At 42.3% G+C, this 144,179-nt stretch overlaps 2 protein-coding genes across 3 annotated transcripts; one reads left to right on the plus strand and one right to left on the minus strand.

The window, feature by feature from the left end:
• Positions 1 to 7,500: 7,500 nt before the first annotated feature.
• ALG12 (ALG12 alpha-1,6-mannosyltransferase) lies at positions 7,501 to 60,618 on the minus strand. Of its 2 annotated transcripts, none has more exons than XM_040343656.1 (9): positions 60,185 to 60,615; positions 59,957 to 60,089; positions 42,134 to 42,307; positions 28,852 to 29,046; positions 25,991 to 26,094; positions 22,347 to 22,570; positions 14,420 to 14,589; positions 12,890 to 12,965; positions 7,501 to 7,978 (listed from the first exon to the last, which is right to left on the minus strand). In XM_040343656.1, exons 1-9 carry the CDS (start codon positions 60,341 to 60,343, stop codon positions 7,750 to 7,752), a joined length of 1,464 nt encoding a protein of 487 aa, XP_040199590.1. In that variant the 5' UTR covers positions 60,344 to 60,615; the 3' UTR covers positions 7,501 to 7,749. The 2 variants fall into 2 exon arrangements, with proteins under 2 accessions (XP_040199590.1, XP_040199591.1); XM_040343657.1 differs by having other exon boundaries at positions 7,891 to 7,978; positions 12,883 to 12,965; positions 60,185 to 60,618.
• A 103-nt stretch (positions 60,619 to 60,721) lies between these two features.
• Positions 60,722 to 98,755, plus strand: CRELD2 (cysteine rich with EGF like domains 2). The gene is made up of 10 exons (XM_040343658.1): positions 60,722 to 60,994; positions 64,606 to 64,688; positions 64,872 to 64,982; positions 67,793 to 67,884; positions 71,023 to 71,199; positions 74,951 to 75,046; positions 78,450 to 78,533; positions 81,120 to 81,215; positions 83,250 to 83,390; positions 98,470 to 98,755. Exons 1-10 carry the CDS (start codon positions 60,854 to 60,856, stop codon positions 98,544 to 98,546), a joined length of 1,098 nt encoding a protein of 365 aa, XP_040199592.1. The 5' UTR covers positions 60,722 to 60,853; the 3' UTR covers positions 98,547 to 98,755.
• The last annotated feature ends 45,424 nt before the right edge of the window (positions 98,756 to 144,179 follow it).

Below are 144,179 nucleotides of genomic sequence, written 5' to 3' on the forward strand. Positions count from 1 at the left end.
CGGTGTAACATAATCTTTCATATTTTACAAAACAATTGGGCTAATTTGACTTTTTTGTTATTTTTTTAATTAATGAAACAATTTTTTTCCAAAAAAAAGGCGTTTGAAAAATTATTGCGCAAATACTGTGCAGGATAAAATGTTGCAATGACCGTCGTTTTATTCCCTAGGGTGTCTGCTAAAAAAACATATATAATGTTTGGGGGTGCTGCGTAATTTTCTAGCAAAAGAATGATGATTTGTACATGTAGGAGAGAAGTGCCAGAATAGGCCCGGTATTGAGGTGTGTATAAAAGTCCGGTATTGAAGTGGTTAAAAACGCATCTCATTCAAAGTCCCAAAAACTCCCCCTTTATTTTTCCTAGTGATGACTGTAAGGTTTGTAAGGTGGAGGTTTCAAGACAAGAGACTGTAAAGACTTTCATCAGACCTATCACGGAACTTATTTTGCTTATGCTCTTTGGAGAATGAACTTGTTTGCTTACGCTACTGGATCCTACCTGTGACTTCAAGAAGAAAGTACAGAACTTGAAGCCATAAATCAAGTTATTGTTATTGCATTATATGCATGTTCTTTTTATGTCTTTCAGGTTTTCAAGACATCAAGGCAAATTACACTGTTTGTTATTTGCAGTTGCATCACTACCGTTCTGATTTATATAGTGACATGTACAATTCCAGACGGGGAGTGTGCCGCCCCAATGGGGCATATCATTTTTATATATACAGTCAGGTCCATAAATATTGGGACATTGACACAATTCTAATCTTTTTGGCTCTATACACCACCACAATGGATTTGAAATGAAACAAACGAGATGTGCTTTAACTGCAGACTTTCAGCTTTAATTTGAGGGTATTTACATCCAAATCAGGTGAACGGTGTAGGAATTACAACAGTGTATATGTGCCTCACACTTTTTAAGGGACAAAAAGTAATGGGACAGATTAACAATCATAAATCAAACTTTCACTTTTTAATACTTGGTTGCAAATTCTTTGCAGTCAATTACAGCCTGAAGTTTGGAATGTATAGACATCACCAGACGCTGGGTTTCATCCCTGGTGATGCTCTGCCAGGCCTCTACTGCAACTGTCTTCAGTTCCTGCTCGTTCTTGGGGCATTTTCCCTTCAGTTTTGTCTTCAGCAAGTGAAATGCATGCTCAATCTGATTTAGGTCAGGTGATTGACTCTTGGCCATTGCATAACATTCCACTTCTTTCCCTTAAAAAACTCTTTGGTTGCTTTCACAGTATGCTTCGGGTCATTGTCCATCTGCACTGTGAAGCGCCGTCCAATTAGTTCTGAAGCATTTGGCTGAATATGAGCAGATAATATTACCCGAAACACTTCAGAATTCATCCTGCTGCTTTTGTCAGCAGTCACATCATCAATAAATACAAGAGAACCAGTTCCATTGGCAGCCATACATGCCCACGCCATGACACTACCACCACCATGCTTCACTGATGCAGTGGTTTGCTTTGGATCATGAGCAGTTCCTTTTCTTCTCCATACTCTTTTCTTCCCATCACTCTGGTACAAGTTGATTTTGGTCTCATCTGTCCATGGCATGTTGTTCCAGAACTGTGAAAACTTTTTTAGATGTTGTTTGGCAAATTCTAATCTGGCCTCCCTGTTTTTGAGACTCACCAATGGTTTACATCTTGTTGTGAACCCTCTGTATTCACTCTGGTGAAGTCTTCTCTTGATTGTTGACTTTGACACACATACACCTACCTCCTGGAGAGTGTTCTTGATCTGGCCAACTGTTGTGAAGGGTGTTTTCTTCACCAGGGAAAGAATTCTTCGGTCATCCACCACATTTTGTTTCCGTGGTCTTCCGGGTCTTTTGGTGTTGCTGAGCTCCCCAGTGTGTTCTTTCTTTTTAAGGATGTTACAAACAGTTGATTTGGACACACCTAATGTTTTTGTTTTTTCAGCCTAATGATGGCTTGCTTCACTGATAGCGACAGCTCTTCGGATCTCATACTGAGAGTTGACAGCAACAGATTCCAAATGCAAATAGAACACTTGAAATTAACTCTGGACCTTTTATCTGCTCCTTGTAAATGAGATAATCAGGGAATAACACACACCTGGCCACAGAACAGCTGAGCAGCCAATTGTCCCATTACTTTTGGTCCCTTAAAAAGTGGGAGGCACATATACAAACTGCTGTAATTCCTACACCGTTTACCTGATTTGGATGTAAATACCCTCAAATTAAAGCTGAAAGTCTGCAGTTAAGGCACATCATGTTTGTTTCATTTCAAATCAATTGTGGTGGTGTATAGAGCCCAAAAGATTAGAATTGTGTTGATGTCCCAATAATTATGGACCTGACTGTATATGGTTTCTCTGAACCATTTTTCTATGGACGTTATGTTTAGTTCACATGCTGCCATCTAGTGACCTTTTGTGCTAATTTTTTATGTTTCTTACTCTGAATTATGACACACTTCCTTTCTGTGTAATGCTCCACCCTTCTTCCTGAGTTTGTACTTCCTGTGTAATGGAGGCAGCTAACAGGCCACATGTATTCTGCATAAGTAAGCTACAGACAGCATCATCTTTTGACCGCATAATACCACAATCTATTCTCTAATCTCTAGACTTTAATCTGTTGTATCCTGTCATCTGCTGTAATGATGTTTCGGATTAAACACTGCTGTGGATGGAAATGGTAAGTTCAAGCTATCTGATGAGGATTGTCCTCAGTGATTAAATCTGCTTATACAGGCCAGGCATAGAGGTCTTACAAGGGATAAATCGTTTCACAACAATCGAAGTCAGAATAATAACAATTACTGTACCCATTTTTTTACTAAAATTTATTTTGGTGGTATTTAATCACCACTGGTTTTTTTTTTTGCTCTATAATTGAAAAAGACTGAAAATTATAAAATTATGCAAATTAGTAAAAAAATTGGCCAGTACAAATACCCCCCAAATTACCCCATTTTGGAAAGAAGACATTCCAATGTATTTAGTAAGAGGCATGGTGAGTTTTTAAAGTTATAATTTTCCCCACAATTCTTTGCAAAATGATTCTTCCCCCCCCCAAAATTGTCATATTAACAGGTTATTTCTCTCACATGGCATATGCAACTACACCCCAAACACATTCTGATACTCCTGCTGAGTATGGTGATACCACATGCAAGACTTTTTTTTTATAGCCTGGCCACATACATGCATGGAGCACCGTCAGGTGTTCTAGGGACATAAATTACTCATTATACTTTTCAAGGCCCTGAAGCACCAGGACATTGGAAACGCCCAAAAAATTATCCAAATTTGGGAAGCAAATGCCCCAACACATAATCTAGGAGGCATAATGAGTCTTTTGAACATATAATTTCCACAAGTTTTTAAAAAATGTGGAAAGAAAATTAAAACACATCTTTTATTTTTATTTTTTAAACAAAGTTGTCAATTTATAAGATATTTCTAACACATAGCTTGTACACAGCAAATAGTATTTTTTTGGGGGGTTGTGTTTTGTTTAATGTGATTTTGTTTGTATAAGTTGTCTGTATTATCTCAATGTTGTTTGCATATAAAAATAAAAAAAGATCTGATTTAAAAAAAAAAATGACACCCCAAAATATATTCTGCTACTCCTCCTGAATATGGGGATGCTGCATGTGTGAGAATTTTACACAGCCTGGCCACATACAGAGGTCCAATATCCTGAGTACCTATTACACTTTTGTGAGGCACTGATGTGGCATGGATAATCACTGATGTGACACAGATGAGCACTAATGTGGCATGGATGAGGCACAGATAAACACTGATGTGGCATAGATGAGCACTGATGTGGCACGGATGAGCACTTATGTGACACGGATGTGGCATGGATGAGCACTGATGTGGCACAGATGAGCACTGACATGGCATAGCAGAGGCATGGATGGGCACTGACATGGCAAAGATGAGCACTAATGTGGCACGGATGAGCACTGATGTGGCACGGATGAGCATTGATGTGACAAGGATGAGCATTGATGTGGCATGGGTAAGCACTGATGTGGCATAGATGAGCACTGATGTGGCACAGATAATCACGGATGAGCACTGATGTGGCACGAATGAGCACCGATGTGGCATGGATGAGCACTGATGTGGCATGGTTGAGGCACTGATGAGCACCTATGTGGCATGAATGAGCACTGATCAACGCTATGGGCACTTCAGATCCAGCCCACCCATGCTGCTTCACTGGCTCCCTCCTCTCCTCAGACGCTGTACTGATCAATGGGAGGAGAGGAGAGAGCTGAACCGGACATGCACTGGTTTGTTGACAAGTGATCGCTCTGTCGTTGGGCGGAGCGATCACATGGTCATTGGTCCTTTACCCCGATTCATGATGTGCCGGGTCCGGAGGATAGACACTTCCAGGTTTGTGCCCCAGGAGGCCATGCGGGAAGCACAAAGATTGTGTAACGGGTTAGCTCGGTAGCGGGGTGTGTGACCCCCTGGATGGGTTCACTACACACTGAATTTATACAGAAAGGCAGTCAAAGACGGTTGAAAACAAGGATTTTGGTTTATTCTTCCATCTTGCTGGAAACAAGTGCTAGCATCCAAACAGCATAAACAAAATAAAACATAAAATAAACCCTGGCCACTTGGGGCGTCTACCTTCACCACACAGGAACCTATCTATGGAGTCTGGCACAGCCTAGTGCTGGGCAGACACTGCTGGTCATACAGCAGAAAAACAAATAGTCTTTTTGATTTTTATCACACAGAAAAATCAACAGCACCTCACTGCTCTCCTTCACTCAGAAAGCCTCAGGATGCAGCAATCAGTAGTAATCCTCTGGATTACTTATACAGGCCTTAATTGCCTCATTCTGAACAGCTGAAGTTTTCCAAATCTTTCTGGCTGCTTCTGCAGCCAACACATGATAATAATTGGTGTATTGTCTAAACAAGGCAGAAATGTATCTCCCATCTGTGACAACACCCACAGATTTACCTGACTTCCTGTCACAATTGTCAATTTATAAGATATTTCTAAGACAAAGCATGTACCGTATTTAACTTTCCACAGCCCCCTGTGTATAACATACAGGCACAGTTTACCCTCTATTTTCAGGGTAAGAAAGTGAGTGTTATACGCCAATAAATACAGTACTGAGCATAAATTACACCCCAAAACACATTCTGCTACTTCTGAGCATGGTGATACCACATGTGAGACTTTTACACCTTCTGGCCACATTCAGAGACCCAACATGCAGGGATAACCATCAGGTGTTCTAGGGACATTCCACTTTTGTGATGCACTGTAGTGTGGTACGGATTGGCACTGATGTGACACGGATAAGCATTTATGTGGCATGAATGAGCACTGATGTGGCATGAATTTGTCACAGATGAGCAATTAAGTGGCATGGATAGACACAGATGAGGCAAGGATGAGCACAGATCAGCGCTGTGGGCACTTTAGATCCAGCCCACTCGCACTGCTGCACTGGCTCCCTCCTCCTTGGACAGAGTGATCACCTGGTAAAGGGCTGCTGCCATTGGCCCTTAACCCCAATTCATGATGCCGCGATCGCGGACACTTTCGCGTGCGTGCCTGAGTTCGCAGGATGTCATGTTACTCCCTCCCAGAACTAGTCTACCACACTGTAGCCTTTATTCGGCTATGGCCTGGTCAGCAAGTGGTTAAACAGTTCATGTGTTTTCCATTTTTTATTGTGAAAAAATATGGGTTTAAGATTTGCAAATCATTGCATTCTGTTTTTATGTTGATTTTTAAAAATACTAATTTATTGACTATTGATGCAAAAAAAAAAAAAAACCCACACAAAATGATCTAGTAAATAGATACCAAACATGTCACGCTTTAAAATTGCACACGCTCATGGCTGACTTATGATACTTAAAAATCTCCACAGGCGACGCTTTACATTTTTTACAGGTTACCAGTTTAGACTTAGAGGAGGTCTTGTGCTAGAATTATTGCTCTTGCAATAACATTTCCGGCAATGCCTCACATGTGTGGTGCGAACACTGTTTGCATATGCAGGTGAAACCTATGTATGTGTTTGCTTCTGTGCACGAGAATGAAGGCACTGTCCCTTTTTTTTTTGGATCACTTTTATTCCTGCCACAAGAAATGTAAACATCCCTTGTGATAGAAATAAGGCACAACAGGTCCTCCCTTTATGGAGACAATTGTTGGGGTAAAAAAAAATGTTGTTTACGTCTGTCAGAACTGGAAGTGACGTTGCTTTTGGCCTCCCAGGACTATAGAGATGGCCGAGGACCACCTGGTCCACAGCTGGCTCTATGGTAACCTGGCGGAACCATTGGATTGCATACTGTGGGATCATTCTGGACCATTTGACATCCTTAAGTTGAGCTGGTTATACACCAGCTCAACTTAAGGATGTCAAATGGTCCAGAAGTGGTAAATATTCAATCTTATTGGAATGGGCACTGTAAATGCTCAAAACCATACAAACCTTACTACAACATAGTGTAGTAATTTAGAATTATCCCGCGAGTTCTATTTAAAAAATATTGCATTCACATAATCAAAATCATAGCATGGCATAATACCGTTGGTCTGTGATAGGCAAACAATCCCATCTCACTTCTAGTTTTGGTGATTATGTCATCTAATGCCGCCCTGATGCGTTGTGCCATGTGGCTTCAGAGGATCTGAGGTGCGGGAACACATTTCAATGGGAGCTGCTACAGAACATTTATACATTTTGGTGGCAGTGCACTAGTATTTAATGCATTAGTGGCTCCACAGCCACCCAGATCACTTTTAAATTAAAGTGGATGTAAACCAATTCATGAAATTTGAGCTGGGCACATATATCTGCAGTGTTTTCTTATCTCTTTTGAAAGCACTATGTCCCGTGGCTGTCTCCTGCTACATTGTTCTGTTATCAGCCTGATAACTTCTGGCAAGTTCTATGTCAATTGAGATAAAGCCAGCCTGAAAATGTGTGTTCTGAAAGTCTCTACCTATGAGGAGAGGGGGTGTGTGCCTTTCCTCCAATCAGCGGTCTTGGCTGTATGCCCAGGCTTCACTGTAGTGCTGAACAGGAAGAGAAAATCTCCTAACATGATCTGAACTTTCTAAGGAATATATAAAGCTGAAGACAGCAGATATACATATAAAATTTGTTTAATCCCTGTGTATCATCTGTGGCTGTTCATTTCACTGGGTAAATGTGAAGGTTTACATCTACTTTAAAACTCAGAGACCACTAATGAAAATTAAAACAGGCTCACAGCCGCTACTGTAGCCATAAGCTTGCTTTAAGCTGTTTACCATTTGGTTGCACCAGACACATCCAAAGAGGCGAACTAGATAAGGAAGTTCAGCACCCTGCCTACCTTGCATAGAGAAGTAAAGAGACCTAGTAATGATATCGCTGGGTCTAAAATAAGCCTATGTAATAAAAGTTTAGCATGTTGATAAGAAGGGGAAAGGAGGAACAGAAAGGCAAAACTCCCACTTTAACTTAATTTTTTTTTTATGAAAAAAGTCATTTTAAACGTGTCAAAGGGCTTAGTTCTTATTGAGACTAACTTTAGTTAGTTGAAAAGCAAATAGCATATTCCTGCATTATAAACATAACTACAGTGCTGTTCTGTTTATTTAGAAAACTTTGAACGAAAGCCCTTAGTTGGGAAACCAGATGATTCTATATGCTTAAAGGCTTCACAAGAAATCAAAACTTATAAACATTTGTAGATACTGTACATTATACAATCTGGGACCTCTCTAAAATTATTAATTTGGTTAACAATTTGGGGTAAATGGGTGGAAATGTATCAAAATGAAACCCAAATCCATCTAAGCCAGATATATGGCTTAAAACTTTGTAGTTATTTTTAAACCGAGACAAATGAGAATCATCAAATTCCATTATGATGTGTGAGTGAAGTTGCATAGCTTCATCTGTCCATGTAACATCTTCCCTTTTGTCATACCTTTATTGAAATATAAAAACAAACATGGTCAATGCCTATGTTAACATTTATGCTCACATAAATCTACTTCAAATAGTACTGTACTAAAATGATGTTTTTTATGCAAGAGGAAATCAGTTTGTTCATGACATGTACATTCATAACAGACCTTTCTTTACAAGGTAGTAAATAACGTTCAGCATTTTCAAGAGTGCCCTGAAAGTTCCCTTAAACTATTTTTTTAGGAGTGCCCTGAACATTCTAATATGCAAATGAAGGATGGGATCATCCAAAAAGGTTCACGATGTCCCACCCTATTCAACAACTCCTTCCTTGTAATTAGAGTAATTGGATCGAAGGTCCCCGAACCAGAGAGCAAAGGAAAGAAGAGGGGGCCAATAGGTCTATTGCGGTACAGATACAAAAATAAAATATAAATTTAAAACAAAAGATACATTTTATTCAAACATAAAACAAGAGAAAAATATACAGAATTAAAATGGTGATAATCATATACAACGCCAATATAGAGGTCCCAAAAAGGGGAACAACACGATGGGTTGGAGGTTATAACGGTCTCAACTAGTTTCGTGGTATGCACCGCTTCATCGGGAGCACATCTAAAAAGATCCCGGTAGGTGAAAACAGCGGGCGCAGCCAGACAGGGTCCCTTGCGGTAGCCATGTGGGACGCATTTGTGGAAAGACCTACTTGTTGTAGGCTAGATGAAGCCACAGCGATCCTGGGAACCGCTATGGCTTAATCTAGCCTACAACAAGTAGGTCTTTCCACACATGCGTCCCCCATGGCTACCGCATGAGACCCTGTCTGGCTGCGCCCGCTGTTTTCACCTAGCAGGATCTTTTTAGATGTGCTCCTGAAGAAGCCGTGCATGCCGCAAAACTAGTTGAGACCGTTATAACCTTCAACCCATCGTGTTGTTCACCTTTTGGGGACCTCTATATTGGCGTTGTATATGGTTATCACCATTTTAATTCTGTATATTTTTCTCTTGTTTTATGTTTGAATAAAATGTATCTTTTGTTTTAAATGTATATTTTATTTTTTATTTTTGTATCTGTACCGCAATAGTCCTATTGGCCCCCTCTTCTTTTCTTGGCTCTCTGGTTCGGGGACCTTGAATCCAATTACTCTATATTCAAATCTTGTGAAGCTCTGGTGAACTCCATGGCCAAGAAGGTTAAAGGCAGTGCTGGAAAAGAATGGTGCCACACAAAATATAGACACTTTGGTCTCAATTTGGACATTTTCACTTAGGGGTGTACTAACTTTTTTTGCCAGCTGTTTAGACATTAATGGCTGTGCGTTAAGTTATTTTGAGGGGACAGCAAATTTACACGTATACTCACTACTTTACATTGTAGCAAAGTGTAATTTCTTCAGTGTTTTCACATGAAAAGATATAATAAAATATTTACATATATAGCGCGCGTGTGCGCGTGCATGTATATATAGGCCCTAGAGAATAAAATTTGCTCAGCGTTTTTTTAAACGAAAATACAAAATAAACACTTTTAGGGAACACAGACACAATATAATACCCAATTTTTTCAGTAAAATATAAAAGATGATGCTATACTGAGTAAATAGAGACCAAACATTTCACGCTTTAGAATTGCGCACACCCATTGAAAGGCAACAAACTACAGTACATAAATTATCCATGGGTAACGCTTTAAAAGCCTCGTTTACAGGTTGCCAGTTTAGAGTTACACAGGAGGTCTAGCGGTAGAATTTTACCACATGTGTGGTAAAAGCAGTAGTAAGGAGGGGGATCCCCTTTTGCTGCCTGAAAAAGTGATCCAGCGATGGTATAGCTGCTCAGTTCACTTTGTACATGAAAGAGAATTGGTACAGGGATCATGGTTTTAGCCTCAGCCGTTACCCTGGTATAACCACCTCAATACAAGGCCATATATTAACATACATCAGTACTGAAGTGGTTAAACCAATTTTTTCTTCTGACATTTCTATAAAGATTTAACTGCTTATTGCCTTGGGCTATCTAGCAGTTTCTGGATCAAGGACCAGTCTAGCAGCATGGAGGAGCCTGCAGGAGCAGAGGGTTAGGCAGGCCATACAAGGTTCAGCAGGAACCGGCCGAGATTAAAATCATTAATGGGCAAGCTAAATGTACCAAATTGCTGGATTCTCTTGTGATTATCGTTAACGGCTGCTATAGCCGTTAGCAATAATCACTGTCGTTTCCTGGTGGGGGCGGCTTCCCCTGCTCGCCCTCGCTGGGAGCAGACAATTGCTGATTCCCTGTCAACACTGTGAACACATTTGGGATAAATTAGTGCGGAGACTGCAAGCCAGGCCTTCTTGTCCACATCTTCTTTTTGCCATCCCTATATCTTTTGGTGGTTCACAGTATAGGTTCAATTTATCACTTGCCTGCCTTGAGCATTTTTTTAGCACAGTTCATATTGGTCTGTTGTACACCTGCCCCCCATACCCATTCATCCCCACCCCTTGGTCCAGTTACTCACGTTGTGAACTTTCTGCACCATCCCCATTCACATCCATCCACAGCGCAGACACCACCCCCTTCTTTTTTATACTCACACTTTTTTCTGGCAAGGACAGACTATCAGGTGTTTGCAGCAGTGCCCCCTAGCCACCTTTCCCGATAGCGCAGGAGCCCCTTTTATACACATGACCTCACGAATGCGCTTCTGTTAGAATGGTCAAACATTCCCATAAACACACACCTAAACCTTGTGGACAGCCTTCCAAGAAGAGTTGAAGCCGCTATAGCTGCAAAAGGTGGGCCAACTCAATATTGAACCCTACGGACTAAGACTGGGATGCCATTAAATGGGTTGTAACCCCTCTTTTTTTTTAAATGACAACGATGTCATACTTACCTCTACTGTGTAGTTCATTTTGCACAGTGTGGCCCTGATCTACCTCATCTGGTGTACCCCGGCGGTGCTATCAGCTCCTCTTTGCAGCGGTAAACCTCCTAGGAGAAGCACTCTCCCTGGGGGTTACCTTGCGGGCACATTTGCGAGTCTGGCTTTTGTTATGTAGCTAGCTAGGCAAACTGGCACTAGCAATTTCATCATAGCTGAACAGACTAATTATCACTTCCTCTATATGCAGATCTACAGCCCAGGAACAACCAGCGCCAACATTTTGAACTTATTTTACTATGGAAAACGTTCTTAATTGCAAGGCAGTGGCATTTTGAGATTTTTTCATTAGTGTTACGGCAGAAGAATTCTGAGGGCAGCTTCAGTGTACCTAATGATTGTTTAGCAACCATCGATGACTTTGGCTGATTCTTTATGAAACTACAGTGGATATAAAAAGTCTACACACCCCTGTTAAAATTAATAAGGTTTCTGTGATGTAAAAGGTCAGACAAAGATAAATCATTTCAGAACCTTTTTCCACCTTTATTTTGACCTATAAACTGTACAACTCAATTGAACAACAAACTGAAATGTTTTAGGTAGAGGGAATAAAAAATATGGTTGCATAAGTGTGCACGCCCTTAAACTAATACTTTGTTGAAGCACCCTTTAATTTTATTACATCACTCAGTCTTTTTGGGTCTATCAGCATGGCACATCTTGACTTGGACATATTTGCCCAACCTTCTTTGCAAAAACACTCCAAATCTGTCAGATTGTGAGGGCATCTCCTGTGCACAGTCCTCTTCAGATTACCCCCACAGATTTTCAATAGGATTCTGGTGTGGGTTCTGGATGGGCCATTCCAAAACATTAATCTACTTCTGGTGAAGCCATTCCTTTGTTGATTTGGATGTATGCTTTGGGTCATAGTCATCCTGAAAGATGAAGTTCCTCTTCATGTTCAGCTTTCTAGCAGAGGCCTGATGGTATTTTGAACGTTTTATAATTCCCTCTACCTTGACTAAGGCCTCTGTTCCAGCTGAAGAAAAACAGCCCTAAAGCATGATCCTGCCACCACCATGCTTCACGGTGGGTATGGCGTTCTTTTGGTGATGTTCAGTGTTGTTTTTGCGCCAAACATATCTTTTGGAATTAAGGCCAAAAAGTTCAACCTTTTCATCAGACCATAACACATTTTTCCCATATGCTTCAGATGTGTTTTTGCAAAATTTAACCTGGCTTGGATTTTTTTCTTGATAAGAAAAGGCTTTGGTCTTGCCACTCTACACCATAGCCCAGGCATATGAAGAATACGGAGATTGTTGTCACATGTACCACACAGCCAGTGCTTGCCAGATATTTCTTTAATGTTGCTGTAAGCCTCTTGGCAGCTTTCGCGACCAGATTTGTTCTGGTCTTTTCATCAATTTTGGAGGGACGTCCAGTTCTTAGTAATGTTACTGTTTTGCCATATTTTCTGTACTTGATGACTGTCTTCACTGTGTTCCATGGTATATCTAATGCCTTGGAAATTCTTTTGTACCCGTCTCCTGACTGATATCCCTTAACAATGAGATCCCTCTGATGTGTTGGAAGCTCTCTGCAGACCATGGCTTTTGTTGTAGGATGTGACTAAGAAAACGACAGGAAATACCTACTAGAACAGCTGAACTTTATTTTGGGTTAATCAGCGGCACTTTAAATGATTGCAGGTGTGTATTGACTCCTCGTTAACACGAGTTTTAATGCGATTGCTTAATTCTGAACACCATTATTTTATTTTTTATTTTTACTCCCTCCCCTCCACAACATTTTACTTTGCACTTCTTATAAGTCACATTAAAGGTGTAAAAAGTTCTGAAATAATTGATCTTTTTATTAATTCTAGTTAGAGCCTGTAAATTGCAGTCACATATCCTTCATGAGTTCATCTGCTTTGAGTACTAAGGGATAAAACAGTATGGCGATTCCCTTTCAAGCTAGAATTGCTTCACAAATTGCAAAAATAAAACAACTTTTTTTTAATATTTTAAATATTACCATATACCTCCAGTGTGAGTGAAATTGTAAGAATCGTGAAACTCCAGTTTGAGCAGCCGCTACATCTATATGTACAGATACATCTAAAAGACATAAAATAAAAAGTTTTAATATTCAACTAACACGTTAACCACATCAATATTTGCCATAATTTACAAAAAAAAAATATATATATCTAATTTACTCATTTATATTTTTTAGGCTGGCGAAGGGGGCGCAAGTCTTTTTATGGTGGTAACTTCAATTTGAATTACTTAATGTTTATTTTAAAAGGCAAAAATAAGTAAAAAAATATGCTGGGTTTAAATTTTTAAAACTAGTATTATTATAAAGGTACAAAGTACACATTTTTTTTTTTTTTGTCCCGTTTATCATAAGACCAGAATGTTCTGGTACAAAGCTTAGTAAGGAAGTAAAGGGTTTTGTTAAATTCTGTGCTTAAAGGATAAGTTCACCGTTGGAACATGTTACACGTTCCACCCATTTTTAGGATGGCACACGTGTTCCAGCACCTGCAGCCTCCGTGACAGCAGGCGGGAGATCCACTCCCTGCACTCGCTGTCACAATTTGACAACAGCATGGCTGTGCGGAGCTTCACCCACGCAGCCGCATCCTTCATTTAGTTTCCTGTAAATGAATGCCAACAAGTTTTGCCCACCATTGCCGCTGACGGCTTGCAGGTGCCAATGAACTACAAGGGTGCTGGTAAGCTTCCTTGTCGTCCATCCTGCTCTCAGGTAACTGCCTGCCATTACGAGGTATGAGCAAACAGCTATGCTAAAGTCTGCAGGAGCCTGAGATTGCACCTGTGATCTGCTGACTGCATTTGCAATGCTCTGCAGGCTCCATAGAAAAGGAAAAAAAGTGACAGAGAAACAGTTAAGGGCTTGTTCACATGGGAATCCTACAGGAATGCGTCATACGTTCTTGGGCGATTCACATGCAGTCCTATGTGGTGCGATTTCAGCTCTTTTATTTTGAATGGGCTGAAATTAAACCACACCAAAAGTAGCGCATGCACTACTTTTGGAAACTCACTGCAACAGGATCACGTGGTACTTCTGTATAAGATCCATTGCAGGCAGACACACTGCATTTGGGGTGTCATTAACAATATTGACACCAGTTACAGATCACAACTGCAGTGCGTTTTGAATACGGTATGGGAAATGTGCACCAAACGTGGGTTTCCCATACTGTGTTAGTGTAAACTGGACATAACCGGTTGTTTTATAGCAGTAAATTACAATGTAGGAAACCGTTGCATTATTTCTACAATTGATATTGTAATAAGCTATTACAATGATACTGTAGAGAGAGGCTCTCATAGGGGCTCCTGAACATAAACTACAAGCTTGGTTGTCAAAATGTCCAATCAAGGGAGTTGCAATCACACAGCAGAGACGTGGGGTGTTTGTGGGACTAAATATGTACGCCATGCCCTATTTGTTAAACCCAAATCTAGCTTGATTTCCAAGTGGTTAAATCAATATGATGTATCAAGGAAAATCAGCATATCTAGAAATTAAACCATACCTGTTGAAGGGTTCACAAGTTTATGTAAGGTATCCATTGCAACACCTCCAGGATAATTGAAATGGGACACATATAAAGATCCTGCAGAGTAGGCTGCATTACCCAGAAGATGGGCTATTACACATAAAGATCCAAATTTAAATAGCCAAGATTTCTGGAAGTTCTGGAATCTAAAAAAATAGTAACAAACACAATCATGTGATAGGATTCAAAGGAACTACTAAACAATTCTCCAATCAGATATAAGGAATTAAACGTGTGTACTGTACAAAAAGATTTATGGAATGCAACGTTTAGGTCGGACCACAGATTGGTAACCTGATAGATAATGGGAGTCTCAATTAAAACATATCTTCCTGAAGGGCTTCAGGTCTTAATTTAACAAGGAAATTAAGCATTGTTCAAACTTTACTACTGACTGATTTGCAGTTGACTCTTGATCGTGCATAGGAAAAAAATGTTACTGCGCTGATCTAATTATCCAGAGGGTTTAGTCTCTGGAAATGTGAGCTGTGACTTAATATAATACACCCTCAACCATAAGTGGAATATATATATCAGGGCTACAATGTGCCCAATCTTAAATATGAGTAACCTAAATACAAACAATCTGTGAAAATATATAAATTAAATTTAAATCATGCATATGTGACACAGTTTTTGAATCACAAATATAAATTGGTGTATCGGCATACACATCAATCAATATGCCACAGTGCTCCTGTGAAAGAGTGGCTATCGTTGCTGCTACTAGCCGGCTAAATAATGAAAACAATACAGAAAAAAGTATACTATATAAAACACACAATGTGCAATGTGCCAACTGCACCGTGAATTGTCCAATAACTGGTATTGGAAACAGGTAATCCCCAAAAAATTATGTATAGCAAAAAAATATATATATATATAGTTATCAAACAACCAATAAAAAGTTGGTTACCAGACGACGCAAATAGCATAACGCGTAGAGGCTGCCTGGACACACACATAGAGGGTGAAGCACATTAGCATGCAAGGACCCCTTGTGGCAACACATGGGGAGAAAAGCGGGGCATGCACACCTCCTAGGACGCCATTTAAATGCTGGTCAGCGGCTTTTAGCGGTTGACACTGCCAAAGACACTCAGTGCCGGTCAGAGGCACTTTATATTGTAAGTGTTATTTTTTACCTTTTGTAAATAAATATATTTTTAACTTACTACACCATGATGAGCCCCTTGTCTTTGAGGATTTAAGGATACCTTGTAAAAGGAAAAAGGAGGTAACACCCACTGACGGATAAAGAAAAGACACCACCTTGGAGCCTATTAATATTTGGGGTCTGGTGAGTGTTGATTTTAACCATTGGTGATGGTGGCACATTTTTATCGGGTGGAAGAGATAGCGGCACTTGTCTGTATACAGCACCACCAACATTGAACCTTTTGTTTGCTGGAACCTACTGTATAGGATCAAGATTGCTTGTCATTGGACTATTTTCAGTGCAGCTAGCACATTGCACTTTTTATTGGTTGTTTGATAACTATATATATATATATATATATATATATATATATATATATATATATATATATATATATATATTTTTGCTATACATAATTTTTTGGGGATTACCTGTTTCCAATACCAGTTATTGGACAATTCACGGTGCAGTTGGCACATTGCACATTGTGTGTTTTATATAGTATACTTTTTTCTGTATTGTTTTCATTATTTAGCCGGCTAATAGCAGCAACGATAGCCACTCTTTCACAGGAGCACTGTGGCATATTGATTGATGTGTATGCCGATACACCAATTTATATTTGTGATTCAAAAACTGTGTCACATATGCATGATTTAAATTTAATTTATATATTTTCACAGATTGTTTGTATTTAGGTTACTCATATTTAAGATTGGGCACATTGTAGCCCTGATATATATATTCCACTTATGGTTGAGGGTGTATTATATTAAGTCACAGCTCACATTTCCAGAGACTAAACCCTCTGGATAATTAGATCAGCGCAGTAAAAATTTTTTCCTATGCACTATTAACCCCTACCAAGGGCACACAGTACTGCAGCAGATCACGGTTTATATTCATATTCATTTTATTTTATTTTGCGCCGGTGACACTCACAACCAAATTCTGACTCTTGATCGTGAATGCTGCAACAGCACTAGATTTCTGTAAGCCACCACAGCTGTGCCAAGTATGGCAGCATTTATCATACTTTTGCAGGGTCTGATTTCATTGTCTGTGAGAATCGTTTTTTCCATGGAGGCATTACACCACTTGAGGCCAGGTGAAATTTTAAAATAGTGCTTGGATACCATCCACTTGTCCATGAGCCATTTTAAAAGTGCACCCAGAGTAATGGGGTTTAGTACAGGAACCACCAACTGTCAGTAACAGCCACAGCCCAATACTAATCCCAGGAGCTGCTCTGATTAGCTTCTGGGCTTGTGATCCAGCCAGAGAGAGCACCATAAGGGTATCATCCCTAAAAATTCTGATAGTACCTTTACAGCACCCCATCAGCAGCCATTATATTGCAGAATCTGCATTCTACCTTTTCTAAAAAGCAATGGCAGAGGGAACTAATTTGTGGTCCGGGAGCAATCTATTGTTGCCTCAAATGCTTACATGAGTACAAGGTTATTTGAAATGTTATCATTCCAAAACATAAAAAAATATTATCTGTAAAAACCAGACATTCCATCTTTAAGCAGAGGTTTACCCAAATAACATTTTTCTCAGAACAACTTCTTTAGACTTCTAACAGAATATAACTGAGTACTAACATTTATAGGTAAAGTTGATCCAGGGTAAATCCGATTGCCTCTCGGGGGATCAGGAAGGAATTTTTTTCCCCTGCTGTAGCAAATTGGATCATGCTCTGCTGGGGTTTTTTGCCTTCCTCTGGATCAACTGTGGGTATGGAGTTGGGTGTATGGGATTGTATTGTGTTTTTTATTTTGTTTGTTTATTTTATTTTTTTGTGGTTGAACTGGATGGACTTGTGTCTTTTTTCAACCTGACTATGTAACATGTAAGGTCTGCACATACGCTGTACATACCTTATAATCTATCTTTTCATTCCGGCTTCCGGGGACTTCTCCCCGCGGGAGTAGGCGTTTCCAAGCTGAGGAGGTCCCCCAGATGATTGATGTCTTTTCAGCAAAAGCGCCCCCCGGCGGATAAGGCCCCGCCCCCATATTGCGTAGGCGCGTCCGAGTCACGGCGTTTCCGAAAGAAGGCGAACATGCAGATCTGCCTGCACCGTATAGAGCCGACTAGTTGATCTGCATGTTCGGCTTCTTTCGGAAACGCCGTGACTCGGAAGCGCCTACGCAATATGGGGGGCGGGGCCTTACCCGCGGGGGGAGCTTTTGCTGAAAAGACGTAAATCATCTGGGCGACCTCCAAGATGACATGCCTCCTCAGCTTGGAAACGCCTACTCCCGCGGGGAGAAGTCCCCGGAAGACCGAATGAATAGATAGATTATAAGGTATGTACAGCGTAAAAAAAAAAAAAAATGCGGACTGTACATGTTAGAAGTCTAAAGAAGTTGTTCTGAGAAAATTTTTATTTGGGTGAACCTCGATAAAGCGATAATTAGCCCAAAAACAAAACTTTATTATATTGCAGCTTGTCTATTCTTCGATGTGGTGGTTGCATTAATTTTACTTTTTATACCTTTTTTCCCTTTGTTTTCACCTGTTGATCCAGCCAGTATGTCTGTTATTTTTCAGTAGTCTGTTACTCTTAACCACTTAAAAGGTATTAGCAGAATTTTGTCTCTAATTTGTTAGTCAAGTTCATCTAAATCTGCTTGTGCATTTAACACTACCCTAGATTGACGTGGCTGCTGTTAAAAGGTGTCTCCATTTCTCCTCTAGCCAGAGTAAAAACAAACTGTGATACTAGCTGAATCACCAGGTAAAAATAAAAGGAGAAAAAAAAAAGATACCTTTTCACTATTTCTTCTTGAATAAAACCTTTGAAAAAAAATGTATGGATCCAAATCTGCAACTGAATCAAACCCCCTGTGTGTACCAAAGAAAGTGATGGCCACTTTTACACTGAGGCGCTTCTAAATTGTCAGTAAAAACACTGAGCGCTTTTGAAGAGCTTTTTAGGCGCTTTTGAAGAGCTTTTTAGGCGCTTTTGAAGAGCTTTTTAGGCGCTTTTGAAGAGCTTTCCATTCATTTCATTGGAGAGGGGAGTTTTTCACAGCCCTGCCAACACACTGCCCCAGTGTGAAAGCATTCATTGATCTTGATGGAAATGGGTTTTCGTGAGCTTTTTAGGCGCTTGTTTTAGCGTGAAAGCGTCTGAAAATGGCCTCAGTGTGAAAGTGGTCTAATAGGTAAGGGTAAACCACTACAGTTAAAAGAGAAGATGTGGAAGCTAGACATCTTGCTCTAGGAAGGTACAGCTATGTGCAAAGTAAAAGTACACCCTATGGAAATTGTGGACTTATCCAACACACTTGAACAGGCAAACATTAGATTTGTATTCAAACATTGTCTACAAATAAAGGTGATAAACTTGAATGGGAATACAAGTAAAATAGTATACTGTGGGAAAAACAGCACTAAAAGCAGAAATGACTGCCTGTAGGCATTGTGTATAACTGCCTGCTAGTCTCTGAAATTTGTGGGTTTCCTTGTATAAACTGCCCCTTTCAAACTCCTCTAAAAAATAATAATTGCAAGAAAATCATGGCTTTAATTAGGGTACTTAAAAAAAATGTTATTTCTTCTTTTTGAGCCATTCCTTGGTGGATTTGCTAGTGCACTTCAGATCATTCTTGTTGAAAGACTGAAAAGCCTCGTACACACGATCATTCCATCCAATGAGAACGGCCTGATGGACTGTTGTCATCGGTTAACCGATGAAGCTGACTGATGGTCCGTCGCGCTTACACACCATCGGTTAAAAAAACAATCGTGTCAGAACGCGGTGACGTAAAACACGACGTGCTGAAAAAAAACGAAGTTCAATGCCTCCAAGCATGCGTCGACTTGATTCTGAGCATGTGTGGATCGGTTAAATTTAAAGCAAGTTGGCTTTTTTTTAACCGATGGTTAAATAACCGATGGGGCCCACACACGATCGGTTTTGACCGATGAAAACGGTCCATCAGACCATTGTCCTCTGTTTAACCTATCGTGTGTATAAGGCCTTATGGTTCCATTGCAATTTTTGGACTGATGGCTTCACATTCTTATCAAGTGTACTTCGATACAATGCAGAATGTATATCGGACTTGATGACCGTGAACTACCCAGGTCCTGAAGCAGCAAACCAACATTTCACCACTATGCTCCACATTTATGAGGTTTGCCTCTTGAAATACTGTCTTTTGAGTGCAACAAACAAGTCGACTGTCACTGGCCAAACAACCCTATCTGGTCTGCAGGTTATGGTTTCAGAAGACCTGGTCTTCTATGTGCAATTGCAAACTGTAGTCATGTTCCAATGCAGAGTAAATTGGTGCAATTTTTTTCTGATTGAAGATGCATGCATCTGAATTTGAACCCATCTATTGTAAAAATTACGTGAAATCCTCCAACCAAATTTTGCTGTACTTGGGGATTACTTTTAGCATCAGTGAGCTCTTGGGCTGAATTTGCTGGACTGCCTCTCACGGGAAAATTAGCAGTTGTTATAAGTCAATTGTCACCTGTAGATTTTGATTGACGAAATGATTGATTTCTAATCATTTTGAGATCTTTTTAAATCCCTTGCCGGATTCTTAAAGAGGAAGTAAAATGGCATTTTTTTTTATGACCTGCAAATTAAAGCCATAATGTGCTAGTATGCAACATATGTGAAACTTCCCTGCAAACTAAGATCGATCGATGCCTTGTTACCACTGCAGGCCGCATCCATCTTCACCTGTCTTCCTTCTGGATCCGCAGGCTCCAGCTGTGCGACGTCACTCCCGCACATGTGCGGGAGACACCATTAATGGCACAGGAATTTGAAGGAACAGCATGGGCCGCCGTTCCTTCAGAGCCTATTCACCGATGATGTCATCGGCTGCATGTATACTAAATATCTGCTAAACGGGGCCCGTTTAGCAGATATTTACAGTACCTATAGGTAAGCCTTATTATAGGCTTATCTACAGGTACAAGTAATGGATCAGAGTTTGCTTCCTCTTTAAGCACCCACAACTTTCTTTCTGAGGACCTTAGAGAGTCGTATTGATCTTAGCATGATGACAGCTCGCATGTCAATGGCAAAGAGAACACCAGAGCCTAGATATCTGAAGTTTAGGTTCCACCTGAATACTTCTGAATGAGGTTCTAATCATTTAAACCTAATCTGGAATACTTAATTTCAATTCATGTTTTTTTTGTAAATGTTATTACATTTCTTGAATCTTGATGACAAATCTGCAATTTTGTTAATTTAGATCATGAAAAGGTTGTGTGCCATTTTGTTCAAATAGATCTGTAGGCACAATTAATCAAAGTATAATATTTGCCTGCTCAAATATGTTGAAAAAGTCAAATTTCCATGAGGTGTACTTACTTGCCTGTGAGGGTATAAGTCTCTGGGACTAAAGTGGGTAAGTGTATCTTAACCAAAGAACAAAAATGTAATAAATTGCAGCTTACCAGTCCTTATATGTCCTGGCTGCATTATTTCCTTTTTTAGGTTTTGTTCCCCCTTTATTTGCAACCTGGCGATACCGTCAATAACACATTTCCTGCCGTATGGTGACAATGTTTACCTACTGGAGGAGCAGAATTGTCACCACAGGCTACTTTCCTGATTTGGACTACAAGCACTGCCCCCTCTCCTTGCCACAATAATAAACGGGGGAAGGTAGTCTGTAGTTCACAGAAATGGTGAAAACTGATAACATTAAAGTGGATGTAAACCCTCACATATACCCAGTGAAGGGAACAGCCTCAGATGATACACAGAGAATAAACAAATCCTCCTGCATAGGTTTTACGTGTTTATCTGCAGTCTTCTCCTCTTAACACCCCTTCAAAAGGGCAGATTGTGTTAATAAAAAGGAGCACAGAGGAGGGGGCAGAGAGGCTGCATTTAGTGTGTAAGAGCTGATTGGAGGAAAGGAACCCCCCTTTCACACAAGAACTGTGTTGTGAATAGACAAGCTCCATTCTGAACTCTCCCTCCCAACACAAACTTATCTCATGTGTCGGGAAAACATCTCAGACATGACTCATGCCAATAACAGAGGAACGCAGCACCAGAGAGAAATGACACTTAGAGCCTTGGAGAGAAATAAGTGAACACTACAAACATATGTTCCTTGCTCAGATTCCATGACTAAGGCTACTTTCACACTGAAAGTGCCCAGCGTTAGCTGTAATGTTTAGTAGTTTAAGCAGCGCTTTACTGTCATTTTAGCGGCACTTTCTGGCCGCTAGCGGGGCACTTTTAAGTCTCACCCACAGTCGAAGAAAGGGTTAAAAGTGTCCATGTTGTGGTGCTACCAACACGCTTTGCAGGCTTTTCGTCAGCGCTGCCCATTCATTTCAGTGGCCAGTGTGAAAGCACTCAGGCTTCACACTGGGGAGGCATGAGAGGCATTTTACAGGCGGCATTTCTAGCGCTAAAATGCCTGAAAAACGCATCAATGTGAAAGTAGCCTAAGATATCAGTTCAGGACACAAAGTTACCAGTAAACTGGATTTTTGGCAGTAAGGACAAGTATTTTCTGAAAAATGAATGCAGCCAGGACATATAAGGACTGGTAAGCTGCAATATATTACATTTGTGTTCTTTAGGGACCATCAAGGTTGCAAGCCAATAAGATTTTGATTTAGGTAGCGATCACACAAATAAAAATACAACCTAATTTCTAACTGCACTTTTTAGACTAAAACTAGGCATCTAATGAAGGGTAAAGCCTTTTTATGTATTAAGCAAGTTTCCTTTGTACTTACATAAATGCACATCCTTTAGCTGCCACAATGTTTAAAACAGGAAATGTGTAAATGATAAACCGCAGTTCTTTATGGGGAAGGAAAGAGTACAAAAATATGAAACCCACAACTGGTGCAATCAGGAGACGCATTCTCCTGTCAAAAAGGCCAAATGGCAGGAAGAAAATGCTTAATGCCAACGTTCGTGGTATGACTGAATAAAAATACCACAGGAATGGTGAAGTCTTAAAGAGATCAGATAAGGAAATCTGTCTAAGCAAGGTCTGAATAAAAACTATTTCAATACAATTATATAAACATTGTTTGATTTTACCAAGTGAATTGTTTAAGCATTTCAAAGTCATATAGTAGAAAGTTTGACGTGATACCCTTTACTGGCTAACTTAGGTTATAAAAAATGTAATCCTTCCTGATTGCTTAGATCACTTAGTCAGGCTTTAACCACTTAACGACCCCTTCACGCCGATATACGTCGGCAGAATGGAAGGGAACATCAACGTATAGGTACGTTGTCCTTTAAGCCCAGACGTGTGGTCACGGGCGCGCTCCCGCGACCCGGTCCGAAGCTCCGTGACAGTGGGACTCGTGGACCCGATCACCGCTGGAGTCCCGCGATCGGTCCCCGGAGCTGAAGAACGGGGAGAGCCGTGTGTAAACACGGCTTCCCCGTTCTTCACTGTGGCGGCGTCATCGATCTCGTGATCCCTTTTATAGGGGGACAAAATCGATGATGTCACACCTACAGCCACACCCCCCTACAGTTGTAAACACACTTGAGGTCACACATAACCCCATCAGCGCCCCCTGTGGTTAACTCCCAAACTGCAATTGTCATTGTCACAATAAACAATGCATTTTAAATGCATTTTTTGCTGTGAAAATGACAATGGTCCCAAAAATGTGTCAAAATTGTCTGAAGTGTTGGCCATAATGTCGCAGTCACGAAAAAAATCGCTGATCGCCGCCATTAGTAGAAAAAAAAAAATTAATAAAAATGCAATAAAACTATCCCCTATTTTGTAAACGCTATACATTTTGCGCAAACCAACCGATAAACGCTTATTGCGTTTTTTTTTACCAAAAATAGGTAGAAGAATACATATCAGCCTAAACTGAGGAAAAAAATAGTTTTTTATATTTTTGGGGGGGATATTTATTATAGCAAAAAGTATTGCATTTTTTTCAAAATTGTCGCTCTATTTTTGTTTATAGCGCAAAAAATAAAAAACTGCAGAGGTAATCAAATACCACCAAAAGAAAACTCTATTTGTGGGAAAAAAAGGACACCAATTTTGTTTGGGAGCCACGTCGCACGACCGTGCAATTGTCAGTTAATGCGACGCAGTGCCGAATCGCAAAAAGGGGCAAGGTCCTTTAGCTGCATTTTGGTCCGGGTCTTAAGTGGTTAAACAATTCTCTTGAGAATCATAAAAAGCCTGATGAATATGTTTTACATACTCTTCTCATTTTCAATTTGTTAACACTGGTGGTCATAATGGATCACAGGTACAAAAACTGGGCAAAAGAAAATGAAGCAAAAAGTGCAGAATTAACCCATAGCAATCCATTATATTGCTTCTTTCATTTCCCACTAAGGTTCACACTAACCTGCACAGTAAAATGCACCTTTTTACCATGTATGCTAGTAACAGTGTCAGCTGCAGCAGGAAGCAGTGCGATGTACATTAAAAAAAAATTTGCTTCACATCCAAGTTCTTAGATTTTGAATCAACGGTCAGAATTTCCGACAAGAAAAGTTCGATGTTAGCTTTGGTCGGAAATTCCGACCGTGTGTAGTCCCCATCTGACTTTTTCTGTCGGCAAAAATTTCCGACAGCAAACATTTGAGGGCTGGTTCTCAAATTTTCCGACGAGAAAAGGTCTTGTCAGAAATGTTGATCGTCTGTATGCAATAAGTGGTTCTTGGTAACATTACAGCCAGTTATGACAAGGTAACCCGCAGAAAACATAAAAATACTATACAAATCAATGAGGCCCACTGATATATATATATATATATATATATATATATATACACAAAATTCAATGATATTTGTCTGCTTCGTGTGTTTTGGGGGTTACAGAAAATTACTGAAATGCATAAACTGCACATGTTTTTATTGCAGTATGCGATATAAACGGAAGCGTCAATGAACAAAAAACAAAATACAAATGTGCATTTTAACAATGCAAAGTAAGAATTTAGCTGAAGATGGTACCTTTATTGGGTACTGTCCAGTGGTCCCTGTATGTTGTAAAGGGCAATATATACAGACATCTATGATCCCTACTTCTGCTTAGGAAATGCCTTTTCCAGCTATCTAGCAAAATATTTAAATTAAATTTGTTTTGTTTTTGAAACTGCTTTTGTATAAGATTCATGTATATGGATTTTAAAATGCAATTATATCTTGTATTTTCAGAAGTGGTATAAAGCCCTAAAGAGAATATATTTCAAATTTACATTTTGAAACGCGTCGGATGTCCCTACTACCCATCACCACCTGCCTCGTGCATGGATGGTATATTTGCAAGTAGTTGGGGGAACACCACTTCAGGATAACCAATTGTGAAACATTATGATATATTATATGTCTTTTTGTATTTTTCTAAAAAATGTAATCATGTTTAATGTGTAATACATTTTTTAAATTCAATATATATTTTTTTCCTTCTCAAATTGCCTTAAAAATCACGATCTAAGAAATATTCATAATATATATATATATATATATATATGGATGATGGAAATTCACATGCCAAGCTACACGAGTCTTTAAATATTCTGGAGGATAGCCCCACCTTGCTTAGCTATAAAATACCATATTTTTCACTCTATAAGATGCACCTGACCATAAGACGCACCTAGGTTTTAGAGGAGGAAAACAAGAAACTACAGATATTCCACCACATCCCAATTAGGACAGGAAGTCAGGGTAATCTTCCCTGTGAGGACACAGACACAAATAAAAACCCGACCAATATTCAAGCAATGCACAAAACATTTCACCACTCTATCCAAAATAAAAAATAAAACCCCAATCCCAACAAATAGTCCGGGTGCTTATCTTTTTATGAGCCATATCTACCAGGAACGTGTGTGATAGGAATATTGATCAGACGGGGGCTTATCTAGCCTGCCTGCAGTCCAGACCTTTCACCAACTGAAAATATTTGGTGCATCTTGAAACTAAAAATACGACAAAGATGACCCAGGACTGTTAGAATCTGATATCTAGCAATAATGGAACAACATTCCTCTCCCAAAACTCCAGCAATTGGTCTCCTCAGTGCCCAGATGTTTACTGAGTGCTATTTAAAGAGGGGATGCTAAATCATGGTAAACGTGGCCTTGTCCTGTCTTTTTTGAGAGGTGTTTCTGCCATTCATTTCAAAATAATCTTATTGTTTTTTCCTAAAATGGTAAATTTTATCAGTTAAAACTTTTGATATGTCTTCTGTTTTCCATTGTGAATAAAATATGGGTTTATAAGATTTGCAAATCATTGCAATCTGTTTGTAGATTTTACACAGCGTCCCAACTTTTTTGGATTTGGGTTTTAAAAACAGCATCGCTAGATTAAAAATGCTAGTCCAATTTGAACTTTCAGCTAGCTGATCAATACATTTAAAAAAAAGGATACTCCCCAATTTGCACTTTTATTCAAAAATGTGTTGTACCACAAAACTTCTCCCTCTGGCCAAAGAACACGTTTCCAGAATATGGAATCTATAGCAGTAGTTAAACCTAAAGTGACAGAAAACAAATGTAAGACCTGTAAATGAAAGCTGAATTTTAGGTGGATAATAAAAACATAATTTGACTCAAGACTAAAAGGGAAAGCAGCCTTAACCAGTCAGAGCTTCAATATACTGCATAGTGCTGTCAGACAGGTCACATGCTTGAAAGCATGGGAAGCACAGACGTGAGAGTGTGCTGTTGTCCTTCACTGTCCAATCAGTAGGCTGGGCAGGTAGGCAACACCACTCTACTCCTTAAAATGGAATAAAGAGGAAAGTGTTCCTGGTCATGAAACATGGCTAGGGTATGTAAATTACAAAAGTGGCAGAGAGAAATGAATTTTTTTTTTTTACAGTTCACATATATCAGTTATGTTTTTACAGTAAGCCCTGTGACTGGAGTTCAGTATAATTAAAGGCAACACTTTTTTAGTTTTGGACAGAGTGAAGAGGGATTAGAACACCTCTCATATTTTTATCAATATCAGTGTCCCCGATTCACCATTTCAATTTGTCATGCTTATCATTATCATCAAAAGTAAAAGAAAATCCCCAAATTTTGGGTTGTCCCCAGAACAGTAATAGATGGCAAGTCTTCCAATTCGGGCACTAGTTCTGGTGACAACCAAGGACTTCCTTAATTTGGAGGGATTTTCTCTCGCTTCCTGTCTTGGCTATGGGACAGGAAGTGAAGTTTATTGGATATTTATTGTCTTGGATACACATGGCAAAAAAGCCTGGCGGGTGGAATAATCCTCCTTTAGAACAAACAAAAGGATTCCTCTTAATCTAGTGCTGGTGGGTGGTGGCTCCAAATCACTTGAGGCATGTCTCAAAAGAAGTCATAAAAATGTCTATGCTACTGTTTGTGTAAAAAAATTTATTGTAAAATCAAAGTATTCCAAGAATGTAAAGGGTTAAAACATGGCTGACAGACAATCAATGTTAAAACATCATGCTTGATATTGAACTTCAATCTCACTCAAACCTCGGCTGGCTGACTTGGGCATATTAAGACCAGTGCTGGGGGCAACTAAAAGATGTATAGGTGCCAGATGTCACATGGGCATCCACCCAATGGAAGAGGTGACAGACCACTGGTGGAACCCGTAAGGGTCAGTGATGTGGAGAGGCCCCCAATAGACCAGATATTGGACTCCAAACCGCCGGAGGTTGCAGCTGGTGTAGTCGGTGGCACACTGGATGTGACATCACCAACCCAGAGCAATGTTGAACTGACTCATCACAGCAAGGCTTGGGATGGAACAAAGATGCAGTTGTAGAGCAGATGGAAAGCTGTCAGCAGGCTGTAATACTGATAACGCGTTCTGGGCATGGCTCTTTCTCAAATCATGATAATTAAAATCTGCCAGTACAGTACAGACAGGATTAATTTTGGCAAATATAATTCCCCATCCTTACTTAAAGTGGAGTTCCACCCAAAAATGGAACTTCCACTTTTCGGAACCCTCCGGTGTCACATTTGGCAGGTATTTGCACCCACTTCGGGGCATAGACTTCGAGAGACTAGCATAGACTCCAGGGCAGCCAATAGACGAGCCATTGCTCGGTCTCGGCTGCCGACATCGCGGGCGCGCTGGACAGGTAATTGTCCATTTTTTTAAAGTCAGCAGCTGCAGTATTTGTAGCTGCTGGCTTTAAAAAAATTTTTTAGGTGGACCTCCGCTTTAACATTACATAGAAGGGGAAACCTTCAGTTTTGGAGTTTTCAGAAATAAACAAGTAAAAATGTAAGCAGCAATTTTTAGATATTTTTAAAGTTATTCTATGTAAATGGAAACATGTAATAAATAGAACATATACTGTATGTTATCCTAATTTGGCTGAAAACGTGAAAATACCCTTTAAATTGTATAAAATCTGATTTATAACTCTTCCGTATTTATTCTTATTTTTTTTATAAATTAGGCCAAACTATACACATACTCAGGTAAAGCATTTTCCCATATACCCTAGAAAAGGGAATTTAAAAAGCTGGGGACATTTAGTGTGCCAAAAAATTAAACAAAAAAAAAATATATATATAGTATATATCAAAAAAATTATAAAAAATGTCCCCATGTATAATAACAAATATCCACAGCTACAATCAACAATATCAAATTCATACAATAGAATCCATATGTAGATATATCAATGGATCGATGCATTTCGCTCTAGAAAAGGGGCTTCTTTCAGGATCCACTTGATCATTCACTACTAGGAGCAAGAAGACTTACAAACAAAATGTTAGTAGATGTAACCATTAAGTTCAACTGAATATGGAAGCCACCAACATGTATAGTCCAATAAGGGAAAAAACATGTGCTCGCTAACTGGAAAGATGATAATATTGCCAAAAGGGAGATTGCTGCTTGGCCAACAAAATATTGTGCAAAACAAAACACTGCATGTGTACGTATCATCTTGCCATCGAATCTTTTGCCTTAGTGGACTATACATGTTGGTGGCATCCTTATCCAGTTGAACTGATCTGGCAGACTTAATTGCAATGGTTACATCCACTAACATTGTGTTGCTAAGTCTCCTTGGAGTGATACACTGGTAAGGTTGTTATAATTTTATGGCTGATATGAAGGCTTTTTTGGAAGGTATCTTTTTCTAACTATCCTCAGTTTCCCATATTCTCTTTTCTTTCTTGTGTATATGAGAAAATGCTTTACTTGTTACTACAGGGGATATTGCCATTTTTTTTGTTATGGCAAGGTCTCCCAGTTACTATATTATTTATAAGCATACTCACTTAAGCAGACAATTCCAGCTGGGACTGCATAGGAGAGGGCTGAAGAAATCGAAATGCTTCTCTTCATTAGAGATATTAGCAGCAGAAGTCCCATTAATATACATAGTTCAGATCTGAACACAATGATGGCTAATGCCGAAAGCCAAATAAATGGACCAGACTTCTGCTTCATCCAGTATTTGATAGCCAGCAAGACTAAATGTAAAGGAAACAAAAACAACAAGAAAAGTAGTAGATGTGCACTCCATTACTGTTTTTTATTTGCTTTATGGTGGCCACACATGTATGGATATGATCATTCAGTTGATCATTTAATGCGATTAAACTGACTGAATTGAACAAAAATTTCAACACAAAGACCATCTGTTTGATAGACTTATGCTGCGTACACACCATCACTTTATGTGATGAAAAAAAATGACGTTTTTAAAAACGTCACTTTAATTGACTGTGTGTGGGGGAAAACGTCGTTTTATGTCTTGTAAAAAACGACCAAAAAAAATTGAAGCATGCTTCAATTTTATGTGTCGTTTTTCAAAAGTGCACTTTTTACTTCACAGAAATTGACCGTGTGTAGCAAAAAACGTCGTTTTCTAAGACGTTTTTTCATCCACGCATGCCCAGAAGCTACTTATGAAGCAAGCTTCAATGGTAAAACGTGGTGGAACGTAACCTCACTTTGCAAGATCATTGTGAGAAAACGATGGTGTGTAGGCAACTTCGTCTTTGAAAATTGAAGTTTCAAAAACGTCATTTTTTACTTCACAGAAAGTGTCGTTTTTTTTCATCACATAAAGTGATGGTGTGTACGCGGCATTATAGTGAGCTTTTGATCAAATTCAATCTTGTAAGTAAATTGTAACAAAAAAAAATGTTGTCAATCCCTTTCTTACTGAACAAATAAATCTCTACATGTGTGCCAGAGAACCAATTGTAATTGAAATCAATAAAATTGAGGCGCATGCGCGGGGTCTAGCTGCACGGTAATGCGGCACTAGAGCTCCGCTCCGTGGGGTGGATGGATCGCGGGTGACATCAATTTTTAATCACCGCACATCACCGGGAGCTGCAGGATACAATCCCTGGAGGTGAGGAGAAGCCTCTCGTACCAAAATGGTACTCGGGGGAGCGAGAAATAAGGCTAAAACTAATCCTGTCAGCGCAGCACAGCAGCCTAAGGGCTCTTTGAAAAAGGCGCCATTCACCTCAGGCACCTCAGGGACAAGCGCTGCAGGGAACAGCAAACAGCGCTTGTCACAAGGGAAAAAGGCATCAGCATCCTTCAGTGTACTGAGCACTGATAGTGAAGAAGAAAATATGTCTTCAATAGCGCAATTACCCACAATTAATGACACTGTTCCCTCAGAGATACTGAAACAATTTGAGAGAATGCTCAATAAGGCACTGCAACGCACCTCAGAGCAGATTACCACAAACCTGACTAAAGAAATTAGAGACCTAGGGAACCGCACTGAAACTCTGGAGGCAAAAATGGATGAAATAGAAGTATACACACAGGATTGTCAGTCAGAAATAGATATGTTGAAGGAAGAAAACATGGAACTTAATAGTAAATTGGAAGATTTTGAAAATCGCGCCAGAAGGTCGAATTTAAGGTTTAGGGGTCTTTCAGAGTCAGTTCTTGACCTCTCAGGTACCATCACGGCGTTATGTCAGGAATTAGTACCAGGACTTGATGTACAGAGACTGGAATTCGATAGGATTCACAGAGCATTAGCCCCTAAAAAATCGGATGGCCCCCCTAGGGACATAATAGCAAAATTCCATTATTACAGGTCAAAGGAACAGGTTATGGAAGCAGCAAGGGCAAAAGGTAACCTCTCATTTCAAGGTCATACTTTTCAAGTATTTGCTGACTTATCGCAACTGACTATCACCAAAAGGCGCGCTATGAAACCACTTTTAATGGAACTGCAACAACGCAATATCAAATACCAATGGGGGTTCCCCTTTTCATTAAGATTTACGTTTCAGGGTACTAAAATAGTGTGTAGAACGCCCGACCAACTGCATCAAGCCCTAATTGATCTAAAGATCATTGACAGCAGTAATACACACAGCTCCTCACGCAGACGCACAGCATCAGCATCATCCCGCAATGGTACCACTTCACTTGAGAAGAACAATGGCATACACCATACAAACAAGCGCGGACGGTATGTACCTCAGCCCCAAGATCAGGAAGATACTATGGATTGAACACTCTCTGGATGACTTTACCTTTATGCTTAATTTCTCTTATGCTCATAAGACTGCTTAGTGTGATGAAGAGAAGACGAACAGAATATACAATAAGCCAATTTTTAGTTTTATTGGGTTTTTTTCATTTTTTCATTTTTTCATCTTTTCATTTTTATTTAACTTTTTATTAATTGTCTCTTTTTAGTCGATTCTACTTTTTCTCTTTTGCTCTAATTGAATCTTTATTTTTATTTTTATCATCCTTTGAGGATCAAATGATCCACTCCACCTTCCTCTAATTTTGCTCCACAATTCTAGTCTGTTGCTTGGATGATTGTTTGGGATTTTTATTTTTATTTTTTATTTCTCTTTCTCCATTATAATCTTTTAGTACATAACATTCCTATATAATACTTCCTCCTGTATTGTGCTCCTTTTCCTCCCTCATGCCAATTGGCGGGGCAGGCGGAGGAGTGAGGCGTAGCAGCCAGATGTGCCAGTAGTAAGACACTCCATACGTCTGAGGGCAACTACTGTTTCTTATCCTTTAAGACACGTTCATACTGTTCCCTCTCATGTTTTAATAGCACGTTTTGCTTCTAATTGAGCGACAGTTCCAGAAATATAGAATCCGTTAGGATTAATTATATGTTATATAGCTGCATCATCTGTTATATGGTTGAGTTGAAAGTTCTGCTCCCACATGTACTATAGAATAACATGATAGATCCTGAGTGGGTATATTACACAGATATATTTGACCTTTTTATGTGTATGGCACTCAGGATGACTTCTTTCCTTTTTTTTCTTTCTTACACTTCCTCTTTCATCTCCCACGTGTATATTTCCTTAGTTAAGTTTCGCAAAGGGTATTTTGACCCGGTATACACTTTTTCACTCTCTTCTTAGATACAGGGTCCTTAGTTGTGTCTCATTTGTAATAGCAATAAGGCTAAACTAGGTATTAACATTCTTTGTAGGTGAACACTTGTACATACACCCGACGGTCTTCCACCTCACGGAAACCACTTGTGCTCCTTAATGATCCTCTCGGTTCCACGCATTACTTTGCGGGGAATTGATGGGATCCCCTTTCCCCCTGACAGGGGCAGTTTCGCCCTGTCACGGGTAAACAAGATGGACATTATTGATCTGATGTTGGATATATATTTTTTAACTTTTTTTGTGTTTTCTTCCCCTTTCAAGGTTAACTACCCTACTGTCTTCTTTCCTTTTTTCATCCCTAAGTCTGCAGGGATTGGGTCGGTCAGTTGTACTTTGGTTTGCAATGGTAAGGTGAGCAACGAGGTAAAGCTGTCATGGCACCATTAAACGTACTATCATTGAATGTGCAGGGCTTCAATGTACCACAAAAAAGAACTAAGGCATTTAGATCGTTCCAGGCTAAAAAAGCACATATAGTTTGTTTGCAAGAGACCCACTTCACTACAAGCACAACTCCTAAATATTTTAATCCCTCATACCCTCAGGTTTATACTGCCTCAGCCTCAGTTAAAAAACGGGGCACGCTAATTGGATTTCATCGTACTACTCCTTTCACTTTACGAGCTGAAATAAAGGACCCGCAGGGTAGATACCTCATATTAATGGGACAGGTACTCGACACGGAAGTTACAATAGTTTCCTATTATGCCCCAAATCTTAACCCGGTACCATTTTTATCACATCTATTTCAAACGATTAGCGCACACAAAAGGGGGACTCTTATCATTTGTGGGGACTCTAATCAAGTCCTTCTTCCATTTCTGGATAAGTCTCCCTATGTTCCACCTAAACGTAAGGATACAGGCTCCCTTTCCGCTTTATTGGCTAAAAACAACTTGGTAGATACTTGGAGAGAACATAATCCCACTAAAAGAAATTATACACACTTTTCTCACCCGCATCAATCATTTAGTAGAATTGACCACATATTTGTGACAATTGGAATGGCTCCAGAAATATTAGGCTCCAGTATAGTGCCCATCCCTTGGTCGGATCATGATGCAGTATTTACTACAATAGCATCTACTATCCCGAAGAATCGTGATCCTACATGGTACTTACCTGAAATAATCCTAAAACACCCTGCTCATTGCCCAGTGATTAAACAGGCACTGAAAGAATATCTCGATATCAATTCTAGCCCAGATATATCTCCGATTACCCTATGGGAAGCTCACAAGCCGGTTCTCAGAGGAGTATTCCAACGACAAATAGGAATCTTAAAAAGAGAAAGGATTTTGATGGCGAATAAACTAGAAGCGGAATATAATGCAGCATTTCAGGCCCTTCAAATTCACCACTCTCATGCGAATCGATCGCGACTAGATAAAGCGCGCGTAGAATATGATCTGTTCTTAACTGACGCAGCAATTAGGACACTCAATAGATCAAGACATAATTTCTATAAACATGCTAACAAGCCAGGAGCATATTTAGCCAATGCCCTTAATAAACTCGATAAAAATTATAAACCCATAAAATTAAAAATAGCTAATCAAAAGTATTCCAGTAATCCTCTTAAGATTGTACAAAAATTTAGGTCACACTTAAAGTCCCTTTACACGGAATCCACAGAATTTAATACTTCGGAAGCAAACACTTTCTTTGCTCATGTAGACCTTCCACAATTAAGTCAAATACAGAAATTACAATTGGAAGAACCTATAAAGACAGATGAGGTTGCATTGGCCATTCATGAACTGAAGCTCAATAAAAGACCGGGGCCTGATGGGTTCTCGGCGAACTATCTTAAAACATTTTCTGACTTATTATCACCTAGATTAGCTGAGGCTTTCAATAACTTGTTAGAACAGAAAACATTTAGACCTGAATCCTTGTTGGCAACGGTCTGCATGATTCCTAAACCGCATTCAGATGACACGCTTTGCATAAATTATAGGCCCATATCTATGCTCAACGTGGACATTAAATTATTAGGTAAAATTTTGGCTACTCGTTTAAACGGTTTTATAGGTAATCTCATAAATCGTGATCAGGTAGGCTTTATGCCCTCAAGACAAGCAGGTGATAATGTCCGCAGAGCGTGTCTTTTAGCGCACATAGCTAAAAAAAGGAGAATACCGGCATGTTTCCTTTCTTTGGATATCAGACAGGCGTTTGATTCTGTGTCCTGGACATACTTAGAGTTTACGCTAAAGAAATGGGGCTTTGGTCCTAACTATATTAATTGGATTTTGGCTTTATATAATAATCCGAGAGCGTATGTTAAGTATGCGGGGTACAGGTCTGACGTGTTTGAGGTCAGAAGAGGAACGCGTCAAGGTTGCCCACTATCCCCGTTATTGTTTGCCCTTCTTATAGAGCCACTTGCACAAAAAATTAGATCTGACCCTACTATATTAGGCATAGAGTTAGGGGGATATAAACACAAACTATGCATGTTTGCAGACGACATACTTCTATTTCTTTCATCACCTCAAGTCACTGGTCCGAATCTTATCCCAATACTAACTAAATTCGCATCGTTTTCAGGTCTGGCTATTAACCCTAAGAAATGCGTAGCTCTAAATATATCTCTTTCAGCCACGGAATTAAGTGCAGCAAAAGTAGGTCTACCGTTTCTTTGGTCTGAAAAAAGTATCCCTTATTTAGGAACACAAGTTACAGCAAATGTAGCTGACTTGTTCACTTATAACTATCCACCACTCCTGAAACAAGTAACGAAATTGATTGGGTTTTGGTCCCAGCTCCCATTATCCTGGATGGGTAAGATTAATGCAATCAAGATGACGATATTGCCAAAATTTTTATATTATTTCAGAGTGCTTCCGTGTCCGATACCGGCTTATTTTTTGAGGGCATTACAAAAAAGAATATCAACCTTTATATGGGGTACATCTAGACCCAGATTAAAAATGCAAATCTTGTATCTCCCTAGAACACGGGGAGGGCTAGGGGTACCAAATTTTACGAATTATTATAGGGCAGCGCAAATATCCACCCTGGCTAAGTACCACGCTAAAAAGGAAACACCACTATGGGTGGCTATTGAAGCAACTGAATGTGATCCCATTCCTATAGCGAATTTGTTATGGATTCCTCCCAGATTGCGTAGGAAAATTGATAACCCCATTATTAGGCACTCCCTAGCAATATGGGATAATTATAAATCTAAATATTCCTTGGTGTCCCCTCATAACCCGCTGTTATCCTTTTACAAAAACCCAACATTCTATCCGGCATGGATCTATCCTAATACATTTAAGGCATGGGTTAGGAAGGACTGTATTTATATTTATAATTTTTTGGACTCTTCGGGTGTTATGTCATTCCCTGCAATTTGTAAAAAATATGATATCCCTTCATCTGAATTATTTAGATACCTTCAAATTAAAAATTTTGTTGAAACCCAGGTAACATCCATGACGCAGACTAGTCAAAAAACCCCCTTCGAATACATTTGTAAAGATAATCCGCATACCAGAGGGGTGATTTCGACAATATATATACAGTCATTATCCATTGATACCTATACAAAATTACCTTATGCACTGAAATGGGAGATCGATTTGGGTAAGGAACTAAGTACTTCGGAATGGTGCCAAATATGGCGGAATACTAAGTCGGCCTCCTTGAATGTTTTAGCGCAGGAAACGAACTACAAGGTGATATCTAGATGGTACCTAGTACCGAACAGAATCGCTAAATTTGCCTTAGATTATGATGGTCATTGTTTTCGAGATTGTAATTCTGAGGGTACATACTTTCATATTTGGTGGACGTGTCCGATAATAAAGAAATTTTGGGCAAAAATTTTTAAGATAGTGAACGCACTAACTGACTCGAACATACCCCCAGAACCCAAAATGGCACTACTAAATCTGAAGCCCGACATCTTAACACATGCACAATTTAGACTACTGATACATCTTTTTACGGCAGCTAAGCAGACCATAGCGAAAGCCTGGAAGACATCACGTATCTCAACAACTGAAACGATGAGCAGAATGAATGTTGCCATGACACATGCTAAAATGGATGCATTAGATACGGATACGCTCACCAGGTTTGAATTGCTATGGGCTCCATGGATACAATATGTATTTCCAGATCATTTTAATGAACATGTGTTGCTGCCATGGTAGCTTTTCTTCATGACCATAACAGCTGTAAGTCTCCACTTTGGTATAGAATAAAGGCCCATCCCTGCAGACTTTCTTTCCTGTCCCTTTCCCAACTTCCTATTCCCCTTCTTTATTTTTTCTTCTTGTTACCCCTTTTTCGGTCTGATTATTATAAGGTGGTTCAACTATGGACTTACCATTGGCTTTGAGAAGGCTAGGAATTCTAGACTTTATTTACAGATAGTTGATATTGTTATCTTAAATAAGGCAGTATTTTTTATATAATTTACTCATCAGTCAATGTCACAGCTAATATATAATTGATACGTTGTTGTATTAGTTGCTGATACTGTTACAAATTGTTAATGAAATGTGACTTGCTATTAATTGTTTATTGTAACGTATCTGGAGATGATTGCAAATGTTAGTTTTGCGACATACTAGCCATCGCTATACTGTAACACATGTATACTTCATGTTTAATTTACTTTAAGCCTAATAAAGATAAATTTGACACGGAAATCAATAAAATTATCTTATTTTTTTTTGTTAGGATCATCTATAACAAATCACAATTTTGATATGCCATTAGGTATGGTACCTATAATTCTGATAATTTCATCCACATGTTAAAAAGCTTAGCCTCTTACAAAAAAACACTTTGTTTACAGGAACCAACTTCCAAAGCTCAAGAGAAATGTAAGTCTTTTAGGCTTTGGTGACCTGAAAGTAGCTGGTGATGTATGCCACCGTTTAAAGCATGGGTGCTCAACCTGTGGCTCTCCAGCTGTTTCAGAACTACAATTCCCATGAGGCATTGCAAGCTACTGACTGTTACAAGCATGACTCCGAAAGGCAGAGGCATGATGGGACTTGAAGTTCTGCAACAGCTGGAGAGCCACAGGTTGAGCACCCGTGGTTTAAAGCTTAACTCCCCATAACTTTGAATAGTTAATTTGGACCAAATAGTGTTCATTTCTAAAATACAAAGCTTCTAGTGAATGGCTGGGCAGCACTCAGCCAGACTTGATTTTGTTCCGAGAACGGGATGGTAAGTGCCGTCCCACTGCCGGAAAACAGCGCTGTATACTGTATAGAGCTAAGACTACAGTGTAAGGCCTCATTCAGATAGGTGTTGACAACCATTTTGTGTGCAGGCCATGTCTGTTAATGTGCCACATTCCCCTTCAACCTCAGAGTGGTGTGCAGGCAGCCTACAGAGGTGGATGCAGATGCATGTTAAAACCTGACACGCAAGCAGGAGTGTGTGCACAGATCCGAACACACACTTCCTAAGCGCGGATCATTGCACCTACTTCTGCACAGTGTCCGAGCAGCCGCTGCATCTGCCCCAACCATTATAGGCTGCCTGCATGCAGCTTGGGCGGATGCAGGTGCAATAATAAACAAGACCTGAGCACACAACAGGTGTCAAAGCCCATATGAATGAAGCTTTTTGAAGGAAATGGTTAATTTGGACTGACTTGGTCCGAATTAACTATTTAAAGTTTACGAAAACATGGAGTTAGGCTTTACCAAGTTTCTGAATTTTATGTTTCAGACTGTTTATCATAAGGGAAAGAAAAGGATGCAGATTTTGTCTGAGAAAATATATAACCCCCCTAACCACTTCAGCCCCAGAAGGATTTGCCCCCTTAATGACCAGGCCATTATTTGCGATACGGCACTGCAACGCTTTAAGTGGGGGATGGAACACAGTTCTGGTTGAAGTGAAAGGCTGAATCTACCTTAGGTAGGAAGAAAGTTCTGAGCTGCAAAGCCACATTGTCTTTTTGTAAGTACAGAGAAAGTTTTTTTACAGGATAAGACTACCAGTTCATACACTCACCTCTAGTGGTGCAACGGATCACAGTTGATCCGTGATCCGAACGGGTCACCCCTTCGGATCGGCACATACTGTGATCCGCGGATTGCCGCAGGTCCGGAGCTAGGCCAAAGCCGCTACCTTTCCTAATGTTATGGCCGCGGCCTTTCCTAATGTTATGGCCGCGACTCTGGAGCTAGGCCGAAGCCGCGGCCTTTCCTAATGTTATGGCTGCGGCTTCGGCTCAGCTCCAGAGCCGCGGCCATAACATTAGGAAAGGCCGCGGCTTCGGCCTAGCTCCGGAGCCGCGGCCATAACATTAGGAAAGGCCGCGGATTTGGCCTAGCTCCGGAGACGCGGCCATCTTGGTACACCCAGCGGCAGGCCCTCCTCTCTGTTTACACCCACAGAGGAGGAGGAGCCCGCACTCGTGGGACACACCGCTGGGAGTCATACTACTGGAGGTGTCTTACCTGGGGGGGTCTGTCTGTACTACCTGGGGGGGTCTGTCTGTACTACCTGGGGGGGGGGTCTGTCTGTACTACATGGGGGGGGTCTGTCTGTACTACATGGGGGGGGGTCTGTCCGTACTACCTGGAGGGGGTCTGTCCGTACTACCTGGAGGGGTGTCTGCACCGATGCGGATGTCTGCACCGAGGGGGGACAATAGTTGGTGGGAGGAGGGGTGTCACCAACCCTAGTGACGCCACTGCAGTGGGGGAGATGTGGAAAATTATAGTGGGGGGGGGGTGTGGATATTACAGTGGGGGAGAGATGTGGATATTACAGTGGGGGAGAATTTTTTTTTTTGCCGATCCGAAAAATTATCCGATCCGTGACTCCTGATCCGAGGAACGATCCGAACCGTGAGTTTTTTGATCTGTTGCACCCCTACTTACCTCACAGAGGTAATGGCAGCAAAAATGCAATCTGTGAATGACAGTGGAAACAGAAATATTCCTGGCATTTTCTGAAGTGCCGAGAGGACTAAATTCAGATTCCACCGAGTCACGGGGGAACACACATGTAAAGACACCTTGCATAAGTGTTTTAATCGAAGAATGGGAAGCCAGAGGTCTATGTAACAAGGTTGCAAGTACAGGGACTTGACCAATAATGGTGCCAAGAACCACCATCTACAAAAAAGATTAGAATAGAATATAATAGAACTATAATAGAATTTTCTGGAGGTGAAAGTTTCCTATCTTGCACCAAAAAAAGTATGCCTTCCATGAGCCATGGTAGAAATTGAAAGAAGCAGATTTCCTCATCTTTAATATTGTGGGGATCTTTGATTCAGAGCGCTGGTGCAGCCTTGAGGGCGACCTGTGAGAAAGACAAGCCTACAAGTTAGTTCAGCCCTCCCCGGCTTCCCAAAAACCTGTCTCAACAGGGGACCATGCGACCCTACCCGGTCATTTGGTCTTTAAACAAAACAAACATGCTGCTGTGTTCGGGAGAAACAAAATCAATACTGGGGATCAAGGGGAAGGGTGGGGACTTATAACAAGCTGTCAATGGATTGTGTTTCCTGTAGGGAGGAGCCCTCATCTCTCAGGTTTGCCATCCTGGAAGGTGATAGGAGAAAGGATATTTCTTAGCAGGAGAAATCAGGGTCGGGATCTGAAATCACACACACTATAGAGCTAGAACACAGAGCTGAGTGTAATCTGAGAGCTGAAAGGAGGGAAGTGACACACCGTGCTTCTTTATAGGATCAGATAAATATAGAGCTGGGGGTATGAGTCATCTGTGTGCTGGGAGGCAGGACATGGTTTCTGATCATGTGACCGCCGTAACTGGATGTTATAGTGGTCACATGACTAGGAAGCACCTGATTGCTAGTATGCACCGGAAGCTTTCCGGTACCCACCAGCTACCGTGTTGGGAGCGTGGCAAGTTGTTTTAACAGAGCTGCATATATGCAGCCGCTCGGCATTAAGGCCCGCCCGTCGAGCGGCCACATATATGCATGTGGCCAGCATCAAGAGGTTAAAGATAAACAATCTGGACATCCAAATAAAACACAGCAGAAATCTAACACATTTTAGCCAAAGCCTTAGCCATAGTTTATCTGCTGCACACTGAGCTCCTTCTTATACACAGGCGCAGGCACAGATCCAATCTCAATACTAATTACTAGACCAAAAAAAGGTTCAGACATAATCACACACACACACACATACCATTTAAAAAGTCCACATAGAAGTCCAATTGGTTAACAAAAAGTAATAAATTATTCAAGTTGCAGAGCAGGTCCTGCCAAGGGAAACAGGGTTCTAGCAAGAGCCTCCAGCGACTTATCATGGGGTCATTAAATGACAGGTTCCTCTGCAGGAATTGTATATTTTAAGACAGGATACTGCCAAATCCACATAGATGGCAGCCCACTTTTTAACAAAGTCCCCCTTAAAGCGGGAGTTCCGCGGGAAAACAGTTTTTTTTAAAGAGCTTTTTGTCACGCTGGTGGTACATAGAAAATAGTACTCACCAGTCTCATCCTCGCTGCCGCTAGCACTACGATATCGCCCAGAAAGATATTTTATAAAATTTTCTGATGGACATTGCCATCTTTACTCCGGGCACTCTGAAGCCCTCCTGTATGATCTTCCGGGAGGCGGTGAATGCTCTCCCGGCATTAACCGCTCTATCCCGCGCAGTGTGACGGCGAGGCGCGCCGTCAACACTGCAGAGTTGCTAGGACAACGGCCGGCAGCGTCCTGAAAAGGACACTCCCCGCTGTGACTAGCATATTGTGAGGCACACGTGATAGCTCCCAAAATGCTTTGCGGAGCTAATCGACACGCCCAGTCCCGCAACCCATTAACCAGGAAGTGCCTGGTCGAGCCACTACTAACATGGTATGTAGATTTTTTAAATTTTTTTGCACTGCGAAATCGTTCCTAACATCGGGGGGACTAGTAAATCAAACTGAGTGGCCTAATCGGGTGAACCTCCGCTTTAAGCTGGTATAAGGCTAGTAGTTGCTTGGGAGATACGAGGAGACTGGCAGAGTTTTTTCAGTCTCCATAAAAGGAAGACTGCAAACAGAAGAGCTGCATCTGTCAGAGACAAGAGACACCCAACATCAGACAGTCTCAGTTGATGAAGGCTCAGAGGCTGCTAATTCTGCAGACAGATCTGATATAAATTCTGCAAAGGGTGCAAGGTGCTTATGGCCTCTGCTGTCAGCAATCAGCAGTGCTATTTGGCAATTAAACCTCCTTTGGATTGAGCAGAGGAAGCAGCCACATCCAGAAGAGCCAAGACTCAGAAGATGACATTATTGATTTATGACCCATTGGCCAGATGCATACAAGCCCAAAACAGCTGTGTGAAGTTTGGGATACTTTGCTCTTTTAGTAGGCTGTATTTGCACTATACACCAGTAGTGCTTGGTAAAAATCTGGCCAATGGGGCATAAAGCATTGATTTGTATGGGTTCACCCACGTTCTCAAAATGAGGAAGAATTTCCTTATTTTATAGATATTTGATGGAATGAGGCATGTGAATACATTTTGTTGTAAGAAGGCTTTACTGTGCTTTTACTTGACTTAAAAAGGCACATCCTCACAGACCTACTACAAAACGTCAGAAAACACACTTTTGGATGGAATTTAAAGGGTCACAAAGCATTAATGTAAACACTGACAACACTTTTGAGAATGCTATTAACTAATTTTTAAAGGCATATTCCCAATGTTTACATGTACTGCAGTCAGAGACTACAGCCTTGAATTAGCAAAACTGGCAGATTCTCCTGGCAGGAAAACTGCCAGGAGAGCTTTTGGCCGGGAAAACCAAACGTGTGTATGCTTCCTCGCAGTTTTCCAATCAGAAAAACAGCCGGGAATCCTGCCGGGAAAATAGAAAACCTGCTCTCTATTTTCCCGTCGAGATTCCCAGCATTTTTTTTCCCGCCAGATCTACTACTTACCTATGGGAAACACTGCGAGGCAGTACCGATGGAGCATACACACGGCCGGGATTCCCGGCCAAAGCTCCATGGCAGTTTTCCTGACAGGTTCTCGGCTTTCCCCTCGGTTTTCTCGGCTGACTTTTTACCGCCGAGAAAACCGAGCGTGGCTTTACAGTTAGCTAATAAAATATTTTAGCAGGTTTGTTTCTAATGAATATGCCAAATGTAAATAAACAAATACTCACCAATAGGAAGTGCAAATGTATTAGGAAGGGTTCGAGTACAGTAGAACATCAAATGAAATTGAGATGTTGTTATAAGGCAGAACAACGTAGAGACGGTGGATCCAAACTGCTTCCATATCTCTTTCTGTAACTGCCATAGTGCAAAAATGACAGTCAAACCTAAAGATCCTCGAACTAGTAGAATGAAAAGAAAACATGTTTTGATATTGTAAAACATTATTAGTATTTTAGCAGTGTGTAACTGATATTCTCTTCATACAGAATCAAGAGAATAATTTTTGTCGCCAAGTCTATGGCTACATAGGCGATTCTCATCTCTGAGAGAAATAAAGACTTGTTGACACTCATGACATTAGCAGTACAGTTATTTTCAATGTGCTGCCAAGGGAATGACTGCCAAAAAGTGGTTAAATCTCTCAGCTGCAGAGAGATTTAATCACCTGTATATCCCTAGCCAAATTTAATGCAACATGCTAAAAAATGTGTTTAGCAAATTATGCAACACCAAACTATAAGAAAGCCTCTAACATGTTTGTGCATATAATAGACAATGCATGCAAATGTAACTGCCATCTAATCCTTAAAGCCAGCCTAAAGTAAACTTGTGGCTTTAAACTGTAAACTAAACCAGGTGTTGTGCTATAGGCACCAATAGATGCCAAAACATACTGTATATTTAGTATAACCGCTAAGCCTCTTAAGCTGCATCTGGAAACCCTCATAAGAAAATACAATTTTTGTAAGCACCCCCCTTATCACCATGCCCATGTAGCAAAACCTTCCCAAACTATCAGGTTACCCAAGTACAGTATTGTGGGATGGATAAGGGAGTGCCCCTAACTTGTATTCTTTATTTTTTGACCCATGCCTGATAGGGGTCTATCCTTATTAAGGTGGAACATTGATAACACCTTCAGAAGAACGGATGGTCTTGGGCATACAACAAACTTGTCTACCATATTTTTCGCCGTATAAGACGCACCGGAATATAAGACGCACCCAATTTTAAAGGAGGAAAATCTAGAAAAAAAAGATTCTGAACCAAATACTGTAGTAAAATATTTGCCCCCCACTCGTCATCACCATCACACCACCCCCACATTAGTAATAGCCAGTAACATTGCCCCCACATAATATTAGCCAGTAACATTGCCCCCACATAATAATAGCCAGTAACATTGCCCCCACATAATAATAGCCAGTAACATTGCCCCCACATAATAGCCAGTAACATTGCCCCCACATAGTAGCCAGTAACATTGCCCCCACATAGTAGCCAGTAACATTGCCCCCACATAGTAGCCAGTAACATTGCCCCCACATAGTAGCCAGTAACATTGCCCCCACATAGTAGCCAGTAACATTGCCCCCACATAGTAGCCAGTAACATTGCCCCCACAAAGTAGCCAGTAACATTGCCCCCACATAGTAGCCAGTAACATTGTCCCACATAGTAGCCAGTAACATTGCCCCCACAAAGTAGCCAGTAACATTGCCCCACATAGTAGCCAGTAACATTGCCCCCACATAGTAGCCAGTAACATTGCCCCCACATAGTAGCCAGTAACATTGCCCCCACATAGTAGCCAGTAACATTGCCCCCACATAGTAGCCAGTAACATTGCCCCCACATAGTAGCCAGTAACATTGCCCCCACATAGTAGCCAGTAACATTGCCCCCACATAGTAGCCAGTAACATTGCCCCACATAGTAGCCAGTAACATTGCCCCCAAATAGTAGCCAGTAACATTGCCCCCAAATAGTAGCCAGTAACATTGCCCCCACATAGTAGTCAGTAACATTGCCCCCAACTCACTGTTGCAGATCGCTCTGGTAGGAATAGAAGATCCCACGCGAGCCCTCTGCTCTGCTCAGCACGCACCGCCGCGTGTACCAAGATGGCCGACCGCTCCGGAGCTAGGCCAAAGCCGCGGCCTTTCCTAAGACCGTGGTGCGCTCCGCGGATCGGTCGGATCGGCGAGTCAAAAAAAGGTATATTCGTCATATAAGACGCACCAACTTTCCCCCCCCAGTTTTGGGGAAGAAAAAGTGCGTCTTATAAGGCGAAAAATACGGTATATCAAGTATGAGGAATGGCTACTTATAGGAGAGGGCTGCCAACTCAGACAGACGTCTGAACGAGGCGACAGCAACCAAGGCTACTTTTCAGAAAAGGTCATCTAAGGGAATATCCTTGAAGGGTTCAAAGTGTGGTTTCGGCAAGGCAGAGAAAACCAAAGTTAATATTCCAAGAGTGCAAAAAGGTGCTGCATTTGGGGCTTAATGCTAGATAAACCTTAAAGAAAACATTTTTCAAGGGGAAGGGACACAAGATGTCTTTGAAATAAAACGGACAAGGATGAGACCTGAGCAGACAAAGCAGAATTCACACTGGATGGAAGACATAGGTCTGAAGTCTGAACTGAGACCAGGGAGTTATCAAGGCATTTGAGGCCAGCATTAGACGATTTGTGGACCGAGCTATAAACAGAGGTAGTTTGTTGTTTAAGCTGGAGGTTAAGATGTCTACATCTGGAGTCCCCCATTTCTGATACATCAGATTGAAAATTGCCTGATATGTGGACTGCAGAGATTGCTGGACAGCAAGATTCCATCTATGAGATTTAAACCACATCCAATTCGCATACCATTATAGAATACATTGATTTTAATGAGGCTGGTTCACATATGTGCGATGCATTCGCACTGCGCATTGCCCAAAAAATGTGTGCGTTTTCTAGGCATTGCGGTGCAGCTCAGGTGCGAAATCAGGCCCATTATCTTCTATGGGCACGCATCTGATTTACACTTCCCCCCTCTCCTCTCCTAGGTCTCCAAATTCGCAGCTAAAATGGAGATGATCTGCTGAACAGCTCTCTTATCTCTTTGCAGAGATAAGAGAGCTGGAATTTGCACAGCACAAGTGTGAATCCAGCCTAAAGGCTGTCATTCTGGACTCCTAGTTACCCCTTGGTGGTTTATGTAAGCCACAACCATGGCATTGTCAGGACTGCAACACAATTGAGTGTCATTAAAGAAGGAGGGTCCAATCTGGCAGATAGGGTTGCCACCTGTCCAGAACACAGCGGTACAACTGGTAACAGGAAAAAAAACCTGGGAATCAATCACTCCCTCCCTGAGGTCCCTCCACTGGCTGGCCGTAAAGAACAGAATCTCATTTAAGGCCCTCTGCCTGACGCATAAATGTGTACAAGGAATCGCTCCGCAATATTTATGTGAGAAAATAAAATACTACAATCCCAATCGCGTTCTTCGATCAACTAACCAAAATTTACTACAAATCCCCAAGGCCCGCTACAAGACCAAAGGAGAACGAAGATTTGCAGTCCAAGGACCTCGACTGTGGAACGTGTTACCAACTAATATCCGAACGGAAGTAAATCATCAGGCCTTCAGGAAAAAACTCAAGACCCACCTATTCTGAGGGCTAAATAGAAGGAAATGGATACCAAGCGCCTTGAGGCGATTCAGTTCGCATTTGTAGCGCTATACAAGTTATTCACTCACTCACTTCATCCCTTAAACCCAAACACTTATAAATTACACAGGTTCTGAGGCCAATCTAATGTAGATAATGCACCAAGTGAGTTTAATTAACACCTTAATCAACCACAGAACCAGTGTAATATGTGTTGGGTTTAAAGGGATGAGGTGGCAACCCTAGTTGCAGAGCCATCCAAACTGCTTTGAGCTCCTAGATGTTGTTGGAGAGCTTGGCTTCCACAGGCAGGCCCGCCATCAGGATGGTACAGCCAATATAACTATAAGGGGCCCCGCCCAGGCCAGAAGGCAGGACGGGTGAAGGGGAGCCATGTTGCACACTATAGAAATGATCTCACAGCTTCTGCTGCTCTCTGTGTCATTGAGCTCAGACATCAAACTCTTTGCTGCCATCTCTGGCTACTATGTGCATGTGCACCCCTTGTGTGACCTGCCTGTACTGTGCTGCTCTGTGTCAGCTTTGTGAAAAAGATCTGGGATTAGGCAGGAAGATTTCCTTTAAAAGTAGGGGCTGTGAAGGAAAGGGAGGAGCCAGAGGCTTGTGTGTTTGCAGATTTGTGTGTTTGTGGGGCTGACATATATACAGATGTGAGGGGGGCTGACATATATTCAGGTGTGGGGTGGGCCGACATATATACAGGTGTGTTGGGGGGGGCTGACATATATACAGGTGTGTGTGGGGGGGCTGACATATATACAGGCGTGAGGTTGGCTGGTATATATACAGGTGTAAGAGAGGCTGACATATACAGGTGTAAGGGGGGCTGGCATTTATACAGGTGGAGGGGGAGGTGACATATATACAGGTGTGTGGGGGGCTGACATATAAATACACAGTTGTGAGGGGGCTGGCATATATACAGGATTGAGGGGGGCTGAGTGCATACAGATGAGGTGGCTGGTGTGTGGATATATACAGTGTGTGTGTGTGTGTGTGTGGGGGGGGGGGGGTTTGACATATATACAGGATTGGGTCGGCTGACATATATACAGGTGTGAGGGGGCTGGCATATATACAGGTGTGAGGGGGGCTGCCATTTATACAGGTGTGAGGGGGGCTGCCATTTATACAGGTGTGAGGGGGGCTGGCATATATACAGGCGAGGTGGCTGGTGTGTGGATTTGGTGAAATGGTTCATGGGCAAGCCCTGGGGAATGCTGGTGGTCAGGCTCAGGGGGGCCCAGGCCCAAAGCTGTGTAAGGGGCCCAAAGGGTTCATGTTACCTGGACTATGAGGGACTGGAATACTCCCTGAAGAAGAAATGTATTTTCTCCTGGGAGGAGAAAACTTTTGCAGCTTCCTTCAGTACTGTCTTTGTGTCTGCCTCATCTAGGGCAGGCATATTGGGGTCCAACTTAGAGAAACAGAAGTAGGAGAGGAGGCATGGCATTTTAGAGCATTGGGCAAAGAGGTCTATATAAACACATTTTTTTTTGTCCAAGGAATTGTGATGTGGATGCAGAAAATTATGCTTTTGTCAAGTGGACCATGCAGTCCATAGCAAGGTCCACATGGCACAGTCATGTGGACCAGTAAGTAAGGGAAGGGATGCTATAAATAATTATTATGATAAAGAGAAAATGACCCAATGGAACCATCAACAAAACACAAGCCAAGCCTCCATCCCTGGATACGGAGAAAAAAGAAAGAAGGGGTCATGGGACTTTATAAAAGGCGAGGGTGTGTGTATAGAAATATCTCAAAGGTCCAAAGATGGATCATATGTCACAATCCTGACAAGAAGGTTTATGTTGCCATATGAGACTGCTAGGTAATCCATCCAATAAATGAAATAGCGTAATAAACATGACATAATATAGTATAATGTGTATCATATTAAATGGTACACGGATCATGCAGACAAAGGCATAATTCAAATCATAGTGGTTACAATAACATGTTTAATTTTCATCTAGGATATACATGATTAGTAAAACAGTCACAATCAATAAATGGACATACAGATATAGTGAACATAATTGTCCTATAGAGAAATATATACAGTAAGATTAATAAAAATTCATTGTTGCACAAACTTGACTGGGCATCCCTGAGTATGGACCCAACGCGTTTCTTGGCGTTCTTGTGCATCCTGGGCTGACTTTTCCCGCCACCACAGGTTTTGGACTCCCTTTTTCCATCTTGAGAGCCCTTTCTGTGTGGGGGGCTCAACCACCGCCTCTACCTCGGGGGAGACAGCTCATTCGGGACCATCAGTCTATTCCCAACTGTGGGATTTTTTTGGGGTATCCACTTTGGGCTGTGCCACTGTTGACATTTACGAACGTGTCAAGTTCATACTCAGGGATGCCCAGTCAAGTTTGTCCAACAATTATTTTTTATTAATCTTACTGTATATTTTTCTCTATAGGACAATTATGTTCACTATATCTGTATGTACATGTATTGATTGTGACTGTTTTACTAATCATGTATATCCTAGATGAAAATTAAACATGTTACTGTAACCACTATGATTTGAATTATGCCTTTGTCTGCATGATCCGTGTACCATTTAATATGATACACATTATACTATATTATTTCATGTTTATTACCGCTATTTCATTTATTGGATGGATTACCTAGCGGTCTCATATGGCAACAGAAACCTCCTTGTCAGGATCGTGACATATGATCCATCTTTGGACCTTTGAGATATTTCTATACACACACCCTCGCCTATTATAAAGTCCCATGACCCCTTCTTTCTTTTTTCTATAAATAATTATTAGTTTACTGGGCGACTGCTGGCAGTTGGGAAGGATGCAGGTTAGGTCATGCCATTGGAGATTGTTCAGACACCCTGTCCTTACAGCTGGTGGCGACAGCACCAGGGTTTTCTCCTTCACCTCCTCAATGACCTCTTTCATCCTCTGTTCCACCAATCCCCTTTAACTATTCAAAAGTCTATACAATGGCTCATGCTAAAAGATGGCATGCAATGCTGTAGCTGGTATTCCCAGGGGACAGGAGGGAAGAGGAATCCAAAAAGCCAGAATCTCATGCACGGGGCTAAATGTTCAGTGTGCATAAGGCCTAAAGAGTACATACTGTCCAGCTAATCAGTTCAGTTTTTCTGACTTGTGGCTCAGAAAAATCACATTCTAATTTATATTTTTAGGAAGATCAAACCTACTTAGGCCGCGTACACACGATAGGATCGCCAGAGGAGAACGGTCTGAAGGACCGTTTTCATCAGTCCAAACCGATCATGTGTAGGCCCCATAGGTTCTTTAACCTTTGGTCAAAAAAATTAGAACTTGCTTTAAAATTTAACCGATGGACGCCTCACCGATAGGTCAAAACTGATCGTTAGTATGCAAAAGCATCGGTTAAAAACCCGTGCATGCTCAGAATCAAGTCGACGCATGCTTGGAAGCATTGAACTTTTTTTCAGCACGTCATTGTGTTTTACGTCACCGCGTTCTGACACAATCGTTTTATTAACCGATAGTGTGTAGGCGCGACGGACCATCAGTCAGGTTCATCGGTTAACCGACTTCCGACCGTTCTCATCGGATGGACCGATCGTGTGTACGCGGCCTAAGTCTCTCCATCTTGCATTGTGGCCTGGGTAAAAACACTTACATAGTGTGCTGCATATCTGTACAATATTTCTGGCTGTTGAATGTGACATAATAAACTCAACATTTTACTCTAAATGAAATATGCCTCATCTCTTTCTCTGACAGAGACCAAATACAAAGACTTGCTTAACCCCTTGGTGCCAGCGCTTTCGGGACCTTTAAGGGGTTTCAGGTGTCGGGAGGCGGGGTTTATGATCATGTGACCGCCGTGTTTGGCTGTCAAATGATCAGGAGCTTTCCATTAGCTGCCAGGAGCGGTCAGGGCGCAGGCTCTCTGCACAGCTGGTTTTGTAATGTTGCATGCAAATGCTTGGTGACAAGACCTACCTGCCGAGAGGCTGCATATTTGTGCCCTGGCAGCACCAAAGGGTTAATGGGTAGTGGGCCTCTACAATATTATGGGCTGCTGTGTTTGGAATATCATAACCTTTTTTTCTTTAATATCTGTAATTGAAGAATTTTAGTACAGATAAAGGGAACAAGTACAGCATAAGATAACCGAAACATAGGGCCAAGATACCGTACATCCTGTGTACAGAGCATAGGTATTACAAGAAATGTGCAAGTCAGTAGGGGTATCAACATGGCAGATCAGTGAAAGATTACTTAAAAAGTATATTAGGTCCACAAGTTTTTATTTATTTTTAAAAGGAGGTAGAAAATAATTAGCATAGAATCATGAAGATGTGGGTATGGCAGTTTGCAAGAGATCTGTGTGAGTGACATTTTAAAAATGTACTAACAGGCCGCCCATACTCTGCTATGAGAATTAGAAGGCTGGCAAGAAATCTCAGAAAGTTCTTCCATGAGACATATACCCTCTGCTTTCTGAAACTATTGGATTATGGACAGAATAGATTCTCCCCCCCAGCGAGTAGGAATAAGAGATTTAGTAGCTTTTAAAAGATGTGGGGGTAAAATTAACATTTATATTGGCCTGTTGACTTGTTGTACAGTGAAACAGAACAGCACAATGAGCATTGTTATGCATTGATGTATTATAATGTGCTAAAAATAGGCAAGATTTTTTTTTTCCTCAGGTCATTGAGGAACACATATACTGCCACCTACAGGAGGATTTTGATACTGAAAAAAAAACAAAAACATTAACAACCCAGTATAACCCCTCATTCCCAGCATAACTCCATTTTTTGCTTGTGTCCTAGGACGAGCGTCTTGACCAAAGTTTGACCATTTTTACTATGCATGTTTATGGTCTTGCTCTCATCACTGAGGAAAGCCAGGAGTGGAAGGTACGATACAAGACTAGCTACTGATTTTTTATTTGCCAGTTTATAGATCGTTCTACAGTCACCAGTACAGTATAACCCAAATGTTTTTGAATCCTGTGCCCCTCAAGGCCTGATTCACACCTATGCATTTTTAGTGCTTTTTGCAGATTTGCGCTACAGTACATTTAACAAGGTTTCCTTTGGAACACGTTCTGTAGTGTGAATCTGCAAAACGCACACATGAACTATCCCCTCTGAAAACAGCAGCTAAATGTTATAATATATATATATATATATATATATATATATATATATATATATATATATATATATATAATGTGTATTTGTGAAGCCCCTCCAAAAACACTGACTACCTTGCCAGAGCCCCCTTTTCTGCTCCTGCCATGGTCACACCAGGTACAAGAATTAGTCACTCACTTAGCTGATATACCTGAGCAATGCCCCATAGGAAGTCTGTGACATTAAAGTATAGAAGTGAGCTCCTGTCAGATATTTTTTTTTACAATTCAATAGACAGTAGTGGGCAAATGTTCAAATTTTGAATTTTAATAGGAAGCTGGGCCTGGGCATTTGAGAAGTTGGCACCTAGCTGCCAATGAAATTCTGACAAGTCCTGTAGGCTTGTTGCCATAGACACGGGTAAACAATCACCTCATAAGCTCTCAAAAGAATCCTTTAGACTAGTTGACTCAAACTGGGAAGAAGAGAGAGAGAGGGAGATAAAAAATATTCTGATTGTATGTGTTGTGACCCATGTGTAGAAATATAATGGTATTTCCTGGATGTACAGAACCCCAAATCTGTTATATGGATCCTACCCATGGCAGTCTGCGGTATTTAGACTCGCTGTGGCTGGGATGATATGCTAATTTCATAAATCCTAACCCCCAACACGGCCATCAGAGCCACTTCAGGAGGCAAGACCTCTTCCCACAATGGGTGAGGTGACACCATATAGGTAATTGGCCAATGGCCAAGGCATCAATTGTGGTGCTGCCTGAGGGCTGGAAAAGCAGAGAACCCAGTAGTGCAAGGTTCGACGAACCCCGGGCGCCAGGTCACCATTGCGACTAGATCTTGTGACCTGGTGCGTGGGGCATCCTGTGTCTCTATGCGCCCCCACCAGGCGGTAATTGCGGCCTTCGCTTTTTTTCTGTGATCTGGCGCCATCTTGTGGTGGCCCTTGGTATGACAAGACAACCAGCAATTCTACTGGTACTTCCCCCATCTGTTTTCACTGCCATCTCCTTCCCTCTAATTAGAACCCCCAAACATTATATATATATATATATATATATATATATATTTTATTCTCTCCTTCCCTATAATTAGAACCCCCAAACATTATATATATATATTTTATTCTAACATCCTAGCAAATAAAACGGCGGTCATTGCAAAACTTTCTGTCACACCGTATTTGCGCAGCCGTCTTACAAGCGCACTTTTTTGGGAAAAAAATATACTTTTTTTTAATTAAGACATCAATAAAGTTAGCCCATTTTTTTTTATATATTGTGAAAGATACTGTTACGCCAAGTAAATTGATACCCAACATGTCACGCTTCAAAATTGCGTCCGCTTGCGGAATGGCGACAAACTTTTACCCTTTAAAATCTCCATAGGCGACGTTTAAAAAATTCTACAGGTTGCATGTTTTGAGTTACAGAGGTCTAGGGCTAGAATTATTGCTCTCACTCTACTAATCGCGGCGATACCTCACGTGTGGTTTGAACACCGCTTTCATATTTGGGTGCTATTCACATATGCGTTCGCTTCTGCACACGAGCTTGGCAGGACGGGGTGCGTTCCTGGCTCCTAGATTCCAAGCAAATTTGTCAAGCCCTGTCTTAGGAGAGTGAGGATTAGAGGTCAGGGCTCCAACCCCCCGGAGAGTCTGTTTGTGTGCAAGTGAGGAGAAAGGTGCATGTCTGCACCGTGTTGTCTAGGACAGACAGAGGCCCAAGCCCGAGAGGCAGAGTAGCAGGGAGCTTCAGGAAAGAGACACTTCTGTGTTTACAAGGACATCTTTCTCCTCAGTGGCTCTCACAGATCGCTTCTGCACGCAAGCTTGGCGGGACAGGGTACGTTCCTGGCTCCTAACTTTTTTAGCTGGCGCCTAGATGCCAAGCAAATTTGTCAAGCCCTGCAGTAGTGTCAAGCAGACCTTGGGAACCCCACTGTGAGAACTAGGCCATGATACCACCCACTATTTTCTGCACCTCGCCTCATAGGCTAGGCCTTTTGGCTGAGACCAAGCCACAAGGTCTAGCAATTGTATAGCACACTGGCAATTATTTATTGTTCTATTCATCATGTGCGTGTCATTTCGCACGTTTGTGTCTTATTTTCCACACCACAAGATGGTAGGATGTAAGTCTTTGGGCCCACCCAGAAGTCTAGAGGGAGAATGTGTGGTCATCAGGTTCCTTACTCCCATGCCTTGGGGATCTCTCTTTGGAGAGGCCTCACCCAGTGCGCAGGGGTCAGCTTTGGCTAGCCACAAGGCAAGCAGTCTACCAGGCCTTTGGCTAGGTGAACCAGAGTGTTATTGCCCATGTTTGGAGTGCGGTATCCGAGAAGTGGGTGTAAGGAAAAAGGTATTGCACAGAGCAACCCCAAACCTCCTCCTCTGTGTCTGCCCCCATAGCAAGCAGCTTGCTTTTGGAAAGCAGATGTGTGGGCTTGATCCTAAGCCAGGCTGTATGTGTCTATTGACACCCTGGCAAAGCACCTTCTCCCTATGTTGATGAGGACAAGTGCGGGGAGTAATCCCCAGATCCTGACCCCCTCATGTGAATGAGCATAGGGTAAATAGTTGCCCTACTCATTCACCAAATACATTTCAAAGGTAAATAAACACAAAACAGTTTTTGACAAGTCCTTTATTATAAAAAATAAATAAATATGTCCGCCTATGTAAATACATGATATATTATAAACGCCGGCTACTAACCCACAAAAAGAAAAAAAAAAAAAAACAGCTGCCCACCAAACATGACACTCGCCTAATGATAGAATCGCCCCCCCCCCCCCCCCCAAGTAAACAAAGGGCAGGGGTCACCAGGCAGCCACTGGTGACTCTGCCCCTATGATGTCCCTGCAGAACCCATCCCATGACAATATAGGGAGGGGGTCAATCAGTGATGACTGGGCTGAAATCACAATGCACAGAACTGCATGTGAATCGCATTGCATTGCGATTCCTGGTGTGAATCACCCCTTAAGGATATCGCAGTACAATTGTATGCACCTGGTTGCATGGTACAGTAGTACCACAAAAAACAGCTGCGGTGTGTTATTTAAAGTACTGCATGCAATGTTTTTGGTGGGAAAAAATGATACTACAGCGCTAAATTAAATAATCAAAAATATAACATTAATAAATCACCAAATAATAAAAAGCTGCAAAAATATTATAGTGGGTCAAACAAAGTGAAAAAGTGAATTATGTAAATAATTGCGCTAATTACTAACTTAAATAATGATGCCAACCGTGCTAAACAGTGATTAAAGCTCTGGGTATAATAACACAGAAAAATATAAGAACAAATCCACAAAATATGTCCAATTTGTGCTTGAGATGTGCACCAGTGGTTCAAATGAAAAAACAACACCCAGTTCAGTGCAGTGATAAAAAATCCGATGTGATCACAGACACACTCCTGCTTCACAGATAAGGGATCTCCTCCACACAGACACCGCTCATGGAAAAGAAAAGAGACAACTCATTGCGCAGATGGTAGGGCACCAAAGAAACACAAGATGATTCTCTAGTAATAGCACACTCACGATACCGCCGTTCAAACAATGCATAGATAACCAGTGCACCAATCCTTCATAGAGCCGCTCAGCTGATGTTTCATCTCCTCATTCGGATCCACTATCCGTCCCGCTCGTAACTCCTCCCCCACGCGTTACGTCAATGGTCACTTGACTTAATCATGGGTCACTACCCGTTCGCTCTCAGCTGATGATATTTATAGTCAGTGAGGCAATCAGGCAGAGACGGGAGCGAGGGAGTGATTAAACATCTCCATCATTGCTGGCGTAAAAGGATTAAACATGCACTGTACAAAATATCTAGTGCATGTTGGCAATTTTAATACATAAGAACAATTTAAAAACTTGTTTTTTTAAGATTTTAGCGATTAGCATTTGTTTAGACAAACACTGGGGATATGCATCAAAGGCATAGCAGCCTCCAGTGGCTAAAAAGAATATTACAGCTTATGTAGCAAAAACTTATCAAACAATATGAAAAATAAACAGACATAATCGCATCATTCATATACAATTAGAAAAATACAATTAAAAATCCCAATATAGCGCACCTTGATAAAATCAATAGATATGCTAAAATTCATTTAATTTTTTTTTTAAATTTTAATGTAGATAAAATTAAAAATGCAGAGAGGAAAAATTATATATGTATGTGTAAAACCAGATCCTTATAAGGCATTATCACAACATTATTCACGTACTTGATTAATTATCAGAGATGAAACAATTGAGGTCGAATTCTATATTTAAACCATTGGGCGATAAAGACCTCATTTCGTGTATCCGTCTTTACATGTATGCACCACGATTGAGACAAGCAGATATCCATTCAACAGCCAGCTGGTACAGTGACTGATTTGGGTCTGTATGTGAGTAGAGAGGTAAGCCATCTGATTCACTATCGGTGAAGGGTGCACGGTGTGTGGACCTACCTGATCACACACCTTCATTCACCTGAGTTTGGCATTTCCTATACTCAATCACTCATTTACCTACCAGTCACTTTTTATTTGTTTGTCTTTCGGACTGCACTCCAATATTATCTATAAGATTTCACCTTTTCTTCAAGTCTTACCAATTTTATATATGTTTATTTCCATTATTCACCTTAGGAGGTTTCTTGTTTGAACTGTTCACATACCATTGATATTTTAAGACTTTTTTATGTGTTTTCTGTTACACAGTTTAGGCTAGACCACACCTATTTTATTTTCCATTGTGGGTCACTTCCACTGTGTCAATACACCTACTATCCCACTGGTCCACGGATTTTTGTCCACCCACCACTTCCCTTTTCCCTCCCCCATTCCAGTTTTTTACAGCGCAGACACTTTCACATTTTACACAGTAGCTTCATACAGATGCAAATAAAAAACGTGTTGGACATACCCAGAGAGACATTAATTGAAGATAAGATAATAAGTAAAACCATGGACGACCATATACCAATTATTTTGAATTACAATGTCCAACATAGACAACTGGAATCGATCTTCAAACGGCATTGGTCCATATTGCAAGCTCAACAGCTACAATGTATACTTCCAAGTATGCCAAGGGTAATCTATAGACGTGCTCCCTCTTTGAGGGATTTGGTGGCAAAAAATGTACCCGATCCTCCCACCAAATCAAACACCCTAACCTTTTTTCAAGGAAAGGGTTATTTCCCTTGCAAAAGGTGTTTTGCCTGCAAGAAGACCAATTTTAATGGCCAAAAATGTTCCAGTTTCACGTCCAATGTTACACAAAAGGAATACCAAATAAAAGATCTAACATGTAGGACGGAGGGAGTTGTCTATGCTCTACAATGTCCGTGTTCTCTGCAGTACATTGGCCGCACTAAAAGACCTTTATGGAAGAGGCTCAGGGAACATGTTCAAATTATCGAAAAGGGCTTTCCGAATCATAATGTGTCGCGTCATTTCGCTTCGTGCCATAATATGAACCCCAAAGATCTTAAATTTTGGGCAATTGCTAAATACAATCCCCACTGGAGAGGTAGCCATATGGTACGGACACTAAGTCAGTCAGAATCAAGATGGATACACGAAATGAGGTCTTTATCGCCCAATGGGTTAAATATAGAATTCGACCTCAATTGTTTCATCTCTGATAATTAATCAAGTACGTGAATAATGTTGTGATAATGCCTTATAAGGATCTGGTTTTACACATACATATAGAATTTTTCCTCTCTGCATTTTTAATTTTAATTTTATCTACATTAAAATTTTAAAAAAAATGTAAATGAATTTTAGCATATCTATTGATTTTATCAAGGTGCGCTATATTGGGATTTTTAATTGTATTTTTCTAATTGTATATGAATGATGCGATTATGTCTGTGTTTATTTTTCATATTGTTTGATAAGTTTTTGCTACATAAGCTGTAATATTCTTTTTAGCCACTGGAGGCTGCTATGCCTTTGATGCATATCCCCAGTGTTTGTCTAAACAAATGCTAATCGCTAAAATCTTAAAAAAACAAGTTTTTAAATTGTTCTTATGTATTAAAATTGCCAACATGCACTAGATATTTTGTACAGTGCATGTTTAATCCTTTTACGCCAGCAATGATGGAGATGTTTAATCACTCCCTCGCTCCCGTCTCTGCCTGATTGCCTCACTGACTATAAATATCATCAGCTGAGAGCGAACGGGTAGTGACCCATGATTAAGTCAAGTGACCATTGACGTAACGCGTGGGGGAGGAGTTACGAGCGGGACGGATAGTGGATCCGAATGAGGAGATGAAACATCAGCTGAGCGGCTCTATGAAGGATTGGTGCACTGGTTATCTATGCATTGTTTGAACGGCGGTATCGTGAGTGTGCTATTACTAGAGAATCATCTTGTGTTTCTTTGGTGCCCTACCATCTGCGCAATGAGTTGTCTCTTTTCTTTTCCATGAGCGGTGTCTGTGTGGAGGAGATCCCTTATCTGTGAAGCAGGAGTGTGTCTGTGATCACATCGGATTTTTTATCACTGCACTGAACTGGGTGTTTTTTCATTTGAACCACTGGTGCACATCTCAAGCACAAATTGGACATATTTTGTGGATTTGTTCTTATATTTTTCTGTGTTATTATACCCAGAGCTTTAATCACTGTTTAGCACGGTTGGCATCATTATTTAAGTTAGTAATTAGCGCAATTATTTACATAATTCAATGTTTTTGGTGGGATGTCAAATGAATGGGCTGAAACTGCACTGATCCCAGATAGCATTTGAATTGACCTTAAAAACATATCAAAAACGCAAAAGTCGCACTGCAGCTGCACTACAAAATCATGTTGAAAATTGGATCAAAATTTAATTGCACTGGTGTGAACCTAGCCTAAAATTCTCAAATTCTTCCAAAATACATGTAGCAAACACAAGGCCTGTGAGCTGAATATGGCCCACCAGCCCTTGTCACATTGCAACCTCCTGCTTCCCACTGTCACTTGTAAATACATAGGTCTTCTGTGTTTACAGTGACAGCTATGATCTCAGTGGCTCCTGTATCCCTGCCGGTGTTTTGTCGAGAAGGTTCCTCTATCGGATAGGGTCCGGCCTCGACTGCGCATGCAGTCAGAGGCCATAGAAATCTGAGCTTAAACAGCTGTTCTTCAGCTGTAAACGGAGCATGCGCCGTGAACACTGCGCTCGCTTCAGATGCTCGGGGCTGGTTATACATGCCACTCTCTTTATACAGCAAGGGGCCGATACTTTATTCAAAGGGGCAGATATGGTTACAAGAGGCCGCATGATGGCCACTGCTTTATGATGGACAGTGCTTTTCTCAAAGGGGGGGATGTCATATTGAGCAGTGTTTTGTGTTGAATGTATAACTATACAGGCGAGCATTTAAGCAAAGCACTGGCCATCATAAAGCACTGGCCATCCCTTTGGGAAAAGCATCTGCCCCTTGCTGTATTGTATAGAGCGAGCGGAGGTATAACCAGCAACGAGCATCGGGAGCGAGCTCCGTGTTCATTACTCATGCTCCGTCTACAGCTGTTCAGGCTCAGAGATTTCCGTGGCCTCCGACTGCGCAGTCCAGGCCGGACCCCATCCGATAGCAGAACCATATTGTTGGAACACCGGCACTCACGGAATGGATGGATCTAACAGAAGGATCTCCCTGCAAGACGGCAGAACTGAATTCACGGGTACTGGATCCGCTTACATAGGTACCAGAGTCCAGTACGCAGGAAGGGAGACACCTAGTAGAGATGCAAGGAAGCTACAGGGTGTGGGGGTTGTGGTGAAGTGGAGGCAGATGTGTGCAAAGGTCAAGACCCAGAAAGAAGGGTATAAATTAGATGTTGCGCAGCACAGCCCTGAGCCCCTGGGCACACTATGTGCAGCACAGCCCTGAGCCCCCGGGCACACTATGCGCAGCACAGCCCTGAGCCCCCCGCGCGCACACACTATGCGCAGCCCTGAGCCCCCCGCGCACACACTATGCACAGCCCTGAGCCCCCCGCGCGCACACACACTATGCGCAGCCCTGAGCCCCCCGCGCGCACACACACTATGCGCAGCCCTGAGCCCCCGCGCGCACACACACTATGCGCAGCCCCGAACCCCCCGCGCGCACACACACTATGCGCAGCCCTGAGCCCCCGGGCACACACTATGCGCAGCCCTGAGCCCCCCGCGCGCACACACACACACTATGCGCAGCCCTGAGCCCCCCGCGCGCGCGCACACACACACACTATGTGCAGCCCCCCGCGCGCGCACACACACACACTATGCGCAGCCCTGAGCCCCCCGCACGCACACACACACTATGCGCAGCCCTGAGCCCCCCGCACGCGCACACACACACACACTATGCGCAGCCCTGAGCCCCCCGCGCGCGCACACACACACTATGTGCAGCCCCCCGCGCGCGCGCACACACACACACACACTATGCGCAGCCCTGAGCCCCCCGCGCGCACACACACACTATGCGCAGCCCTGAGCCCCCCGCGCGCACACACACTATGCGCAGCCCTGAGCCCCCCGCGCGCACACACACACTATGCGCAGCCCTGAGCCCCCCGCGCGCACACACACTATGCGCAGCCCTGAGCCCCCGGGGGCACACTATGCGCAGCCCTGAGCCCCCCCCCGGGCACACACTATGCGCAGCGGCAGCCCTGAGCCCCCGGGGGCACACTATGCGCAGCCCTGAGCCCCCCCCCGGGCACACACTATGCGCAGCGGCAGCCCTGAGCCCCCCCGCACACACTATGCGCAGCCCTGAGCCCCCCCGCGCACACAATGCGCAGCCCTGGCCCCCCCGCGCACACACTATGCGCAGCCCTGGCCCCCCCGCGCACACACTATGCGCAGCCCTGTGCCCCCCCCCCCGCGCGCACACTATGCGCAGCACAGCCCTTAGCGACCCGAGCGCACACTATGCGCAGCACAACCCTGAGCCCCCACGCACACTATGCGCAGCCCTGAGCCGTGCAGCACAATCCTGATGCCTGTGCACAATACTGGGCACCGCGCAGCACAATCCCGATGCCTGTGCCCAATACTGGGCACCGCGCAGCACAATCCTGAGCTAAAACTTGTCCTTTGAGGGAAACCATACTACCCCGGCCCAATGAAGTCTGACCCCCCATATCTATTGGATGTTATGAATGGAGTGGCGGCAATGTCTGCTCACACACAGGGAGGACATCTCACCTATCAGCTGGGAATAAAACTTGGACACCTCCAACACAGAGCCCAGCAACACAGCCGGAGCGGACAGAAGACTGAGGAATACGGGGCCGAGGAACGTCCTGGGGACCACCCCGGGGAACTCATGGTGATCGTACTGTACGAGGGGAAGACAAACACGAGGGATTATTAGTATGTCATCCGTACACAGCGCCCCCTCCCCCCCCCCACCCCCGCCGGTCACCACATTACCTTATCCAAGTCCAGCCTATGATACAGGAGGTCATGGGCGGCCTGTAAGTTAAAGCTCTCCTCCACCTTGCTGTACGGACACACGGCCAGGTGCACGAATGCCACGGCCAGGTAGAGGAGCAGGAGAGCGTGCCCGCCGCTTCTCCCCTTCACCGCCATGTCTGATGGAGGAGCAGCACGCCCCCTAGCGGCGTCATAGGCTGCTACAGCTATACCAACCGGGAGCTCTGCTTCCTATACCCAGAGGCTGAGGTGACCGGCCTTTCCTATCTATACCGAGAACAGACTGACGTGACTAGACTTTTTATACACACACTGAGGTGAGCCGCCTTCTTATATCCAGCACAGACTGAGGTGACCGGACATCATTGGTGTGAAATCTGTACCCGGCTACAGACACAGCACGTCCTCCGCCACCCTCACACAACTTCTCCGTACGCGTGGTGAGCTGATTGGTCCGAGCGTGGCGGCAGCTGATTCGTCCACATCCTGAAAAGTTGTCCCGCGCAGCCAATCATCGTGCAGGGAGGGCGGACACGGAAGTGACAGGCCGGCTGTGAAGAATACAATGTAGTGTACCCGCAGTGAGTGCTGTGTGCCGGTGGTCCTGTATAATACCTGAGTGTTGTATGGGTGTCCTCTGTGCACTGCTACTTCTCCTCCTGTAAGATGGCAGTGAGAGGAAGGGCTGGGAGCGCTGTGTCCATACACCTGGTCCCCTGGCTCCTCATTGCACTATTCTTCATCTGTACAGCTGCTAAGAAGGAGCCGTGTGACACGTGTAGGAGGCTGGTGGACAGGTTCCATGAGGTAAACAATCTCCTTCTGCTCTGGGCTGTGTAGAGGATCGTACACACAGGGCTTGATTTACTAAAACTGGAGAATGCAGAATGGCAGCCAATCAGCTTCTAGGTTCAGCTTGTTCAATGAAGTTTTGGCGATAAAACCTGGAAGCTGATTGGTTTCTATGCAAAACTGCACCAGATTTTGCACCCTCCAGTTTTAGTAAATGAGCCCCTGTGTGTCTATTTACTACATGTCAGTGAGCAGGCTCATCTATTATCTGCATCGTGTGTTTTCTTTACTGATCAACTGTTTACAATCATGGGATTGGACAGGCTTCTGTCACATAAACATTTTTCTTTCCTTGATATAAACATAGAAAACGTGTCTTCTAGCTGACCCTAGGAATGATCTGTATTGGCCCAGCATGGCCCAGTGTAAGTATATATATCTCCTACCTGATGGGCTGCTGGGGAAGCTGACAGTACAGTTGGATGCACACTATACAGTATTCTGTAGATTCATTTATTTATTTTTCCTTCAGATTTACCAAAACCATATAATATGAGGTCAAACCTTAATACCTGGTTCACACTGGGGCGACTCGTCAGGCGACGCAGCCGCCTGACAAGTCGCGTCCCATTCTGGTGAATAGAACAGTTCTAATAGGAGTGACGCAAGTCGCTCCGACTTAGAAAAAGGTTCTTGTTCTACTTCGGGGGCGACTTGCATTGACTTCTATACAGAAGTCATTTTGCAAGTCTCCTTAGATGTCGTCTTGATGTCGCCTGGCCGAGTCACCCCGAAGTCGTGCCGCCCCTGTGTGAACAGGCTCTTAGAGTTTTGATTTGTAGCACAAAGTGGATTTGCCTTTTCGTAAATAACCCCCAATGTGTATCCTGCATACAGCCTGCTTGGAATTTTTATTTCTAGATTAAAACTGAACTCTTGGAAGGACCTGTATTGCACGGTTACATCAACTTGCCACAATGTAAGTATGCAGTAGGCTTGGTTCATACTCCTGCGTCTTGGGATCCGACTTTGAGATCCAAAGAGGCAGAACATGTGAAATGCGATGTATCTCTATGAGAGCCTTTCCAATTGACAATACTAAAGTCGATGCACTACTTTGATCCAACTATGACACGGCTTCAATGCCAGAGAGTGTAAGGCTTGGTTCACACTGCTGTGACAGCAACGTTGTATGGCTTTGCCCTGTGACTTCCCTCTGACTTGGATGCTATTTAGGAGCCTGTACAAGGGCTGAAATCGCACCCCAGTTGGACCAAAGTAGTGTGTGAACCTTTTTTTAAAGTTTGAGCAACTTGTGTATTATCAGCTAAGACGGCTCTCGTAGGGAAGCGTTGAATTTGACATGTCATGAAACTTGGGGTCTCACAAGTTAGATACCGTGATAAGCTGCTTTGTATGGGGGCCCCTGTGTGGGCTTGCCCCCTAAGACCCCATACACACTATTAGATTTTTCTGAAGATTTCTGTCTTCAGATTTACCAAAACCATATAATATGAGGTGAAACCTTAAGAGTTTTAATTTGTATCCAATCAGGCAGGCCCTTGTACTACATGGTTTTGGTAAATCTGAAAACAAAAATCTGCAGAAAATCTAATACTGTGTATGGAGCTTAAGCCTTGCTGACACAGAGGGGCTCGGTCCTGCCCCTAGCGACCTTATCCCTAGCTTTGACTGGCAGCAGCAGGAACCAATCTCGTTGCTTCAGCCGATGAGACATGGAAGTGAGGGGGAGAAAAGCTGCAGACATGCACAGCGCTGGATCAAATAAGGGCTCAGGTAAGTGTGGGGGGGATGCAAATACCTAAACATTTATTATTATTTTCCACCAGCCCCCCCCCCCCCCAGCTAACTGTAGCAAATTTAAAAAACCGTGGCCGTGGCTCGGACGCTTCACTCATTCATAGTGTCCTGTGAATGGAAAATTACAAGGTTTGTCAGCCTTTGCGGCTGTTGGCTTTACCTTTTAAAAAAAAAAAAAGTGCATTTTTTTTATTTTTTTTATAAAAAGCGAACTTATCCTTTAAAGCAACATTAAAACCCAGGCGCAACAATTTTATTTTAATAAATTAATTTATTAAATTTCAGCTCACTAATTCTTAGATGTGGTGGGTACATTAATATTAATATATATATATATATATATATATATATATATATATATATATATATATATATATATATATATATATATATATATATATATATATATATATATATATATATATATATATATATAAAAAAAAAAATTGTTTTAGGCTTTTATCTTCACCTGGTGATTCGGCCAGTAAGTCTGTTATTTTTCAGCTTCCTTTAATGGACCAAGCTGTGCAGACAAAGTGGCAGGTGGAGGGATGAAACAAACCGTTTACCACTGACAGGGGTGCTTGCAATATTCAGCTTTTATTAATTTATGTAAAACCTTTTATCCTTTAAGTAAAAAAATAAAAAAATGTTTGCTATAACTGCTAATATAGTAATAGCTGGAGTTCAGTTTCAAATTATTAGTCAAATCCCTCTAAATCTGTTATGCCTTGTACACACAATCAGAATTTCCGTCGGTATAAACTTAGACGTAATTCCGTTCAAGCTGTGTTACATACACACCGCCACACCAAATTCTGACCGTCAAGAACGCGGTGACGTACAACACTACGACAAGCCGAGAAAAATTAAGTTCAACGCTTCCGAGCGAGTTCCATAAGTCCGTCGGAATTTCCAAAGAAAAAACTCAGATGGGGCACACACGCGATGAAAAAATTCCGTCTGACTTTTTTCGTCTGAAATTCCGATCGTGTGTATGCGGCATTAGTCTAACACTACCCTCTCTCCAGACTGACAATGCTACAGTCCAAAGGTATCTGCTTTACTACTTCATACAGCGTGGGGGCATCCTAGGATAGGAAGTGTGGTACCGACTAAATTAACAGGTGAAATAAAGGGGGAAAAAAGGCCTAAATAAATAAAAGGAATGATGCAGCCATCACATCTAAGGATCTATTCACACCAGATGAAGTAGGACTGTGTTGGGCAGCTATTTCGTCTCAATCCCACTGCAAGAAAAGGCCTTGTCTTCTATTTGGTCGGTTCACATGACAGCATCTGGCAGTTACCCGACATACTGGGATTGATTCTAAAGGCAAATTGGAAGTTCACTGCAAGGGAACCTTTCAGGTTGGATGGACATTGAAGGTTTTATAAGCTTAGTCCTAAAGCGCCCTAAGATTTATGACCAAGGGCAATTATAGGAAGAATCTTATCTGGAGAGCAATTGCTTCAAAGGTCTTCCCAGAATTGGCTGACACAAGACAATGTTGCAGCAAACTACAACTGGAAACTCCAATAATATTTAAAAAGTTTGTTATTTTCGTTTTATGAAAATGCCATTTGGACTCCATAAACTAAAGTATAAATGATGTCCTCATTATCATATGACCTTCTATATTTAAATGCAGGTAAAATTAAAAGCAGAAACTCCATAGGGCTCTTATAAAAACGAAATAAACGTAAATGTGTTGCTATAGCAAAATATCAGCTTCCAACACTCATCTGACTTGTGCAGCTGAAAGATGTACTTTATATTTTCTGTGTGTTTTTTTTTTTTGCAGGGTCTTGAAAAGACATCAAAAAAGAATTTTGGAGGAGGGAACACTGCTTGGGAAGAAAAAACATTATCAAAATATGAATCTAGGTAATGAAACATTAACCATACTACCAGGGGTATTCAAACTCATTAATCAGTTCTTTTTAGTATTGGAAATATATTATTCTTGCATAGTTTGTACTATCTGGAAGTGAAAAATGGTATTTATATATTCCAATATTTATTTGTTTGGTGTCAGTAATTTCTTTTATTCTTGTGTTTTTCTTACAGTGAGATTCGCCTGGTGGAGATTATAGAACTTCTTTGTGACAGCACTGATTTTGAATGCAATCTCATGGTAGAGGAACACGAAGAACAGATCGAAAAATGGTGGTTTAAGATGTAAGCTGTGACTTTATTTTTTAGGGGAATTGTAAACTGAAGTGTTTTTAATTTGTTTGAATGCTCAGACACAGGCTTGGTAAATTACGTTTGTTCATGCTGGCTGTGTATAGTGATTATTTTGATGAAGGGGCCATATCTCATAGAAATCTATTGCAGTAAATACGTGTTTATATTGAAATGGCATTATTGGTCCTGGTGAAAAATCTGGCTAAATTGGTACTTGTCAAGCAACACATTTTCAGTCAAAAGATCATTTAAAAAAAAAAAAAATCGATGGTGAGTTTGGTTGTGTATTTATTATATGCATGGATAGAATGAGACCCATTATATGAAAAATGTTTGATCTGCAGATGATTCCCCTATTAGCATTTGCTAGCAAATAAACCTAAAAGTGGTTGTAAACCCTTGCATATACCCAGTGACGTGACTAGCATTTGGTGATGCACACAGACTAAACAAATCCTCCTACGCAATTTGTACCTGTTTATCTGCAGCCTTCTCTTCTCTACAACCTCCTAAAGCACACATTTTACACAGCATTTCTGAGTTTCAGAATGCAGGGGGCTGGGATCTGACGTCCCACTATACACAGCAATATATTAGGGAGCTCTGATACCTGAGTGGAGAGAATGGACACATCCTGCTTCACAGTCTCATAGGGAAACATGCACAGCTGGGACTGTTAATCACCCGCAGTGTGCTGGGGGGGGGGCCTTCACCTTGGATCTGGATTGTCTGGTGTTGGCATAGACTGTCAGAAGTGACTCATGCAGATGGCAGAGGAATGCCAGATCAGACAAAAACCACACCAGGTGCTTTGGATTGAGACAAGTACATTCCATAGAATGATATGCTTTGTTAATTTTCATCTCCGAGATATACAATAACGTTGATGGAAAATCTGATAATATATTACATTTGTTTGGTAACTGTGCATCCATTTTTATATACCCCTCATATTATCCAGAAGCTGTTTTGACTCTGAACAATAATATAGTAATAATTTTATCCTATGCATCTACTGTATGTAAGTACAATGATGAACTGCCCTGGCTAGACATTTTTGCCTATCTCTGTATAAATACACTTGACATTTTTCTTTAGTCTGTTCTCTTTTTTTTTTTTCCTTCCTTTGCCTATTGGCTGGAATTACATATTTTTTTTATAAAGGGTTTTTAAAGCGGTTGTAAACCGCATAAACTTTATGCCTTTTGCCTTGCAGGTTTCAAAAAAAAAAAATCAGCCAGTATGCACCGCATACTGGCTGATTATGAAATACTTACCTCGGAACTAGGTGAGGAACACTTACCTGGTTCACGCCGAGCGAGATGTCATCTTGCTCCGGCGTGTCTTCCGGGTATCGCTGCTCCAGCGTTGTGATTGGCTGGAGCGGCGATGACGTCGCTCGTGCGCGCGGGAGATTTAAATTCGGCAAGGTCCGGCGGCTGCCGGTCCTTTAGCCGAGGATCCCCCCTGCACATGCGCCGCTGCAATCAGCGGCGCATTGCGGGGGGAATATCTCCTAAACCATACAGGTTTAGGAGATATTCTTGATACCTACAGGTGAGCCGTATTATAGGCTTACCTGTAGGTAAAAGTGACAAATAAGGGTTTACAACCACTTTAAGTCTGCTTTCTTGGGCTTGCTAGAGAGTTGTGATTAAAAGAGAGGGAGGAATAAAACGCTTACACAAGCCTCTATGAACAGGTGCTATTAGATGGAGTTTCAAGGAAAGGCACGGGTCTCTTTAAAAACATTTATTCATTACTGCATACATATGCAAGCCAAGTTCTGATTTCACTTGTAATGTGACTGTTTTGTTTGCTCTCTGCAGTCTATTCTTCCTTTATTCATATGGAAAATACATTAGGGAGCCAAAATACTGTCACCAGCCCCTAATGAATTTTTCAAATGAATATTTAAAAAACGGACCTCAAAGAAAATAAACAGGAAGATTAGCTTACAAGAAATCTAATTTCCTGGATGTCATGTTTGCCTTCATTTTTAATACTTTTTTGTGTCTCTTAATTTGAACAAACATTCAAATTTGATCTGGGACTTTAGAGATATGCACAATTGTTACAGGTCTGTGACTCAAAGCGGAGTTCCACCCGTGTTTTAGTTTATTAACAGTCGGCAGCTACAAAAAGCTGCTGACTTTTAATAAACCGACACTTACCTGCCCCACGGTCCAGCAATGCGTCCGCCCGGAGGCTCGCTCCTCTTCCCCCTCCTCTCCTCTGCGCCGTCATCGTAACTGTGGGAACCCTGCCGTGACAGCTTACGGCTTCACGGCCGGGTGCGCATGCACGAGTCGCGCTGCACTCTCCTATTGGCCAGCCGATTATCTGGGACCCGAGTTGTGTTCCAAAAGATGGTTGGCAGGGAGGGGCCATCTAGGGCAAGAGGAGGAGTTGCCTAGGCGGCCCAAAAAAGGAAGTGGGATAGAAAGCCCCACTAAAAATAAGGTAAACCACCCCCCAAAAAAATGACATGCCAAATGTGGCATGTCAGGGGGCAAGGAGGGCTTAAAGCGGATGTTCCATTTTTGGGTGGAACTCCGCTTTAAACTGGTCAGTGTCTCAGATAACTAGCATTTACAGAATTAATTGCCAATTTCTGCCCTGTGTCTTGGGAAACATGACAGAGTATGTAACTCTTCCCATCTCTCCATCACAAAAAGCTTTGTATGGACTTTCACGACAATATGTTATGTCACTGCCATTTTGGAAATATTACTAGCATTATTGATAGTTGGTTAATTCCATTTTAATTACCATACTTTTTATTTATTTTATTTTTACAGGAGGAACAAGTCTCCCGATTTATTGAAATGGTTTTGTATTGGGACAATAAACGTCTGTTGTCCTTCTGGAACGTATGGACCTGACTGCTTAGGTAAAGTAGGCTAGAACATTCCAAATAAGTAGAATATATTTTAGTATAGACAGCAAGTTTTCCAGGACTAAATACATGCTTCCTTCAGTTTTTATTATAATAAAATTCATAATCACATTTAATGTTAAAGAGCCACCTAATGTCTTTATTTCTCTCAGGGACTCCAGAGCCAATATATATTTGCACACCTTCTGCAGCAGTTAAGAAGGGGTGCCCATCACAAGTTGCTTTTACTTTGTCCCAAATTGTGATTTTATTCTAGTGCAAAGATCTGAACAGAGAACATATACAGCAGTTCCAAGGTAGATGCAGAAATAGTAATGTGACATAAGTCCATTGTGTGTGTATATAAATATTCCATGTTTTCATAAATTGTTAAGCATTGTAGAACATTAAGGCTTCATTTCCACTGGCGTTTTTACAGTCACTTTTGTTTGCCTTTTTTACAGCTTAAAAACGCCTGTCCATGTTTATTTTGTAAAAAAAAAAACGCAGCGGTAGCGTTTTTGCGTGTTTTTGAGCGTTTTTTAAAGTCTGGTGTTTTTACAGCTCTATTGCTGGAGCCACAGAACGCCCTGGTCCCGCATTTTTTTTACAGCTCAAAAACGCCTATGCTATTTGCAGCTCAAAAACGCCTATGTGGGTATGATGCCATAGAATAACATGGACAGGCATTTTTAAGCTGTAAAAAACGCTCAGAAAAGTGGCTGTAAAAACGCCAGTGGAAATGAAGCCTTACATTACAAGGTGGATGGAGGAATCCCCCTTCCTGCCAGTAAATGTTATTCTGACAGCAGCAGCCATGTTGTCAGAATACACTTGTCAGTGACTGCAGCTGCTAATCAATAAAAAGATTCTAGCATGTACCTTTGACAGAATTCGATCAAACGGTTGACTTCTGTCGAGCAGGGATGGCCAGACACTGTACAAAATGTATCCAGTCCATGCTGAACCAACCAAACTTCGACCAGTATATAGCCAGCTTGAGCTAAAACTTTACAGTATCGACCAATTCAGTTGGATTGCTAGACAAAAAAAACATCACCCCAACAATAAAATATTTAAATAATGCTAAGTTGTTCTTGCAATTTAAATCAGTAGTAAGCGTTGAGGGGGGAAACCTCCCTCCAAGGGAAGGGAAAATGTGCTAGCATTGCATACTAGCATATTATGAAAGACCTAACTTGAAACAAAGACTTAAAGTGGAAGTAAACCCTCCTATTGTTTTCAGCCAAGGAAGCTGCCATCTTGGCCTCTGTTTAATCTGCAACTACCATGATGCTGCACATGTGATCAGTTATGAAACCAGCCATTGGATGGTTTGACAGTTTGGTTGAGAGCACAACCAATTTGACATCTAGCATTTTCGGCATGCCGGGAATGTTAACTGTTTTTTTAAACTATCAAATAGATGAGTTTACTTCCGCTTTAAGCGACACGCAGTCACCGCTGTAGAGGCTTCCATCCAGTGGCATCTTAAGAGCATTATAGGCCCCCGGGCAATACAGTGCACCGGGGCCCTGTCTACACAATCACGCACGAGAGAATAAAAATGCAAATTGCCCCCCCCCCCACTAGTGGCTGAATAGCGCCGCAAAAACAACGGTAAATCTCAGCCACAAATAGTGGCGCTTTACCGCCGACGGCAAAACATCCCAGTGTGAAAGTCACCATATGTCAGGCCCAAGCAGAAGCAAGCAGCCAATCAAATATAGTGCTCAATGTGGATTAAATAAATTAGAATTATGCATAGCAATAGTTGCCGTGCCGGCGCCGGGGGCTATATTAGTGCGGGAGGCGGCTGAATGATGCTTGGCTGGGGTCGCTGGCCAGATAGGGCCCCCCAGGCAAGTGGTGCCCCCAGGAAACTGTCCAGCGTGCCCATGCGAAAAGACAGCCCTGCTTCCATCTTAACCCGGTCTTTCTTCCGGGTTCACAGGCTGCAGCCACGATTATGTCACTCTCATGGCACAGAGCTTTGAAGAAACAGCACGGGTATGCCGTTCTTACAGAGCGCATGCGCTGGTGACATCACTGGATGCTGCTCGCTAGAATATCATCTGTGCATTTATAAGCTTACATGTAGGTACAAAAAAACAAAAGTTTACTACCACTGAATACTAAACATTGTCCTATTTGAATACTGAACTATATTTTTTTTGCTGGATGTGCCTTAACCCAGCCATAGAAGGTTTTAATCTCTGCCAGTTCAGTAGGAACCCGCCGAAATTTGAACCATGTATGGGCAGGCTGATGTTACCAAAGTCAATCCATCGATCAACTTGGGTACAATCAGCATGTCGAATTTTTGCATGCAATTATTGCCAGCAGCTGAACCCTCTAGCAATAATAACTGTTCTGCCGGCAGGGTCAGCTCCCTGGGCCCCTCCCCTGCTGGGAGAACACAATATCTTCACAGGAGGGATTCCCTCAACAACACTGACTGTTGATGGGGAAATCAAGTGATTTTTAGTTTTTACCACTGTTTGACACCTCATAAAGATTTGCCCTCACTGCCTGGCCACACACAGTACACACAGTACACAGTACTGCCTGCTCAAATATGCTGAAAAGATTAACAGTTTCCATAGGTTGTATTATTATTATTATTATTATTATTATTATTATTATTATTATTATTATTATTATTATTTTTTTTTTTTTTCACATGACTGTATCTACTTTACCTTTTTCATGACTGGTGATTTTAGGAGCCTAGTTATTCATACCAAGCCTAGTATGTGTTGGTTGACTTGACAGAAAGTCAATTTGCTACCTAAATAATGTGACTAATTTGCCTACCTAAATAATGCTTTCATGGGCTCTAAGTACATATAAAGCTTTCAGTTAGTACTGTGCTCAGATTTATTACTACAAGTTGACAAACAGACAAATGCTGACAGCAGGTATTGTGATTAATTGATCGTGAGCCAGGCTGATTGGTTCCCCAATGTTAATTAATACCGGGAGTTTTTACTAACAGCAAAGTCTCACAGCTTGGAAGGTTACACAGGTTGCAGCCATGTAGCAATTAATATTGACCTAATACCGTACAATAAATGTGTTGTTGTGTGTTTTTTTTTTTTTTTTTTTCTTTCTTAAGCAAAACAGGTCATTACATACTATGTTGTGTTTTAGCTTGCCTAGGTGGATCTGAACAGCCATGTCATGGGAATGGTTTCTGCAGTGGTGATGGTACAAGAGGAGGAGATGGAACTTGTAGCTGCAAGGCGGAGTATATGGGACCATTTTGTCTTGAATGTGCAGATGGATACTACAACTCTGAAAGAAATGACACTCATTCTGTATGCAGTGGTAATTGCCGTTTGCTTATTTCATCAATTCTGTAAAAAAAAAAAAAAACTTGAATCGGTTTATAAAGAAGTGACTGACATTCAGCAAACATTCTCTCCTGGAGAATCTTCCAGGTCCATGTGTTTTTAATAGGCATAATAGATTCTACACCAGAGAATGTTTGTTTGGTGAAGTAACATTCAGTACTTAAAGCGTTTTGTTAACCCAAAAAAACAGATCCTGTTCCCTTTAAAGCATTTTATACAGCACAGTGCTTGTGCTGTGTCATTTGGCCCTCTGTATACCCTAAAAAACCTGGCTGATCCTGCCAGGCTATGCCCTCCCCTCTGCAAATAGACCACCAAAATCATGACTGCTGGGCTGAGCTGTGGTCCGTTTGCATGATTCCGTCGCCTGCAGCCTGCTCTCTGCAGCTCTCCCGTGTCTGTGTCTCCTCTGTCCTTCTCCAGCGCCCAACCCACCCCCCCGCTGCTCTCATATCTTCTAATAAATTGTCTTATCCCCTCTGTACCATTTTTATAACACGTATCTCTGTGCCTGTGTAATGTAAAAAAATCCACCGATCTGTATAAACGCGGCTCCTGGCGCTCAACTGATTGTCGGCACTCTCTTCTCTCTCCCTGGCTGACGTCATTGCAAGGGCTCGGCCCTGCCCACTGCAGCTAGGAGCCGGAGAGAGAAGAGAGGAGAGAAATCCGCTGAGCACCCAGAGCGGAGTTTATATCGGTACAGATCGGCGTATTTTTTTACATTACACAGGCACAGAGACACATGTTCTAATGGTACAGAGGGGATAAGACAATTTATTAGAAGTGGGTTAACAACCACTTTAATAAACTTTCTTTTTATTTATTAACTTGTCAGACACATGGAAAAAAAATAGTTATGAAGTCCCTGCTATTAAGATTCATGTGAACAGTGGCGGCTCGTGCATAAGGGCCACCCCCCTATCCATGCGTCCAGCCCCCTAATCTACATGCGAGGCGCCGGACACATGGATTCCAATCGGGGTTCCTTCCTTTTTTTTTGTTTCTCTTCTTCTTCCTTTTTTTCTTCTTTTTTTTTTTTTTCTTTTTCTTTCTCCCCAAAACAAATGTACCAACAGCCGCCACTGCTGTATGTGAATGTTTGTTTAGCCTAGATCTCTTCATTTTGAGAACAGGTTTGGTGCATGTTTTCCAATTTTGTCAAAAGAATCTCTCGGTCTGATAACCAGTGCATTTTCTTTAAAGAGTTTACAAAAAAAAAACTACTGGAGCTGAAAGACACTTGGCAAGCATATATTTTATTAGGGTACTTATATAGAGCTGTCAGTTTGCACAGTGCTTTACATATACAGTATCTCACAAAAGTGAGTATACCTCCTCACATTTTTGCAAATATTTTGTTATATCTTTTCATGTGACAACACTGAAGAAATGACACTTTGCTATAATGTAAAGTAGTGAGTGTACAGCTTGTATAACAGTTTAAATTTGCTGTCCCCTCATAATAATTCAACACACAGCCATTAATGTCTAAACCACTGGCAACAAAAGTGAGTACACTCCTAAGTAAAAGTGTATAAATTGGGCCCGAAGTGTCAATATTTTCTGTGGCCACCATTATTTTCCAGCACTGCCTTAACCCTTTTTGGCATGGAGTTCACCAGAGCTTCACAGGTTGCCACTGGAGTCCTCTTCCACTCTTCTATTTACGACATCATGGAGCTGGTGAATGTTGGAGACCTTGCGCCCCCTCCATCTTCCGTTTGAGGATGCCCACAGATGCTCAATAGGGTCTAGGTCTGGAGACTTGCTTGGCCAGTCCATCACCTTTACCCTCGGCTTCTTTGGTAAGTCAGTGATCATCTTGGAGGTGTGTTTGGGGTCGTTGGAATACTGCCCTGTGGCCCAGTCTCTAAAGGGAGGGGATCATGTTCTGCTTCAGTATGTCACAGTACATGTTGGCATTCATGGTTCCCTCAATGAACTGCAACTCCCCAGTTCCGGCAGCACTCATGCAGCCCCCAGATCATGACACTCCCACCACCATGCTTGACTGTAGGCGCTTGACTGTAGGCAAGACACACATGTCTTTGTACACCTTACTTAGTTGCTGCGACACACGCTTGACACCATCTGAACCAAATGGGTTTATCTTGGTCTCAGACCACAGGACATGGTTCAAGTAATCCATGTCCTTAGTCTGCTTGTCTTCAGCAAACTGTTTTCAGGCTTTCTTGTGCATCATCATTAGAAGAGGCTTCCTTCTGGGACAGAACCTGTCCTGTTAAAACGCTGTATGGTCTTAACCACCATACTGCAGCTCAGTTTCAGGGTCTTGGCAAACTTCTTATAGCCTAGGCCATTTTTATGTAGAGCAACAACTCCTCCTTTTTTTTTTTTTTTTTTTTTTTTTTTCAGATCCTCAGAGTTCTTTGCCATGAGGTGCCATGTTGAATTGTCAGTGACCAGTATGAGAGAGTGAGAGCGATAACACCAAATTTAACACACCTGAGACTTTGTAACACTAACGAGTCAAATGACACCGGGGAGGGGAAATGGCTAATTGGGTCCAATTTGGACATTTTCACTTAGGGGTGTTCTCACTTTTGTTGCCAGCGGTTTAGACATTAATGGCTGTGTGTTTGTTTGAGTTATTTTTAGGGGACAGCAAATTTACAAGTATACAAGTTGTACACTCACTACTTTACATTGTAGCACAGTGTAATTTCTTCAGTGTTGTCACATGAAAAGATATAATAAAATATTTATAAAAATGTGAGGGGTGTTCTCACTTTTGTGAGATACTGTATATTGTACATTCATATCGGTCTTATATATTAAAGCCTACAATCTAAGGTCGCTAAACTCACATTGATGCGTACACGTACTAGGGCCAATTTAGACAGGAGCCAATTTAGCCTACTAGCATGTGTTTGAAGTGTGGGAGTAAGCCAGAGTATCCGAAGGAAACCCACGCAGGCACATGGAGAATATGCAAACTCCATGCCGGTAGAGGCAGCCACTGTGCTGCATGTAAATGTATAGCACTCGGCATAAATGAGTACACCACAACAGATTTGTCAGAAAAATGTTCCTTTCCTTTCAGAATCAACATTTTCAATGGTACACTGTACTACAAAATACTCTCACAAATGTGGGCCATTGATTGCAACCAAGATTTGTTAATTTGCACACACACAAACATTTTTTTTTTTTTTTTACTAAAAAATGTATTCAAGACCTTGATGCCAAAACGAATACACCTCAATGAAAGTTTTAGGAACAAAGCTACATTTTAGACAACCTAATCCTAATTAACAAGCACCATTAATGTACTTATTTTGCAAAAATAAAACCACTTTCAAGTCTGTCCAGGAAGTAAGAAAGAAGTAATGGAGATGTGTTTTTAAAAAGCCATGAAGATAATAAGGTAAGAGTGTGTAGAATAAAAGGAAAGCTGTTTTATTTTTGCAAAAGAAGTACATTACATTAATGCTATATTGGTACATGGGGGAGCTGGAATTTAGAAAAAAAAAGAACGGTAAACTTGGCCTCTAAGCTTTGACAATAAAACCTGGAAGCTGATTGGTTTCTTTGCAGAGTTGCACCAGATTTTGCACTCTCCAGTTTTAGTAAATCCCTCCCCAATGTCTGCTGTGGAAGCTGAAAAAGTTCTGTATAGGAGGAATAGTATGTTTACTATTGCTCAGAGTTCCATACTGCTGTTTATTCAGCTTCGATTTACCTCTTTCTCACTTTTCTAGCTTGCCACGAAGCATGTAAAACATGTCATGAAGCAACAAATAAAGACTGCAAAGAATGTAAAGACGGATGGAGAGAAGAAGATGAAATCTGCATAGGTTAGTGTCTGAATTCTCAACAAACTAAGATCGTTTTTGTATAGACAGTATTTAATAGCATCATATACAGCCTTTTAGTGAAAATTCACCAGGACTCTGTAGAGGGCATTAGGAGTGTACCAAGTGCCCCTTTACGAGTTAAGTCTACCTAGAACATATTGTCGTGATGGATTAGTGCTGGTGAGATGCATCCTCTATTGGTTTGTTGATATAACTCACTGATAATTCTGAAATATCTGCAATTGTGATAAATGAAAATGCAACAGAGAGAATAGAAAATAAAGTGTCTAATTGGTTTATGGAGCTGCACAAGAGGCAGTAGAAGGTGGTTAGTACATGGTAGCTGGTTGCTACCCCAAAATTTACAGCAGGACCTTTTGTTTCTTTATCATACATACCAGGACACAGGGCATCTTTATATCTATTATAATGGGTGATTGGACACTGGCAAAAAAAAAAAAAAAAAAGGCAGAAAATCCCTTCCCAGGCTGGCTTTCCTGAGGCTTTTGCCTCCATGTTTATGCTTTCCAATATTTCTTTCAAAAGTTTTGCATTCACAACTCGGCATGCATTTCCAGCACACTCTGGCTGTGCTGGAATTTCTGACTCTTGTATGCATGCCCTGGGTGACATCATCTCCCATCAGCCAATCAAGAAGCCAAAACTCCTGAACCTGGGAGAAGATGAGAGCGACTGGTGAGGGATGCAGCTGCCACATCATTGAGTATATTCCAGAGTTTTTCTGCTTTTAAGAGACTCAACGGGTTACTCGAAGTTCTTAATGACATCGGTGCGGTCATTGGTGCTCTGCCCCCTGCATTCATTCATGGCTGATTTGTTCACGTGCACATGCGCTTTATGACTGATGATGTCAAGTGTGAGGCAGAGCATTGAGGCAGCGGCCATCTTGGGACACACACATGAGTGTAGGGGGGTCCTGCTAAAGGACACCAGCCTGGTGGGCTTGGGTGGAGTCCTGGACAATCTTTCAGACCAGGGGTCACCTCAGGATAGGATGGGGGCATTTCGCCTTACACTACTGCATTGGTCGACATTGGGCCTTTCTTTAAGAGTTCAGTGAAACAACTCCACAGTGGTGGCGTACATAAATCATTAGGGAGGCACCAGAAGCCGAGGATACTCAGAAGGAAGTGGATCCCATCCTATCTTGGGTGGTGTGTAAAATTGTTATGTGGATTTTCTCAGCCATCAACAACTGACTGAGGAAGTAAGCTCTCCAGCTAGAGGTGTTCAAGGAACTCTGCTGGAAGTTGGGAACCCTGGATGTGGATCTTCCGGCATCCAGGTTCTATTAAAAACTGGACAGATTCATATTCAGGACCAGGCATCCTCAAGCTTTTGTGACGGATGCTCTGGTGACACTGTGGGATTACTTCAGTCTTATTTATGCATTCCTTCAGTTGAACCTTCCTCATCTGCTTTACCGGATTCAGGTGAAAGGCATTTCAGTTATTCTTCTTGCCCCAGGAGAGCATGGTACTCCAACATTGTAAACCTGTCGGATTCAACCTTCCATTCTTCTTAACAGTCGCTGGCTTTATTGGCATGGCTGTTGAAGCCAAAGTCTTGAGAAACAGGAGAGTTTCTGATTTTGGTTCTTGCTACCCTTTTAAAGGCTAGTAAGGCGTCTTCACAGAAGATTTATTATATGACTTTGAAATCTTATTTTGCCTGGTGTGAGACTGGGGTGGGGGGGTCTTCCCCCTAGTCTGTATATTGTGCACTGCATCCTGGGTGTTCTCTAATATAGAGTCAATCATGGTTTGTCCTTGAGCATGATAAAGGGTCAGATTTCAGTCTTGCAAGTCCTTTTTCAGAGACTAATTGCTTTTCATTCTGTGTGCGTGTCTTTTTTGTGCAAGTTGTCAAGCGTATTGTTTCACAGGTTGGAGTTGACTCTGTAGGACTATAACTTGGTGCTTTGTGTGTTGCAGAAATTTCCATTTGAACCCATCTGGGATATTTCTTCTAGTCCTCACATGGAAGGTTATTTTTCTGGTTGCCATTATCTTGTCTTTAAGAGTCTCGGAATTGGCTGCTCAACCATTACTTGTGAACCATCGGGACAAGGTGGTGCTGTACTCTTGGCTGTCCGTTTCTGCCTAAGGTTGTTTCTTTGTTACATCTCAACCAGGACATTGGGGTGGATTTACTAAAGGCAAATGGACTGTGCACTTGCACTCATTTTCCCTAGAGCTTGGTTAATGTGGTAAAGCTCCACTGATTTCCATCATCCAGTAATTTCCCCACATTCATTAAGCACTGCACAGTCTATTTGTCTTTAGTAAATCCACCCCATTGTGTTGTCTTCTTTCTGTCCCAAACCGCAGATGCCAGTCTACAAGGTTATGATGCACTCCTTGGATGTGGTTTGTGCTAACGGGTGTTACCTGAAGTTGACTGCTGCAAGTTGCTGTTTGTGCTTCCTGAAGGCCCAGAAAAGGGTCACGCAGCTTCCATATCTACTATCTATCTTGGTGGATCCATCAACTTATTTCTTAAGCTTGCAGTTGAAAGGGCAAATTTCCACCATTTTTGGTAACGGCTCATTTTTACCAGGAGTGCTGGTGCTTCCTGGACTATGCATTATCAGGCTTCGGTAGATTTAAGTTTGTAAGGCTGGTCTTCGGTTCATACTTTTATGGATGCTGGAGCTGCTAAGGACACAATTTTTTTTTTCCATTATATTATGAAGTTTAAAGTGGAGTTCCACCCAAAAATGGAACTTTCACTTTTTGGAATCCCCCCCCCCCCCTCCGGTGTCACATTTGGCACATTTTCAGGGGGGAGGAGGGAGCAGATACCTGTGTAATATAGGTATTTGCTCCCACTTCCTGGCGTAGATCACCGCAGTGATCGCGGTGACCTGAGCCACTTGCTGCACCTACACTGTCCTCCCCCGCTGTCTTCTGGGAAACACACCGATACTGGGCTAATGTTCCCAACGGGTGTTTACATTATGGTTACAAGGCTTGTGCTTGGATAGAAAGCTCATTGCCCGATTCTGAATGGCATCTACAGTACCTACAAAATCACAGTAGGTTGAATATGTTGACTCCCTCTTACTAAGAGAACAATTGGCCTACCGCCATCGTAATGCGACATACGTTTTAACCTTGCTTGACAGAACTGGTTAGATAATCCTAGCCTTGCTCCACTGTAAGTTAGTGATGGATAGATTTCTACAACTCTGAAGTTTTGGATAGTACAAAAAGAAAAAACACAAACTCTCGGTATGTATGTTACATATAACATGATTGTTTGTTTTTATACAGTGCATACGTTTTGTACTGATGGCTATGCTTTTTGGATGTACAGTCATTTTATCACCTCCCAATAAAAAAATGTGTATTGATCATCTACTATTTTGTTTTGGCTATAGACCAGGATGAATGTGCTGCAGAAACATCTCCCTGCAAAGAGAGCCAGTATTGTTTAAACACGGAAGGATCATATTTATGTAACAGTAAGTATATTGCCTATTTCTAAGTTAAATTAATGCAAAGAGCAACGCAACCAGGTTAAACTATAGCACTCAAAGTGGTTCTAAACCTCGGACGTGAAAAAAAGCATAGCCCTCTATAATGTGTGTGTGTGTGTGTGTGTGTGTGTGTGTGTACTTGTCTAACTTGAGAGCACTAATGCCTTGTACACACGATCGGGCATTTGCCTGGTCAAATCACATCGGAATTCCATCGGAGTAAAATAGAACATGTTCTATATCTAAACCCCGACGGAATTCATCTGAATGTCCGATGAAAAGACTCTGATGGGGCTACACACGATCGGAATATCCGATGGAAAAAGTCAGTCAGACTGTTTCCATCGGAAATTCCGATCGTGTGTAGTTTCTTACTGCTGCTTCATACTTCTGACAAGTTTTCCTGACACCAAGAGAAAAAATGGTGACAGAGGAGGGAGAACCAGCTGATTAACAGCCTCGGGTCTGTTCCTGTGTGCTGTGTGAATTTGGGTGTGTCCCCTCCATCCAATCGGCTCTCAGAGCTCTCCTGACTGAGCTCTGCAATGTGTAATGTCAGGTCTCCACCCTCCTTCCTTTTTTTTTTTTTGACAGCTCAAACAAGCTTTATAAATTCTAGACTTTGAATGGGTGAACAGAAGACCGATAAACATGTACAATTTTAAATAGGAAGATCTGTTTCATCTGTATGTATCACCTGAGGCCTGTCATTTCACTGGCTATATGTAATGATTTACAACCACTTTAAGCTTACTGTTCCTTTTGTTTGAGAAGAGTTCTTAGGAGTTTTCATTTTTCTCTGCTTTCATAGAAATAAGTTTGAACTAGACTTAACTAATTCTAGCACTTTAGACTACACATGAACTGTTCTTCCATACACCCTTATGTGGACAAAGAAAACCGTTCAAACACTTTCTCCAGTTGTTTGACATTGTGCTTTGTGACATTTTACATGAGCCATGGCAATGTGAAGGAGGGTTGGGGCTTTTTCAGTGGGACTCTGAATGATACGTTCTTTAATATTTGATTTACACTGCAATACAGTTCTACTGCAGTGGATAAAGGTTGTTATAGGGGAACTGTATAGAGGCAATGAAAAAATGGAGTGGTAAAGTCTTCACGTATCTGTGTAGGTGTGAGATTGGCGTTTAAGGACTCATGCACACAGGATGTTTTGCAAACTCTCCTATAAGCCTCATCCTGGGAGCAACATCTTGGCAGAAAAAATGCTTGAGGCTTGTATAGTTACATAGTTAATCTGGTTGAAAAAGGTCCATCCAGTTCAACCAACATAGAGGGAAACAAAAACAACAATAAAACACACACACACACACACACACACACACACACACACACACACAAATAGAAAACCTCCCTATATACAATCTTATACCCACAGTTGAACCTTAGAAAGGCAAAAAACACAAGTTTTTTTTTTCTCTACGTGATTCTTGTTAAGCCTGCCTTGCCTACACACGATCGTGAAAAAAAATGCTCGAGCAAAGCACGGTGACGTACGACGGCACTATAAAGAGGAAGTTCCATTCAGATGGCGCCACCCTTTGGGCTGCTTTTGCTGATTTTGTGTTCGTAAAAGTTTGGTGAGAGACGATTCGCGCTTTTCAGTCTTCGTGCTTTTCAGTCTGTTACAGCGTGACGAATGTGCTATCTCCATTACGAACGCTAGTTTTACCAGAACGAGTGTCAAGTCTCATAACTTGCTTCTGAGCATGCACGTATTTTATCACGTCATTAAAGCCTACACAAGACTGTTTTTCACAACGTGAAAAATTAGAGCATGTTCTAAATTTTTAATGCCCATTTTTCACGTCGAGAAAAATGCCCTGGAGCCTACACACGATAGTTTTTAATGACCATTTAAAAAAAAATACAAAAATTCACGCCGTGAAAAAACAATCGTGTGTACGCGGCATAAGCCATGCTCCAGGGGGGGGGGGCGTTGATCCTTCCTGTTCCCCCAACAGGCAATCAAATATTCCCTGGATCAACTTTACCTATAAATATTAGTATCCAGTTATATTATTTACAATTTAGGCCTTTTTTTAAAACCATCTACTGAGCTGACCAGAACCAGGTATTGAGGGAGTCTATTCCACATTTTTAACAGCTTTTTGTTTTTTTCATTTTGATTTGTTTATTCGTTCTATTGGCCAGAATTTTTTTTTATTCTGGCCATTGAAATGAATAAACGCTCAAGCAATAAACACGCCTAGCGTTTAGGCACATGTAGATGCATTAAGAATTTTTTTTTCTGCCAAAACTCTGCTGCTCCTGGATGCACTGGCAATGTTTTTGTTTTTTTTCTGCCTCTAAAAGGTCCTGCCACTAAATGCTACTAAAAGCCTATTTGTGCATGGGCACATAGGCTAACATGCAGGGGAGTTTAGAAGCAGGAAAAAACAAAACACGCCAGATGCCTCTACAAGCAGTTGTAAAAATGTCCAGTGTGTATGAGGCCTTAAAGTCTGGGTCGGTAGTCCTGGTACTTTTATGCATATTAGTTGTGGTTACACAGATTAAGCTCTGTTTTATTTTGCGATTTTTCATTAGAATGTGATGAAAGCTGCTCCGGGTGTACAGGCGAGGGTCCAGAGAAGTGTACAGAGTGCTCAGATGGATATGTGTTGGAAGATAATAAATGTACAGGTAAGAGAACATCTGCAAAATCGCTTGAATTGTAACACTTTTTTGGTACAGACTTGATGGCTAAATCAGCCTTTTACTGATAATAAATATACAGTATACATACCCTAATCGGCTTTAACTTTTTGACCACCCACTTAAATATTGAGTAAGTCACCATTTTGCTGCTAGAAACGTCCCTGACCTGCCAAGGTTTTGATGCCACTAGACCTCTGAAGGTATGCTGTGGTATCTGGCATTAAGCCAATTGTCCGATGGAGCATACAAACGGTCGGATTTTCCGCCAAAAGCCTGTCGTCACACAATTCCTGTCTGAAAATCAGATCGTGTGTATGAGGCTTAACTCTCTCAAACAACCGGATTATTTTGTGATAATGACACTAAGACACTTGGATAGTGCCTTCAATCAAATGGTGTAATCTTGAAAGTAATTAGCCAGTTCTTCACTACATGTTTCATGGGATTACCGCTTCTTCAGGAGTAATTTAGAGGGTGCATAATCCAGTACCAAAATAAGCCACTATGCAAAATACCAAAAAGCCAGTTTCCCTGGCAAGTGTGGGAGCACAGTATCAGGGAAGTGAACTCCCTAACAAAGGAAAAAACTTGTGATAGAGGCGGCAGACAGAGATAGATTGTGGTCTTTTATCTCACATCTCCAGGATATATGGCCCTCATGGTGTACAACTGCTGAATAATATGCCTTGCTTCCTAGCCTCACCCTGGCTAGGAACTTCCCCAAAAGAACCTTCCCTCTGCGTGGTTCGCCTAGGCCATCCGAGTGGACGTTCTCTCCCTCCCCGCAGTCTTCTGGGTCATGTCACAGGTCCCAGAAGACTGCAGGACCATTCACTATGCCAAGCGTGCCTCGAAATTACACAGTGGGCAACCGTCTGTGAAGCCGTAAGCAGTGTACCTGGCTGCCCACAGTTAGGATTTTAGCGATGGGAACTCGAAGGCCAATGAAGATAACACTGGATCTTTAAACAGGCGAGTGTACTTTTATTAAAAGTCAGCAGATATAGTATTTTTAACTGCTGTCTTTTTTATCTTTATTTTTTCCCCCAGCGTGAACAACCACTTTTAAGTAGTTATGGGGTGCTGGAAATACATCAGTTCCCGGTGATTACATAAGAAATTTTATGCCATCTTGGGGATTTCCAGCAGTAACCTCTTTCAGGATCCACCTCTACCCTGCCTCCTGCTCTAATACTTCATTGCAATAGTACTCTATTACTGGGTGAAAACAATGACAGAATATCACTATCCTGAGACATCGGTTAATGCAGATCTGCACGAGTGAGGTATGAATTGGGAAAACAACAAAACCTGGGGAATGCCCAGGGAAAAACCAAGCCTACTCACCGACCAGCTCGCAGAACAGCCAATTAACCTGTCTAACAGTATGCGTTAAAAACAGGGGTTTTGTCCGCACGCATTTGCAAACGCATGCGTGAGCCACAGAGCCGCGCCAAGGCACCCTGTAATCTGTGGTCCTAACACTAAACAATGAGTGTCCCCAATTGGGAAAGACTTGATCCAGTCACCTTGGGAAGGGGGTAGGGGAACACAAGTAAAAAATATTTCCGAAAATTGCCTAACCATTACCTCCTGCCCCCACCCCAATTTCTTTAAACATTACAAAACGGTGCCTGTTTCAAATAAAGAGTGCATATATTAGGCAGATGGCACACATGTTCTATGGTGTTTGTTTACACCAATGCACTGTGTTGTGTACTGAAAAAAAGGACATATTGCATGCCAGTGGCTGCACATTATATATGTGTGTGCTGTGATGTTAATAAAGCCCTAATGTAGAATGAGCAGGCATATTTTATGTTGTCATTCTAAAGGAAAGTGTCTGTCTGCATTTTCCACAACAACCTGTAGAATTCATTTATTTGGTAAGTTTATTTTTGTTGCTAAGGGTAAGCACTTTCTCTTGCTCTTTATACCGTATTTTTTGGGATACTGCATTTTTTATTTTTTTTTGTCATACAGATAAACAATGACATTCAGTTTATTACCTGCTTTCAGATATAAACGAGTGTGAGAGTGATGAGAAAATATGTGTTGGTGAGAATGAGGACTGTATAAACATCCCTGGAGCCTATAAATGTGTTTGTGCTGAAGGATTTGAAGAACAGGACGGACAGTGTGTAGCTCTTAAAAAGACAGGTAATATTTGTGCAAATTTGGCTGTTCCAGATTTTGAGTCTGTCCTATTGAAATTGTATTCAGATTAAAAGTGGAGTCCAGCCTAAGCTTTTTAGGATGGGCTTCTCCTCTAGGTCACAGGAGTGCAGTTCGTTTTGCACTCCTGTGACCCGTTTTCAGCGGAGAGTGGTCTGAAGTCCGCTCTCCGCTGATGTCACTGCCATCAGTCGGGGCAGCGTGTCATCGCGACTTCCCAAGTCGGGATCCGCCAGCTGCCCTGATTGATCGCAGTCTCGGCGTATCGGCGAGCCGCTGAGACCCTGGGACAGCCTTTCCCCACTCCTCTGCGTGGAGAAACAGAGAGGAAAGGCTGGCGGCCTCTTTCCTCTTGGAGATCTGTGAGAACTGAGCCAACGGCGATATTCGTTGGCTCGGTTCTCAGTGCACAGATGACGGGACAGCTGGAGCATCCGTCTGATGCTTCATCCACCGAGGTAAGTATAAATATGGGAAAAACTCAAAACCCATACTTCTCCTTTAACCACTTCAATAACGGGCTTTTATACCCACCTCAATACCGGGCCTATTCTGGCACTTCTCTCCTACATGTACAAATCATCATTCTTTTGCTAGAAAATTACGCAGAACCCCCAAAAATGATATATGTTTTTTTTTAGCACCCTAGGAAATAAAACGACGGTCATTGCAATGTTTAATCTTGCACGGTATTTGCGCAATAATTTTTTTGGGGAAAAAATTGTTTCATGAATTAAAGAAATAACAAAACAGTAAAGTTAGCCCAATTTTTTTGTAAACTATGAAAGATTATGTTACACCGAGTAAATAGATACCTAACATGTCACGCTTTAAAATTGCGCACACTCATGGAATGGCGGCAAACTTCGGTACTTAAAAATCTCCATAGGCAACGCTTTGACATTTTTTACAGGTCAGATCTAGTGCTAGAATTGTTGCTGGCACTCTAACGCACGCGGCGATACCTCACATATGTGGTTTAAACAGCGTTTACATATGTCGGCGGGACTTGCGTGTGCGTTCACTTCTGCGCGCGAGCTACCGGGGTCAGGGGCGTTTTTAAATTTTTTTTTTTTTCTTCTTCTTCTTCTTCTTCTTTTTTTTCTCTTCTTTTTTTTTTTTTTTTTTTTTTACACTTTTTCTTGAATTATTTATTTTTTTTCACTTTTATTCCTATTACAAGGAATGTAAACATCCCTTGTAATAGGAACTGTGTGTGACAGGTCCTCTTTATGGAGAGATGCGGGGTCAATAAGACCCCGCATCTCTCCTTCAGGCTGGAAAGCATGAGATCGATGAAAAAAATGTCACCGATCTCATGATTAGTGTTGCTTACTAGCCGCAATCGCGGCTTTATTTACTTACGGGTACCCGGGGGTGATGTCATCAGTCACCAGTCATCTCTATGCTTCCTGCCTGCACCGGACGATTCTTTCTCCGGGCCCCCGATGGCACGAGAGAGCCCGGAGAAGCATCCGATGGCAGCGAAAGGGGGGGCGGTGTCCCCTCCCGCCGCTTATAAGAACGATCAAGCGGCAGAACCACCGCTATGATCGTTCTTATGTTGCACAGAATCGCCGGCACTAACGAATGATATCTGAATGATGCCTCTAGCTGCAGCCATCATTCAGATATCCTCCCACAAAGCCCAGGAAGTCATATGACGTCCACCCAGGATGGGAGATCCCATCTGTGGACATCAAATGACTATGGGCGGGTATTGAAGTGGTTAAAGGCAAAGGAGGCCTTTGCTGTAATTTTTGAGTTTACATTTTTTAACTGCATTCAAATGTTAAAGCCAGTGTTTGAAGGCAACATCCGTGCACATAAGCGATAAAGGTTAAATGTCAGAAGCTACAGTAGGGGAAATGTAATTATCTGATCCCCTGAATTTGTACGTTTGCCCACTTAAAAAAAATTGAGACCCTTCATTTCTTTGTATCATAGGTTTATTTTAAATGATAAAGACAGAATATCAACCAAAAATCCAGAAAAAAAAACAACAATAAAAATATTATAAACTGAGTTGTAGTTCAGTGAGTAAAATAAGTATTTGATCCCCTACCAAGCAACAATAATTCTGACTCCCGCAGACTGGCTACAGTATGTGCTCATGTGGTACACAGATTAGTCTTGTCAATATAAAAAGGTGCTCCTAACAACAACTCTTTGTGTATAAAAGACACCTGTCCACAAAATCTCTTCCATTCAAACCTCACCAGCAAAGGCAAGGCAAAAGAGCTGTCAAAAGACATCAGGGACAAGATTTTAGACCTGCACAAGGCTGGATGGGCTACAAGACCGTAAGGAAGAAGCTTGGTGAGAAGGAGACAACTGTTGGAGCGATTTTTAGCAAATGAAAGAAATACAAAATAATCATCAATTGCACTTGGTCTGGGCAAGGTTTGGAGGGAGGAGTCTTGGAATGGTCCGGTCAGTATGGAGGAGTAGCTAGAAGGGAGTCCTCGCTCTCCAACCCCGCTCTGAACTCGGAGATGTGCAGGAGCCGGACCCTCTCCCTCACCCTGTAGGAGCGCCCTTCCTCCCTCCCGCGGCTGGGAGATGTAGTCTCCGAGTCAAATTTTCGCCCCCCTCCTCGCCCCCTCTTCTCGGTCAGGCTGATCCACAAACACCCGCAATACGTTGGTAGCCTCGCGGCCCCCTTACCTGAACGGCAGCGGTGACAGGTGGTATCGCGAGAGCGAGACTTGGCGACGCCTCGACGCACAGAGCGAGGGGAGATGGCAGTGAGGTGAGCGAGGTCCGGAGCTCCTCGTAACAGCAGAAAGTTTTTCTATTTTTTTTTTTGCGCTCCTGTCCCCCTCTCTGTGCAGACTTTGCGGGCGTCTGTGTTGGAGGTCGTGTGCTGGCCAGTATCAAGCCGGGTATTATAACACAGGCACTTGCAGTGATAGAAGAGGAGACACAGCATCAAGCAGCACAACGTACAATGCCGCCCTGCAGCTTAAGCAACCCTCCTTATCAAGCTAAAAAATATTAGGTCCGTACCCGACCCCACTGATCACAGCAACAGGAGGGTAAGATAAGGGTAAGACCAGAAATATACTGCAGCAGTCCCGGTTTGGTATTCCTTTCATTAGAAAACGATCAGGATCAGCAGAATCGTGAGTATATTACATTCATCAGAGTGGTGAGTACAACGAATAATGCTTTACCATGAACTAAGAACTATGAATTAAGAACTCAGAACCAATATACATATATTTATATATATCAATGGGACACTTGCACTGGATGAGTAAACAGGACTGATACAAAGTTAATGCTATTTCCTGAGCCTGTAATTATAGTGCTTTTCAGTGGCTTCTCCCTTGTTACCTCTCCCTTCCCCAGGTAATAAAGCAAATATGATACAGTGAGAACTTGCTATACGGAACACTCCTGGATCCCCTTGGGAGGACAGCAATATAAAATAGTGCACATTGTAGTCGATTTCTTACAGCAAACATATGAATCGGCCGTGAACGGGACTAAAAGTGGTAATCTTTCTGGGAAAATATAACATACAGAGCAAACCCATCATATAGCATACACTACAACTTGCTTTAATTATCCTCTATGCATCGGTAAGAAGAGAAACGCCATAATAAATTTAATCGGTGTAGGAGAAACATCAAAAGGGATTGTACGATGTATAAAACTGTTTAAAACAAAAATTAAAGAGATATTGGACATAAATACTAAAGAAAGCTATAGACAGACAGGTGGCGTACAGACAGCACACGCCCCTGTAAGTATTTTACCCGCGTGTCGGAAGTGAACAGATTTAAGACAAGGAAAATCCCTGGTCACGTATTGGCATAAAAGCAGTTTAATACACCCATATAAGTGAGCTGTTTGTGAGCTGCTCATTAGAGCAAAAAAAAAAAAAAAAAGGGGCGTAATCGTTTTGGATGGCGACGCCCAGAATTTCCTTCTAGGCCCTGTAGTCATATATAAAAGAGAGAAAAAACAAGAAAAAAGAACATAAATGACACCACGGCCTCCATAGGTCAAAAAGTGATTTTTTACAAAGGTTTAATAATTGGTAATAGCCTCACCTCGGGGACTATAAGAAATACAGGTAAAATAAGCAGGCATTCCGTAAGTCTAAGAGGGGTGCAGGATGACCACAAGGGGAAAGGTAGCAAGGGGAGGGGCAATTCCAAAGGCCCCCCGGTTAAGCCAAAGCCCAGGCCCGATGTGCAAATTTGTGACGCACGCGATAAACGGAGACCCCCAGCACCTAGAAAAATCATTAACTGGTAGAGGGGGACAAGCAGAAAAGGATAAGAAAAAGGATAAGAAAAAAGGAGCTACCAATATATTGGCTGACTTAGAAACACTCTCAGAGTCACTTTCAGAGATCAGAACAGACCAAGACACAGAAATAGACCCTGAACAGGGAAATAAGGAAGAAACGCAGGATATGACACTTTTGCCAACAAAAAAGGAAATGGAAGGAATGTTCGCTGCCTTAGAACGTTCACTCAAATCGCAAATGGAAAAAATGGAGAGAAACATGGGGCATATACTGGAAAGAGTGGAAGAAGTGGAGAAAAAAGTTGACCACAATGTAATCTCAGTTAAAAAATTAGAAGATGAAATAAAATCATTAAAACTGAATCAACGAGAACAGGCGTACAAACTAGAAGATCAGGAAAACAGAGATAGAAGAAAGAACATTAGGATACGCGGAGTTCCAGACACAACACAGGCTGAGGACCTTCCAGAGATAATAAGGAAAATATGTAACCCAATATTAGAGAGAGAAACAACCTCCCCCCTAAGAATAGAACGAGCGCATAGGATAAGACGTTCGAGAGAGAGGTCGCAGGAATACCCAAGGGACATTATAGTTCGATTCGAAAGTTGGGAAGAGAAAAACCAACTATGGAGAAAACTGAGAGGGAAATCGCCGTTAGAATATGATCAACATAATATTCAAATCTTTCAAGACCTGTCACAAGAGACGTTAAAACGAAGAAGAAGTTTAAAACCATTGCTAGGTGTTCTACAGGAGCATGATATTCAGTATAACTGGGGATTTCCAGCGTGCCTAATAGGCAGGAAAAATGGTGCTTCGGCAAGACTGAGGTTCATAGAGGGAACACCAGAATTTTGTCATAGCTTAGGCATTCCAATACCCAAAAACTAATAGTGTTTACCGGCCAGGGAGGGGGGGAGTGGTGGGGGGGGGCTGTGGGCGGGAGGGAGAGGGGAAGGGTCAATTTAGTAAGCTATCGGAGTGGGACCGGGGAGAGGGGAGACCCAGTGAGTGCTTCTTCACCAGTTCCCCAGTAGTGGGGGATAGGAGACCGGGCTAAAATAGAACTCCACCTCAGCCTGAGGAGCAAAAGAGCGCCAGGAGCGCCAAATAGAAAAAGCTCCAAATGACCAGAAGGTCAGGGATCGACTGGGGGGAGGGGGGGAGGGGGAGGGGAGGAGAAAGCCCCAAATGAAGAACAAGGGGGCAAGGTACGAGCGGAGGGGAGGGGGGGGGAGGGAGAAGGGAGGGGGAGGAGGAGTTTGGATGGGAAGGGGGGGGGGGGATTAGGAAGGGGGGGGAAAGGGACTCAGATCTGTGTGTCATGCAGCAGGAAAGAACATATATACCCGAGGAAGAGGGGAAAAAAAAAAAATATATGACAAACATAAATTTCTTAACATACAATGTAAGAGGTCTCAGTTGCCCTGAAAAGAGGCATATGGTATTAAGAGAAGTTGAAAGATACTCCGCTGAAATAGTTTTTCTACAAGAGACACACATAACGTTGGATTCTAATGTTAGATTGTACTCTCGGGCAGTTCCCATTTGGTATTATGGGGACTCCCCAAAGAAGAGAGCTAAGGGGGTCGCCATAGGAATAGGGAAAAATATCTCTTTTACAGTAGAAGATAGGAAGGTAGACCCGGACGGTCGTTATCTGTTCCTAAAAGGAGCACTCCAAGGAAAAAAATATACTTTAGCAAATATATACTGCCCAAATAGCCAACCACATAAATATCTGAGGGGGATTTTGAATGCTTTAATGGACTTTAAATCAGGACATGTAATACTAGCAGGAGATTTCAACCTCTCAATGGACCATCAATTGGATAGTACGTCCGGGGCTCAGAGGCGAAATATTAAACAGCTTAGAATATTAAGAAAAAAATGAATAGCTACTGTTTAATAGATCCTTGGAGGATTACAAATCCAAATAAAAGGGACTACACCTACTATTCTTCCGTGCATGGAACATACTCAAGACTGGACTATATAATGGTAGACCACGAGTTACTGGAAGATGTAGTTAAAACTTCAATAGGGGTAACTACAATCTCAGATCATGCTCCCGTAACGGTGAAAATTAGATTTAAAGAAATAGAGCAAAGAAAAGGATCATGGAACTTAAATGAAGAACTTATAGAGGATATAGAGGTAAACAACACAGTGAGAACGGATTTGGATCAATATTTCACCCTTAATAATACACCTGAAGTAAGGGTAGCTACTGTATGGGAGGCCCATAAGGCATACATCAGAGGGAAACTAATCTCAATAGGAGCAGGGAAAAAAAAGATAAGAAAATTAAATATGAAAAAATTAACAACTGAGCTATCTGAACTGGAGCAAATGCATAAAGAGCGAGGAGAAAATGAAATATACAAAGAAATTGTTATAAAGAGGACCCAGCTTAGAGAACTGATGAATGTTGAAACAAGAGACATATTTAAAAATGTTAGAAAGGAGAGGTATAAATGGGGGAACAAACCAGGGAAACATTTAGCTAGAATATCTAGGGAAAAAAAAATAAAAAATTACATAGAAAAAATAAAAAACCAAGACGGTCTTATGAAATATAAGACGTCTGAAATCGCGGAATCCTTTCGGACTTTTTATAGCTCATTATATTCAATAAGAACCAAGGAAACCCAAGAGCAAGAAAATATGAGAAAAAGGAAAATCAGGGAATACTTAGAAGAAGTGAAATTACCTAAAATTTCCCAAAACGACATTGAATCTTTAGAGGCCCCAATAACTCAGGATGAGGTATACAGAGCCTTCCGGGAAACACCGTGCGGTAAGAGCCCAGGCCCCGATGGCCTGCCGATTAAATATTACAAAACATTTAAAGAACTCTTGGTCCCAGAGATGTGTAACTATTTTAACAAAATAGGAGAGGAAGAGGAAATAAGAAAAGAATCTCTATTGGCAAATATTTCCATTATCCCTAAAACGGGAAAAGATGGAACGTTGTGCTCCAGCTATCGACCAATAGCATTGTTAAACGCAGACCTGAAAGTATACGCGAAAATATTAGCAACTAGGATAAAAAGTTTAATGCCGCAATTAATAAACCCAGACCAGGCGGGCTTTGTAGCAGGCAGAGAAGGAAGAGATAACAGTATAAGGACTCTCTTACTGTTACAACAAGATCCAAAAAAGAAACCCCCAGTCGTACTCATGTCCTTAGACGCCGAAAAAGCATTTGACCGAGTCGACTGGGGGTTTATGATGGAAACTTTACAAAATATAGGCTTGGGACCAAGGTTCATGAAATGGGTAAAGAACTTGTACAGCCACCCGACGGCAAGGGTGAAGGTCAATGGGAGTGTGTCGTCTGTGTTCAACATGGAAAACGGAACCAGACAGGGGTGCCCGCTCTCGCCTCTCCTATATGTAATAGCTCTGGAACCGTTGTTAGCAAAAATCCGGGGAAACCCGGGGATAGGAGGGGTGAGAGTGGGAGATGAAGAACACAAGGTGGCGGCGTATGCAGACGACATACTCCTATATCTGACCAAACCTAGAGTCTCTCTCCCTAACGTTATAAAGGAAATAAAAAGATACGGTGAACTTTCAAACTTTAAAATAAACCCGATAAAAACAGTAATTTTGAATCTGGGGATAGAAAAAAAAGAAGCAGAAGAACTACAGAAAGAGTTTCCATTTACATGGGAAAAAGAAGCTATAACGTACTTGGGTATAAAAATTACACCTACAGTTGAAAAACTCTACTCGGCCAATTTTGTCCCCCTAATCAACGACATTAACCAAGACTTGAAAAATCTGGCAAAAAAACATATTTCCTGGTTAGGTAAGATTAACGCGTTTAAAATGATGATATTACCGAAGATAACATACAAACTTCAAATGCTCCCAATAAAAATACCGCAAAGCTTCTTTAAAGTAATTAAAACAGTAATTTTGAAATATATATGGGCAGGTAAAAAGGCTAGATTAAGCTACTCATTGCTGAGCATGAAAAAAAAAGGAGGGGGGTTGGGGCTCCCCGATATAAAAAGATATTATTTTGCTGTAAACCTAGCCAGGCTGGTAGAATGGACAAACGCACACACAAAAAAAAAATGGGTACGTATGGAAGAAATATTAAGTAGGACACAATTAAATAGAAATGTATGGATACCACCGAAAATGAGGGAATTGAGCACGAACACACATAACATAACTAGGAACGTATTTAGAATATGGGACACAATATTTAGACGGGAAAAATGGGAGTATAACTCCCCATTAATCCCACTAGCAGGCACAAATTTTTTTCCACCAGGCAATGGAACACGTTTTGGAAAGCACCTAGGGGAGAAAAAATTAAAAGATATTGTAACACAGGGAAAAATTAAATTAAGACAAGAGATAAAAATAGGGGAAGGGGAACAAAGCATAAGTGAATGGGAGTATCTGCAGTTAAAACACTTTGTGAGTACACTACCACAACCAATTAGGGAAGATAAGACACTATACCCAATAGAAAAAATATGCAGCACGGATGAGCCCCTGACACACGGTATATCAAAGGCATATGGGATATTAACAGAACTTGAGACTCAGGAAGCACTGCCCTTTTTAGAAAAATGGGAAAACGATATCGGTAAAAAAATTGATAAAACACAAATGATAGGTGCAGTATATAATCATGCCGCGGACATTACCACCATAGAAGCAAATTACAAATTAATGGTGCGATGGCACCTGACCCCATCAAGAATGAGTAAGATTCACCCAAGAAATTCAGAGCTATGCTGGAGAAACTGTAAACAAAAAGGAACAACTCTACATATATGGTGGGACTGCCCGAGAGTGCAGGAATATTGGAAAGAAATTTTGAAATATATTTCAGAAATAACAGGGGAGACGATTCTATGCAGCCCGCTGCCCTGCTTGTTTCACGGAACTGAAAAAACAAAAAAACAATATGGAATAACTCTGATACCAGTTTTGTTAAATGCAGCTAAGGCTCTGATCCCAAAAAATTGGCTACACCCAAAGAGGCCATCAATTAAAGAGTGGATAGAAAGGGTGGAATACATAGAAGAGATGGAGTATCTTGCCAGCAGAGAGACAGGAGAAGAGGACAAATACAGGGTGGTTTGGGAAAAATGGAAAGTGTTCAAATCCTCAGAAAAGTTTGTCCAGGGAAAGACAGAAGCAGATAGTTGAGAAACCATAAAGAAGATTGAATGACACACAGATCCGGGAAAGGGGGGGGAAAAAAAAAAGGGGGGGAATTAAATTAGGGTATACTAGTAAGGAATATAGTCAGATTTGTTAAGCGGGAAAAGATCAATTAATAGCTTAAAAATGTCAAATCTGTAATGCTTAAAAAAAAAAAAAAAAAAAAAAAAGAACTTAAACACACGAAAAGGAAAAAACCCACGAATGATGCGAAGCCGCAAGAGAGACGCTAAGGGCGGGCGAACCGTGAGCTAGCCTCTCGGCCATATGTGAGCAGAGTCTGACGTGAAAAAAAAAAAAAAAGAAAAAAAAAAAAAATTGCACTTGGTCTGGAGCATGGAGCAAGATTTCCCCTCCATGGAGTGAAAAAGATCATGAGAAAAGTGAGGGACCAGCCCAGAACTACACAGGAGGACCTTGTGAATGATCTTAAGGCAGTTGGGACCACAGTCACCAAACAAACCATCGGTAACGCAATACGCCGTCATGGGTTGAAATTCTGCAGCAACCGTAAAGTCCCTCACATGTATAGACCTGTCTGAAGTTTGCCAATGAACATCTAAATGAGAAGGATTGGAAGAAAGGGCTGTGGTCAGATGAGACCAAAATTGAGCTCTTTGGCATTAAGTTTGTTTGGAGGAAGAAAAATGCTGACTATGACCCTAATGCCGCATACACACGATCATTTTTTTGGGTTGTAAAAAAAACGATGCTTTTCAGGCTCTAGAAAAAAAACGTTTTTTTTCCAACTTGATCATTAAAACGGCCTTGCCTACACACGATCGTGGAAAAAAAATGGTCTAGCAAAGCGCGGTCACATACGACGGCACTATAAAGGGGAAGTTCCATTCGCGCTTTTCTGTCTGTTACAGCGTGATGAATGTGCTTACTTCATTACGAACGGTAGTTTTACCAGAACGCGCACTCCCGTCTCATAACTTCTGAGCATGCGCGGATTTTTTACGTCGTTAAAGCCCACACACGACCATTTTTTTACAACCCGAAAAACGACAACGTTTAAAACATCGTGAAAAAATAGAGCATGTTCGAAAAAAAAAATTGGCAATTTTTCAGAACCCGAAAAATGCTCTGAAGCCCACACACGATCGTTTTTAATGACATGTTTTTACAACCCAAAAAATTATCATGTGTACGCGGCATTAGAACGCCATCCCTACAGTCAAGCACACAACAGAAAACCAGTCTATATATGCAGTAAAGCATTCTTGGTATACTCGCTGTAGAACCTAAACGGTTAATCTTTTGAATTGTGTATAAAGACTATTTGATCCTGATATTTATTTATTTATTTATTTATTAAAATTCTTAAAAGTACAAAACGCAGTCAGTTACCCGTAGGCCTCGAAGCGCCGAGAACAACAATACGGCAACAACCAAAAAAAAAACACACACAGGCAGCGGAACAGATCAAATTTAAAATAGTTAGCAGATCAAAGAACTATAAAAACCTATGTAATTCCATAGGCTAGACTGAAAAGCTCAGTTTTTAAAAGCTTCCTGAACTTAAAAAGATCATTCTCAAGCCTTAATTTTAGAGGCAGGGAGTTCCAAAACTGTGCTCCCTGGACCGCACTCGTCCTCCCTCCGCATTTTTTCTTACGAAATTTAGGGATCACCAAAGTTTCCAAATTAGCCGACCTTAAGGTACGGTCGGGCACATACTTGGTGAATTTTTCCTGCAGGTACACTGGCCCCTTGCCATGGGTAGCCCTGTGCACCATGCATCCAGTCTTAAACAGAACCCGTTCCTTCACGGGTAGCCAATGCAGGGCTCTCAGCGATGGCGTGATGTGGTCACGACGACCAACACCCGTGAGTAGCCTTGCAGCGGCATTCTGAATAAGCTGTAATTTGTGCATGATGTTATTAGGTAAACCCAGGTACAAAGCGTTACAGTAATCTAATCGACTTCCGATAATGGCATTGACCATGGTGATCTTATGCGATTCTTCAATGAAGCGAAAAGTCGACCTCAGGAGTTTCAAGTGGAAGTGACAAGAACTCACCACCTGGTTTACCTGCGGTCGTAGCGTCAATCTCTCGTCCAAGATGATTCCCAAATCCCTGACCTGGGTGACTGGCACTGGGACCGATGAAAACGAGTCTGGCCAGGTAGGGAAACTGCCCGACCATGGCTGATTGCATAAAAACATGCATGTCTTGGAGCCATTGAGCACAAGACTGCTATATACTGCTGATGAGATTTTTTTTTTCTGGATTTTTGGTTGATATTCTTTCTATCATTATTCATTATTTATAACACACCTATGATATAAATTGTAGACCTTTCATTTCTTTGTAAGTGGGCAAACTTGCATAATCTGTAAGGGATCAAATAATAATTTTCCACACTGTACATGTGCTTAACAAAGGTCTGGTTTTGATTGATTTTTGATAGTTCATGAAATATAACAACCATGGGACCTCCTATGGTTGCTTCAAGACATTCTCACACATTTAAGAATAGGTATAATCGTAACAAATTATGAAAAATGTTTTTTTTTTTTCTCTAAATTTTCCATGTTTTTTGTTTGTTTAGCAAAAAATAAAAACCCCAGCGGTGATTAAATACCACCAAAAGAAAGCTCTATTTGTGTGAAAAAAATTATAAAAATTCCATTTGGGTACAGCGTTGTATGACCGCACAAGTGTCATTCGAAGTGCGTCGGCGCTGAAAGCTGAAAATTAGTCTGGGCAGGAGGGGGGTTTAAGTGCCCAGTAATGAAGTGGTTAAGTGGACTAGTGGTGGGTAATGTGCTTTCTTTCATCACTATTCGCAGTTCATAATTCAGTTATACTATTTAACAAATCAACATTTTGTTGTCTATTTACCACAATTACTGCACAATTGTGAGAATATTGGCCCGGATTCACAAAGAGTGGGCGCACATTACGCCGCCGTAACGCAAATAATATACGCTACGCCGACGCAGCGCAGAGAGGCAAGCACGGAATTCACAAAGCCAGTGCTCCCAAAACTGTGCTGGGTTTCTAAGGCGTAAGCCGGCGTAGGTGGAAGTGGGCGTGAGCCATGCAAATGAGCCGTGACCCCATGCAAATGATGGGCCGAGCGCCAGATAGATACGTATAACGAACTGCAAATGCACCGGGACGTGGACGCATCCCCGTGCGCATGCTCACAACCACGTCGGAACAACTGCCTAAGATACACCGGATCACTGCGTACGCCCTGAACATAATCTACGCCCAGTCACACACGTCCAACGTAAATGACACCGGCTTGGGTTCCCTGGTGCAGCCCTTTGCATGAATGCTGCTGAGTTACACCTCCTTGAGGCTGCATTCACACCTAAGCGACAAAACGCCTGAAGTGCGACGCTACAATACGCTGGAGGGGAGAAATAACATGATTCTCTATGGAGATGGTTCACATCTCCACGCCAAACGCCTGAAGCTGAAACAAGTCCCGGACCCTTTTTTGTCGCGGCATATAGGGCGGCTTCGGCGTTCTCCATACCCGACAATGACCTATACAGGGAGTGCATAATTATTAGGCAAGTTGTATTTTTGAGGATTAATTTTATTATTGAACAACAACCATGTTCTCAATGAACCCAAAAAACTCATTAATATCAAAGCTGAATATTTTTGGAAGTAGTTTTTAGTTTGTTTTTAGTTTTAGCTATTTTAGGGGGATATCTGTGTGTGCAGGTGACTATTACTGTGCACAATTATTAGGCAACTTAACAAAAAAAAAATATATACCCATTTCAATTATTTATTTTTACCAGTGAAACCAATATAACATCTCAACATTCACAAATATACATTTCTGACATTCAAAAACAAAACAAAAACAAATCAGTGACCAATATAGCCACCTTTCTTTGCAAGGACACTCAAAAGCCTGCCATCCATGGATTCTGTCAGTGTTTTGATCTGTTCACCATCAACATTGCGTGCAGCAGCAACCACAGCCTCCCAGACACTGTTCAGAGAGGTGTACTGTTTTCCCTCCTTGTAAATCTCACATTTGATGATGGACCACAGGTTCTCAATGGGGTTCAGATCTGGTGAACAAGGAGGCCATGTCATTAGTTTTTCTTCTTTTATACCCTTTCTTGCCAGCCACGCTGTGGAGTACTTGGACGCGTGTGATGGAGCATTGTCCTGCATGAAAATCATGTTTTTCTTGAAGGATGCAGACTTCTTCCTGTACCACTGCTTGAAGAAGGTGTCTTCCAGAAACTGGCAGTAGGACTGGGAGTTGAGCTTGACTCCATCCTCAACCCGAAAAGGCCCCACAAGCTCATCTTTGATGATACCAGCCAAAACCAGTACTCCACCTCCACCTTGCTGCCATCTGAGTCGGACTGGAGCTCTCTGCCCTTTACCAATCCAGCCACGGGCCCATCCATCTGGCCCATCAAGACTCACTCTCATTTCATCAGTCCATAAAACCTTAGAAAAACCAGTCTTGAGATATTTCTTGGCCCAGTCTTTACGTTTCAGCTTGTGTGTCTTGTTCAGTGGTGGTCGTCTTTCAGCCTTTCTTACCTTGGCCATGTCTCTGGGTATTGCACACCTTGTGCTTTTGGGCACTCCAGTGATGTTGCAGCTCTGAAATATGGCCAAACTGGTGGCAAGTGGCATCTTGGCAGCTGCACGCTTGACTTTTCTCAGTTCATGGGCAGTTATTTTGCGCCTTGGTTTTTCCACACGCTTCTTGCGACCCTGTGGACTATTTTGAATGAAACGCTTGATTGTTCGATGATCACGCTTCAGAAGCTTTGCAATTTTAAGAGTGCTGCATCCCTCTGCAAGATATCTCACTATTTTTGACTTTTCTGAGCCTGTCAAGTCCTTCGTTTGACCCATTTTGCCAAAGGAAAGGAAGTTGCCTAATAATTATGCACACCTGATATAGGGTGTTGATGTCATTAGACCACACCCCTTCTCATTACAGAGATGCACATCACCTAATATGCTTAATTGGTAGTAGGCTTTCGAGCCTATACAGCTTGGAGTAAGACAACATGCATAAAGAGGATGATGTGGTCAAAATACTCATTTGCCTAATAATTCTGCACTCCCTGTACAAAACGGCGGTTAAAAACGCCGCGTTTTGTCGCAATAAAAAACGCAATTTGACGCGGCAAATCGCGGTAAAAAACGCTGCAAATCGCCTACACCTAGGTGTGAATTCAGCCTTATGGGGCATAACTTTACACCGTATAACTTGCGCGCACTGCGTCGGGCGCACGTACGTTCGTGAATCGGCCTATTTTCCTCATTTGAATATTTGAATGGCTGATCAATGTGAGCGTAAATATGCGCCCAGCGTAAATGTGTGCCCACCCTACGCCGGCGTAGACAAGTTACGTCGTTGGGATGAAGCCTGTTTTTAGGCGTATCATAGTTTGTGGGTCCGGCGCACAGATACGACGGCGCATATTTGCACTTACGCGGCGTATCTGGAGATACGATGGCACAAGTGCTTTGTGAATCCGGGCCATTGTATATAAATATTTCAGTAAAAATGTTCAAATATTTGCATGTCCAAATACATGTAAAGTAATTGTTTTAACCTTCTTGCTATCGATTTGTTTTACTCCATAGATGAAGAAATCATTACTCAGCAGAATGTGGCATCTGATGCAGCACAAGAATCAATAAATATACATGAGGACCTCTGACCCACATCCTTAATTTAAATATTTTAAGTTATTGGACTCCAACCTGTTATGTGAATAACAAGTTTGCCAACCGTTATCATTTTATCTGGTATTCAGATGGGATTTGCCCTAAAGGCTGCACACATTTCCTTGCATAAAAACATAATGGGGGTTATTTACGAAAGGCAAATCCACTGTGCACTTGTAAGTGCAGTCACTGTAGATCTGAGGGGAAGGTCTGAAATGAGGGGAAGCTCTGCTGATTTTATCATCCAATCATGTGCAAGCTAAAATTTAGTTTTTTTAATTTCCTTGCATGTCCCCCTCAGATCTACAGTGACTGCACTTCCAAGTGCACTTGTAGTGCAAAGTGGATTTGACTTTTGTAAATAACCCCCGATGTGTTTTATATTTTGATAATACTTTCTAATAAATGTTTATTCAGTGAAAATGTGGGTTTGAGTTTTTATTTAGTGATAAAAGTAAGCTCTGGTTACTTTGCAGGCTCAATAATCATGGCATACTTACAACTTTAGCACACAGGAAAAAAGAAGTGACTTTAATAAATAAATCATTTAAATGGTTGTAATGGCTCTATTTGGAACTGTGTCAGTCTGGATGGGTGGGAAGAGCAGTGAAGTGGCTGAACTATTTGTTCTCGTATATAACCATTATTGTTTGCTGATAACGTACAGCTAAACCTACCTACCGTGTTTCCACGAAAATAAGACCTACCCTGAAAATAAGCCCTATTGTGATTTTTGGGGAGGGCTGCAATATAAGCCTTACCCCAAAAATAAGACCTAGCGCGGTATGTGATGTGGGCTGTGTGTGCTGGATGCATTTGGTATAGCGCTCTGCTGGCTTCCCGCTGCTCTCCTCCTCTTCAGCCAGCTGTCAGCGGGGGATTTTGACCCCCCCCCCCTCAATGCTCGGAGCGGGAACAAGAGCTCCGGCGGGCCATGGAAACGCATATCGGTGCTCAGCTGATGTCCCGCTGCTTTTCTCCTCTCTTCAGCCAGCTGTCAGTGGGGGATTTTGACCCCCCCCCCCTCAGTGCTCAGAGCGGGAACAAGAGCTCCGGCTGGCCATGGAAGGGCATAGCGTCGCTCAGCTGATGTCTCGCTGCTCTTCTCCCAGCTCTCTTCTGCGGGGGATATCGGACCCCCCTACATTTGCTGTGCTCTGGCGGGACACGGGTGCGGCGCTATGTGAAGGTGTTTGTCATACATGGATTGCAGAAAGGTACAGTTTTCATTATCTGAAGCCAGATACCCAATCCAGATACAAGTCCAAAGGAGATCGAAGATTTGCAGTCCAGGGACCTCGCCTGTGGAATGCACTACCAACCACCATCCGACTGGAGTCAGACCACTTGGCCTTTAGGAGAAAGATTAAAACCCATCTCTTCTGAGGTCAAGGGGTTCCTTACCCATGAAATGGATACAGCGCCCAGAGGCGATTCAGTTCGCATGTGTTGCGCTTTACAAGTCTCTCTCTCTCTCTCTCACTGTAATCCAGAGCATTCTTGAGTTTTGCAGGCACTTTTACTCGGTTCCACTGGCCACTGGGGAATCCTGACAGGCAGGGAGGGAGATTGGGGGAGAAATCAGCACATGACAAGCCCTACCCTGAAAATAAGCCCTACTGGGTCTTTTGTTGCCAAAATTAATATAAGACCCGGGCTTATTTTTGGGGAAACACGGTAGTGGATGACTATTTATACATATAATTTGGTAAATATATGACAATAGGAAGGGTTTTATTGCTAATAATATTTTTTTTAAATTGATATCCCTGTCAACCCAGCTAGCAAATATGGGAGACAAGTTTTCAGTAATATCTACCTTTTTATAATGTCTGCTTCATAGCACATCTACACAACATCCAGATCTAGTTTAACCTGTCAGAGCCCTGACATCCCCCTGGGACCCCCATGCAGCATATAATGTATAACTAGAATAAATATTGTCAAAGTGTGCAGCATGGGGGCAAGGACTGTTAACCCCATACAAATCAAAAGCACCTTAATAGGTGTTCAGAAGCATATCAGTACATCATTCAGAACTGGTTTGACCTGTGCAAGCTCTGAAACACCCTGGGGCCCCCATTCAGCAACGCAGTATATAAATTAGTGCACATTTCTTTTGTACAATATTTATGCTATCAAGGGATACAGGGATAAAAGCATTTATCCCTGTACAAATCAATGGGAATGCAAAAGCACCTCGATATGGCATAGGTGGTCAGCTGTTCAGAAGGATCTCAAACTGAATTAACTTGAAAGCATGCTGCATTTGCCCATCTACACAGATTTAACGATTACATAGGAACGCTTTTGGTGCAAGATGTAAAGGATCAAGTTTTACTGGCTATCTTAGTATTTGTTTATGGTTGGGGTAAAGTGTATCTAAACCCAAAAGCAAAAATGTGATATATTGTAGTTTACAGTCCTTTAGATTTGGTGGCTGCATCTGTTTGTTTTTTCCCCCCCTTTCTTTTACCTTGTGATCCTGCCACAATGTCTGTTCTCATTTTTAAATGTCCTTTAACACACCAAAAGGTGGCAGTTAGAGGGTTAGACAAACCATTTTATCACTGACAGGGGTACTTACAATTGTCATCTTTTATTCATTTAGGTAAAACTTTTATCCCAAGGGGGGGGGGGGGGGGGACGGTTTCTGTAACTGCTTGGACAGTGTTGGCTTGAATCAGACTTTAATTTGTTAGTCACTTATGAAAAATCTACCTACAGTGCCTTGCAAAAGTATTCACCCCCCTTGGCTTTTTACCTATTTTGTTACATTAGAGCCTTTAGTTCAATGTCTGAATTATATGTGATGGATCAGAACACAATAGTCTAAGTTGGTGAAGTAAAATTTGAAAAATACATACATAAAACTATTTTTCAGAAATAAAAAACTGATAATTGGCATGTGCGTATGTATTCACCACCTTTTGTTATAAAGCTCATAAAAAGATCTGGTGCAACCAATTACCTTCAGAAGTCACATAATTGGTGAAATGATGTCCACCTGTGTGCAATCTAAGTGTCACATGATCTGTCATTACACACACACACACACCTTTTTGAAAGGCCCCAGAGGCTGCAACACCTAAGCAAGAGTCACCACCAACCAAACACTGCCACGAAGACCAAAACAAGTAAGGGACAATGTTGTTGAGAAGTACAAGTCAGGGTTATAAAAAAAAAATACCAAAATCTTTGAGGATCCCTAGGAGCACCATCAAAACTATCATAACCAAATGGAAAGAACATGGCACAGCAGCAAACCTGCCAAGAGACGGCCGCACACCAAAACTCACGGACTGGGCAAGGAGGGCATTAATCAGAGAGGCAGCACAGAGACCTAAGGTAACCCTGGAGGAGCTGCAGAGTTCCACAGCAGAGACTAAAGTATCTGTACATAGGACGACAATAAGCCTACGCTCCATAGAGTTGGGCTTTATGGCAGAGTGGCCAGAAGAAAGCCATTACTTTCAGCAAAAAACAAAATGGCACATTTTTGAGTTTGCGAAAAGGCATGTGGGAGACTCTCAAAATGTATGGAGGAAGGTGCTCTGGTCTGATGAGACCAAAATTTTACTTTTTGGCCATCAAAGAAAACGCTATGTCTGGCGCAAAACCAACACATCACATCACCCAAAGAACACTATCACTATGTTTTCAGCAGTCGGGACTGGGAAACTAGTTAGGGAAAGATGGATGGTGCTAAATACAGGGATATTCTTGAGCAAAACCTGTACCACTCTGTATGTGATTTGAGGCTAAGACGGAGGTTCACCTTCCAGCAGGACAATGACGCCAAACACACTGCTAAAGCGACACTTTAGTGGTTTAAGGGGAAACATGAAAATGTGTTGGAATGGCCTAGTCAAAGCCCAGACCTCAATCCAATAGAAAATCTGTGGTCAGACTTAAAGATTGCTATTCATAAGCGCAAATCATCCAACCTGAAGGAGCTGGAGCAGTCAATGGTAAGATGTAGCAAGCTCATAGAGACTTATCCAAAGCGACTTGGGGCTGTGATAGCCGCAAAAGGTGTCTCTACAAAGTATTGACTTTAGGGGGGTGAATAGTTATGCACATTGACTTTTTCTGTTATTTTTGTCCTATTTGTTTGCTTCACAATAAAAAAAACGAAATCTTCAAAGTTGTGGGCATGTTCTGTAAATTCAATTATGCAAATCCTCAAACAATCCATGTTAATTTCAGGTTGTGAGGCAACAAAACACAAAAAAATGTCAAGGGAGTGAATACTTTTGCAAGGCACTGTAAATCTACTAATCCATCGAACACTGCCGTCTTCACATGTTGACAACGCTGCTGTTCAAGAGCAGCTACCGTATGTTGCTGTTCCATAGGTACAGTGAGGACCGAGTGTAGCCATCGCAAGACAGGAAGTGTGTTACTGGCCAGATCACAAGGTGAAAAGAAAAGGGGAAAAAAGGCTAAAAAAGAAAAATAATACAGCCCCCCCCACATCCAAAGAATTGTAAGCTGCAATATATTGCATTTTTTGCTTGTGGATTGAGATGTGTATTTTAAGGGTTAAGTAGAAGTGTTGGTAGCTAAGTTTACAAATAAGGGGTTAGCTTTGTCTTAGGGCCCTTTCACACTGGTGCGTTTTTGCCGCGTTTTCGCGGTAAAAATTGCGCTATTAAAACGCTCATAAAACGCTCCCCATGCCCCCTCCATTGAAATGAATTAAAAACGGAGCGTTAAAATCGCGGTAAAACACGGCGATTTTACCGTGTTTTTACCGCGTTTTTAATTCATTTCAATGGAGAGGGGCATGGGGAGCGTTTTAATAGCGCTATTTTTACTGCGAAAACGCGGCAAAAACGCACCAGTGTGAAAGGGCCCTTAGAGTCAAGTTAAATGTTTTGGTAATGCAGGTGAGTGTTGGGTTATTTGTCAGGGTCAGGGCTAGTTTATAGGTTTTAGTGGGATGACTGAATCCATTTTTAATATGATTTCAGCACAGAATCTCCCAAGTTGAAAACAATTCCACAATGCTTCTGATGATATATACTACTACTACCCATTATGTGTCAGAGAAGTCACTTAAAGTGGTTGTAAAGGCTCAAGTTTTTATTTTTTTTACCTTCATGCATAGAAAGCATGAAGGTAGAAAGTCTTGTGTGTGCAGCATCCCCCCCAATACCCAAGCCCAATCGATCCAGCGATGTGCACAAGAGCCTCCGCTCTCCCAGGTCTTTCTCCTCATTGGCTGAGACAGCAGCCGGAGCTATTGTAAATCACAGCCAGTGAGCCAATGGAGTGAGGCCGAGTCACGCCCTGTGTGTGAATGGACACACAGCAACAGCTTGGGTGCCCCCACAGAAAACCGTTTGCTATGGAGGCACCTGAGCAGGCGCATTCCCAAGGCCCTGCTCTGTCCATTCACACACACACAGCACCGGCAAAGGGACAACAGAACAGGGGGATCGGGGCTTCTCTGTGCAAAACCACTGCACGGAGCAGGCAAGTATGACATAATTTTTATTTATTTTTTAATCTGTCTTTTAATATCACTTTAAAATTAAACCTATTTCATTCATTTTCACTTAAGCCCTTTACACACAATCGATTTGTCTGATGAAAACGGACCAATGGTCTGTTTTCATTGGACAAACCGATCGTGTGTGGGCCCCATCGGTTTGTTTTCCATCGGTGAAAAAAAATAGAACATGTTTTACATTTTTCCTATGGATAAAAAAACCAATAGACTTCCACACAGACGATCGTTTTATTTCCATCGGTCAAAAATCCACGCATGCTCAGAATCAAGTCGACGCATGCTCGGAAGCATTAAACTTAATTTTTCTCAGAACGTCGTAGTGTTTAACGTCACCACGTTGGACACGGTCGGATTTTTGACTGATGGTGTGTAGGCAAGACTGATGAAAGTCCGCTTCATCAGGTATCCGATGAAAAAATACATCGGATTAGATTCCATCAGATATCCGATCGTGTGTACAGGGCTTTAGTCTGTCCACACAACCGCTAAGAATAATGCATCCAGTAGAAGGTCATTCACTGCACAGGAGAGGTACACTGGAGGAGATATGCTGATAACAATTTACAAAGGCAAATATTTGGGCTAGGTGAAGTTTAGAGATGTATTTGAAGTATAATTAAGTAACTTGATGGAGTGGCTGATGCAATGTATACTGGACACTTAAGTTGCATTGCTGTAAAAAACCTTTATATAACATATTATTTTTCAATAATAAATACAATATTTATGCAAATACTTAATGGATTACATTATTTGTTTTGTTCCTCCTACATAAGTTGTATCAATCTGCAGTGTTCTCCCCTCTACATTCATTCAAAGTGCAGAATTTATAAAGCTTGTCAGAGTTCAGAAAAAAAGGGGGCGGAGAGCTGAAGTTACACTCTGCAGAGCTCAGTGAAGGGACACACCCCCTCCACACAGCTCACAGGAACAGAGCTGAGACTGTCAATCAGCTGGAGCTCCCACCCCCCAATGTTCTGAATAGAAATAACAAAACAATCAATTCGGAAACTGCTAGTGAGCCATAAGGTAATAACTGACACTTCTATAAAGATCAGGCTGCTTAAGGAAATAGAGAAATATGGTGAAATATATAAAAAAAAAAACTTCTCCAATAGTTCATCACCTAAGGGCACTAGGCCTTCCCAAGCCATTAGGGGGCGTGCGCGTGGCGCGTCACTGGAAAACCAATGCGCGTGCCCAGTAACTGAGCAGGACCTTGGATCTCTGTGTGTAAACACAGAGATCCACGTCCTGTCAGGGACATAGGGACACCGATCGGTCACCTCCCCGAGTCAGTCCCCTCCCCCTACAGTTAGAATCACTCACTAGGGTACACATTTAATCCCTTGATCGCCCACTAGTGTTAACCCCTTCCCTGGCAGTCACATTCACACAGTAATCAATGCATATTTATAGCACTGTTCGCTGTATAAATGTGAATGGTCCCAAAATAGTGTCAAATGTGTCCGCCACAATATCGCAGTCATGATAAAAATCCTAGTGTACCGGGTTATATGGGTACACTAATGAGAGTTCCCAGTGAAGCGTTTGCCAGTGTCGAATCACCTGAAAGTAGCAGCATATAACCTATGGTCGTAGTAATGAATTCCCATGTCTGTACTGTAGATATGGAATTTACAGGTACTTCAAAGATTTGTTTAGCTTTTTGGTGAAAATCCACTTTGTTTGATTTTGGGTTACATTTATACTAAACGTAAAGCCCTTTTTACGTTCTCATCCAAAGTGCACAGGTATGTAAGAACACCCAGAGGACATCTTTTCGAGGGAGATGTACTGTTTTATCTTTTATTTAGTCCACCTTCCACATAAAATAAATCAATACTAAGAAAAAGCACATGCTGCTGATACTGAACCTTACCTTTAAATAAAAATGCTAGTTGCCTTGTTGTTATGTTGGTTCAGTGGCTTTAGTACTATTGGGGGTACTGACCTGGAACCAATAGAGGCCCCTATGTTAGCCCATTATTTTAAAGGGAGAAACCTGACCTGAAATAGGTACAGTGATGAAAATAAGTATTTGAACACCCTGCTATTTTGCAAGTTCTCCCACTTGGAAATCATGGAGGGGTCTGAAATTGTTATCGTAGGTGCATGTCCACTGTGAGAGACCTAATCAAAAAAAAAAATCCAGAAATCACAATGTATGATTTTTTTAACTATTTATTTGTATGATACAGCTGCAAATAAGTATTTGAACACCTGAGAAAATCAATGTTAATATTTGGTACAATAGCCTTTGTTTGCAATTACAGAGGTCAAACGTTTCTTGTAATTTTTCACCAGGTTTGCACACACTGGAGGAGGGATTTTGGCCCACTCCTCCACACAGATCTTCTCTAGATCAGTCAGGTTTCTGGGCTGTCGCTGAGAAACACGGAGTTTGAGCTCCCTCCAAAGATTCTCTATTGGGTTTAGGTCTGGAGACTGGCTAGGCCACGCCAGAACCTTGATATGCTTCTTACAGAGCCACTCCTTGGTTATCCTGGCTGTGTGCTTCGGGTCATTGTCATGTTGGAAGACCCAGCCTCGACCCATCTTCAAAGCTCTAACTGAGGGAAGGAGGTTGTTGCCCAAAATCTCGCAATACATGGCCCCGGTCATCCTCTCCTTAATACAGTGCAGTCGCCCTGTCCCATGTGCAGAAAAACACCCCCAAAGCATGATGCTACCACCCCCATGCTTCACAGTAGGGATGGTGTTCTTGGGATGGTACTCATCATTCTTCTTCCTCCAAACACGGTTAGTGGAATTATGACCAAAAAGTTCTATTTTGGTCTCATCTGACCACATGACTTTCTCCCATGACTCCTCTGGATCATCCAAATGGTCATTGGCAAACTTAAGACGGGGAACCTTCCGTGCCATGCATGATTTCAAACCATGACGTCTTAGTGTATTACCAACAGTAACCTTGGAAACGGTGGTCCCAGCTCTTTTCAGGTCATTGACCAGCTCCTCCCGTGTAGTCCTGGGCTGATTTCTCACCTTTCTTAGGATCATTGAGACCCCACGAGGTGAGATTTTGCATGGAGCCCCAGTCCGAGGGAGATTGACAGTCATGTTTAGCTTCTTCCATTTTCTAATGATTGCTCCAACAGTGGACCTTTTTTCACCAAGCTGCTTGGCAATTTCCCCGTAGCCCTTTCCAGCCTTGTGGAGGTGTACAATTTTGTCTCTAGTGTCTTTGTACAGCTCTTTGGTCTTGGCCATGTTAGTAGTTGGATTCTTACTGATTGTATGGGGTGGACAGGTGTCTTTATGCAGCTAATGACCTCAAACAGGTGCATCTAATTTAGGATAATAAATGGAGTGGAGGTGGACAATTTAAAGGCATACTAACAGGTCTTTGAGGGTCAGAATTCTAGCTGATAGACAGGTGTTCAAATACTTATTTGCAGCTGTATCATACAAATAAATAGTTAAAAAATCATAAATTGTGATTTCTGGATTTTTTTTTTTTGATTATGTCTCTCACAGTGGACATGCACCTACGATGACAATTTCAGACCCCTCCATGATTTCCAAGTGGGAGAACTTGCAAAATAGCAGGGTTTTCAAATACTTATTTTCCTCACTGTATGTAGATCAGCAATTCTGACTTTGCTCTAACCTCAATAAATATATGCTTGGTCAGGGCAGCACAGTGGTGTAGTGGTTAGGACTTTCACCTAGCAGCAAAAGGTTCACTGGTTCCAATCCCGATCATGACACCATCTGCCTGGAGTTTGCATGTTCTCCCTGTGTCTGCGCGGGTTTCCTCCGGGTGCTCCGATTTCCTCCCACACTCCAAAGACATGCTGGTAGGTTAATTGGATTCATTCACAAAGTAATAAGGGCAGAGACAGCCAGGCAACTTGAATTTTCAGAAGGAAGTTAGCAGTTTCTATAAAAACTGGGCACTCTGGATAACTGATTTAATCAGGGCATTTTGTTCTCACTGGGCATAGACAAGTTAAGGAAGATCTCAGAAGTTTTTTTTTACCAAACTTCCCAAGTGAGCTGAGCAGGAGGGACATTTAAATGCAGTTTATGTTTTCAAATGGCCCACCTCCATTTACATTATGAACAAAATCATATGCAGAAAAAAAAATGAATAGCTAAATTCATATGCCTTTTTTACTGATTTACTTTATAGTGATCTTTCAAAATAACAAATGTAATTGTATAGCAGTTGGATGAGAGCTTTAGTGAAATTCAAAATGTTTCATAGTTAGTGATGGTAAATGCTAATACTAACTATTATTACAAATGCTCCCTCCTACCTATCATGAATTCCCTGTATAATAATGATCTGTGTATTTGCCTATTTTTTAATCCACTCTGGTCCTGACTCTGGATCCTGCAGCTCTGGTTCCCCTGTGTAGGGAGCGCTTAACAGCGGCTGTGAATTCCCAGAACTATGACATCACCCATAGGCTCCCATGGACCAGCCATTGACCCAAGGAAGCTGGAGCTGCAGGACCAGACTGGAGTGGATTAAAAATAAATAAGCACATAGGGCCAGATTCACAAAAGAGATACAACGGCGTATCTCCTGATACACCGTCGTATCTCTGTTTCTAACTATGCGACTGATTCATAGAATCAGTTACGCATAGATAGGCAGACACCGACAGGTGTAATGGACTTACACTGTCGGATCTTAGGATGCAGTACCGCGGCCGCCGCTGGGGGGAGTTGGCGTCGTAAACCAGCGTCGGGTATGCAAATTAGGAGTTACGGCGATCCACGAAGATTTTTCCCATCGTTACGTCGTCGTGAGTGTTAGATTTCCGTCGCAAAGATAGGGCACCTTTAACATGGTGTAAAAGTACTCCACCATGTTAAAGTATGCCTGTCTTTCCCGCGTCGCTTTTGAATTTTTAAAAAATCTTTTATTTTTCCCAGCGTAAATCTTTTTTCACGTCGCGATTCACAAAACTTTGGCGCGTCGTAATTTTGCGCCAAGCACGTCGGGAAATTTGCGACGGGAGCATGCGCAGTACGTCCGGCGTGGGAGCGCGCCTAATTTAAATGGTACCCGCCCCATTTGAATTGGGCCGCCTTGCGCCGGACCTGTTTACGACACACCGCCGCAAATTTCCAGGTAAGTGCTTTGTGGATCGGGCACTAACTCGGAAAAATTGCGGCGGTGTAATGTAAACCGGTTACGTTACGCTGCGCCCGCTGTACGTGAATCTGGCCCATAGATCTTTTTCTTTACTGGGCATCCAGGATAGGTAGGAGGAAGGGTAAGAAACATTTTTTAACAATAGTTAGTATTCACCTTATCTTACCCTTTAAATAGTATTTTTTATAAGAGGAAAATGGAAGACTAAGGGGAAACGAAGGACAGAGAGATTCTGTACCAAAAGAAGAACGGTCGGGAGCTATGTTTTTACTCTAATGTCACAAATGTATTTTATATTAAGAAGCAGTGAAAAGGATTTGTATAAATTTTACCTTGTAATGAAGTTCCAAACTGAACCACACGGTGGCACCAAATACTTAGGCTTGCCATAAAGTAATCAGAAAATGAATAACAGGAACCAAAATAAGAATGCACACCTGTTCTAATACTTTTTAAATATGTAAACATGTATCAGACTAAAGTTAATGAAGCCGTTCACATCAGTTGAAAATACTGGCTATTAGGACTAAACAATGTTTTAATTGTTGCACATTTTTATAGTTGTTTCTGCAAATTAAGCATCGCTAAGCAAAATTGCTTTGTTTGTTGTAAGTGTAAAGTTGTCTATAACCAAGCATAATGTTATTGTTATGTTGTTCACTGGGAAAAATAGAAACACTGATCTACCCAGCGGAGACACTGACCGCAATACAAACTAAAGAGTTTCAAACCCTTCACTACTCTACCCAAATAATAAAAAATAAAAAACATTTGGCAATATATTCACTTTAACTGCTTGCCGACCGCCGCACAACGATATACGTCGGCAGAATGGCTTGGCAGCGCAAAAGGACGTATATGTACGTCCCCTTTAAGAAGCGGCATTGTGGACGCGCGTGCACCTGCCGCGAGTCCGCGAGAGTCTGACCGCGGGTCCCGCGGACTCTGTCTGCGGGCATACCCGCGACCGTGTCACAGTGAGGAAGAAAGGGGAAATGCTGATGTAAACAAGCATATCCCCAGTCTTCCTAGTGACAGGACAGTGATCACAGCTTCCTGTAATTGGAAGCGGTGATCAGTGTCGTGTCACACACAGCCCAAAAAAAAATGCAGAGGTGATCAAATACCACCAAAAGAAAGCTCTATTTGTGGGAAAAAAAGGACGTCAATTTTATTTGGGAGCCACATTGCATGACCGCGCAATTGTCAGTTAAAGTGACGCAGTGCCGAATCACAAAAAGTGCTCTGGTCTTTGGCCAGCGAAATGGTCTGGGGCTTAAGTGGTTAAAGCAGACCTTCCCTCTCCCCACCCTCTTTATGTCATTCCTCTCCTACCCCCCTCCTCTCTCAGGAATGCACATTCCTTTTTATTTTTTAGACCTTTTTTGGGGAACACATCTCTGCACTTCCAGTAATCACATCTAGGCAGGAGTGATGTATTCAGAGCCCCCCCATGTTGAGGGCATGTGTCCTTGTACCTTGTATGGTTCCCTTTCCTGTCTTACCAGGCAGCTGCATGCTTGGATAAGGGTCTGGTATGCATTTTGGGGGGAACCCCATCCTGTTTTTAAAGATGTTAGCACCACACCACTTTTTTTTACATCAGGATCTGTTTATGTGTCCTTGGAGCCAGTGCTGTCAATGCAGAGAACTGCTGCTCATAGCTACTAGGCCACCAAAACCACAGCGGGTGATGAGGACAGATTGGGCTCATAAATATGCCTCAATGGAGGAAACTACGTCCAGTACCAAAGCTGCTGATTCAGGCAGTCCTAGTTTGGCCCAGACTAACTCTTTCTCTGAAGAACCAGACGTGTCTGGCGAGCTTGCCGACGCTGCAGTGGAAATGTTAGTTCCCGCTGCCATCATTCCTTCCGATACACCCAGTAACCTCTCTCCCTGCTATGGAGACTAAAGCATCTACCTTGGCTACTACGTCTGGTGTCGCGGAAAGAGGGGGTGGCCCTACGGTCATTTTTTGTCTGGCTCAGTATATTCACTCATCATGGATGAAGCAAGGTGAATGATCTCGGATCACTCCCCGGCGATACCTGAAGCCGGTAAGTGAAGGGGGAAGGGAGAATGCACGAGATGAATAAAGAGACTGTTATGCAAAGTAGCCATCATGCATCGAGCCTCGAAAATCTGCACCTCATTTTGTTCACTTCCCAACCTTAAGGGAAGAAGAGTGTTCTACTGTTGGTGGGGCCGTTAAAACCACACGCCTTAAGAATCTTATGAGTAAGCTGTTACCATTGAAATACAGCACTGGGGATTATAGGCCTCATTGTAACTTGTTTTAGCGTCTATTTGTTTAACTAATGCAAATAATATCAGTTCTACCAAAGGGTCCTCAATCACTTTGTCATTATGGTGAATACAAAGGGAGAGTTTATAATTTCACCCAAAGAACAGTCAAGAGAGCTGTCTGCTCGGACTATGCAGGACTGAATGCTGCCTGCAGATACATGGAGTGCCCATCTGATGCCATGTTGGATAAAGTTTGAAGTTGTTGGGGTGATCAACCCTGAAGGGTGACCTATGATCTTCAGCATGTTGCAGTTCCTAAGAAGAAAATCTTCTTTGTCCCCGGCTGTCACATGGACAGACTGAGGATGATTTTGCAAGGGGACCAATGTCCTGAAGTACAGTCCCTTGCATTAAGGCCTAGTTGCTTGTTGTCTGAAATGCAGCTGTGCCTTTTTGTCCCCGGAGTTGTCCCTGAGGAAGAAGGGAAACTGCTGGGAAATATAGTCCACCCAGAGGGAAATTAATGGACTGGACACTGTTTTGGACTCTTATGCCTAGTACACACGTATGGGATTCCCGGCAGTGAAAAGTCCGCCGGGAATCCCGAGGGGAAAACTGAGAACCTGCTCGGTAAGTTTTTCCCCCTACACATGAGAGGTTTTCCCAACAGGAAAACTGCAATGGTTTGAGAATCCCGGCCGTGTGTGCTCCATCGCGTTTTTCACATAGGAAAACTGCTGGGAAAAAGACCGCCAGGAAAAAGAGAGCTGGTTCTCTTTTTTTCTGGCAGTTTTCCTGTCGTGAAAACTGCGATGGAACATACACACGGCCGGTTTTCCTGGTCAAAAGCTCTCATGGCAGTTTTCCCAACGTTTTCCCGAAAACAAATTCTCACCATGCATGTGAATAATGGACTAAACCCTATCTCTGGACTGTTTCTAGTGTGATCACCAGGTGGCGTGAGCAGTGCCGACCTGAGTGAACTTTATTCACATTATGTGCTGATGTAAGTTTGTTGATCAATGGGAAGAAGGTGGTATTCTCCACGGAGGATGGGATCTGATTCCAAAAATGTAAATGATGCAATATTCTATAGAGTGTATTTACACTGATAGGCTGTCTTCGGCTGAGGACAATTGAAACTTACTTAACCACTTGCCAACCAGGCCAATTCTGACATTTCTCTCCTACAATTAGATAGAACCCCCAAACATTATATATGTTTTTTTTTTAGCAGAGACCCTAAAGAATACAATGGTGGTTATTGCACGGTATTTGCGCAGCAATTTTCAAATGCGTTTCATGCTTTAAAAAAACAAAACAGTAAAGTTAGCCCAATTTTTTTGCATAATGTGAAAGGTGAAGTAAATAGATACCTAACATACTTGCCTGACGAAGAGGTCCTGCGTGGCCTCGAAACGTTGCACTTTCTGTGATTTTTTATTGTATTACATTTTTGGACGTTACCTACGATCCATGGTGTGCTGGCGAATATGTTCATTTGAAAAAAACTTAACCTAAATAGGTGTAAGAAAATTGTAGCGCTGCAATTTTCTTACACCTATTTAGGTTAAGTTTTTTTAATTTCAATTTTTCATTCACGAAGTAGCAGCTGTAGTTTATTTCACTTTTTTTATATTTTTGGCGCAGTGGTGATAGAGGTTACCCAGGGCGTTAGTATCCTATATCAATCATATATTGTCAGAATATGTTCATTTGCTTGGTGGTTCCATTGCCCAGCTGGTGATCGTTTCAGCACCCACTTTTGTTCTATGAGCCGTTTCAAAAGTCCAGGAACGTGTGCAATTGGAATATTGACTAGATAGATACCTAACATGTCACGCTTCAAAATTGCACACAATCGTGGAACGGCGCCAAACTTCAGTACTTAAAAATCCCCATAAGCGACGCTTTCATTTTTTTTACTGGTTACATGTTCTAAGTTACAGAGGAGGTCTAGGGTTAACATTATTGCTCTTGCTCTAATGTTCATGGCGACACCTCACACCGTTTCCATATGTGCGTGGGACTTATATATGCGTTTGCTTCTGTGCGCGAGCACACGGGGACAGGGGCACATTAAAAAAAAAATGTTTATTGTTAATTCTACTTTAATTTTTTTGGTTTGACACTTAAAAAAAAAATATGAAAATGTTATCACTTTTATTCCTATTACAAGAAATGTAAACATCCCTTGTAATAGGAATATGACATGATCGGTCCTCCTAACAGTGAGATTTGGGGTCAATAAGACCCCACATCTCACCTCTAGGCTGGGAAGCCTGAAATAAATAAAAAAAAACATCTCGGTTTCCCAGCCAAGGCAGCGCCGTTCGTTTGAATGCAGAGGCCGGGCGTGATGATCATAGAGACTCCGACGACCATCTGGTCTCCTGGAAAACATCCGGGGTCGGCGTATCCATTCTCTGACTCACGGATTGCAGTGTTGAGTCGGTAGAAGAATCGGTGGGTGGCGAGAGGGGGGGGGGGACATCTCCTCTTGCCTCCCGTAAGAACGATAATTTTTTTCTTTCATATTTATTTTTATTTCTATTTTTACTTCATTTTATTTTGTTGTTATTATTTATTTAGTTATTTATTTATTTTTTTAATTCTTTTTCTATTTTCTATTTCTGCAATTATGTATAGATCCCCCCCCCCCCCCTGTTGCTGGATTTCTTAATTTCTCTTCTCTATTGGTATTCTTTGTATTTTCTCATACCAATACTCACCTTCTCATCTATTGTCGTAATTTGTCTTTCTACGATTGATCTATGTTTTTCTGGGTCTCCCTCTCCCTATTTTTTTCTTCCCTTATGTCTCCAGTTCTTTATATCTCTCTCTGGTCTTTAATCTATAATCCTATCCCCCTCTGACTCTTCTGCTTCTTTGGATTCCGCATCTTCAGTGTTTCTCTCCCCCTGATACAGCTGATTCACTTGCTACACTCTCACTCACTCTGCTCCTTTCTCCCAGCCCGCCCACTGTTTGATGCCGGTGTTGGCGTCATGCGTTGGCAAAATATCAAACCCGTCAAAAACTCCAACTGTGTCATAGGTGGGTGTATTGCCAATGCGCGAGCGCATGCACAAGAAGGGGTTTCTTCTGCACGTCAGATTGTCACGTAAAAGCCATCAAATGCACCAACTTCTCTCGCTCCCGCAGTGCGCCTGTGCGATCTTCGTATCACAGCCTAATACTATAACTGAAATCGCAGCAATGCGCCTGCGCGAGAATGTTGACATACCCTGTCAGATCTTCCAATTGTCTCTTTCAAATACAGGGTTTTATCATACGAGATGCAAAGCAAATAACACGATGAACTGGCAAGATAATCTTCGGAACAAGGTGTGGATATGCATACATATCCACACCTTGTTCCATAGATTATTATGGCAGTTTATAATGTTGAACATCTGCCAGGGTTTTATATCATTGCTCCTGCGCAGGCACGCTACGGCAAGTTCAGTCGGAGTATTTAATGGCATTCTTTTAGTCAGTGATATGCAGAATGCGCAGGCACGCTGCCGTGGCGAGAGCGGTTAGTGTATTTGATGCCTTTTACGTGACAATCTTGTGCACCTGCCTGCAGAACTCTTGTGCATGGGCAATACAGCCACCTCGTCAAAAACTACTTCCGGAAATTACAAGGTTGGAGTTTTTGATGGGTTGGAGATTTTGACAGAACACCGGCTGTGTTTGCATCCCCCGATCCCCCAGGCAGTGTTGCCAACCGCCGGTATTTTTACTGGCAGCCATTTACTAGCAGGAGAAAAGTGCCCATTTTTTACTGGCAGCCAGTAAAAAATGGGCACTTTTCTCCTGCTAGTAAATGGCAGTAAGAGGAAAAGGTTGCCAGTAAAAAATATGGCTGTGACGCGTGGCTCGAAACTGTGGATATGCAGCTCGAGTCCGGAGCCGGCTGAGACCATCCAAGCCTGGTCTGCTACAGTGTGTTTGGGCGGCGCCGGTTGGGGGGGCGGGTCTGGTGGAGGCAGTGTCTGAGTGTATCATGTGATGACATGGTGCAAGGGAGCCGAGCGGAGCGGGTGGAGCCTCGTGTGTGGGTCTGCAAGATGGAAGTAAGGCAAGCCAGGGGCGGGACTGTCAGTGTTGCTTGGACTGGAGGGGACTAAAGGGACCACCTGGCATGGAGAGAGACTGTCACTGTGACTCAGGTGGGGAGGTGCCGTGTTGGTGAGGTGTCATCATCATCATCTGTGCTGCTGTACACTGCTGTCAGTGTCATTGTGAGAGTCAATTTCAAGAGTGCATCGCCCATTCTAATTTCGTGCCCTCCTGAGTCCTGTCCCTTAGCTACTTATTTTCTATATCGAAAATAAAATAAGAAATATGTTTTTTGCCTTAATATCTACCTTAAAGAGGAAGTTAACCCTCTTAAAATAATCCAGAAAAAAAAACACCTGCAAGAGAAAGGCATAATGAGCTAGTATGCATAGCAAACTAGCTCATTATGTGGCACTTACCTGAAATCGAAGCCCCCAAAGTGCTCCTCGTTCCCCTCCGCCACCATGTCCCCTCAGAGCTTCTTCCTGGTATCGCCACTCTGGCGCTGTGATTGGTCGAAGCAGCGATGACATCACTCCCGCGCATGCGAGCAGGACCGGCATAATCCCGGCATGTTCCCATTTAGAATGCCGGGACGCTCAGTGCGCCTGCGCCGTTGTCTACGGCACGCATGTGCCGTAGACATCGGTGCAGTGTTTTCTGCATTTATCTCTGTTTAGGTTAAGGATATATTTCTTGCACCTACAGGTAAGCTTTAATCTAGGCTTACCTGTAGGTGCAAGTTGTCAAAGTGGGTTTACAACCACTTTAAATCACATTGCTAATTGCATATTTTACTTGTTTGTAGCCTAAATACTGGAATTTTGACTTAAAACTGTAATTTTTTTTATTTTTGGAACTGTCAGTAAACACTTAGTGGTGCCAGTAAATATTGGGTGTCATGTCAGTAAATTTCAATCTGGTATGTTGGCAACACTGCCCCCAGGGCGCATGCGCACAGTGGGATACTGGATTGGAGGAAGGGGACGTGCTTTCCATATTACCTAGTGTAGCACTACCCCCGTAGGAGCTGCTGGTTTAAATTTGGGCCTGCCGTTCGTCTAGGGGTTCTCCTTGAAGAGTTGTCTGGAAGAAATGTCTGCACCAACACAAAGGGGGTTATTTACTAAAGGAAAATCTAATTTGCACTACAAGTGCACTGCAAGTGCACTTGAAAGTACAGTCGCTGTAGATCTGAGGGTGACATGCAAGGAAAATTAAAAAACAGCATTTTAGCTTTCACATGATTGGATGATAAAAACAGCAGAGCTTCCCCTCATTTCAGATCTTCCCCTTAAATCTACAGCGACTGCACTTCCAAGTGCACTTGCAGTGCACTTGTAGTGTAAAGTGAATTTGCCTTTAGTAAATGACCCCCAAAGTCTCTTTCAAGGGTTTTATTGAACAAACTTTCAGGGGGGAACAGAGGGATAGAGGTATGGGGAGCTATGGGGAGGACTCGGGTATCTTACTAGCAGATCACGGATATTCTCCTAGGTCCAGAGGAACAACGGTCTCCACGCTGGACTCAGCAACCACCGTATAGGCCCACTCTCGCTGTCCTAGCAGCCGGTGTGAAGCTCAATTAAAGAAAGTCTATGCCACAGACTTGGTAGTAGAATTTGTTCATTAGTCTCTGCCACAGACTTGGTGAACTTAGGATTTGCTCAATAGTCTCTGCCACAGACCTGTGCAACCCCTCACTGGGTTAGCTTCTGAAGAAAAATAACACAGCTCTCAGTGCCAGGATCTCTCAGCCGTTCCGGCAGCACTGTGAGGTAAACTTTGGTCCAGATACATCCTCCAATTGAGTCCTCAATTGCTCAGTCTCTTCCATCAGGTAAGGCGACACAGGATCATCCCTGGATCAGTAGGCCCCGGTAACTCCTGGGCCTATATCTCAGTTGCGAGGCCTCAGGCCAACGTGGCCCCCGAGGCGGAAACTGCCAACACATTCCTGAGGCCAGGAGGGCCCTCAGGTGAGGATCGGAAGACGAACCCCACAAAATGGTGTCTACCTCTTAAGTACCCTCTCCCAGAATACACAGCAGGTTCACCATGACCTTTGAGCTGTCTCCGGGAAAAAGGAAAAAGGTACCCAGTTCATCCAGCCTGCTGCCCTTCCAACCCCGACCAGCGGTGACACCCATCATCAGGAGGAAAATCATGCAACCAGCTGAACTGAGACAGAGCCACAATTTAGACACAATCCTTCTGAGCCAACTACTGCTCAGATAACTACAATTTTAACACATAGCGCCCACTCATTGGGAGCAGGACGCTACACTAGCAATGCCAGTAAACTGTGAAAAGAGATGTAGCTGCGCTGTATAAGTAATAATTAAATGTGAAAAGATACTACTGTAGGTAGTATAGGCATATAAATGAATAAACAAACAGTGATAAAATGAATGACAAATATGTGAAAAATAGCCTGTCCACTCGGACTGTAACACGATGACGTCAGCACGTCGCTTAGCCGGCCGGCTTTCTTTTACATGCTACAAACACGTCTGTGTCTGTAAGTTTTTTATCTTATTAAATTTTACATTTGTCATACGGAACTTCACTATGGTGAGTCCTTTATTCTTTCCGGTACCTCATCTGCTTGGGTGAAATCAATATCTGAGGTTTCATTGATTACTATTGGCGGTTGCTGTAATCTACGTTTTAAAGGCCCGGGCTGGGGTTTACAGCCGCAAGATATCCTTGCTTGCCATCTGGATAAGCGCGCATCCCTTATGGTGTTTTCACTTTTGGTGGTGGATCCTTATTTGAATCACTTAAGAAGATTCTTTATTACTTTTTTGTGGACTTTATTGCAACCCGATTTTTGTCAATTTTTCATATATTTGTCATTCATTTAATCACTGTTTGCTTATTTATTTATATGCCTATTCTACCTACAGTAGTATCTTTTCATATTTAATTATTACTCATACAGCGCAGCTACATCTCTTTTCATTGTTATTTTGTGTTTATTTCACTCTTTAGTTCCTGCTCTTGTTAATTGCTCACATTTAGCGCGCCATTTCTTTTTACTTATAATGCCAGTAAACTGTTATGCTCAGCTTACAGCTTAATAGATGTGTAAAACCCAGGCTGCTGCAACCGCACCTGACCCTCACATTGGCATGATTCATTCTTAGATGAACCTGCAGCCAGCATATTTGCTTGATTGCCGTTTCTCTGAACCGATATACAATTGGGCATGCTCTTATATAATTTTTTGATAATGTCCATGTTTATAGCGAGAATATGACATCAAGGGGTGGATCTGGGGTCATTTATTTTGATCATTGATTGGTGGATGGTCCTCTAAATAGTGTTTGGTTTATATCACAATTTGTCACATGCCTGATGAAGTGGTCCTGCGTGGCTCTAAAACAATGCTTTCTGCTGTAATTATGTGATCGCTGGTAAAAGTTTTGGACCCATTTTTGGAGATCCTGGTGTACTGGTGACAATATATCCTTTGACTACTATACACAGTTATAGCCGATGGTTGCTTCAGCACCCATTTTTGAATACAGCTATCTCTGCAGGAATGTGTGCGTTGGGAATATTGCATTTAAAATTTTATGTGGTTCATATCTGTTTCAGGCCGAAAGGCTTCAACATATATATATATATATACACACACAATTTGTTTTAAAAGATCGAAAGTGTTACTAAACCCACAACAGTAAAATCAGTCTGTATATGCAGTAAAGCGTGCTTGTTATACTCACTGTGGAACCTAGGGGATTAATCCTCTGCATTTTTATCATCTTTTATCACCGGTATGAGATTTTTATTTAACACCTTCTATACAGGGCATTTTCACCCCCTTCCTGCCCAGACTAATTTTTAGTTTTCAGCGCTGTTGCACTTTGAATTACAATTGCGCGGTCATACAACACTGTACCCAAATTAAATCTTTATTTTTTTTCCCCCATAAATAGAGCTTTCGTTTGGTGGTATTGATCATCTCTGCAGTGTTTATTTTTTGCGTTATAAACAAAAGAAGAGCGACAATTAAAAAAAAAACCACAATATTTTTTAATTTTTGATTTAAAGCGGGAGTTCACCCATTTCTAAAAAATTTTTTTTTCTTCCCCTAGATTCCTGCTCGTTCGGTCTAGGGGAATCGGCTATTTCTATTAAAATAGGTGCAGTACTTACCCGTTTTCGAGCTGCATCTTCTTCCGTCGCTTCCGGGTATGGTCTTCGGGAGCGGGCGTTCCTTCTTGATTGACAGTCTTCCGAGAGGCTTCCGACGGTCGCATCCATCGCGTCACTCGTAGCCGAAAGAAGCCGAACGTCGGTGCGGCTCTATACTGCGCCTGCGCACCGACGTTCGGCTTCTTTCGGAAAATCGTGACGCGATGGATGCGACCGTCGGAAGCCTCTCGGAAACCTGTCAATCAAGAAGGAACGCCCATTCCCGAAGCCCATACCCGGAAGCGACGGAGAGGATGCGTCTCGTAAACGGGTAAGTACTGCACCTATTTTTAAATAAATAGCCGATTCCCCTAGTAATAACGAGCAGGAATCTAAGGGGGAAAAGTGCCCTCTAAGGGTGAACCCCCGCTTTAATAAATACCACAATTTTTTTTCCCCCTCAGTTTAGACCGATACGTATTCTTCTACATATTTTTGGTCAAAAAAATCGCAATAAGCGTATATCGATTGGTGTGCGCAAAAGTTATAGGGGATAACACAATTTGTTTTAAAAGATCAAAAGTGTTACTAAACCCACAACAATAAAATCAGTCTGTATATGCAGTAAAGCGTGCTTGTTATACTCACTGTGGAACCTAGGGGATAATTCCTCTGCATTGTGTAAAAAGGCTGGGTAATCTTGTCTCTCTAATCCTCTTCTTTAACTGACTCCAACCCATCTCTAGATAGAACAGAGCATTAGGAGTCATGCTGCACATGCTCAGTTTGGTGTGTATTGCTAAAAAGTTTTTTTTTTTCTTGGGAGAGTGCATGTGATCAGCACAGGGCCAATCAGCACTGTCCAGACAGGATCTGGGGAGAATGAAAACTCCTCCTACGAGCTTAAGCAGACAGTGATACAAGTCATATGACTGCTATATACTGCTGATGTGAAAAGGTATTTAGCAGTTTATGATTACTATAAAAAATAATCTCCATGTTCTGTGTACTGTGGTAGACCAGATTTAGTGAATGCAGGGTCCTGGGTTTAGTAACATTTTAGGCATATACTGTATAATGCAAAAACAATTTGGATATGGATTAAAACTTGAAAAGATTTGTGTGTTTTTATGTTGATATCAATGGATTGTGTTGACAGTGCACTATGTACAAGAGAACACTGTCTCAAATTAAGCAGCAGATGTTTAACAGCTAAAGAAAAATTATTAGCAATCAGTCGGTTTGATGTTTTCATTAGGAAAATATTGGAATTTGGAAGTGTACATTTGCCAACCAAATTACACAGCACTGCAAAATGATTTTCATTATCGGAGACAATAGATAAAAATGAAGCATTGTGATTAGCTCTGGACATATTTGTAGCAGTTTTAGTTCTCAGCTTACAACAAAATGATGAGAATTGTTAATACAGTATTTCAAATCATAAGCATTTGTTTAAATGATTGGAGCAATGTGATCAGCAAAAGCAAGAGCAATCACATGGTTGCCAGAGAACAGCAGCAATGGGACAATGTAATGCCCCATACACACGATCGGAAATTCCGATGGACTTTTTCCATCAGATTTTCCGATCGTGTGTAGCCCCCATCTGAGTTTTTTTTATCGGAAATTCTGATGAATTCCATTGGAGTTTAGATATAGAACATGTTCTATTTTTTTCCGGATGGAATTCCATCCGAATTACGATGTGGCAAAAGCCTGATCGTGTGTACGCGGCATTACTGTTGAGTTGTGTAGCGCCACAGTTGTGTAGCGCCTTTTCAGTACTGGTGCTATTTAAATTTAGAGGTAGATCAGAGTGTAGTTAAACTCTGATCCAAATTGTTATGTTTAAAACAGGGTCTCTGTCTCAGCTTGGCTGTGCTGTGGGCTCATTCTGTTGTGCTGGGGTGTTCATCCCACCCCAGTGCAGGAGGTGGCAGCAGTGGAGTCAAGGTTTGGGTGCTCTTCCCCAGCAGCCAATCAGGAGGGTTGGGCCTCGCTGTGCATGCTGGGGAAGGGTATTTATGGGGCAGACGCCATTGGTTCTGGGTTCTTCTTCTCCGTCCAGCGTGGCACCCACCTTTAGGGTGGCCACATCATGGCCACATCATGGCGCACCGGCGTTATGGCCTACCTGGCCGGGGCGTGCGTGCCACGCGGTGTTGCTGGTTCCGGGGCCATGTTGGCCCGGAGCATCTGAACAGCAACGGGGACCCAGTGAGCGAATGGGTTCCCAGCTTTGAGGATCCCAAGCGGTATGTGGGGGCTGTTTGGTGGGGAGTCCGTCTGAGGAGCACCAATGAGAGGCTGGCGGTCCAAAAGAATCTCAACAAACCACCGGATCAAGGTAGCCGGACACTGAAGGATTGATCACCTGTCAGTCGGTAGCTGGGCGAAATTAAGAAGAAGTTCCAGGCGTAATTTACCTAAGGAGGATTTCCTCCGTAACTGCAATCAGAGAGGGCCTGTGGCAGAGGTGTCTCCCTGACGTTCACCAAGGAGGGTCTGTGGCAGAGACTTTTCCTCAGGTTCAAGTTCACCAAGGAGGGTCTGTGGCAGAGATTTTATCCTACAAATGTTCGAGTGATACTCCGGCTGCCAGGTCAGTGAGAGAGGCCTGTCCGGGTACAATAAACCCACTCAGGCAGGAGTGGTACGGAAAGTGTTACATACGTGAACAGGATTGTTCCAAATACTACGCCTGAATCTGCTGTTCTCCTTCTTCTTACAAACTCTATCCCTTTCATCACCAGTTCATTGTTTTTACCCGGCTCGGTAATAAAGAGAACGGAAAAGACACTTGTTGCGGCCATTCTTTTCCTATTGCTATATGTACCATTCACCCCTAGGAATTCGGAAGAGCCACGAGGTAAATGTGCCACCCAAAACAACCAGCAGCGCCTCCGGGGGTAGTGCTACAGTTGAAAATCAGATGATGCAAACATTTTATTGTTTTATGCCAAATAAGAGTTTAAACATGAAGTTCTACATTTACTCATCCAAGCAGTAGCTTAATGTAGATTGGTTATATAATGAGGAGTATGGATGAGCTTTTGGTTTGGGTCATCCATGGGTTTGAGGCATATCCAACCTGTTTGCAGTATAGTGAAATGACGAATGAATGTGGCCACTTGCCGTTATAGCACTCAGCTACCAAAGTGCCCAAAGTTCACCTTTGGTAAAAAAATGGAAAATTCTATCAAATACCGTAATTTTCCCTTCTTGACACCAATTCATGGCAGCATACATATGATAGAGCTCCACCCACCGGAAAACTTTAAATCTATAAAAGGAAAGAGAGTTCAACCAATCCATAAAAATGACAGGATCTAATAGCAGGGTCTGCATATTGCCATGGATTACAGCCACCATGCTCATGCCTACATGCCTACATGCTCACACACACTTATTAGCATCAATAAAGAGCTACGTCTTATCACACGCTCCCTCAAGTTGCTGATTAACTTAATTTCAGATCCCAGGATTTTGATATCCTCGTGTCGTGTACGCACAGTCAGAATTTCCGATGGAAAAAGTCAGACGGACTTAGATAGAGAGAAGGTTCTCTATTGTTCCGTCGGAAATTCTGAGTTTTGCCCGGTCAAAAGTCTGACCGTGTGTACGCGGCATCATACTGACAGGTCTGCTGTCCTAGCACTTCTTTGAACCTGGGCCTGGCTGTTATTATTATTTTTTAATCTACTAGCAATATCCCTCTTATAGAGTACTTGATGTGTGATGGTGTGTGTGTGAGCATGTAGGCATGAGCATGGTGGCTGCAAGTCTGTTACTGACAACTAGGGATGAGCTTCGTATTCGAGTCAAACTCATGTTCAACTCAAACATCGTATGTTCGATCGTTTGTCGAATTACGAGCGTTTTGGGTCGTTCGCGCCAAATTCCAGTGGCGTTTCACGGCCCATAATTCACTGCGGCATCGCAGTGCATTGCTGGCTGATGATTGGCCAAGCATGCACTATGACCCGCATGCTTGGCCAATCACAGCTTGCAAAAATCGGAGAACCATAATTGGCCAAACCCAGGGTGGCTTTGGCCAATTATAGCTCCAGGGGTTTAGTACACGCCACCACACTATAAAAGGCCGACTGCAGGTCGGCCTTGTGTAGTGTGTTGCGGTGGTTAGGAGAGAGAAGACAGAGAGAGAGAGAGAGAGAGTGTCATTTTTAGTAGGTAGATAGAGCAGGCAGGCAGGCTAGTCAGTTAAAGTTACAGTGTGTAGAGGATATATATGCATCCCAGGTGTTGTATATATATTTATAGTTTAGCTAGATCCGCACTTCCTAATTTACTGGCAGGCAGGTGATTGTGCTAGCTGCAGTATTCTCACGTGGTGTACTGTCTGTGTCCTCTGCAGTGTGCACCTAAAGCTACATGGTGTGTGTACTGCCCGTGTCCTCTGCAGTGTGCACCTAAAGCTACGTGGTGTGTACTGCCTGTGTCCTCTGCAGTGTGCACCTAAAACTACGTGGTGTGTGTACTGTCTGTGTCTGTGCTATTTTTCTCAATGATTTTCATCCATATTGCAGGGACCAGACATTACATTAAAGTCGCAAGTAGTTTTAAATTACCGTATTTTTTACTCCATAAGGCGCACCTGACCATAAGACGCACCTAGGTTTCAGAGGAGGAAAACAAGAAAAATAATATTCTCCACCAAATGCTGCTGATTTGGAGCACAGGAGAGGATGCCCACATCCCCAATATACTATAGTTTGTAACTTACACAACCAATCAAAGCTGATGCCTAAAAATAGGCATCTATCAAGTGTGCCAGATAGCCTCCAGGCAGCAAACAAATATCACCCTGTCACCAAATTCAGTCTATATACAATGCATAAAAAATATCACCATCTTATAACAAATTCACCAGCACTGATAAAGAAAGACCTGAGAATGACTAGATAACCTGGTACCATGTACACACATTGCATGATCACTCCAGCAGATGACACACTGGGCTGGAGATGCCGGCCTCTTGTATCCCCTGCTCAATCTGCATCTGACGTCACCGATTGAGCAGGGCCGAAAAGGCGATAGTGACATTAACCCCAGCCAGCCTACAGGACAAGCTTGCCTACAAAAATAGCAGTAACGGAGTTGAAGCAAACCATTTACCTTAGACAGGGGTGATTACAATGATCACCTTTAATTTATTCATGTAAAACCTTTATCCAGGAAGTAAAAAACTGCTGTAACTGCTTGTGTAACTGCAGTTTGAGTCTTCACAGAAGACTCGGATAACTATCAGGCAAAGCAAAGGCACGGTAACTCTTGCTTAGGAACTTGGACAAGCGCCAGTCTCCATGAAATCCGACATGCAACAGGTGCTGCGACACATCGGAAGAAAAAAAATATGCACATTTGTGCTATTTCTAATTATATGTTTTTACCTAAAATTCAACAAAGGTGATATACCTGTACACTATATTGGCAAAAGTATTCGGTCGCCTACCTTTAGACACACATGAACTTTAATTGCTTCTCAGTCTTAGTCCGTAGGGTTCAATAGCTTCAACACAAGGTTTAGGAGTGTGTCTATGGAAATGTTTGACCATTCTTTCAGAAGCGCTTTCGTGAGATCAGGTACTGATGTTTGACAAAAAGGCCTGGCTCGCTGTTTCTGCTCTAATTCATCCCAAATGTGTTCTATCGAGTTGAGGTCAGGACAGTCAAGTTCATCCACCCAAACTCGATCCAAAATCCATGTCTTTATGGACCTTGCTTTGTGCACTTTTGCGCAGTCATGTTGGAACAGGAAGGGGCCATCCCAAACTGTTCCTACAATGTTGGGAACATGAAATTGTCCAAAATGTCTTGGTATGCTGGCGCCTTAAGAGTTCCTTTCAATGGAAATAAGGGATCAAGCCCAACACCTGAAAAATGACCCCACGCCATAATCCCCCTCCACCAAACTTTACACTTTGCACAATGCAGTCAGACAAGTATCGATCTCCTGGCAACTGCCAAACCAAGACACGTCCACCATCGGATTGCCAGACAGAGAAGCGTGATTCATCACTCTAGAGAACATGTATCTACTGCTCTAAAGTCCAGTGGCGGTGTGCTTTACACCACTGCATCTGATGCTTTGCATTGTACTTGGCCATGGAAACCCATTCCTTGAAGCACTCCATGCACTGATGTTGTGCTAATCCGAAGGCCACATGAAGTTTGGAGGTCTGTAGCTATTGACTCTGCAGACAGTTGGCGACGTCTGTGCACTGTGCCCTGACCCGATCCATAATTTTAAGAGGCCTACCACTTTGAGGCTGAGTTGCTGTTGTTCCTAGTTGCTTCTACTTTGTTATAATACCACTAATTGTGAAGTATTCAGTAGCAAGGAAATTTCACAGATGGACTTGGAATGGAATTGCACAGGTGGCAACCCATCACGGTATCACACTTGAATTCACTGAGCTCCCGACCTATTCTTTCACAAATGTTTGAAGAAGCAGTCTGCATGCCTAGGTGCTTTATTTTATATACCTGTGGCCATGGAGGTGATTGGAACACCTGAATCCAATGATTTGGAGGGGTATCCCAATACTTTTGACAATATAGTATATCTTCTGATAATTTACTATAAAGTATACAGATTCATCAAATAGCATCGTTTGTACAATAATATATAGCACAAACCACTATAATAATGACATTTATGAACACACATACAGTATACACACACGCAACCACAAAAAAGAAAGAATTTTCAATGGAAAGATAATAATATTCCAATATCCATTTATTTTTAATGACAACAACTGCCAGAAGGCATATAACAAAGGTTCACTGTGCCTGATGGGAAGTAGAAGGATGTTGTTATTACAATGACGCATTTCAGCCTCTCATTCAGTCTAAGATTAGAGCCTTTGCTTGATCCTGCAATTAGAAGGATGATGCTTTTTATTAAAAGCTACAGCCATGACATAGGTGGTGATGTCACACCGAATCTAGATGCCTTTATTGATAAGCAGGTATTGAATGAGTCATTCATTTGTATGCACATGAATCTGTGAAGTAGTTACTCCTGTGACATCTGTGTTTGCTTAGAATGTTTTCCTTATGAAAAAAGTATTTTAAATAAAGTTCTGCTGATAGTACCTGTGAAAGGAGTAATTCATCTTTTCATAAGGCTGTGTGGCATCATGGTCAACGCTGGCACATGACCATACTGACCAATGAGGACCACTTTGGCCCTCCCAGAGGAAAAAAGGGTGCACAAGAGCTCAGCAATTGACTCTCTCACTGTCAGAGATGTTTTTGCGTTTTTTGCATACAGGTTAAAAAAATACTTTTAGGCCTGAAGATTATGTAAAACCTCTAAATATTATATAATATTTCCTAAAAGGAGACACCCTAAAGAATAAAATAGTGGTAATTCCAACTTTTTAGGGCATTTTTTTTTATTGGCGCGACGGTTTATAAAATGCAAAGTTTCAGTAAAAAAATCTGTTCATTTTAGAGTACAAAAATGCTACACAATTTTTTGGTAAAATATAAAAGATAAAGTTGTACCACATAAATAGCTAGCCAACAACGCCCTAAAATTGCCTGTGCCCGTGAAACGGTGACAGGCTTTGGTACCCTATAACGTGATTTGGCACATCGCGGATCTGGTGGACAGATTATTGGGAAGGGCTGGGGAAGATCCAGCTGCCATGGTGCATGTTGGCACCAATGACAAAGTCAGAAGAAGATGGAGTGTCCTTAAAAATTATTTTAGAGACTTATGCCGCGTACACACGGTCGTTTTTTGTGATAAAAAAAAACGTCATTTTTTAGCATGAAAAAAAACTAAGTTTTTCAAAAATCATTTTAAAAAAACGACGCATGCATACACACCATTGTTTTTTCAACAAGCTCTAGCAAAGCGTGGTTACGTTCAGCACCTACGGCGGCACTCTGTTCCATTCAAGCTCGCGTCCTAACTTGCTTCTGAGCATGCACGGGTTTAAAAACGTTGTTTTAAACGTTGTTTTAGCTACACACAGTAATTTTTTATGACACAAAAAACGACGTTTTGAAAAACGACATAAAAACTGAAGCATGCTCAAATTTTTTTTTTGATGTTTTTCAGAAGACATACAACGTTTTCCCCACACACAGTCATTTTAAATGACGTTTTTAAAAATGTTGTTTTTTTTTTATCACAAAAATGACCGTGTGTACGCGGCATTAGGAGCTAAATTGAGGAAAATTTCCTCCAACGTAGTATTCTCAGAAATACTACCAGTACTTCGAGCCACACCAGAAAGGCAGAGGGAGATTAGGGAAGTAAACAAGTGGCTGAGGAGCTGGTGTAGAAAGGAGGGGGTTGGGTTCCTGAAGAACTGGGCCGGCTTCTCAGTCTGTTACCAGTTCTATAGAAGAAACGAACTGCACCTAAATGAGGAGGGTGCAGATCTGCTGGGAGTGAAGATGGCCGACAAGTTAGAGGGGTTTTTAAACTAGGCGATGGGGGTTGGGTCCAGAAGTAGAGATAGTCAGCGCAGAACTAATTCCAGAGGGTAATATAGGGGGCATTACCGATAGGCTGATTAAAGCACCTAAACCCTCGGCAAGTATAACAACAAGTCCTATTTGCAACCTCAGAACACCCAATAAGAAGATAGTATGCGACCGGTCTAAACAACGTGGCATGTTCACCAATGCCAGGAGTCTGGCGGACAAGATCGGAGAACTAGAGCTACTGTTATATGAGGAGGATTACCAGTAGTTGTTCCATCAGAACCATTATGCTTAGTACAAACGACCAGTTTTCCTGTCGGGAAAACTGCCATGACAGCTTTTGGCCAGGAAAACTTGCTGTGTGTATGCTCCATGGCAGTTTTCCCGACAGAAAAACTGATGGGAATCGCGGCAGGAAAAATTAGAACATGTTCTCTTTTTTCCTGCCGCGATTCCCGGCGGTCTTTTTCCCGGCAGTTTCCCTATGGGAAACACTGCGGTGGAGCATACACACGGCCGGGATTCCCGGCCAAAGCTCTTACCGCAGTTTTCCCAATGGGAAAACCTCTGGTGTATACAGGGGGAAAGTGACTGAGCAGATTCTCGGTTTTCCCGGCGGACATTTTACCGCTGGGAATCCCGATCGTGTGTACGGGACATAAGTTGTAAAAACTGAAATGACATTAAAGGAGTAAAACTCAGCAATAATCTAGAGACTGGCTTCCCTGTGGTCGGAATGGTGTTTATTTGCCCAGATGCCTTCTTTAACTTTGCCTGTGCACCCAATTCTAATGATAATGATAACTGCCAGGATGTAAAAAAAAGCTTGGTTCAGTAGGTTTTGTCCCCTGTATTTATTTCAATGCTCAATTTTCTTGGCCAGCCGAAATGTACCTTTAAAGCTGAGCTCTAGATTGATCTAACATACTAAATGAATGTAGTTCTGTATTAACCACTTAAGCCCCAGACCAATATGCTGCTAAATGCCCAAAGGCGTTTTTACAATTCGGCACTGCGTCGCTTTAACAGACAATTGCGCGCTCGTGCGACGTGGCTCCCAAACAAAGTTGGCGTCCTTTTTTCCCCACAAATAGAGCTTTCTTTTGGTGGTATTTGATCACCTCTGCGGTTTTTATTTTTTGCGCTATAAACAAAAATAGAGCGACAATTTTGCTGTAATAAATATCCCCCAAAAACATATATAAAACATTTTTTTCCCTCAGTTTAGGCCGATACGTATTCTTCTACCTATTTTTGGTAAAAAAAAATCGCAATAAGCGTTTATCGATTGGTTTGCGCAAAATTTATAGCGTTTACAAAATAGGGGATATTTTTATTGCATTTTTATTAATTAATTTCTTTTTACTACTAATGGCGGCGATCAGCGATTTTTTTCATGACTGCGACATTATGGCGGACACTTCGGACAATTTTGACACATTTTTGGGACCATTGTCATTTTCACAGCAAAAAATGCATTTAAATTGCATTCTTTATTGTAAAAATTACAGTTGCAGTTTGGGAGTTAACCACAGGGGGCGCTGAACGTGTTAGGCTTCACCTAGTGTGTGTTTACAACAGTAGGGGGGTGTGGCTGTAGGTGTGACGTCATCGATTGTGTCTCCCCTATAAAGGGGATCACACGATCGATGCGCCGCCACAGTGAAGCACGGGGAAGCCGTGTTTACATACGGCTCTCCCCGTTCTTCAGTTCGGGGAGCGATCGCGACGGAGCGGCTATAAACGAATAGCCGCGCCGTCGTCCCGGAACGCTCCCCGAGGGAATCCGCCCGCGGCACGCAGCGGGGGGGGGGGGTCCCGATCGGATCCCCCACCTGCTAGAAGGCAAGGACGTATATATACGCCCTTCTGCCTGTCCGTGCCATTTTGCGGACGTAAATAGTCGTGCGGCAGGCGCTTAGTGGTTAATTAGCGTATAATTACTGTCTTATAACACGCACAGGCGTATAACACGCACCCTAACTTTAAGAGGGAAGTTTCAGGAAAAAACCTTTCCACGGCCCCCTGCGTATAACACGCAGGCACAGTTTACCCTTTATTTTCAGGGTAAAAAAGTGAGTGTTATACGCCAATAAATATACAGTAAATGTATTCGGAAATGCAAGCATTGTAAGCACCTGAACTGATATGTGCCTCTTGCGGTCCTTGTACAGCTAAGCTCAGAGTGGGAGAGGAAGAAGCAGCGCAAGGAGCCAATCACTTCATCTTATTCCAAGGAGCCAATCACTTAATCACTCTGCCAACATGCAAGGGGCATGTTGGCAGAGTGACAGAGAGATTAGCTAATTTCTGTGCAGCTTCTTTTCTGATTAGTTAGAGGCGGGGGGCAGGTCCATGACAACCTGGGCTCATAAGAAGTGGGTTAAATGATGCTGGCCGTCATTTAACCCAGAAGACTAGGGGCATCTAATGGCAGAAAAGAAGAACTGAATGGATCAGCTCTGAATTAAAGGTGAGTATTTCAGGAAAAACTACTTGATTATAGTATCTTTTAATATTTTGTTACTACAGTTCTACTTTAGATAAATAATTGTGAAATGCAACCAATCATCAGTGAATCACAATATTGCACACAGCATATAAATGATCTGTTTTTCACAAATCGCCTATCAATCTGCATTTTTTTTTTTTTATCAATCTTATAGAATTTTCCTAAAGATCTGCCAGCTTCCTGTGCCCCTTTCTTGCAGTATGTCCATGCACACGCCTTCTAGTCTAAGAGGCAATGATTTCAGGTAAAGCCACAGTCTGGGTTAACTGCTGGGGAACACATGTCATGCACAGCTAAAATGATTTTATTTGCTTTATCGTTTCTCCACAGAAAAGATTAGAAACAAGTAGAGGAGTGTGTCTAGAAGCAAAGCAGCACACCATCACACAAAAGGCTTATCTGCACTGCCCAGCTGGCACCAGCAGTAATCATATCAAGCCATGAACAACCAGTTCTATGAGTGACACTGCTGGTTGACTTGAGCTTTAAGTATTCACAGACTTCTTTTATGTTCACATTGTGTTTAAATCTTCAATCCAATAAATCATTTTCATGTTGAATTTGTTGAACCGAACCTGAAAAATCAAAGAACATGATCTTATATCATAAACATGTTCAATAAATGCACTGCTGAATTATTTCTTACAGTCAGATGACATCTATTGTTTGAGTTGTACTTGACCTGTTGTGATATTTCCTTTGTATTCTGCTTCCCCTTGTGCTGTTGTACATAGCTTTAAGTCTTCATTCACACTTATGTGATACAGAAGTGCGCTCAAAATTGCATGGGCTCCTACAGCTCACAAGGACCGCACGTCCTTAAAGCGGAGTTCCGGCCACAATTTCACTTTTTAAATATAAATACCCCTGTAATACACAAGCTTAATGTATTCTAGTAAAGTTAGTCTGTAAACTAAGGTCCATTTTGTTAGGTTGCTACAGCATTTAGACACTTTATAAAATAGAAATTGACTGGGGCCATCTTACGTGTGGGCATCATGAAGCCAGACTGTATGACTTCCTGGATTTCAGCCTTGCAGATCTCGCACATGCTCAGTGCTGCACAAGCAGTGTAATGGACAGTACAAGTGCTGAAACCTGATCTGAAACCTAAGTCACATGATTCTTCGAGACTGGGGAGTGCACAGACTCCTGGAAAGTTACACCCACTACATTCCCAGGAGTCTGTGCGGTGTAGGTTAGGAAGCTTAAGCACCTAGGTGCAGGAAGAGGGAAGATTAACTATTCTGCCTAGCAACAACACTTTGAAGGCATCTAAAAAAAAAAAAAAAATTCTTAAAGGACTAATGATTTTTTTTTAAAAACTACTGATGTAATGTTATATTTATGGGTGGAACTCCACTTTAATTGCACCCCAAACTCACCTTGCTATAGCGTTTGAGAAATCGCATGACAAAATACATGGTAAACAAAATACTACGCATTTTTGTGCAGTGCAATTAAAAAAAAAAAAAAAAAAGCTACCAGAGAATTCGGCCCACTTGCCCAACACAGCATAGCACAGTACTGTTTCCTCCTTCTTTCTCCAGTTGTCACACTCCCAACTGCCCCGATCTTTCTTGGGCTTTTCTTTTTATGTGACCCCTCCTTCTCTCGGGTTTACATACAGTGGATAAAAAAAGACTACACACCCCGGTTAAAATGTCAGGTTTCTGTGATGTAAAAAAATGAGACAAAGATAAATAATTTCAGAACTTTTTCCACCTTTAATGTGACCTGTAAACTGTACAACTCAATTGAAAAACAAACTGAAATGTTTTGGGGGGGGGGGGGGGGAGTGGCGGTGGTAACAAAAAAACAACAAAATAACGTGGTTGCATATGTGTGCACACCAGTAGTGTATTTAGGATTTGTGCTGCCCTATGGCCTGACTAAACTCGTGCAACCCCTAATTTAAATATGACCCACCCTTTCTGCTTTTTAAGACCCACACTTTTCGAGTGAAGGCCTGGGGGGGGGGGGGGGGTGAATTCCCTTAATTTTTATAGATTTCCATTCACTTCCTGTTTTGCTATGGGGCAGGAAGTGAAGGGAAATCTCTGCAATGGGACAGGGATGGTAGGAAATAAACTGGCAGGGGCTATAACACTCCCTTTACACTCTATTCAAAATTGAAAAAAAAGTTTGGGCCAGATCCACAAAGAAGTTACGTCGGCGTATCTATTGATACCCCGCGTAACTTCTAGGATGCTCCGGCGTATCTTTGTTTTGTATCCACAAAACAAGATACGCCAGAATGGGGGCTAGATCCGACTGATGTACGTCTTAGTATGCCGTCGGATCTTAGGTGTATATTTACGCTGGCCGCTAGGTGGTGCTTCTGTTGATTTCCACGTAGAATATGCAAATTAGTTAGATACACGAATTCTCAGAACGTACGTCCGCCCGGCGCATTTTTTTACATCGTTTGCGTAAGGCTTTTTCCGGCGTATAGTTACCCCTGCTCTATGAGGCGTACGCAATGTTAAGTATGGACGTCGGGCCAGCGTCAAATTTTCCGTCGTTTACGTCGTTTGCGTAAAACGTTCGCGAATAGGGCTTTGCGTAAATTACGTTCACGTCGTCTAGGCATTGAGCGGGCGTAATTTAATTTGAAAATTCGACGTGATATTGAGCATGCACGCGCATGCGCCGTACGGAAAAAGCGTCATTTACGTGGGGTCATGCTTATTTTACCTCCTGTTCCTCATTTGATTTAGGCGCGCTTACGCCGGCAGATTTACGCTACGCCGCCGTAACTTTAGAGGCAAGTGCTTTGTGAATACAGCACTTGCCTCTCAAAGTTGCGGCGGCGTAGCGTTACTACGATATGCTACGCCCATTTAAAGATACGCCTAGCTACGTGGATCTGGCCCTTTGTCTATAGTTCTACTTTAAGCACAAATTTCTGATAATTTTATGGAGAGGACTAAGAAGATATAACCATGCCAATGGTGCAGTAGAAACATAGCACAGTGAGGAAGGTTTGTGGTCCAGGATGACAGGACAGTCAAAATTAGAAGCAGCGTTCCCCCCCCCCCACAGTTGCGAAATGCTGGCCGCCTACATGCCGGTAGCAGTGCGGCCGCTTTATGGGGACACTAGACTAATTTGTCTCTCTGCCAAGTATGCCCCATAAGACTGGCCCTACACTAACTGTGTAGCGCAAGCCGGCAGGGACTCTTTCCGTGCTGCCCCCCTGCAAAGTGCTGTCCTAGGCCTGGGCCTTGTTGGCCTAGGCCAGGATACAGCGTTGGTGCACACCCTTCTATAACTAGGGTTGTAGCTGTGTTCAGAATTAGGCAATCACATTCAAACTCATGTTAAATAGGAGTCAGTACACAACTGCCATCATTTAGAGTACCTCTGATTAACTCCAAATAAATTTCATCTGTTCTAATAGGTCTTTCCTGACATTTTCTTAGTCGCAAAAGCCATGGTCCACAGAGAGCTTCCAATGCAATAGAGGGATCTCATTGTTAAAAGGTATCAGTCAGGAAAAGGGTAGAAAAGAATTTCCAAGGCATTAGATGTACCATGGAACACAGTGAAAACGGTTATCATCAAGTGGAGAAAATATGGCACAACGGTGATGTTACCAAGAACTGGACATCCCTCCAAAATTGATGAAAAGATGAGAAGACAACTGGTCAGGGAGGCTGCCAAGATTCCTACAGCAACATTAAAGGAGCTACAGGAATATCTGGCAAGTACTGGCTGTGTGGTACATGTGACAACAATCTCCTGTATTCTTCATATGTCTGGGCTATGGCGTAGAGTGGCAAGATGGAACCCTTTTCTTATGTAGAAAAACATCCAAGCTGGGCTAAACTTTGCAAAAACACATCTCTCCCAAAAGCATGTGGGAAAATGTGTTATGATCTGATGAAACCAAGGTTCACCAAAAGAACACCCACAGTAAAGCATGGTGGTGGCAGCATCATGCTTTGGGGCTGTGTTTCTTTAGCTGGAACAGGGGCCTTAGTCAAGGTAGAGGGTATTATGACCAGTTCCAAATACCAGTCAGTATTGGCACAAAATCTTCAGGCTTCTGCTAGAAAGCTGATCATGAAGAGGAACTTCATCTTTTAGCATGACAACGACCCAAAGCATACATCCAAATCAACAAATGAATGGCTTCACCAGAATAAGATTAAAGTTTTGCAATGGCCCAGCCAGAGCCCACACCTGAATCCCATTGAAAATCTGTGGGGTGATCTGAAGAGAGCTGTGCACAGGAGATGCCCTCGCACTCTGACAGATTTGGAGTGTTTTTGCAAAGAACAGTGGGCAAATGTTGCCAAGTAATTATACCCTGCTGCTTGTGAAGAAAATCCTTACAACTAATGCCTAATTAATATGGTGTGCCAAACATATCAAATACAAGTATATCATAAAATATTTTGAATCACAATATACAATATTCCCAAAACATATTCATTAATAAATCAACATTTATTCCACTCTAGGGTGGCATACATCTAACTGCAGCAGACTGAATCAATAGAGATCTATTTGTTTACTTTGCACCGGTAGCATTTTCTTTCAGAATTGATAGACTCGTACCCGGTACAAGGCAGGGGCGGAAGGGGCGGATGCCCTGGGTGATACGATTTGGGGGCGCAGGTGAAGTGCCGTCAGTGTGCTTAGTGTGCACTAGCTGTACTGTAGTCATCTGTAACTTACTACTGTAATGTGCTGAGTGCGCTCCTGCACCTGGCACAAGCCTACACAGTCCACACCAGCCATACATGTCAGCGCTGCCCCTTCTCTCCCCCTTGTAGTCCCGTCGCGGCAGCGTGACATCACTCACAGCCGGAGATGGGATAGGAGGAGAGAAGAGAGCTACTGCCGAAGCTGCGGGAGGAGCCTGCCCATTGAAGTCTATGGCGGTTCGCTCGTTCACGAACATTTGCGGAAGTTCGCCGTTCGCAAATGCAAAATTTTAGGTTCGCGACATCACTATTGATATATACAAAGCTTTTTTCGCAGAAAATAGGTGCAGGAACTCAACCACGACCCGTTCAGATTTCACAAACAGTAGAAGGGTCTTAAAGGGGCATTAAATACCAGAATTGCATTACATACAGAGTGCAGAGTTCAGGGGGTTACAAAGCTATCACTTGTAAACCAGACTTCTGTGTTTACAAGTGATTGTGGTGAGCAGGCACCGAAGGTTCCCAAGTTCCCCCTGAAAAAAAGCCCTGGATATATATATTTTTATATTTCAATAGTGTTTATTTATTTTCTTCACAAACAAAAAAAAAAGAAGAACATACCAATGTAACGTCTTTCTATAAGAAATGATTTTTCAATCTGTTTAACATCACAAAGTGCCGTTGCCTTTTGGGGATACAACCTCCCATATCATATGAAAAACCACATCATGTAATTGGCAAATTAGACGTTTTTTAGCAATACTTCGGATATGTAAAAGAAAGATAGTAAAGCAGAAAAAAGGGAGATTCAATCCCGTAGGGGAATGACAAGAAAGGAAACAGTGGGATAAGAAAGAAGGGGGGGGGAGGGGGAGAGTTGAGGCTCCGCACTCCTTAAAAATAATCCACAAGACAAACCTAAGAACCACTCGACCCAGGATCGCCAGTTAAGTAGCAGATCCATGGATCCCAGACTTTATGGAACTGCTTCATCTTGTCCTGCGTGATTGCCGTTAGCCGCTCATTTAACATAAGCCAGGACAGATATATATATTTTTAAAGGATATGTTCACCTTTTGACAAGAAATAATTAATGCACATATTTTTGCAGGTAAAAAAACAATGTGCATTTCTATTTTTTGTTTTGGGAGCCCAAAAAGAATTGTGCCAGCGATCAGCAGATCGCTGTTGCCATGCAGGTCTCCTGCAGATCTGTCAGTGTATTGGCTTGCTCGAACCTTGTATAAGTAAGCTGATACATTCTGACAGGAAGACTCAATGAACTACCACAGCGCAAAGGCTGCCAGACCTTATAGTGAATATGGGTGTAGCATGTTATGAAAGGTGAATTTATCTTTTTATGTAAAGTTTTCGCTTCCTTTTTTTTGTGTGTGTCAGGTTACCAGAACAACATTATTATCTTGTATTTTTAACCTCAAGGAGGTTGGTGTTGGTGTGCCTTGTTAATTTGACATAGTATTTTTGAAATGTACCTGCCTACTCACAAACTGTGCTTTTTTGAAGAAAAACACATAGGCAAGTATTTCCTGAAATAAAAATAACCATTTATTCTGGCTCTTAAAGAAAATAAAGAGGAAGGCAACAATGAATAAACTGCTGGAAATTGTGCTGGGCTTGGGCCAAGACAAGAACTCCAACACTAATGCCCAGTACACACGATCGGATATCTGATGGAATCTAATCTGATGAATTTTTTCGTCGGATATCCGATGAAGCTGACTTTCATCAGTCTTGCCTACACACCATCAGTCAAAAATCCGACCGTGTCCAACGCGGTGACGTAAAACACTACGACGTGCTGGAAACCAGATACGAACTCACTACACGCACTGAAAAACAGATATGAACCCACAAGAACAAACTGAACAGAAGAAAACGTTCTGAAAAACACGAAGCTGAAAAACGTGAATCGTCTCTCACCAAACCTCTACTAACACAGGATCAGCAGAAGGAGCCCAAAGGGCGGTGTGCTTCGTATCGAACTTCCCTTTTCTAGTGCTGTAGTATGTGTTGTACGTCACCACGTTCTTGACGGTCGGAACTTCAGCCAAGATTAGTGTGAGCATTTTTTTTTTTTGTCGGAAATCGCGATCTTGTGTACAAGGCATATCTTTTACAAACAACGTAAGAAAGCCTCATTGTAATTTTCTTTCAAGATCAAATCAATATTATTTTGATCTGCTGTTTTGGGGCCCTTAAACAGTGTGGGGCCCATTGGTCGTTGCCTACTCTGCCTATTCAATAATCCAGCACTACCTACACACAAAGCTTTGCGGGGAATCCTCCAGAAAAGGGACATCACTCTCAAAGCACTTGTTGCCCAGGAAGGTCTACCATTCTATAAATTACACCAAACCAGAAGCATGCAATAAGTAAATGACTCAATACACAAAATTAATACTTGTAGAAAGTAAATGATTATTTTTTTAGCGTGTAGTTTTAGCTATAATGAAATGTAAAATGTGATTTATTCCTTTAACCTAGAATGACCTTTCAAGCAAGTAACAGAAGTTGACCTTTATGTAAGAAGCTTGCTGTAGAAAATATACTACATTGTATTGATTCATGTGGACACTATATTATGCAGGGCAGCAGATTGTGAACACCATGTTCTTCTGCCTAGAGAGCCAGGGAGCTATTGATATAATTCACTGCACCTTACATCACTGCTAAATAGACTTTTCATGGGAATGTTTTCTGAAACCAAGTTAACTGGTTCCAGGAAATGAGCGTGCTGTGAGAAAGAAGCACTTTCCCTGGGGATACTCATGTATTTGTCCTAATGGGATCATGCACATGAAAATGTTGGTTCTATACTATAAGAGCTCATTTATAATTTCCCACTGAAAGCTGCACTCAGCTGACTGCAGGGAGTGTCACAGATGGAGTGATGATGATGCTGATGATTATGAACCTGTAAAAAAATTTTTTTTTCCTTTAACACTGCATTCCTTATGACGCTATTTTCCGATGCTGCACTAAGATGTTGCCTGCGATATCTTTGAAAAAATAAATAAAAAATTATTTGACAACATTTTTATCTGTGTAAAACACACAATACAAAATCCATTCATCTGATTTAATTTTTTCATTTGCATATATACTGTATGTTCCAACTGGATCATTTGATAATCTGATAATTTTAGTCAGCAGTTAGTATTAATAAATAGTACATTTTGGAACTTATATTTTGAGGCATGCATATATTGATCAGCAGTTAAATGCCTCCCAAACCAGCAACCGGTACAACTAGTCCTGCAATAAAAATATACAACTGTAGCGCTACCCAGGAGGAGCCGCTAACCAGACCTGGGATCGGCGTATCTAAGCTACCTCTTCACTGCGTCTAGGGGTGGTGGTGGTGCTGAGAGCAATAACAGAATGTCCAGGACCGTTGGTTGACGTTCTCAAATGCTTTATCTTCCCGGTCAAACACGACCAACATGTAACTTGAGGTAGACAGGACAGGTTGGTGAAGGTAGAGCAATTTCACAGTATCAGGCTATGGATAATAAAGGCAGTCCTGCCCTTTAGCAATAATATTTGTATGCGTCGCCACTCCAGCCAGAGTGGGTGAAGTGCCCCAGATGAGACCTCTGCCACAGGCCTAGTGCTTGGAAGTTAGGACGGTAGAGCAAATCCTCCCAGTATGTCTTTGGGTTCACTGACTGACAGCTTGAATGTGACCTGTCAGTGTCCGGTGCCCAGTTCCCCGGTGGTACGTTCAAGCCCTGTTGGATCACCTGCCTCCGGGTTCTCCTCAGACTGATCCCCCACCGAACAGCACCCAGGTTGGGATCTTCTCAATAGAAGTGGGGACCCAGTAAGTCACTGGGGCCCCTTTGCAGCATCAGTTGCTCCGGGCTATGAGAGCCCAGAGTCAGGAACTCCGCGTAGCACGCGACCCCGGCCTGGTAGGCCATAGTGGCAGGGCCCGTGATGTGTGCACACCCTAAAGGTGGGTGCCGCACCCGGAACCAGGAACCCGCAAAGAACACAGAACAACGGCCTCCGCCACAGAAATACCCCTCCCCAGCATGCCCCGTGAGGGAAAACTCCTCCAATTGGCTGCTGGGAAGAAGCGGCTCCGCCTGGACCCCTCTGGCACCACCTGCCGCCCAGAGATGAGACTGCATCTCTGGAGCACAGAATGACCCACAGGACAAATCCAGATTTGGCGACAGCCAAATTTGTCAAATCAAAGAATGAGAGCAACATAACTCTCTCATTCTCCCACTGAATTTAAGCATAGCACCTGTACGAAAGTACACAGGCGCTACACAACACTCGTACAAACTGATGTTTACTCCTCCCTCTCCATCCCTATATCTCTGCCAATGGACAAAGATATGTTCCTGTTATTACATATTCATGCAGAAAACCGCGTACTAGAGACCTCCAGCATTCTGCAGCTGTCCAATAGAGACCACCAACATGCAGCAAGAAGCTACTATTGGCCCTTTACACGATACAAGTGTTGGGAGGACTCCACTGTTGCCATAAGTACTTTGATATGCGCTGTTTGACTTCCTTAATGTAAGTGTTCCTACTACATTAAAACGTTCTTTATTATTACAGTATTACGCTATGGGCCTTCTTTTTCTTCTCTCATTTTTTATTTGAATATCTGGTTCAACATTTTGGTACCACCTGAGTTATTGCCCATAAGAACACAATACCAGGAAAGCCTCCCCTCATTGGTTCGGTTTGTCAGATATCTGTTTGGAATGCAGCTGAGGATCCAGCCTCTAACAGTGATTTTATATCATGCTCAGTTGACCCTTTGAACGCATGTAAGACCCTTAGGCCCCCGTACACACGAGGAGACATGTCCGATGAAAACGGTCCGCGGACCGTTTTCATCGGACATGTCTCCTGGGAGCTTTTGGTCTGATGTGTGTACACACCATCAGACCAAAATCCCCGCGGACAGAGAATGCAGTGACGTAGAAGACACCAACGTTCTCAAACACAGAAGTGCAATGCTTCCACGCATGCGTCGAATCAATTCGACGCATGTGCGGGATTTCGGGACGCTGGTTACACGTCATAACCAGCGGACATGTCCGATTAGGTGTACTAACCATCGGACATGTCCGACGGACATGTTTCCAGCGGACAAGTTTTTTTAGCATGCTAAGAAACTTTTGGCTGCTGGAAACCTGTCCGCTAGGCCGTACACACGGTCGGACATGTCCGCGGAAACTGGTCCGCGGACCAGTTTCAGCGGACATGTTCAACCGTGTGTACGCCGTGGTGGTTGATTCCACTCTATCCAGTTCTTCACTTTATATTCACGTTTGAGAATATCATCATCCTTTGAACTTTATTCACTTATTAGTATCAGAGACTTTTTTCAGTGCACTTATTTTGGTTCATTCATAGATATTTGTTCATTGTTTTCTCATTCACCCTGTTTTGTTTATCTATATATTGATTATCAATATTTTCTGGAACTGTGTTCACTCATCACCAGGTGCACTTTATGTTTAGCGCTATACTTTTATGTATTACACGATACAAGTGTAGCACACCCCCATAGGGGTTGCCAATGACAGAGTTCCCCACTGCTGCACAGCCAGGCCACAAGTAACTTCCACACTTTCTCCAGAACCAGGAGGAGGCGCCGGAGAGCTGCCTGCATGAGTTATTTACCCCTGAAGTGTAGTAAATCCTTACCCAGATTTAGACTCACTGGCCCGGATTCAGATACTATTGCGTATCTATCGGCGGGCGTAACGTATCTCAGATACATTACGGCGCCCTAACTTAGGGCGCAAGTTCCGTATTCAGAAAGAACTTTCGCCCTAAGTTACGGCGGCGTAGTGTAAATGTGTCGGCGTAAGCCCGCCTAATTCAAATGTGGATGATGTGGGCGTGTTTTATTTAAATTACTTGTGACCCCACGTATTTGACGTTTTTTACGAACGGCGCATGCGCCAAATTACGCCGCAAACTGTCAATGCTTTCGACGTGAAAGTAACTTATGTACAACCCTATTCGCGAACGACTTACGTAAACGACCTAAAATACGACACTGTTCGTGTGTTTCCGACGTCCATACCTAACACGACTTACCCCTGCTTTATGAGGGGTAACTTTACGCCGGAAAAAGCCTTACGCAAACGACGTAAAAAAATGCGCCGGGCGGATGTACGTTTCTGAATCGGCGTATCTACCTAATTTGCATATTCCTCGCGTAAATCTATGGAAGTGCCACCTAGCGGCCAGCGTGAATATGCAGCCTAAGATACGACGGTATAAGAGACTTACGCCGGTCGGATCTTAGGGAAATCTATGCGTAACTGATTCTATGAATCAGGTGCATAGATACGACCCCGCACACTCAGAGTTACGACGGCGTATCCGGAGATACGCCGTCATAACTTGTCTCTGAATCCGGGCCACGGGTTTTAAACATGAGTCAGAGTATCCATTTTCCTGTATTTACACTAGTAGCACACTAGAGGGTGCCACACAAGAGAATACTAGAGACTGCCGACAGGTTGCTGACATGCAAGTGATTACTAGATGTCATTCTCCTATTAAAACACACATAACATTGTACACAGAATTCTGGGTAGGTCTGCAGATGCAGCTGGCCCTATCTCAGAGCCCACTGCTTTGCCCTGCTTCAGAATAAAAGTGCTAGGATACCTCTAAAAACAAAAGATACTGTATAAGGTGGATACGTTTTTCTTCAACATTAGATTCCATTTACAATTAACTTCTTTAGCATTGCCAGGGGTGTAGATAAGAGAAGGATGGTGGTCTAAATCCCCCCAGAGCCTCCACAGGACAGCCCAGCAGCTAGTATTGACAGTTGTGCCGGGCACTATTTGTCAGTTCAGAGCGAGGGGGGCTGTCACATGACCCAGTCAATGGACGATTTCCCTTAATCCTAATTGCCCAGGTCTGGTAAGTGTGTTTTGTAGAGGGCGAAAGCTGCTGTACTCAGGGGAAAAGCTGTAATGTGGGTGCAGAGCTCTACTAAGATGGGGTGGACAGCTTTACTGAGTGGGGGAGCTGTACTAAGGGGGGGGGGGGGGAGGTCATACTGGGAAGTAGAGCTGTACTATTCTGTACTAGTGGGAGGGAGGAATCTGTACTGGAGGTAGTTGCATGCATTTTACTTGTGTTTTAACAGGTACTTCTCAGCCATGTGACCAGGACCTTAAAATAAATTGTACACAACTTCCAACATATTTTGTATACACTATGATTAAAATCGATGCAGGATACGCTTTGGGGAAAGTAGAGAGAAGACGGTCCTAGCTATGTTTTTCAAAACTGCAACCTGTAATAACCTGTAGATGGAAACTGTACATTAATAAGGGAAAATGTGACCTAAAGGCATAGACTCATGGGAACTAGAGGCACAACTCATATAGAGTTGCAATGCTCCCATAGCTAGAAGCAATGTACTTTAATGGCTAGCTATGTCCCAACAGCCACTAAAGAGCTGAACCATTCGGCTATTGTTTGAAGAAGTAGAAGAGCTTCTAAAGTAAACATTTGTTGCCTAAGGCCCCTTTCAGACTGGGGCGGGAGCTGCGGTGGCGGTATAACGCCGCTAAAAATAGCGGCGCTATACCGCCGGGATTGCTGTGGAAATCAGCCGCTAGCGGTGCGGTATTAACCCCCGCTAGCGGCCGATAAAGGGTTAATACCGCCCGCAATGCGCCTATATAGAGGCGCATTGCGGGCGGTATTGCCGCGGTTCCCATTGTTTTCAATGGGAAGGAGCGGTGAAGGAGCGGTATACATGCCGCTCCTCTCACCGCTCCAAAGATGCTGCTGACAGGAGATTTTTTTGTCTCCCGCCAGCGCATCGCCTCAGTGTGAAAGCCCTTCGGCTTTCACATTGAGGTAGCTGGGCAGGAGTTTTTCAGGCCGGATAGCAGCGCTATTTTTAGCGCTTTACCGCCTGAAAAACTCCTCAATGTGAAAGGGGCCTTAGTTATCAAAATCCATTTTTCAACAGATGACTTTCAACAATATTTCACTTGCAAGATATTACCATGCTAAGTAGCTGTTTTAGGGACCACATTTGGCCAATCACCCAAAGCATGCATAGGAATTATACATTATTCTGCCTAGAACTCAAGAGGGTGATTGCAATCAGGGCCGGCCTTAGGTGTTCAGGCGCCCTGTGCGAGCTAATCCTAAACATACACAAAGAGGAAAAAAATATTTGTAACAAATAATTTGTTTTTAGAACAGTTAATTTAAGTGCATGTACAAACAATTATCCTCCTCCCCTTCTGTGTGTAGGCTGGCTATAAAAAGTAAATACTTTTTATTTTTTATTTTTATCTCATAAAGTAGATGCATGCAGGGCCAGGGGCTCAGTGTGACTTACCTTTCGGTGGACGGTGCGGCTTTGCATTTAAAAATGGCGCCGCCCGGAGCTTAGGCGCCACTGCGCATGCGCCATCTGCCCGAGAATTGCCGTGCGTTTTCGGGCTTTCCCAAGCAGCGGCGGTGCATGCGCAGTGTGCCTGTCGGGGGCCGGCAGCAGCCATTTTTTTTTCAGGTGCCGCAGCCGATGCGTTGCTCTTCACCCAGTCCCAAGGCAGTGCCTGCTGCTGTGACTCGTAGGAGTCAGACTCCTGTGATGATCATGTGAGTAACTGACTGTGACTCACATTCTGCAAGCTCTGATGGCCGCCCCTGTTGCCCATGGCGCCCTGTGCGGCCGCACAGCTCACACACCCCAAAGGCCGGCCCTGATTGCAATCAAACATGGAAATGAGGACTACAATTCTAATTTGTATTGGGTGGAATATGTAAAGAAAAATGACAATGGGTACCAAGCCCAGTGAGACTTGAGTATATTGTAACTGATAA

Source organism: Rana temporaria, chromosome 3 (genome assembly GCF_905171775.1).
Source record: "Rana temporaria chromosome 3, aRanTem1.1, whole genome shotgun sequence".
In the NCBI taxonomy this organism is placed as follows: domain Eukaryota; kingdom Metazoa; phylum Chordata; class Amphibia; order Anura; family Ranidae; genus Rana; species Rana temporaria.

Excerpts from the sequence above, each read along its gene's own strand:
- CRELD2 (XM_040343658.1), top strand. The coding sequence starts at position 60,854 with ATGGCAGTGAGAGGAAGGGCTGGGAGCGCTGTGTCCATACACCTGGTC. Across the intron at positions 64,983-67,792 it reads GAAAAATGGTGGTTTAAGAT|GAGGAACAAGTCTCCCGATT; the intron begins GTAAGCTGTGAC and ends TTATTTTTACAG. Across the intron at positions 71,200-74,950 it reads CACTCATTCTGTATGCAGTG|CTTGCCACGAAGCATGTAAA; the intron begins GTAATTGCCGTT and ends TCACTTTTCTAG.
- ALG12 (XM_040343656.1), bottom strand. The coding sequence starts at position 60,343 with ATGGCGGTGAAGGGGAGAAGCGGCGGGCACGCTCTCCTGCTCCTCTAC. Across the intron at positions 42,308-59,956 it reads GTTTTATTCCCAGCTGATAG|TTCGAGGATCTTTAGGTTTG; the intron begins GTGAGATGTCCT and ends TCATTCTACTAG. Across the intron at positions 14,590-22,346 it reads GCTAAAGGATGTGCATTTAT|ATTCCAGAACTTCCAGAAAT; the intron begins GTAAGTACAAAG and ends CTATTTTTTTAG.